Here is a 143,618-nt window from a genome sequence, read left to right as displayed (position 1 = left end):
CATTTCTCTGCTGTTGAGTTAAGGTTAATGTGCTGCCAAAGAAAGTCAGGACAATTTTATTGATGTCACGCACAATTACTAATCGTAAATTTGCCTCACAGGAATGTGGAAGAAAGCTATGAATTTAATAATTAACCTCTGTGCGTAAACAAACATGATGATACAGTAGAATAATTATAGTAAAACATGAAGTCACCACGGCTCAAACATTTACTTACTTCATAATATGCTGAAACACTGCAGAATATTAACTATCCTAATACAAACTAGACGTAAAACCGACAAGTTATCAACATGAAATTCAAATAAAAATTCATCTTTTCATAATAGATTATGTTGTTGTATGTTATGTAGAGTGCTTTTATTAAAATCTAGCCTACAAACAAATCTGGAGTGTTGACCAAATCATTATCAACGCAACAAGGACTGATAAGACACATCCAACTTTCACTTTTGCATTCACATGTGCACCAGACTGAGCAGAAGTAAGCGCTCCGGTCGTTTTGGCTAACTTCCTGTCAGCAGATGGAGTTAGCAGGCCCCGCCCTCGTCCCTACGTCACCACATTCATGTGAATCCCTTGGCTGCACACACAGAGAGGACCGCCCCTTTATGCCGTTCTCTCTCCTCATTGGATAAAGGTTGTAGGATACAAGGAAAGTTTTCTCCTCGGCTTACAGCAGAGCAGAGTGACTGACAGACCCGTGTTTCAGACCAAACACTCTATATAAGTGATTGCTTTCGGAAGATATAACTATTTAAGACTTATATTAACACAAAAATTCCGCTTACTTCTGCTTTAACTACTGGGGAGTAATAATGATTATTTATCAACAGCTAGTTTATATGTTCAGAACAGACTCAACCAAGTCTCCACACCTTGACCTGTATACTTGGAAATACACAGCAGCGATAACAGGGTTCCCACTCTTTTCTTTTAACATTAGCAGTGTTTTCCCTGATAAAACAACATGCAGCTCATCATTGGAGGAGCAGTGGTTCTGCTAATCTGCTAAATATGATTAAACAAAGTGAAAATATCTTCACCAGCAGCAGCATCACTGTGAAAATTACTTGTGCAAGCCCTCACAGAGAGACGGCCCCGTCCACTGCATAGTCCATTACAACTACAGATTCTCTGGTTTAGCCTACTTACTAAATAAACCACGACAACCACCACAAGATACAGAAACTGTAGGACAAGACAAATGTGAGGAGTTGAGCAAGAGCAGCTGCAGACACCCTTGTTTGCTGTGTTTTAGTTTAATGCAAATCTTTACTGTAAAATAAATAAGCAAACATGAACTGTGTTTTGGGGCGTCGTATGGCTCAGTTGGTGGACCAGGCACTGAACAGCGACCCCAGGTTCAGTTCCAGCCCTGGTGGCCCTTTGCTGCATGTGGTTCCCCCTCTCTCACACTCCCAATTTCCTGTCTCTCTCCAGCCGTCCTACTGTTATAAAGGCACAACAAGCCTCATAAACTACTTTCAAAACAAAACAAAACAACAACATGTGCATTAGGTTTTGATGAGGATAGACAGGGCTCTTAAGAGTTTGTGCACATGTTGAAAATGTTGCCTTTGCTGCCACCTAGTTGTTCATCACTGATGCAGAAGTTGCAGTAGCCTAATGAATCAGTTGTGTTTTACGGATGGTTTCTTCAGGCCAAATTCATTGATGAAATAAAGATGTAAAATGTAAACTCCTGTCTAACTCGGGGTTAAGCAGTAGGCTAATTTACTTTTTCTCCTCTCCTCCACAAAAACAGTGAGTGATCTTTTACCTGGGCCTATTAATTATTCAAATAGTAGCCTAGTCCTAATCAGTGGTTTGCTTTTCAGGGAAGAAGGCTTTCAATGTAAAGTTTTGTGATCAAGCCATTGAGTGCTTGTGCAACCCATTTAGGACACTGTTAGAGAGAAGAACGAGTGAAAACACCATTTATGAAACAAATATTTTTCAAACGTCCGCGAGGTGTTGTACAAGAATACTGTTTTACGTGCAGGAAATGAATAATAAGGCTGTGCCGTCTGGCTGATGCACACAGCGAAGACGGAAGTGCAGAAGAGTGAACCATCTCATCTTTCAGTACTCTTCTTGAATTTGCTGCAGTGGCGCTAAACAAACTATGAGTTTAAGATTTTTTTTTTTTAAATGTTACTCGAATACTACATAAAGGAATTAATAAACAGCCTAAATAATATAGACAACTTTACATAGGGTAAAACTGAAGAGCTGATAAGCATTTTTTGTTTCAGACTCGGAAAAAAAATCAGTTCTATTAAGAATAATGGAAATGATGGGGTAGATTGACAATTTTAAACTTATTATTTTGAGAGAAAATGACACAAATAATGATTTTCTCATCAAAGTTATATTTAACTGTAATTTCGATTTTTTTTTTTTAGAAAAGAAAGAAAGAATGAAAGAAAAGTACTTTTGTGAGAAGGCACGGAGAGCGTCTGACGTCCACTTCCTGTGACGCAGAGAAACGCGGTAAAACGATATTCCGGTTTGTAGAAGGAGGACACACACACACACACACACACACACACACAGCAGCATGGAATCCGACGGCACCATGGCGAACGTTAACGGCCAAGAGACCGTCAGCCAGAACGGGGAGCCGGTCGTCAAGCGGCCGCGGGAGAGCGTCCAGCAGGACTCGGCGCTCCGTGTCCCGAAGGAGCCCCAGAACAAAGTCACCGTTGTGCTCGGAGCGCAGTGGGGCGACGAGGGCAAAGGAAAAGTTGTGGACTTGCTCGCAATGGATGCGGATATTGTTTGCAGGTGTCAGGTACGTGTCGAGTTAACGTCTCATTGTACACGCTCCATAGCAACACACAACGTTCTTTTCCCCCCTCCTTCCCTTTGCCGTTATTTTTTTTAAAATGTCCGACCGTTCTAAGTGGAGTGCGGTGGTGAAAGTCGTTGCCGTTTAGCTGCCGTTAAATATTCATGACCTGCTCTGACGTCAACAACCTTGCCTGACCTCCCGGATGTGGAAGTTGCTAAGTTGATGCTAACTGAAACACTGCTAACCTGGCTGATCTCTGCTTCCTGGTAGCAAAAATGTGTATTAATAATAATAATAATAATCATAAAATAACTTGTATAGGCTACATGCTGTTATTTTAGTATGACGTTGTTGAAATTAAAATGCCCCCGCGTTGTTAGCAGCCGTTTGTTTCTCTCTTTCTTCCAGTTTATCCAGAGCCACCTGGAAACACTTTGTCCATATGTTCAGCAGCACAGACTGAGCTGTTACATAACACTGTGACTTTGTAGCTCTGTTTTGTCTTCTGTGTTGACTTTCATGCTCAGTGTCTCTTCATCATCATCAGTAAACCTATAGTAAACCTGCTCTGGCTGCTCTGCTGTAGCATTGCTGAATGTTTGTTTTTTTTACACTGTGTTGTTCTTGCAGGGAGGAAACAATGCAGGTCACACCGTGGTCGTGGACAAGGTGGAGTACGACTTCCACCTGCTGCCCAGTGGCGTGCTGAACAAGAAGGCGGTCTCCTTCATTGGTATGATGAGATGAGACCATCCCCATCTCTCTCTGTTTCTTTTTTCTCTAACTCACGTTTGGCGGGAAGATAAAGATGATACTAATAATAAAACAATAACACGGTAGTATATGACCATTATCAGCACACATGAAAAGAGCAGATGGCCTTATCAGTCGGTATGTGTCATGCTGTTGCACAAGTGACCCCCGTTCTATCTGTTAGATATGACATGATCAATAAATAGAAAGAATAGAATAGAAAAATACTTTATTCATCCCCTCTGGCGGGAAATTCAAGTTGCCCGCCCAGCAGCAACAAAAACATGTGCCAAAATAGATAAGACTTTTTCCACACACACATACAGAGCAATAACAAACCTAAAATGATAGAAGTGCATGGCCTAACGAATGGCGCTGTGCATCCTGATGGCAGCAGGAATTAAAGATTTCCTTTATCTTTCCGTTCTGCAGGTCAGGGAGATGAGCCTGTTACTGTGGCTGCTCCTCTGACCTGTGTGTCCATCTGGTTTACCTCGGGGAAAACAAAAAACTGTAAACTAAATGCTACCTTTCTGAAGCTTGTAGTTGTATTTATTTGTTCTGAAGCCGGTGTGTGATCATTTTATTTCTAATATCTGGCCCACGCTTTCATTATCAGAGGCTAGACCTGGGATAACAGCAAAACACCTCCTCCAAAATACCATTAAAACTGAATTTGGTATGTTTCTTAATCAATTTCAACATCTCAACCTCCGTCACCCTCATGAAGGAGGGATTTTCTGCAGAGCTGAGGTGTTATGTTTCATCAGCTAGGTGTGGCTGAGAAACTGACAATCAACACACAAGTGTGCATAGTTTCACAGAGATTAAACTAAACATGATGTTAACAACAGTAAACATACCCAGTGTTGGTACTTCTCTGTTATCATAATAACTATTTGAAACCCAAACATGTTACTAATTTAGCATTTCCTCTTTTTTTTTTTTTTTTCCGCTGGCTGCATTCTTCCACTCTCATGAAAACAGGAAATGACAACATTAAAGGAACAATTGTTTAAGCGAGCGGTACCAAGCAAATGTTAAAATTAAAACCACTGGAAAAACTTAACCAGTTCATTACTCATTAGAAAAAATATCTGTGATGATGCATGAAGCAATTCCCTTTTTAACTTAAGTTTCACCTTGCATTGCAGGCAATGGAGTGGTGATACACCTACCTGGTCTGTTCGAGGAGGCTGAGAAGAACCTGCAGAAAGGCAAAGGTAAAGTTTTGGTAACAAATGTATTACTTAATATGAGAGGCAAGGAAAAAACATTGAGTATTATGGGTAGTAATACCGCCCAGATGGCAGAAAAATGTTTGTTGTGGTGTGAACATGTGATGATGAGGGATCGTTGTATCTTTTCCAGGATTACAAGGATGGGAGGACAGATTGAAGATCTCTGATCGTGCCCACATTGGTGAGTAAACGTTTTCTTCTTGTTTATATTTTGGAGTAAACAAATGTCACTTTAAACTGACCTTCCTTCCCCTCTATATCTGCATCTAGTGTTCAACTTCCATCAAGCTGTGGATGGGATCCAGGAGCAGCAGCGGCAGCAACAAGAAGGGAAAAAGTAAATCTACTCTTATTAGTTTTTAATAGTGCTGCATACATCTTTATGTGGGTGAAATGGATATTATAATGTGCATGTAACACTATGCCCAAGTGGGAGTGAGTCATCCTCTGTCAGATTCAGTTCACGAACATTTATGTGCCTTCAGGGAGCAACTTGAATAAACTGTTACTTCTTGTTTTTGTTTTGTTCACCAGCTTGGGAACAACTAAAAAGGGTATCGGTCCTGCCTACTCCTCCAAAGCTGCTCGGAATGGGCTGCGTGTCTGCGACCTTGTCTCAGATTTCAAGGTTTTTGAGGACAAGTGAGTGCTTTTATTTTTCACATCTTCTTAATCTTTTTTTTTTACGCTGCATCATCCGTGATGTAAGATGTGAAACCCTCTCATCAGCACTTAGTCATGAAGTTTGATAGTTTGATATTTTATTTACTTTGACTGTACAGCTGGAAGAACAAGGCAAGGCAGTTTTATTTGTATAGCCTATTTTTACAAACAGTTTGTCTCAAAGGGCTTTACATAGCATCATGACAACATCCTCTGCCCTTAGACCCTCACATCGACCGAGGAAAAACTCCCCAAAAAACACGTTTAACAGGGAAGGATGGGCAGACGTGCAATAGATTTTGTATACAGACAAGAAAACAGTTTACAACATGGAATATGGAAGAACAGTGAAACTCTTTTCAGTGTGCAGGGCATTTAATTGGTCTGTTCATTTTGGAGCAACTTTTTACAAATGCTGTTGAGTTTCCATCCCTGAATGTGATTATACCCTTTTAAAAATTAGCTTAGAAGCCAATTAAAAAGCATATAGATTACATAGTGAGAATCTCCACAGTGCATCACAGCAGGTAGATGTAGTTTTTATTGTCTTGACTCTACCCGCTGTAGATTCTGTATCTTCTTCCTCCAGCAGGTGGCAGCACGTGGCTGCGGTACACGTGCCGACCACTGCCACCCTGCTCTCACAGAAGCTTCATTGTAGCCTCTCTGCCTTGTGGATCCTGATCTGAAACTGATGTGTGAACCTACATTTGCATACAAAGGGGGCTGCTGCACATGGACTTGAACGAGCCTGTGTAAACAAACTGTCGAACCGTGTCCTTGCAGGTTTCGTATGTTGGCGGACCACTTCCTGACCATGTATCCAAACCTGAACGTTAACGTTGACAGTGAGCTGGAGCAGCTGAAGGTGAGGCATACTGTGACACTCGGCCAGTTTCACACAAGACATTATGTCATGTCGCTGCATGAAGCTTGTTGTGCCGGCACACCTCATTTACTGAGAAATTTGAACTGAATGCAGCCTCCGTTGATGTTGTTATTTCCGTCTGTGCTTCTCCTGCCATGACAAGTGAAAACATGCAGATATCCTGCTGTTCCTTTGAGACATTGTGTCACTGTCATTTCTCATCATCTAGAGATTGTTCATGTGTAGCCTTCCCTCTGAGTTGTGTCTGCTGTGAATGTTTCCTCAGGTCTACGCCGAGAGGCTGCGTCCTCTGGTGACCGACGGTGTGTACTTCATGCACAAAGCGCTCACTGGACCCAGTAAGAAGATCCTGGTGGAGGGAGCCAACGCCGCTCTGCTGGATATTGACTTTGGTGAGCAACACAGGGGTTTGTGGGATTGATTAAGAGGGATGGATTGATGTTTTTCGCCTCCTCGGGTTTAACAGATGTTTCTTTGTTCAGGGACGTACCCCTTCGTGACGTCTTCTAACTGCACCGTGGGGGGAGTGTGCACCGGCCTTGGCGTGCCCCCATCACACGTTGGCCGCGTATACGGCGTCGTCAAAGCCTACACCACCCGCGTGGGCGTCGGCGCTTTCCCAACAGAGCAGGATAATGTGAGTAGGAAGCCAGGTTTTTAAATGTGGTACCAAGACTAAGTAGAGAGAAATGTCAACAAGCTTAATGTTGTGGTTAAAGCATAATCATCAAATCCATCATACTGGCTCAGCAGCGGCATTTTGTAAAATAAATGTGTGTTGTTGTGTGATCATAACGGCCAAGTATGTCTTTGAATTGAAGGAAAGAGAAAACTACATTTATGTGTGACATTATATTATTATATTATTATATTATTATAGGTCTTACACAGATGGAGATGTTGGATGAATGAATGGATGAATGAATTGAATTTTATTATTGTGTTATGCATACTTCTGTATATCCAGCCCACATGGGCTTATAAGACACCAAGAAAACAAACCAGAGCACATCATCAAAACATCAAAGAAATAAGAAAACAAACAGAGGTTCAAAACCATTATCCAAAAAAAAGGAAAGGAAAACAATACCAAGGTTAAAAGGAAATCATCAGAAATGAATTAAACAAATTTTCCTGTCTTTTTTTTTCAGGCTTTTGAAATGAAACTAAATTAGATATTTCTGAAGAAAAACTAAGTCAAAGTCAAGTCAAAATCATTTATTGGTCTCCCGAAGGAGAAATTTCTCTCGGACAGAGAGCAGTGCTGCGTCACAACAAAGACAAAAACAGTACAGGGGAAAAGCAGCAGAGAAGTACTAAAAACATACAATAAAATGATTAAAGTGCAGTATGCCTCAGAAAAGTACTAGTGGCAGATGTGTGGACACGCAAACATTCATACACATCATCACACAAACTGCTCATTCATAAGGTTAATGGACAGAAGGATGAGCGAATTTTGAGGCGATTATGCCTACAAACAACACGCAAACATTCATACATATCATCACACAAGCTGCTCATTCATAAATTAATGGACAGAGGGATGAATGAACGAGTTTTTGAGGCAATTGTGCCTGCAAACAACACGCAAACATTCATACATAACATCACACTAACTGCTCATTCATAAATTTAATGGACAGAGGGATGAACGAGTTTTTGAGGCGATTGTGCCTGCTCAGAGGGACTCGATATCTTCTACCTGAATTTAAGAGCTCATATTCAGGGAGAAGTGCGTGCGTAGGATCTGCTAGAATAGAGTTTGTCAGCCTAATGGTGGCCTGTTCAAACAGGCCACCATTAGGCTGACTAGGAAAGAGTTGATATGTAAGAGTTGATATGTAAAACATCATCTCAGTCATTTGCATCAAAGGTGGATGTAAAATGTGTGTTAGTATGGCAAATACAAAAACAAGATGGCAGTTGTACCATGAAACTCCATCATGGGAGTGTGTGAAACTGTAAAAGAGCACGTACGCTCTGTTGACACTCCCACCAAAGATTGGATACATATCAGCAGAATCAACACGTTAACCTGTAAAACTGCGGATTTATCTGTGTGAATTTTTAATTATATCTTGGAAACCAGTTGTTTTGCTTTTCCTCCATTTGCGCTGACCTCAGCCTGACCGTGTGTGTTTGCCCTCTGGTGCTTTAGGAGGTCGGAGAGCTGTTACAGTCCAGAGGGAGAGAGGTCGGCGTGACGACGGGCCGGAGGAGACGCTGTGGTTGGCTGGATCTGATTCTGGTCAGATACGCCCACATGGTCAACGGCTTCTCCGCGTAAGGAACCGTCACAGCATTTCACATTAGTGTCACCTGCTGACGTAACACTGCACATGCACCGACTGACCAGTGCTCACCAGAACTAAACAGTGTGACGTCTTTTCTTTTGTAGAATTGCCCTGACGAAGTTGGACATTTTGGACACGCTATCTGAGATTAAAGTGGGCGTGGCCTATAAAGTCGATGGACAACCTCTGCCTAGTTTCCCTGGTAGGTTACTCCCACTTCAATATTTCATAGATCCGCTCTACAGAAATATATTCACTCTAACTAACAGTCCATCATTCACACTCAGTAAATCATAAATAAAACAACACTCATTTAAATAGGGTTGCAATTATTGATTGTTATTAATTATTTTGTGTAAAGCTCCTGGAGCCGAGTGTAACATGTTTCAAACTGTCTTTTCTGATTGACCATCATCCATGAGCTGAGGACACAGTGATTTACAGTGATTTATGTACCTCAAACATTATTAAAGAAGCAAATCCTCACATGCTGAAGAAGCTGGAACCAGTGAATGTTTTTTTTTTTTTGAGTCGTCACTCATTTTTGCCTCGACATTTTCACAACTTTGTGAAATGAAATATACAAATTTAATTAAGATGATCTATCTACAGACATTTGAACGCCAGAAACATTATAATCTTTAAACACAGGTTCAACATCTGTGCACAGGTTGTTAATGACTTAGGCCTTGGTTCCACGTGATGAGCAGAGCTTTAATGGTCCCTAATGACTTATCATACACGGGTCAGCCTTTTACTGGTGGGAAATGCAACATCTTGGGTTTTTGAAAAATCTATTGTGCAATCGTTAAGCTAATGATCCGGGAGATGATAAAACAGCTTTTCTCTCCCTGCTTCATACGACACTGCAGCTGCATCAAGGCAGCATGTCGACACCGATTTCCTCTCCACATTCGTTTCATCTTTGTGGTCAGTGCACTTGGACGTTTGATGAAGTGGCTCTCGTCCTGGTCCAGAGTTAATGTTCAAACAGCAGCACCACAGGGGAATCAGATTTGATGAATCAGTAATGGGGAACCAAAACAAAAACATTTCATTTTTCATTCAGTCTCATTGATCTGCTTCTCTCCTGTAGCAAACATGGATGTTTTGACGCGGGTGTCGGTGGAGTACGAGACGCTGCCCGGCTGGTGCTGCAGCACCGAGGCGGCTCGGAGCTTCGAGGATCTGCCGGTCCAGGCGCAGAAATACATTCGGTTCATTGAGGACTTCCTGCAAGTGCCAGGTTTGCGAACAGACACTTTATATTAGAGGAGAAACTCCAGCCAAACACTTGTCCGCTTTGCCAAATCTGTCAGTCACGTTTTTTTCTTTTTTTTTTCTTTGTGTCTCATTTCAGTGAAGTGGGTTGGAGTCGGCAAGTCCAGAGAGAGCATGATCAAACTGTTCTGATCCCTCTGCAGTCGACTTCTCTAGTCCTCCTCCTCCTCCTCCTCCTCCTCCTCCTCCTCCTTCTCCTCCACGACAGCTCAGATGATAACTTCAGGTTTGGATTGAATTACCAGAGGAGTTTAAAATGCAGACTTTACCCCTAAAGGAAATACTTCACCAGCAAGGCTATTTGTGAAACATTTAGTTGCTGCTTCTGCATCGCATTTACGATAATTCCTCATAGGTATAATTTATGCATTCCACAGTGTTTTCTATATTTATTAGGATGTTAAATTTTAAAACCTGGTGTAAATGGATCAACATCAACCTTTATCCCATTCCACACTGAAGCACATGGTTTATTTTTTTAGCATTTGAAGCTAATTAATCATAATTGACATGTTTACCATAGTAGGGTTTTTTTTTTTTTTTTTACAAGCATTTGAAAAACCATCGACCAACACAAGTAGAAGCCTTCATGTTAAAGCAAGAGATTATTTTTAGATTTTGTAAAGAGGTGGCAAAGAGAACGAAAGCCATCGTGCGATCAGTCCGACTGTGAACTTTTCTATTGAACAATTTTAAACCACAAAAAATTACATGAACGCATTTCAGTTGTTTTGTTTGTTACAGTATTTTCATAATGATTGTGGCAGCGAACATTGTGCTTTTTAAATCATCCTCGGCGATTAAATCAACAACACTAAGGAAAAACTGAATTTACATAGGTCAATTCCTCATGATGATGTTAAAGTAGAAATCGAACATCCACACAGAGACACTGGTGTTTGTGTAGATGGAAAAAAAAGAAGAAAGAAAACGACGCTCACACGACCACATTTCGATATGTTTTCTATGACATTTCATTTTGTCAATAATGTACAAGACTCTTATTCATCTCGCTGTAATCAATAATAAAACAATTGTAACATTTCATCTTCTAGTGGGTTAAGTCATTTTTTATCCATTTAATTATTCTCAGGTTGTAGGAAAATAACACAGAATAAACACGGTTTGTTTGAGAAAAATACCCTCATGAGGCACCACTGGAGTTACTTTCTTCATTACAACTCTACTTTACTTATTAGGGCACATAAATAGAATAAGTTCACTAATGAGAAAAATAAGGTGGTTATACGACCTACAACTTTACTTTTCTTCAGCAAGTTCACTTCAAGTTTCACACCAAAAAGTGAATATTGGACTCGGGTACGATTCTAAACGTTGCTAATGTTTCTTACTGTTTGTTGGAGGTGTAAATGTGTAACAGTTTGCTAACACATTCACCACGTCAACTTTATAAGGTGCTAATAGGTCGATGTTGTTGTGTTCAGAGCCAAAGCAGGTTCAAAGTAATAAATAAATTACGTAAATACTTATTGACATTGCTAAAAAGGTATGCAGCAGTTACACCTCAGTCAGTTCTGTAAAAAATGTTTCACTCTTGCTCTCTCTCTCTCTCTTCACATCCTCCTTAGTTATGTTAACTTCCTCTCATGGTTTAAAAGCTTTCCAGGACCTGGGTGGATCAGATTAGAGTGTTAAATTAAAGCGTAATAAATGGATTCCTTGGCACATCGATTGGAGGTGTAACTGTACTGGAGCTTCTCAGATATTCCACCACTGTCTTTCTAAAGCTGATGAGGCCTGCGCTCAGGTTGATGATGGGCCCAGCCTTGCCGGGAAATTACGTGTGGTCGTTAAATGTTGTTTTTTTTAGGTATTGGTAATAAAAATGATACATGTTGTTGAATGCATTGGTTAGGTTTTGGGGGTGTGAACCAGTGGTAAAAGGACTGTTGGGAAGATGCCAGTGATGCACAGTCTAATGAGGCTGTGGACGCTGTACATTTCAATACATTCATGATCCTTTAGAGGGATGTAGCATGACTTGTCAGAGCTTTAAATAGACTTAATGGTACAATATATATATATATATATATATATATAGGAATTACCCTACTACCCTACTACCCTACCCACTTATGTATTTCTAACGACTTGTAACAACTCATTCTAAAGGTACGAGAAAGCTTTCATTTGTATGCGGGTGTGATTCGACCTCAGTGAAATACGTATTTATGAAAGCAATATTTGATTTTTGCTAATAAAAAGCCAAATAAGTTACATACTGGGGCTTTAAAGCAGAAGTAAGCGGAATGTTTGTGTTAATATAAGTCTTAAATAGTTATATCTTCCGACAGCAATCACTTATATAGAGTGTTTGGTTTGAAACACGGGTCTGTCAGTCACTCTGCTCTGCTGTAAGCCGAGGAGAAAACTTTCCTTGTATCCTACAACCTTTATCCAATGAGGAGAGAGAACGGCATAAAGGGGCGGTCCTCTCTGTGTGTGCAGCCAAGGGATGCGCGTGAATGTGGTGACGTAGGGACGAGGGCGGGGCCTGCTAACTCCATCGGCTGACAGGAAGTTAGCCAAAACGACCGGATCGCTTACTTCTGCTTTAATGACTGACTGAATTAAAGCATTTAATAAATCTTGTCTCATATTGTACCCCATCCGTGCTTAACTTCAAATTGGAGCCTACAGCTGATTCATCCTCATCTCATTTTAATCATAACAAGGCCTGTTGTCTTTGTGCTTCTGTGAAAAAAACAAAAAACAGATGGTTTTCTTTGGCTCCCTTTTTCTGGTGTTTTCCAACACTGTTCGTCGAAAGTGCATCTTCCCTTAATTCAGCAAAAGTTGCAGACGTTTGCTAACCAGTCAATTTCCACTCCCACGAATCCCTGCATCATCAAAAATGGCAGAAAGAAAGTGAACTTAACAGCAGATGTAAGACGCCTTAATTGAAAATAAAGTGCTCATAATAGCAGCCCAGACCCCCCACCACCACCTCCTCCTCTTCCTCCTTACGTTTCTGCCTGTCCCCTCCCTCCCTTTCTCTCTTTTATTTAGTACCACCTTAGCTTTAGCTGTAATTGTGAGCACATTTATTACCAGGTTAGTCAATATGAGTGTTTTTATTTCAGTTCAGCTTGTTCCAAGATTCCCTGAACAGATCTTCCTCCAACATCTGACTCTACTCCATTGGTTGGACCTCCATTGATCCCTCTTCATTTTGACGACGAGACCACTCGTAAAAATTAAAAGGAACGAGAAGTTACAACCTTTGATCCACAAGAAGTAAGAATTTCTAACTTCTTTGCATGAGTGACTGTTAATCTGAACAGATGGATACAGGCCTGTTGTCTGTAGAGGTTGCTTGTATCGTCTTTTGATATCATTATTTGATTTTTCATGAAGCTAATACAGTAACAGCTGTATTTTTTTTTTAGATATATTTTCTATTAAAATATTTATGAGGTTAAGAAAAAGAGATGAGAATAAAAGTTTTCTTATCATCATTTATGCAGGAGGAGGGAAAGGTTTTGTGTAGGCAGTGCAAAAGTTGCCTGAAGTTTTGCTTTTGCTGCAGTATTTCCTTCATCTATATTCCACAGAGTTTTATGTTTCACATCGAGCTCTGCATTCATTTCTCCTCCTGATCCTGATAAATAATAATTTCTTAGTCATTTCCGTGAGCCTTCATCCACGCTGCACCGTGTCATGATTCATGTAGCCGGGGGGGTAATAAGACACCTGTTTCGCTGCAGCTGGACCGTGTTCAGCTTCTGTAAAGAACGGAGAGTGAAGCTCTCACATAGATTAAATTGAAGGAGCTAAATGTATTTAACAGTTTATGGTTTGGTGAGTGCATATGGATCAAGTGTTTGCAGGAAAGACGGAGAAAGATGTGTCGAGCACAATCTCATTACCAGTGCAACTAAATGCATTATGACACAATGAACAGTCTCTTTCTTTGCTATAATACTCGGACATGTCTGTGTCAGTCTGTCATTTGTTATTTAAACTCATTACCCAGCTACAGTAACATAATACACTCAATCAGTGAGAACAGTAGGAAATCATTTGTTGATTACACTTAATGTTGTTAGCTGGCAACAAGTGCACAAAAATGTATCTCATACATCACAGAGCAAAACTGTTTAAAGGTCAGTCACATGAAAAATGTCCTTTTCTCAGATTTGCCATATTTACTATTGATAGCCTACATATCGCATGCATGTAAACAAATGCACTGCTTCATTTCCTCAAGGATGAAACATCACAAACTTGATAATGTACTTCAGGTTGTGTAAAAAGTTTCACCAATCAAATGTGATGCTCTGGTCAAAGATGTAAATTTGTGCATTTTATTGTACAACATAATGTATGTAAATCATCACAGGTAATTTTTCACAATTATGTAACTGTGATTTTGGTTCATGGGGAAAAAAAGGAATACATCTGTACCAAATACAAAGATAAGTCGATTGAATGGTCTTCAATGTTTTCATCATACAGTTGATCTGTCACAGAGCATAAAGTGTATATAGTTGAAGTTCACAGCAAACTTGCACACCTCAAAAACAAAACAAAAGAAGATTTCATATATTTCTTCAGTTAGGATGGTGTGGTGGTGCAGTAGTGTCAAAATCAGAGATCTTCATTAGGGATGGACGATCCCTACTGTCCTAATTGACTGTCTTTTCGACCGATAGTTATCATGCATCCCTAATATATTTTCAAATAACCATCAGCATGATTAATATTTAACCATATTTTAATTAAGTTAAATTAGGCCTACTTAGAATTTTTGAACAACAGGGATATATTTTACGTATCCAGTGACATCCCTTTTGGCACAGATAATGTATGTAATCTCAGTGAATAATGTTCCAGTGGGAATCATGCTGCTATCCTTATTTAGAGAAGAGTTTACACAGCACAGATCTGTCACCACAGCTTCAAGCTCAACACCCGAAAATCTGTGTCACCAGTTCAATACCTCAACAAATGTGAAATACACAGTTATACTGTTTTTGGAGTTGACCATTTGACCTTTACGATATAAAATGTCATTACTTAATCAGTTTTACCAGTTAAGACAGGCTGTGCTAAATTGAGTTATTGTTAGTGTTTGAAATCCTGAGTTATGGGCAGCAATTATATTTTGTGAGGTCACAGTCACCTTGACTCTTTACCTTTGACTACTAAACAGTTCATCCTTGAGTCTAGGCGGACGTTCACGCCGGATGTAATGAAATTCGCTCCAGGCGTTCCTGATATGTATATATATCACGCTCACAAGAATGGGATGAGGTCAAGGGGCCAAAGTTAAAGGTCACCGCAACCTCCACCAAAATCCAATCAGTTCGTCTCAGAGATGTGAATGAAGCTCTCTGAGATGGACAGACGGTTCAAAACCAAAAGCCTCTATCCACAACTGTGGCATAAAAATAGATTTAAAAATAAAAGCTAATAGATGAAATAACATAAATAACTTAATTTTTTTATATGTGAATTCAGCTTTACTTCCGCCGTTACATACTCGACTCATGGACTCATAACTCAGTCTGACCTAGTGTTTCCATAAATCCAAGAGACCACCTGCCACCACATGTTCAGTCGACAGCTTCAAAAGACTCAATGTAGAGTCACGGTGACACAGTGGAGCAGCTGCGCCCCCACTCCCCAGTCATCACTCAGTAACGTCCAGCCTCACCGTCCACCACCGCCACCACCACCACAGCTCTGAGCTAATGGGCTGACTGAGTTTGCTCTGTCCCAAAGACCACCACCTCCTCCTCCTTCAGTCTCCCAGTTGGGTTGGGATGCGGAGGCTGTTGGGGCCATTAGCCTTGAGTAGATGAAGCCTTGTTGAAACACCGAGGCTTTCAAACCCACTGTGTTGACAGAGTTCACTTAGGACACTTAGATGTACCGCTACGCTCCCTGTCTTCACCTGCTCCATCACGACCCAGCGTTGTTGTGATGTGAACACTTGAAATTAAAATATTTTCATGTCCCAACTCAACACAAAGCTATTCCTACTCCTAGACCGCTTGATGAGTCATTGTTCTATCTATGGGGGTGTCTACAGTGAGTCTGATTCACACTTTCCTGTTCATTTGTCACACAATATTGAGAAGGAAGTGGCTCAGAGTGGAGTAACCCTGAGGATGTGGAGTAATGTCGTCTATCTGAAGTGCACTGCTAAACTTCGAAGGCAGGACTATGAAATGTGAAGCAGAAATGTGGCGACATAGCTGGAAGTGATGATGTGTGAGAGGAACAACTGGGAGTTCACCTCACTCTCCCCACCCCTGTGAGGAGAAAAGAGAGGGAGACAGAGGGAGAGAGAGAGCAGCAGTCCTGTCAGGCAGCTTGTGAACAAGATGGGATGTCGAGAGTAGTAGGGGTGGCTGAGCTGGCACCAGTCAGACCGCTGTGAATCTTAAAACTGGATCCCATAGTGATATCGATAGAAGATCCGAGTCCTATCACCAGTGCTGTGATGTATAGGATGTACCTCTACTTAACAGGAGAGAATGACAGGATATGAAATATTATAATTATAGACTTACGCCAATAATAGTGCATTATGTCCAAGAAAAAAAGCATTGCAGGTCTTCAGAGTATTTCTGTAAAAAGATTAAAATACATATTTCAAATCTTTACCTCTTGGTCAAACAAACTCTAACAGGAGTCCACCTTTCATCATCACCTCCCTCCCTCTCTCTCTCTGTCGCGCGCTTTAATTCACTCTCTCACTCTCTATATAAAGTCAGTTTGAGTGAGTATCTTTTCCTCTCTTGTGTGCTCAGCAACAGCCGCACTCACTCACACACACACACACACTCACACACACACATACACACACTCCTTCTGTATACGGCTGCCTGTACTCATGGAAGATTCAGCACGAGGCGACTGGTTTTCTGGGTTCTTATGATCCGTCACTCTGAGGTAAGTGCACACACACACACACACACACCCAGACAACAGGACGATCAGATGCTTCAGTATCATACATCTCATAGATCCTGAGGGACTATAAATGGTAATAAAGAAGAGGGATCACAATGGGCATGGCCCAGCAGCAGCAGCAGCAGCAGCAGCAGCAGCTCTGTTGTCGAGCCATATTATAATTTCCTTTTGTGTAGTGGTGCATAATCTGTCTGCCATTCTGTGTTGTGGTGTACAGTAATTACACTGTATATCAGCTGCTTTATTGTATTGCATCTTGTTTGACATATTGATAAATATTGGATGTGCACATTGGAGTTTGGATTAATATACTAGAATAATATATTTGTTTAAAAAGAAAAGGCTGTTTCATAAAATATACTGCACCAAAATATGTTAAGCCACTTATACTACTATATTGTATTGTATGAATGCACATACTATGAACTTGTGTGTATGTGTTCATTTTAACAAGTGGACAATCCCTTTGTTTCTTCCTAGCATCCACAAAAACACTAGCCAGTGTATATTTTTTCTGTCACTGTTTTCAGAGTTTATGGCTTTAATTTTGGATCAAGACCAGCAAATCTGCTGACTAAAGAACTGCAGTCACCGAACTTTACAAGATGGACGCTTGTTTTTTTGCTGCCCAGTGATGCAGAATGAATCGTAAGAGGCAGGCCTCCTGGTCCAAATGATAAAAAAAAAAGAAAAAACCTCATCTCTTTAAATAATTTCTGATATTTCCGGGACAAAGGGAGAGTCAGACACGTCTATCAGTCTCTCAGCTCCATTGCTTTAACAAGGTAAGGATGCATCAGAGTGCAGAGCCTTGGCTCCAGTTTCACTTTTAAATGAGAATACCTTCTTGGTTGGGGCTGACGATCACACCCAGCCAAGTTTTCACAGCTTGACAACACTCATCACTCATCTGCCTCAAGAGATCCCTGTTGCTCCCGTCAACTTGAGGTAACTTCACTTCTTCTCCTTCTTCTTCCAGTCAGCTTAACCAACAGTAAATGAAAGCTTCACCTGGAATTGGAAACCCTCTTTTCCTTTTCTTCATCCATCTTTTACCCATGTGTGGGTGGAACAACAAACCTGAGCTGCTCCACCTCACAAACAGAAGTGGCTTTCGTTGTTGCCGACAAGTCGCCCATCACTGAGGATTATTCTCACCACTGACGAGTTTTGCGTTCATGGGAAAGTGAACGTTGTTCTGCTGAATCGTGAATGTGAAAATCTGTGTCTGTCATCCTTCCTACCAGTGTCGCCTCCTTCAGAGTTTGAGGGGGACGGACTCCCCAGTGGTTACGGCTCCAGGGAGTCCATCCTCAGGCGTGGCTCTCAGAGGGACTGGAAGAGACGAAGCCGTGGGCCTCTAAAGCGCAGTGACAGGTGGGCTCTGTTGTTATGTATGCATCTTATGACGTTATTGCCCTTCATTCTACCACATTAATATAAATTGTTAGGTACATCAGATGAACAGGTTTGTCTTTTTGTTATCAGGGATGTTGCATTTACTGTGTGTCAGCAGTGTGGTGAAGCTTGAGTCCATTTAATGCCTTGTGTGCAGCTAATAGACTGGCTGCTGCAGACACTGTGGTCAGTATAAAACCCTTGTGTTTGTGTGGTTTGCTGATGTTTCAGCTGCAGCAGCTGGGATCCAGGCCACGCCGACGTCGAGGCTGCTGCCAGAGAGAAACAACAGCCTGAGTTTGAGCTTGAGCTGGGCGGACGTTCAGCCATGCGCTGCTCCACCGTACTCGCCATCCTGACAGGGGTGCTCCTCTACTTGGTGCTGGGCGCCGTGGTGTTTCGCGCCCTCGAGGCTCCACGAGAGGAGGGGAAGCACATGCAGCTGGTGGGCACGCGCCGAGCCTTCCTGGAAAACTTCACTTGTGTGGACTCAGAGAACCTACAGACCCTGATAGAGGTACAGCAGATGATTGTTTCTATCAAGAAGAGGTAAACTCCTCCTCAGAGGTCTTACAATATCAGGTTGGGGTTGTGGTGTGTGTTTATTGTAAATGTATCACTGACACCATCTGTGTCATATCTGAGCTGCCTGAATCAGTGGTACCAACCAAAAATGAAGTAATATCCACGGTTACGGCCTTGACATGAAGTGGTTCTGATTATGATATTTCTTCTAATGACAAGAGCAGTAACAGATCTAACTACAAAGTCCTTTTTATGTACTTATTACGACCTCTCTGGTACCTGAAAAGTCGTCTAAATACATTTTCCCTTTACTTTCACTGTCTTTTCTACGCCAAAATAGTAACTTTTTGCTAAAAACCCTTGATTTTAGTATCTGACATCAAACTGGTGCTGATAATATCAATGAACATTTAACTTTTTTTTAATTCTCTGTTTATTTCCTTTCTTCTGTCAAACACATAACAGGGAGGACGAGGTGAGTGAGGCTACAAACTGAGTGGACAAAGGTGATCAGAGTCACAGAGCACAAAGTCAGAGCTTGTTGTTATTTACACATAAACAAACACCAAAGAGGATCTGAAGCTTAGAGCCTGGCCACCTCTTGTTGCTATAAATACATTTTGGCTCGGCGTGACAGATAACTCTGCTTCATATTCACTGGGTACCTGCCTGACTTGTCCATACGTCGCACCATACTCCGACCACAGTGGGGCAAATAACAGGTGTGGTCAGGGCAGCTGCAGCCTTATGGATGGATGGGTCAGCTTTAGTGTGCAGGCTATACGCGTGGAAGCTGAGTCATGCATAGGTTGTTGTGTGTTACGAGCTGGCTCGGCAACCGTGCTGTGATCCTGAGATGTTTGTCCTCGCTCCAGAATGCACATTGTAAATTACTGTTTTACACTGCAAAGCGATCTATAGATGCAGCGGCTGACATTTGCAAAAAAAAGAGGGAGTGAACAACATAAGAGCAGTAAACATGCGGTCCTTCAGTCAAACAAGCTGCATGTTGCTGTTGTTAGTTTGACAAAAGCTGTGTGCTTTTCCTGTAACACACCCTCTTTACTGGTTAAACAGAAGACAGACTGTACCTGTGGGTCATAATAATAAGCTGAACAAACAACGTTTTTAACTTGAGGAGCGTCTCAGTGTGCATAAATCAAACAAATGTCTGCCATGTTTCTTTTTATATGATGTCAACAACTCATCAAATCTCTTCTGATTATGATTTCTGATTAAACACATACTAAATAGCATTTTGTAGAAATAAATTGCAAAAATATCGATATGACTATTCTATAAGGTATTTGATGTATTAATATGCACCACTTTGGGGCTCCAAAGCTAAAACAACAAGAACAATTGAGTAAGAAAGGCAGCTCTCCCAGTCTCATTCTTTAGATGTTGTTCTGTGCAACAAGCAGCATTGTGAGTCAGGTTTCACTGAACCTGTCAGCTGATGTTTCAACAGGTCTTTAATAGACTCAAAGTTCCCACCTGCTAAAATGTGCTCTCAACCTGAGTAATGTGAGACGTCATGTCACACACTATACGGGATGCCACCCTCGGACAGTTGCACATTAATACCACTGGCTATTAATGTGGTCGGTCATGTGCATGGTGCCGTGGCACAGCTGTTTTTGAGGCCTGCAGGTGTGACCCTGCCGTTTATCAGTGCCCCATCTTCCTGCTGACAGGAATGTATAGCGCAGGATTTTGTAACCTGAATGTGCGTACATGGAGGAACTCACATGAATTCTGTAATCAGGTAAAAACAGAAACAAGTCATTAATGGGTCATTTTTGATTCACTATTTGAATGTGTTGTAATTTAAGGCTGCATGTTATGGCCATACAAAGCTTATGGTTCCCTCTAATCCCCTCTACAATATTAACTCATTTGATTTTGGTGAGGAAGTAGCTATGGTGAACTGACACAGGGACAGTGACATGATTTTCCTTTTTACCACTGTGCAAAACCCAGTAGCACTGCATCATTTTCCAAACCCATAAAGGCTGTTCAGCAATATTATAAGATACTATTAATCATCAGTCATAAGCTGATTAAGGTAGGGTATTTTACTACTTGAATAAGATCATGGATAAATTGACACTTGAATGACAATTTAATATTGCAGCTGGTTGATATGTGAGGCTTATTTTAACTGCTTTATAAAGTGCTTTGTTATTTATTCTTTTGACTGTGAATTATTATTATTTTATTCCTATGTGATACGGCCACAAAACTACACAACAGTGACATACTGTAGTTACTAACATGGGGATAACTCAAACCTAATGTGCTATTATGGCTGCTGAACACAGAAAGTTGATTTACACGAGGAGCATCTAATTAATGCACTAATACGGCTGGAAAACTAATAGATCTCATTAAATTGTCCCAAATCATCTGGGACAGACATCATATGTCTGCTGAGGCATCAAGCAGACGCAGCCCTATCTCTGTAATCACAGACTTCTAATTTATTAGCAATAATAATGTCTGCAGAGACCATGTTCCGTCACAGCTTCATCGTGTTCGGCTTCAGAATCAAAATAAACGAATGTCTTCAAGTCCCAATAGACACAAAAATAGATAATTAGATCAGGCAATTCGATTATCTGTCCTGGCAGTGGTATTGATATACTTGGGACCGAATGTAGACGTCGCAGTACATCATCAGTCAGCTCTTTGTCTGCTGGTGATCATGACCGTGCATTTCCTACAGTGTTTCCAGCTACCAGTGTGGAGGAGCTTATTCCCTGCAGCTGGTGGTTAAGTCATGAATTGATTGTTAAATTGATCATTAACTGAAAGATCAGCATGTCAGATATGAATTATGTATTTCCTCTCTTCTCCACTGTCTCTTCTCCAGGAGGTGGTGGATGCTGTCGGTGCAGGTGTGGATCCCAGCAGCAACGAAACCTTTGTCAGTCAATGGGATCTGGCCAGTGCGTTTTTTTTCTCAGGGACAATCATCACAACCATCGGTAGGCGTTCAGCAGCAGAACATTTACATCTTATTATTATGAGGACACATCTATTTCAGATTTTCTTCAACTTCTGAAATTGCATGTCAGGTTTTGGGAACATCTCCCCCAAGACGGACGGAGGGCAGCTGTTCTGCATTTTCTACGCCCTTGTGGGAATCCCATTGTTTGGTATCCTCCTCGCTGGAGTTGGAGACCATCTGGGTACTTGGCTGAGGAAAGTTGTCGCCAAAATAGAACTTCTCTTCCTGGTGAGACCCCAAACAAGTGATAACATAATGTCTTGTACATGTACTTCCCTCTATTTTCCCATTTTCCCTCATCTCACTGTGTTGTTTCCCCCCGGCTGACAGAAATGGCGTGTCAGTCCTACTATTGTGCGAGTGATCTCAGCCGTCCTGTCCATCCTGCTGGGTTGCCTACTCTTCGTTGCAGTGCCTATCTTAATTTTCCAAGAGGTGGAGGGTTGGTCTCTTCTGGAGTCAGCCTACTTTGTAGTAATCACCCTAACAACAGTGGGCTTTGGAGACTATGTTGCAGGTACACAACCAATCGATCCACCGCACGTGTCTTAATGTAACCTCCAGTTGTGTGCACACTCTCTGACCACTGTGCAAAACACAGTATAGCACTGCATCATTTTCCAAACACTTAACCCATAAAGGCTGTTCAGCAATATTACAATTAATCATTAGTCATAAGCTGATTAAGGTAGAGTATTTTACTACTTGAATAAGATCATGGATAAATTGACACTTGAATGACAATTTAATATTGCAGCTGGTTGATATGTGAGGCTTATTTTAACTGCTTTATAAAGTGCTTTGTTATTTATTCATGTACATTGCATCATGTAAACTCGTTATATGTTTGGGAAGTGAAATCTAAAGCTGTCAATATAATAACTATGTAAGTTACTTTCAGTATCTTTGAGAAAATGTGCCTTTACATTATATTCAAATATGATACTTGAGTAAATTGTCGGCTTGAAAAACATTCCCAGTGAGAGGTTTACATCAGGAAAGCAGGGAAAAACAAAGGTTAATGATTTGATTCATAATCAGGACACGTAGACCTACCAGTACTGTTGTCACTTAGAGAAAAGCGGGAATTAGATTGAAAGCAGGGACGTCTCCAGTCTGGGTTTGCCTGGAGTTTCCGCAGGTCACTGAATCCAACCCCACTCTTCCTGCGTGTAGAGATGAGGGCAGGGTTATTTTTGCCCTGAGGTCACATCACAGCTGAACTTGATCTAACCAGAGGGCCACATCAGGGTGGAAATACCTCATCAGTGCACAGATACCTCCCTGTTTATTTGGCCAGGTTAAGAACATTAACATAGTTTCCTGTGCACACCGCCAACAGTAGTTTTTTTTTAATTTTTTTATGCTGCACCAGCTTTTACATATTTTTGCACATTTGTAAAATCTTTTTTCCTGAATGTATTGATCTGCAGATGAATTGCTGAGAGACTTAATTAGTCTAAAAACCATATAGAGTATATGCCTGTCAGTCCTAATGCAACAATTTTCATTTACCTCATAAATGATTCAGGGTGATTTTCTTGTAAGAGATGAATTATTGAATATCTTATCCGCTGTCTAGTGTCTTCTCTTTTCAATGTTTATTTACTCCGCTGTAAAGGAGGATGGAGGATTGAATGTGTTGCTTTCACTGACTGCTAGTATGTCTTGGTGTCTTCTCTAAGGGGATTCTGGACATGCGGGCAGCGACCACTGGTACAAACCTTTGGTGTGGTTCTGGATCTTGCTGGGTCTCGCCTACTTTGCATCTATCCTGGCTATGATTGGAAATTGGCTCCGGGTTCTTTCGAAGAAGACCAGAGCAGAGGTAAAATTGGGGTCAACTGTCTGTTTCACCGTGTCTTGTCTTTTCCACTTCCTTTCCATCACGTCTGGTTTTATCCCTCTTGTCTTAGATGGAAGGATTGCGAGCCCACGCCACCGATTGGACCCAGAACATCCAGAACATGTCGGTGGATTTCCGCATCCCAGGAAAAATCGATGACCCCTTCAAACGTCGCAGGAGAAAGCGCCACCGCAGCCACGGTCACAGCGGATCAGCCTCAGGGCCCCACGAGGGAAAAGAAGATCAGAAAGAGAATCAAACAGATAGCGGATCTTACTCCTCTTCCTCCTCTTCAAACGAATCAGGGTCTGGATCAGAAACAGACTCCCAGGCCACTCAGACCGACCGAGTGCCCGAAGAAAAAGTGGCAGAGCCTGAAAAAGAGAAGACTCCTCCGGATCCCCACCTGTCTCAGCCTTTGGACTACTTTGGGGAGAACCTTGCCTTTATCGATGAGTCTTCGGATGCTCAGAGCGGTAAACTACATCTGGATCCTCTGCTGGATCCAACGCAACCCAACTCTGACAACTCCCACTCTCGACATCCTAAGAGGAGACGCCACAGACGTCCCGTCCCTCAGAGGACCCCCAAAGTCAGAAACTCCAACTATGACAAGAACGAGCGCAATGGAAACCCCAAACCAGTTCCAGATCTACAGCTAAACCTGAAGATTTAAACTAGTTACAGAAGCTCTGCTGCTATAACACCAGTTGAGAGATATGACTTATTGAAGATGTGATAGAGGGGGTTTTCAATGTAGCAATTTATTTGTGTATATCTACTGCTTACTTACAGACACTTGAGATGAAGACATGTTTCAGAAGCCTTAGCCACTTGCGGTTTGCATTTAATGCCATTTGCATGTGAGTGTGTATGCCTCAAACAAAGATGATGATGTTCCAAGTGATTTTTATGCCTATGATCCCGTTAGTTTCTGGGGAACCACTGCTCTCTACTGGGCCAAGACAGAAAATGCACTATCACGCTCTCAACACGAGAGCTCCCTGCCTTTTACTAATCCAAATAATGCAAGAAACAAGAGAGAAACCAACGCCAAAAGGTGAGAAGAAAGCAAGAAGAGAGATTGTTTAAGTTCGAGACTGTTTCTCTTAAATCCTGCCAACAATTAAACGGGTACTAAACAGGCTATTGTACATTTTTTGGTATGTAACTTTTCTAATCACAGTATACGAATATAATATTTGCATTCTGATGGCCAAATGCTTCAATCCTAATGTACTGCATATATATATAATAAAGATTTTTTTAAATGAATGCAGGACTATCTTAGAAGTAGATGATTTCTAAAATGGTTCATTTAGGTTCAGGGCCACGCCTCAATCACACCTCCGATCACCAGTCAAGCCTACATAGACCTGGTTAACCCTTTCTTCCTCCGTTTGCCTCAGATTTGTCGACCCACCCCCCACTTCTTCCCTTAATCCAGGCATCTTCTAACCACATCCCTCTCTCTGATCATCCCTACTTTCATCCTTCCCTTCCCCCATCCCTCTCTATTCAACCAGTGCCTACTCTTCCATGTCTCATTTCAAGGTACTGTCTTGGAGGCATGTAACCAGCTCGGCTGAGACTGAACCTCCACTCTGAGTCACCCTCCGCCGGTCTTCATTACATCATTACACCAAACTTTTCTTCACCTTCACCTCTCCGTACAATATCCATTCACCCATCCTCAACACAACACTCCATCCATTAAAATGTTCAAATGGCACATTGTTGTGGCGTGGTCCTTGCAAGTGAAGAAGCTGTTCCAATCCTTATTATCAGAGAGAGACGTGATAATATTTGCGCAAAAGGCAAGTTTTGTCATCACACGTTAGGTTAGTGTCCTGGTGCACCAGTGGGAATAGTTGCAGTCTCAACATGCGTATAGAAGAACCAGGTAAACATGTTTAACAAAGCCGCGGTCCAGCACAATAACATGCATTTGGGGGATACTGAATCACAATGGGGGTCTGATGTTTCTGCAAAGACCAAAGGGAAACTGAAATCTGACATTTGTGATGGTAAGTAGAGCTCTCTGTCTTACAATGAATGCATGGTTCACATTAGCAGATATATTCTGTGAATGTCTGTAATTCTTCATTACCTTCAATCTTGTCTCATGAGTTTGAACTCTACTCAACTCCTGACTCTGATTAGATTTTGTTGATGCATTAGCTGAAGGGTTCAGACACTTTTTATCCCCAGCCTACACTGTTTGAAACAATGCAATGATTACAAAAATACTTCTTTGTTTAATTTTTTCAAGCCAGGTGATAACACAAGTCAGTAGGATTAATCTTCTTGGCACCATGAAGTCTGTACAAAACACATAGCAATCAATAGAAGAGTTATTGATGATTCAGTCTGGCCAATGTCTTTGACCCACAAACCAACATTGACATCCATAGAGTCAGGCCAATTGCTAATAACTACTCAAATTTTTAATGCAGTGTAGCATTTCCCAGATTTGGTCAACAACAATAAAAGTTTTCTATTGTGTACAGAGAGGGAGGAAAGTGTCAGTGTAGACCGATGGAGAAAGACACGTGCCACAGGACTTGAATAGCATAGCACATACAGTACTGTATAGAGGATGTACTGTAGCCTATATGAATGCCCTTCAAGTCGTCAATATGGCCCTTTTAGCATGTGCTATAGTTGCTCAGTTGATCCATGTAATTGATACTTATCTGGTAACTCTACCTTGGTGTTTCAATCTGAAAATGGCATCAAGGACAAATGTGGTGCAACAGCAAATTGCTTTTGTTATTCATTCATTTTTGGAAAGGACAGAGCTAATGTGCCTTAATGTTGTAAAATTAGCTGATAGATAAAAGCTGACATTGCTACCAATTTATAATTCCAAGCAAATAAAAGCTGCTTTTGTTTTCCTTTGGAAAATGACCAGCAGGTGGCACACACTGACACAGTTTCCTCTGTACGACAGTCCAGGACACAGTACAGTAACCTACTTCATTATGTCCAAGGTCTTTGTCTGAAGTCTCAGTGGACTTGCAATTGTTTGTTAGAGACCATCTGAATGATTTGAAATGAGTCAATTTGCAATCTGTCTCATGTTCCCTGCTGCCCTGATTTTAAAAACATATATTTTTATGGTGAGTAAACAAAACCTGTCAAAGAAATAGAAACTATGCGTTCTCAAATCTGATGCTTTTCAACAGGAAATGCGGGAAACAAATGGCAGCGCTCTGACATTGCAATCAGGAACTCAGCAGGCAGTGATGATGTGCAGTGGCAGTGGGTGACCTTTTACTGGAGGACACACACTCAGCTGCTATAACGTCATCAGCTCCGACTGCAGTCCCCCTGTGCAGCCACTAGGGGGCAAATAATTGGCAGTGTCTGTAGTGCTGATGTAGATTACGCTCCTGACCTGGAGTTAAAGGGAAAATCCATCCTGAAATAGATTTCAAATAAGTTACTTCTACAATATTGTATTCTGGGTTTGAACAAATTAATATATTTTTTTCAGCAGAACAGATGAGACCTAGGCTGCAGTGATCTTATTATTTAGAAAACAAAACAAAACAAAAAAAATCCTGGATTTGTTCCATAATGGAGGCATTTTCTCACTTACAGATGGGTGCTCTGCCTGTATGCAAGATCTTAAACAAAACCTCTGTGCACTCATTGAGTTTGACATTCAATTTAGCAAAGAACCTTAGCCTACCGTGGGTAATTATAATGTAGAATCATTTGAACACATTTTTGTATAATAAGCAAAACATTGTGAGTAAAAACATGCATAAATGTAGCAACACTAACATTAAGCTTTTAATATTTTCCACAGTGTCCTGTCATTATTAACTCCTGTGACCAGTTCAGCCATCTGTCAATCCCTCTCCCCTCCTCACGGCTGTTTGGACAAAAACTAAATACTTAAACAGATTGCTATAGCTACCTTGGCACTATAGCCGTATAGTCATAGTGAATATGTACTGATCACGATGTTTATAGTTGAGGTGGAGACTGTTCTGTATCAGAGGTGCTCTATGACTCATTGCATGTAGCTGCGCTGATACAGTGCCCAATACTTTTTTGTGTATCACGAGCACAAACGGCTTCTAGGTATTTCTGTAGCCTATCAGCTTACACCTGTCTGGGGTCACGACCTGCCCTAAGAAGCACCCATAGGGACCCCAGCTGCTATTCAGTGCCATTCGACTCTTTTTAGTTTATCATCGGCAACACCATCGTGCCTCGGAGAACTCGCACTCCTAATAATATAATGCAGTCGCCTAAAAATCTGAAAACATAAAGTGTCTCTAACAAATCCAATTTTCTGCTATCTGGGTGAACCATAATGAATATAGCATGACCGGTTTCGCCTCTAACAGGATGATAATGCAGACTCTGCACCAGTATGATGCAGCCCCGCAGAATTGCAGTGTCTGCAGCAGAAACGGAATGACCTTGCTTCAAGGTCGCAATGACACTGCCGTCAGTTTTTCCTCTCATGCGCGCACCACGGAAATCCTGTCCCGAGCCTGCTGCATACATGGGATCACATCAAGACATAAACACACAGTTGTCCTGCTCCTCTCACACACAAGAGGGGAATGCAAGTGAGGCTTTAGTGCTTATTGGTTTAGCAGACTAGACTAACGTTTAATAGTCTATAATTAGAGCTAGATAACGCTGGGGTCTTGGGGGGGAAATACGCACTTATCCAAATAATACAGCAGCTTGGCTACCACATCTAAACCTGACGTTTATTCTTTATGAATTGAAATCTGTGGAGAGGGTTATTATCTCTTGTCACAACTTCTCTCTCTGTGCCAGCTGCTACCAGGCATGTTGGAGAGAGCACGGGCAGCCTATTTCTAGCAACAGCAGGCTACAAAGTTAGACATAAATTTCATGTAATTGTTTATTATCTATGTGTTAAACCAAGCCTGAGTTGCATGGGCTTAATAAGGGATCTCTGAGACATGCCCGGTTAGATCCCCTTTGTTATCGCATCTGGAAAAACTATGTTGCAGGTTGCTGCTTTTTTTTTTTTTTTTTAATCCTAACTAAAATCCCTTGATTATTTGCCTTTCTCATGCCATTGCAGTGATCTCCTGATCTCCTCCTCCTTGGCAGCTGCCCTGCGTAGTGGTGGAGTGAGCAAGGTCAGTGTCACAAGACCGACAGCATGACTACATTTTCCATAGAGGTGTGCCGCCCGCTCAACAGCAGCAGCACCACCACCAGCAGCCCCCTAAATCTTTTGTCATAACTTAATCAAATAAACCATCCAATTTTGCATTGTAGCCTATGATATAGCAATTTTGAGATAAAAGCCACAACAAAACTACCGTAAACGGATTAAACCTATGATGAAATCAAGAGAAGTACCCAGTGCCCACTGTGTAACGTTATTTCATAATTTCATATGGGGGGAGGGTTTGCTTCTGCATGCATATCCAGATAGGTTTACTGTAGAATTGCACAACACAACAGATTTGTATGAAAACTGATCTGAAAGCAGCATCAGACAAATGACTATACAGCAGCATACCTCGACTACATTGGGATTAACGTTGACTGGGTCATATTTTTTTTTTCCTCGACTTGCAGGCCATTATTATAATGCTGCTGACGCTGGTGGAAGGTGCGTATGGACGTAACGGAGACACAGCAGACGCAAACCGGAGCGAGGGCGGGGAGAAGGCACGGGATAGAGAACTACGTCACTGCGCTGCGTCAAGTTGCCAAGAGAAACCGCTGGAGAAGCCGGAAGTAGAATCTTTCGGGCTCCTTAAAAATAAACCTGTGATTTATGTTAGCTTTAGTAATATCATTATTCTGGGAAGTATATGGCACATTCAGGCAGTAGACGGTGAGTTTTTCATACAAGGTTGCATTTCTGCTCTGGGGGGGTTGCTCGGCTACGCGTGTTATGCTAAAACGTCGACGTAGTTTTATTGTGAAACATAATTTTCTGACCGGAAATCCAGTTTTTCTTCGCGAAGTCTTGACGTTAATATCCAACTACAACCTCAGTTGTGGGAAGCCGAAGACGAAAAAATTATAACAGCGGGGGTACGGAACCGACCAGGCAGGATAAGACCAGTGTGTCGCCGGTTGTTGTTGCCATAACCTAATTACACACGGTAACGGTAGTGATGCGATGTGAGACACCGGGCGAAGCTTGGACAGCGCCATTAAAGCGGCTCAACCGAGTGTGGACTTGACTTGCCAGCAGCGAAGAAGCAGAAGACTTGACTGACTTCACATAAAAACAAGCCCTGGCTGCGATGTTTCTACGTTTCCCAGTAAGTAGCCCCCTTCTTTTCTTACAGCCTTCTTCTTACAGCAGAGAGACTGGGGGGAGCAGCAGCAGCAGAGGGGATTTGGGGCTGATATTATTATGAAGAGGAGGTGTCAGCTGTCTTTTAACTGTGGCCCTGATGTGCACGCACGGTTCGTCTGGCTGGCAGAGAGCTGTAAGTTCGCGTGGCCACGTTATTGGGGGTAGGGGGCACGGCTCGAGCCAGTACTGAATAAATAGTTAGCGCGTTGTGTTATAACGTGCAGATGAGCTTCATATATGTGCAGCCTTTTATTACCCGCAATCTCACACAACCTCCTGACTGATTCACACATAGCTAGATAAATGCCACCACCCTCAGTAATGGTAAACGCTGTAGTCGCATGTAAAAAAAAACACCCACAAAAATCTCCTTAGTAAACGAGATGCATGGGAATTTGTAGAATAAATGAAAATGCAGGATGAGCATCAGCTGAATTTGGATGCAGGGGATAATTGTCGCCGTATGGTTCACCGCATGCAATCACTTAAAAAGACAAGTCAGCAAATGACACACTTTCTTCAACTGTGCACACTTTACAGTATGTGTATCCCCCACCACCACCCACACACACACGCACACACACACACACATACACACTCACACACGAGTTATTCTTCTGTCTGTGTGGTTAACACACTGAACACACTGAAGCCTGCTGGACCAGGATTGAGATCACTGATCTCAAGGCATAATCCACTTTGGCAATTAACCTTTCACCGGTCCGAGATCAGTAGGCAAGGTCACCCCTGGGTGCTGTTCTCGCCGTCTCCACAGTGTGCCGCATTTAAAAGCCTCAAACTGAGTTTTATGTACAGTGTGATGCAGTCAGTGACAAAGGCCACTGGTGCCCCCTAACAAAACTATGATAAGCAGCTTTAAGGACTGATTCTTGTGCTGACATATGACTTTTAGTTTAAAAGTATAAACAAAGATAACATTTAGCACAAAGAAGATATTGAGTTTATGTCTTTTATCTGTTTTTTATTCATCAGTCAGCTGTAATTGAAATTCGGATATATCTTAATTTAAATTAACCTACTTTTGAAATGTCACTTTACTTTTTAAAAGGGAAGTTGTCATTGCTGGTCACTTCCAAACAATACGACTAAAGCAAGGCAGCTCGTTTCCACATTTTAGTCTTGTTGCTCAAGGTTAAAGTGCTCTAAATAAACTGAAGTCCCCTTTGCTGCAATTTGACATTTAATGTTGTTGGCTTTTTAAATGTCCAAAGGCAGAGTTGCATTTGCTCTTTAAAGACTAACTTGAACAATGTTTCATATATTGTCTTTAAAAAAAAATTAAAACCAGCCTCTTTAATTATTTACAGGGAGTTATCACCAAACTTCAGCTTATGACTTTGAGTAAGAGACAAGGTGTTGGCTTTACTCTGTCTGTCCTTCAAGCATTCCTGTGGCTGTGACCTTTGGAGTGTGTCACGCAGTGTAAGGGGGAGGGTACTCCAGCAGCGTGCAGAAATCTGGATAGATACAGTGGGTTATGTATTTTAGGAAGGAAAAGTCTTTGTTACAAGTATACACACATGCTCCCCTAGAGGTAACAAAACTACTGTATAGAGGTTTTTTTCTGTCACATATGGAGATTTACACTGCTATAATTAATAGCTTTTTAATAATCAAGTATGTAAAACTACCTCTCACACACCATGGCCATTATGTGATTTGGCCAAAATCACAAGTGGAAGGTCTACATGAAGCATAATAACACCGGCTTGTCATAATATCCTCACACTCACAAATCTTTGCTTCTTTTGCAGGTGTCCTGAAAACTGCAGACGTCTACCCCAACAATAGCACTTCATTAAGCCGCCGCCAGGAGTGAGGGATATATAGGCTTCAAACTAGAGTTCACCAAACAGGTAATCTATTCTCACATCACCTTTTATGCTGATGAAATATCGCACCATTAGGCTATGCTTTGAATGGGATTATGTTGGTTATTTGTATTCTGTAGCCCAGGTGCCTCACTTGCATCTGTGTTTGTTCTTGTAGGGTGTTAATGGACTTCTAGCTGACAATGTTAATGTCCTCTTTAGAAAATACTCTAATCAAGAGGTGGAGAAAGAAATGCAGCTCCTCACCTGAAATAGAAAATGATTTTTATAGGTGTTAGCCAACCTATGTTCAATCCATTAAGAGACTTGATAGACTATAAGATGTTGCAATCAAGCTATTCAAAGGGACGTGTTTCTGTTTGAAAAAAAAGCAGGGCTTATTATCCAGCTGCTACATAGATAAGAGGAGTGTGAGGAGAGACTGGGGCAATGAATGTATTGGTTGGAAGTGCTCAATGATACCATGACTTTGAGGTTCTTGGTTTATGGGGATGCTCTTTGCAGCATGAGGAGAAAATAATATCTGCGGCAGTTTTGATCAAACATACTCAAATGTATGCCTATATCATAATGCAAAGACTGGTTACCTACAATTTCATAATTTGTAGAGCAAAAACAACCACTCACTGATTACATGAGTCAAAGTCTGCTTGAGTGAGATTGTTGATACCTTGGTATAATAGCTGATATGGTGATAGTAAACAGGGCTCCAGACTGCCCCTAAATGGGGGCATTTTGCCCCTAAAATTTGAGTCGGTGCAAGTAAATTTGTCATCTACTTGCACATGTAGGCTAGCTGTTTTTTATTATACACATACAATCTGGAGTCTGTCATTACAGGTGGCAGGCCAATGTGTATGAGGAGCATGAATTAAAAGGAAATGTGAATATTTGCTTTGCAAGTCGATTTCTGCCCCTAAATTCTCTGTTTGCACTCCTAAAATTCAAAGTTGGGGGTCACTGTGCTCCTAGTAAAAAAAAAAGTTAGTCTGGAGCCCTGAGTATATTACATTTGACCAGCATAATGCGCCTATATTATATTAACAATATCCCTCCTTTACTAATACCTGGAATAAGTATTTTTATTCCTATGTATAGTGTAAAGTTACTATTCATTCAAGCCTATAATGCTCCTTACACAGAGCTCCTTGCACTAAAGTCTTTTAGCTACAGTAACCTATATCCATCCTTTATCATTTACCAGCTGTTAATGGGGAAAGCCGATTGTAGCCCGGCCCCAACACTACACTACACAACACAACACAACATACAGCCAGGCAGCAACACGAGCTAGCGGGCGCTGCGCTGGGCTGGCAGCCTGGAAACTGATTTTTCTTTCTGCTGTCAGACCTGTGTCATGTTATCACAGCGAGGAGAGACTCAAGTGCTGCACTAGTCACCGGCTATCAGGTAAGATGCAGCCTTAGCCCGGGTTAGAGTGACAAAAATAAACCCCGGGAGGAGAGAGAGAGAGGTAGAGCTGGTCAGTCAGGATTAACGATAGCTACTGCTAGCTTTAGTGAGCTAATGCTAACGCTAACCCTTACAGCTATTGTAATGGGTTAGCTCCTGCGGCTAATGCTAATGCTAACTAGCCCACATCAGTTTAAAGTACACACGACACGTTTCTATGGTGAGTTCAAGAGCACACCGAGCTATTTCCCCAACCCCACTCACCCGGGTTTACACGCACTTTAATCTAGTATTTTATTTTCTATTTTATTATTAATAATATTTATCTAATGATTTGGTAGCCACATAGCTTTTCCCCCAACATTTTTATGCACTTCAGTCCGTTGTTCCTCATTTGACCAAACCAGATGTCGACTTGGACCAGCGGTGCACATGGTGTCATGTACTATACAAGGGTGGTGGTGGTGGTGTGGTGGTGTGGTGGTGGGGTCCACATGCCGGTCAAGAAGTCAGAGCAAACTGAAGAACCACACACACACTGCTGAACTGATTATCTGGTCCACGCAGGTATCATTAGGTCTGAGGAGGCATTATTCACCAAGCTCGTAAACTCAGGCCAAGTAAGCTAAACTTTAAACAGGTTACTGTCACCCCCCTCTCCCTCTCCCTCTCCCTCTCCCTTCCTTGCTGCTTGCCAAAGAGTGTTACAATCAAGTCCAGAGGGGGCAAACTCCAAACAAAGTATAGGACTTGAAGCCAGTATAGGACTGGGTTATCTGCTGTAGCAATAAATTTCATGAAGGCTTTCTGGGGTTTGTACTTAATGATATCTGGAGGAAGTATTATGTTCCTTGCCTAGTGTTTTGTCATTTTGTTTTTGTCATGAAAAGTCTTCATCTGCCACCACGATTCACTTAATTGCATGTTATTGTATGTATGTGTACATACAAGTACATACTCAGTACACTGTACATGTTTAAAGTACATGCTTTGCATCCAGGGACTAAATTTTTAAACTAAAAGCCTCCAGTGAACAGCGTTGATTGCCTCATTAGTATTGAGGTGTTTTATTTTTACTTTTTCATAAGAGTCATGCTTAATAAATTAATGCACTTTACGACGTGCAGTGAATCTGGATGTAAAGATGTCAGTTCATTATAGATGTGATCTGTATGTGGGTCATGTATAACATGTATTAATAATGCTGCAAACTGATATAAATAAACAACACACTCGTATAGGACTGAGTGCTTGTTGATTATGATACTTGATTAATAGCTTACTAGTCAGAGTTATTTCGTGATTTAATCGTATAACCTTATTTTAAGTAAACACAATGATAAGAGGCGAGCCTTTGATTAATTATGCTAAACACCCATTGGTTTATTTAATCAGGACAATCACTGAAACCAGTGTGTACTGAGTATACATGCATGATGTAGTCACTGTGGGCAGGGCCAGGGACTCGAGTAATGAGTGAACAATGCGTTTTCAATATTGCAACACTTCAAAACCAAGTACATGGCTGGAGTGGCCATGGTCCATGTGGCACATCAAGGACATGGATGATAACTGCTGTGGAACAGTTGTAAACAATAAAAAGTCACTAAAGCCTGCTGGAAAAGTTGCTAAATGTCATTAGATGACATAACGCACTAATTAGTATATTCATGATGTCACTGTGTCATATTTGCATCCTGCCTCCATCTTTCCTCCTCTCTGTAGCCGCATATACAATATTCCTAATTCAGCTGATCTCATTTACATACATTTTCAAGATCTGTTGTCAGACAACTGAACGAGCATGAAATAGCATGAAAAAAAATGCAGCACATCAAGACTGCATGTTAATCAGCAGTCACTTCCCAGCTGGTAGTCTGCTCAAATCCTGATTTTATAACCACAACATTGTTGGACATAAGTTAAATTCAAAGACTGTTGTCCAGTGATTTTAGCTATTTACTTGTACCTGAAATGATAACTCAAAGAGAAAGTTAGAAAGCACTAGAATATTTTTCTTATTCTGTCTCTTCGAACTGTGCACAGCCGCTCTCTGGTTCATTAACTGCTGCTCTGCCTTTCTGCCACCCACTGAACAGAGCAGACACACAGAGAGGCATCCCTGTGGCTCATGGTGACTTATCTCCTATAGAAAGTAGCAAAGGTTTGTCAAAAATGTCGCTAGATCTGTCGCTATAGGTGAAAAAAGTCATCAAGGGGATCGGCCAACCAATGGCATCCCTGACTTCAGAGTCACTCAGTCGCTCGTTGGACCGTGGCGCGTCTAGACGGAGCAGGAGGTGGGGAAAAACGTTGGTTATTGGAATTGATTGGCAGTATATATGCATGGGAAAATGACAAGTCACTTTCAGGTCTTAACTGGATTGAGGCTATTTAGGCTGCAGAGATCCCATCTCATTGTCTTCACGCAGTGATCTATTAAGATGGAACAAGAGCACAATCGTTTGAGTAAGGCTCTGCATTAATGTCTTCACTGATGAGTTGAAGCCTAGACACAGAGAGAGCACATGCTACAGTTCATGCTCCTACCCTGAAGATCCCCCCTTCACTTCTCACCCATTTTTATGATCCCTGAGGAGCTGCTGATAAAGTCAGTTACAACAGGACAGACTATATTTCTAATACCAAAGAATAAAAATCAGCTTCAGACAGTCTGACGAAACATGAGCGGGTTGCTTCTGGCTATCGAGTATAGCAACTAGGTCTGCTTATAGGGGTGTAATTACAGGAGTGGTACACCTACAGAAGAGTCTGAATTAATTACCCTGGTTTTGGCAGGGGAGAGAGGAGTGGTCACTTTGCTCACACAAACATTCACCCAGCTCCCTGCTCAGCTGCTTTGTAGTAAAAACAACTTCCGGTGTCAAAGAGGTCAGACTGCTCTTAGGCTAATTGTCTTATATAAAATGGACACACAATATATGATTGACATTAAAGGTCCAGGCATTTGGCATTAGGACTAAGTAACTGGGAGCTGAGTAACAACTTAAAAGCATGAAACACACTTACTCATGCTGATCTAACCCCACATTACTCTCTGGGTTTACATTTGGTGGTGGAGGTGGTGCCACAACTAAGGGATGATGCATCTTTTCTTGGAAGTGTCAATGTGTTTTTTTTTTTTTTGTCTTAAGGATTTTTACTTTTGGGCAAAATTATGAGCAAACTTAAAATTAGCAGCTGTTAACCAATCAACCACTGTACAGTACGTGCTTTAAGCAGAGCTACTTTTGCAAACTGGATATTATGATGGTTCAGTAGTGTCAAGATTGGGCCGACAGTGACAGACTAGTTGGTTAGCATGTTACACAAGAAAATAAGTAATATAAAAGCAAAGTTGATGAGAAATTAAGGAACTAATTGATGTTCATCTTGCAACATTTGTTTTTGACTGGTCGGTAAACAGCTTTTCATGCTAACATTGGCTATGGAGCAATAGCAAAACATAAGAATGGCTCCTCTGAATATTTTCCGTACACTCAGGTTAGAAAATTGTAATGTCTATTAAAAGAAAAAAGAATATGGCAGAGGTCTGCTGCCCCATGCAGCAATGACATAGTGCCACCACAATATTAAATTTCCGTTGTTACTTTTAGAAATCGTTTTCAAGCAAAAATAGTTATAACACAGCAACACTGGACTTTTTGATGTCATGTTCAGCTCTGTGATAGACACTGTGAGAGTGATAGATTATAGATAAGGTAAACAGCTACTGATGTGTCTACCCTACATATTCCGTTACAGGCAATATCTACTGATTGTTTTGTTTGTGGTTGTCCATCAAGCGGTCGGTGGCCTCTTTCTGTAATTAAGATGAGAAATACAGCAGCTATGTTAAGTTGGCAGGGGAACAGTTTGCTGCAGCAGTCTGTCTCACTCGCACATAAGTTATGCGTCTGAATAGGGAAGCACGGGTATTGTTTATGAGCACAGCAACCTCCATCTGGTCACCTTGGCTATTTTGATGTCTAGGAATGTCACAGACAAAGACTTGACACTGCTGGAGTGCTTCAAGTACTGTATGGCTTTATTTTAGGCATGAAAGGTCCTGGTTTGGTGAATCTAAGTGTTTTTTGATGGCTCAGAAAGCCCAGCTGAGCAAAAAATAGCACAGAACAACACAGGGACGAAGTTCTGCTAAAGAACAAGAGAGGGAACAAGCAGGCCCTTTGTGATGATGTCGATACAAAATTTGAGTGCTTTTCAGTCCAGGCTTTCAGCAAAGAAGTACGACCATGACTCGGAGTTGATTTTTTTTTTCCTCACTTTTTTGTTTCCGCCCCATTCCTGTGTTTACACTCAAACCAACCTTAAAGGTGTTAAGTGTAAACAGTAAAGGTTGGTGTAAACACTTGGAGACAGGTTTTAAAGTCGTAGGATTGGCATGGTCACAGGCCCTTGAGCTCATCATTATTATTATTTACAACCTCTCTTTTAATTCGGAGTGGAATTGCATATATTTTTATTGCTAATATGTGCTGAAATAAGATTCTCTATTAGAAATCTGTGCATAGTTTATATATCTTTATCTTAATTATGCAATTTCAGTTGTTCATTTTCATTTGGTGGCATGAAGATGGCGTAAAAACACATCGAGCTGTTATTTCTTTATTTACTTGACCTTTTCTTCTTTGTTTATTTTTCCCCCTGTAGGCATCATGTCTTCCAGGGAGCGTCGCTCTGATGTCTACATAAAGGCCGAACCGAGCAGTCCAGAGGGAGGCGGGGGAGGTCGGACCAGCCCTGGCGGAGCCTCCTCAGACTCGTCTCAAAGTGGAGGTGGAGGAACCAGAGGAGACAGCACTAAGCGTTACTCTCCGCCGCTCTACACACCGGCCCTGCGTTGCCACTTCAAAGACGAAGGCGGCGACGGGGCAGAGGAGGGCTCCACTGGAAACGGAGCGGGGCGGTGCAAGTACGCCCTGAGCACACTACCCAAACGGCTCTGTTTAGTATGTGGAGACGTGGCCTCAGGTTATCACTATGGTGTGGCATCATGTGAGGCCTGCAAGGCATTCTTCAAGAGAACCATCCAAGGTGGGTGTTGTGGTGGTTTAAGTGTTTACATCGCAATCACAGTGTACACAACCTCTGCACTGTAAAAGTTTGATGGGATTTACTTTTCACAATGTTGATATTCTTTTACACACAGATTGATTCTAGTATTCCACAAAGGTGTTTATTAACCTTTCAAACATACAAGCTCAATCACTTCAAGTAGTTAAATACTGGAATCTGTGGTGAGTTCAGATTCAAATCTAGCCATGACATTCAGGACTGGTCTTATTTTCACTTATCTTCAGTCTGTTTGTCATCAAATACGGTCCCAGAGACTTGTACTGTTGCAGGAACTGCTACAGAAGCAGTTTTCAGTAGTTAAAACATTTTGTCACTGTGAAGGTTGAGTCTGAATATGGATGTGGTCAGAATTTAACCTTGAGCACTAACAATATAGTCATAGTAACTGAGTACTAATGGACCAGGATGACTATATACAGTATTTTAATGGTCAGCAGCTACTGGATGATTTTGTAAATTCATTTAAAATATGCCTTTTTATTAGCTCAAATATGAAAGATTTGGATACATCTCTAGTCAATATAGTGGTTAAAAGGTCTGAGGAATCCAGCAGTGGATGCATGCTTCAGTGCACTATCACTACAAACATGCCATCTGGTTTATAAGGGTTTGTTAAACAAAAACCTTGAACCTTTGGCACTTACCTTGGAGGGTGGGTTAGCTAGTTTTTGTTGTGGGGTTGTTTTCACTCATCTCAAATGTTCATAAGTGTGTTTCCTAATTGTTCCTTCAACTGTCAACGGTATTCTCCCATAAAGGTAACATTGAATACAGCTGTCCAGCTTCAAACGAGTGTGAGATCACCAAAAGGCGCAGAAAGGCTTGCCAGGCATGCCGCTTCACCAAGTGCCTCAAAGTAGGCATGCTGAAAGAGGGTGAGTGTTTATGTTGTGCAGCAGCTGTGTGTTCACGCTCTGATATTACATCTTGAGTTATTGTACTGATCTTTTTTAATAGAATATGTTCATTCTGTGTTTTCAACGCATAACTCATAAATTCTTTTTTTTGTTTCACCACGTTAGGGGTTCGTCTCGACAGGGTCCGAGGCGGCAGACAGAAGTACAAAAGGCGCCCAGAAGTGGAGAATGCAACATACCAGAATGCCCCTCTACCACTTACAAAGGAGAGTGAAAAAGGTGGGATTTATATTCTTGTCTTGCCAATAGTTCAGTGGTTTAATGGAAAGTATCAGCCCTAGCTAAAAAGACCGTAGGTGCCATGTTTCTGTAGCAACTCTGTAAGGATGCAGTCAGCTCACACATTCACTGTATTTGACACTTGAGCTCTGATTAATGAGAATGGGTTTCAGTCCATCTTGCAGTAAGAGATGTCCTGCTGCTGCCAGGCAACAAACTACTGCCTATTGATCAGTTCTTAGCTGACAAAATGTATCTATCTAGCAAAAGCAGTTATATTAAGTCAATTAAAAACATAGTAATAACAGAAGTGTTCAAGTTTGGGGTGGTCATTTTATCTGGATGGGCACCTCTTTGCTGAGATAGTGCTGCCAAAAACATGTGACATATGATGGATAGATAAAACCATGAAGTGTCCAGAGTGTGCACACTGGAGAGCTTATTGGACTTGATTAGGAAACAGCGCCCTCTGCTGCTAAAACGTTTTTACAAACCAGTGCCCTTGCTTACAGTCAGCAATACAGGAGCAAAAATAATTTTAGTGCAAGTTTGGATGACCTAACTCGAGTCTTGATATAAACCTGGCTGAGGAGTTGAGTAAGTTTTGAGTAGCTCTCAGTTGCACTCATACTTATACTTGCACTCTCAAACCTACATTTGAAATGGGGACATGGAAACTTGCAGTATGAGTGTATTGCAGTACAGTCACCACTTGTGCAGATCATTATGTTGCAATAGTTAAGAAAATGACAAAAGAGTTAAAATTCAGGGGATCAATATGTCTGAATCAATATGTGAATGAATATTTTTATTTGTGCGTCATATTAATCTACTTGTGTTGCGTCTATTTTCCAACAGGCTCCTCCAACATCATCGTGTCCCACCTCCTAGTGGCAGAGCCAGAAAAACTATTTGCCATGCCAGATCCTCTGCAGCCGGACACAGCCCAGCGGACGCTCACCACCCTTTGTGACCTTGCTGACCGTGAGCTGGTCGTCATCATCGGCTGGGCCAAACACATTCCAGGTGAGGGTTTCATAAAGGAGGAGGGGAGAGGTCGTGACATCGTGGCGTGGGAAGACAACAGCAGGAGGCAATAACTTCTGATGCCTATATTTTCTACTATGCCTTTATAATACTGACCATTATATAAAGCTGCTGACTCTGATGGATGAACTGTGTAACTGATAGGTGCAGAGAAACCTGTAGACTAAATGTATACTGGAACAAATTAAATTATTTTCTGGTGCATTATGTTTTAGGAAGAAGAGCTGCAGCTGCACGGTTGCAGTTCTTAACTGAATTATAAACTAGAGTTGGGCCACCAGCTGCCAACAGTATGGAGCCCATTATTTGGTCACCATAAAGACGGGGGTCCTGTCTGTGTTTGCTGTGTCCGTTGACACCAAAAATGTAAACACATTTGCCAGTTATCCTCCTCTGCTTATACATTCTCCTCTCTCTCTCTCTCTCTCTCTGTTCCCCTGCAGGCTTTCTGTCGCTCTCCCTCGCAGACCAGATGTCTGTGCTGCAGTCAGTGTGGCTGGAGGTGCTGGTGCTGGGCGTAGCGTACCGCTCGCTCGGCTGTGAAGATGAGGTGGTGTTTGCAGAGGATTTTGTCCTTGATGAGGAGATGTCACGTGTTGCAGGACTGACAGAGCTAAATGCAGCAATTAGTCAACTTGCTCGCCGTTTCCGTGCACTAAATGTGGACCGGGAGGAATTTGTCATGCTAAAAGCCATCGCACTCACTAACTCAGGTACTTATTGTTGTGAAGTTGAACAATTATGCAGACATTTACATGATACTCAGTATTTTCATGAGCCTACATTTACATACATCTTACAAAACTATTATTAGTTGTTCTTTTTCCCTGTATGTTGCAGTTTTTCATATCAGTAGGTTTTCTGATGCATCTTTTAGTGGGGTCACTTCAGCTGCCTCCTCTGATGTCAAAGGAAAATTACATTTTTCTGAAATTAAATTTTCAGCTTAGACTTGGCTGACCGCTCACCACCTCTGCTAACCAATTTCTTAGGAAAACCCTGTACATAATTAGGTGTGCAACAAAAGTTACATTCAGACTCCAGTTTATTAGGTTCATAGTTAGACTGATATTAAAGACAATAAATGATACAGAGTCACTTGTTTGAAACTATTTTGTTTCAAACTGTCTGGTCTTTATTGAGGCTACAGTTCGCAGTGCTGTTGAACTACATTGCCTTACACTGGCAAGTGTTTCTTATATTTAGTCTACCTTTTCCAGATTTCCAGATCTCTGCATCATATGATTTGACATAATGACAAACCACAATAACCACAATGACCAGAAAGTTGAATCAGCACCTCTCGAAAACTGAACCATCAGCCATAGCTAGGTAGGCAAGGCAATTTTATTTGCATAGCCCATTTTTACAAACAGTTTGTCTCAATGGTGTTCCTAATATATTTGGTCTCAAACTATGAGATTGTATGTTGTGTTGGTTAATCAATTCATTAGTCCTCTCCTAAGCATGGAATTGGTAGCAACAAAACCAGCAGATTAGCTGTGGGGGGGCAGACAATGGCTGTTTCCCAGGTTTTCAGCCTGATGGGATTATGTTCACGTCAGCAGCCTGCAGTCCTTGACAACAGGAGAATGGCTGTATTACCAGTGCAGGTGCAGTGAAGGTGGTTTTTGAGTTCTAGGTCAAATTAAAAAAGGTTTGTAGCAGGTGTACCTCACTCATAAACTTGATGCAGACATCCCTTAGAGATCTATGAACATATCTAGGGTTAGGGTTATGCCCTGCATGTGCCACAGATCCACAGTTTGTTTTATAAATAAAAACCGTCATTAGCTTGTATTTGTGTTAACATTATTCTCTGACAAAAGATGAGAAGCTTGTCGTTGTGTCCTAAACCTGCCTTATCTTTGCCGTTTTGCCAGACTCCGTTTACATCGAGGATATGGAGGCTGTGCAGAAGCTGCGGGACCTCCTCCACCAGGCCCTGCTGGAGCTGGAGTGTCAGCGGCGACCAGACGACCCCCAGCGGGCGGGACGCCTCCTTTTAACATTGCCTCTCCTTCGACAGACTGCTGGTCGTGCTCTTACCACCTTTTACAGCATCAAGACCCGTGGAGGTGTACCCATGCACAAACTATTCCTGGAGATGCTGGAAGCCATGATGGACTCTCCCTAGTGCAGAGAGCCACACGCGTGAAGTGAATGCAGAGAAAGACCCAACAGAGATCTCGTCTTCATGACTGGATGAGTGGCTAAAGAGAAAGGAAAAGATTTTGTTATAGAATTAATAATAAGGAAAACGGTCCTTTTTACCCTTTAGGCTACATGAAGAAAGAAAAAGAATATGACTAAAGAAAAACCTCATGTAATGTCTCCGAGTGGGATTGCTTACCAGTAAGATGTAAACTGCCAAACTTCAGTTAAAGGCTTCAAGATCCAAGAGTGAAAACATTTAACACGAATGACAGAGTACTTCTCAGTTTCAACTATTTTCATGGTGTGTTTCATCACAGCATCAGTCTGCAGTTGCATAACCACTGAAGGACAACTTTTAGGTACCCAAGAACAGACTGCAATCATGTGGCTCTTAACTTTTTAAAAATAATGCAACATCTACTTATGAAAGCCATTATATAATATCCGGTGAAAGACTTGAGGGTCCAGTCAGATTGACATGCACATGGAGTGCTTGTATTCACAATAGTTTAGCGTGCCGTTGTAGGCAAATTCATAAGAATTACTTGCAATATGTTAAAGCAATATAATGACTCGATTATTGTCTGTCACAATGGTGAAACATCTAGTTGTGCGTGTATATCAGTAGTTCTCCACTCTCAGGACCCCGGGTGCTGATTTCTTTTTTAAAACCCATGCTTCTAGATGAGCCGTGTACGGGTTGGGGGAGTTTCACAGGTGAGTAGGTGTAAAAAAAGCTGGAGAGATGTCAGGAGAGAAAACCAGCAGCACTTTTTGGGGTTAAATACTGGAATTGGGAACCACTGGTATACATAGTAGGTGCAGAATTCTTTATAAAAAAGATTGAGCAGTTGATTTGTTGTCCAGAGGAAGTGCACATGAAGTGATTGTGTGCTCATTAAATGCTCTACTTGGAAGGTAATATATTCGGTGTTGTATGTTAATCTACTGGCACACAGAACTGGCTTCCATACAAGCAAACGTGTGTGTACATGTGCAGTCAAAACCAATGAGCTACGCTGAGATCAGGGAAGAAAACAGCTCTGACATTAAAGCCAGTGTGGCAACATCAGTGGTTAGAAAACAAATGCATATGCCTCATCTGCTTTTTTAATACTATCCTCCTCTAGATCTAACCACTATTTTTGTCTTCAGCAGCTGTAACGGTCTGCCCTACGTGACCCATTTTATCAGTGGGCTATAATGTATAACACTAACCCATATGTATGATCGACAGGTTTTATGATGAGATTTTGCTGCATTTTCTGCAGCAGTGAAGAGCGCTGCAAGAAAGATCTGTCAATTGCTTCAAAGCGAGATCCCTCCTTTGTGTTTGTCTGTTGAACTTTAACTTGTTAAGTGCCCGTAAAGGGCTCAGGGCAACAAGAAATGCAACTTATGCCACACCTGACAACATCCTGAAAGTCCTACTACTCATTGTTCAGCAGGTTTGTATACTCACATTATAAATGATCATTATAATAAGCTTTACTCGCAATGCAAAGCTACAGTATCTGATGTAAAAAATCAGATCCCTAAAAATAATAGTTAGTGGCCAACGGGCCATTAACCTTTTAGCCATGTACAGTTACATTTAAATAAACATGCAATTCACGGAGGAAGACAACAAAGCCAGCAAATGTGATACAAATTCCCCATTACTAATATATTTGTGCAGCTCACAGTGTTCTGAAATTTGTAAAGACTTGAAAACTCCTTTTTCATACATTTTTCCTTTCTAGGATTTAAGGGTATTTTATTTACATTGTGACACGCTGTTGTGGGTTTGGTATTGAAATGAAGCTTCCATTCATATTCTGAATGTTTGTTTTTTTGTTTTTGTTTTTTTTGGTTGTGTGTTTTCTCAAGCTAATTGTCATTTAGGGATCAATTTACATGGCTATAGATCCAGCTGCATGGTGAGGCTACAGAGGGCTACCTCAGGAGGCAGAGCAAGCCAGTTGGCCAAATAACTGTGGAGACGCGTGTTGTTCTTGATCTTTTGACACGTCAGGTTCAATTTGAATATTGGGTATGCTGAATGTCTTGCAGTTGTGCAAACACCTGAGATTATCTTTTCTTTGTTTTCATAGCTCAAAGGTGTATATGGCTCATTAATCATGTTTTTAAAAAAAATAAGATTGTGCTCCATGGTACAGAGTATTGCACACTGGGAGGCACGCTTACAGTTGATATGGTTTCATAGGATTAATGGTGGAGCTTGAAAACTCTGGAGGCCAGTTGAAATAGAAAACGGTTCATTTTGTCACACACAGGTGTAGCCACAGCTAGCACTGTGGAGCAGGGATTGATATGTCTGGCAAAATGTGACGCACCTGTTTGGTTTTGTTTGTCATAGGTTACAGCTTACATGTTCATGTCATCAAAGTTTTTTGCTCTATGATTTGTTTACTAACCTTATTTCTTGAATAGTGATCAGATTTCTGAAGCAAACAAATAAATATAGATGCCTGGGTCTAACTAGAGCTTTTAAAAACTGTCATTTACATAAAGGTAAATCTTTTCATTAGCATACAAATGTTTTAGGTAAGGTGGGCTAGGGTGAAGGCAGGGTCATTTGCAGTGTCACTGTTAAAAATTATACAGTCATTTGTAGTTTCTATAAAATATGTGTGCATTAATATAAATGAGCAATACAATAAATTACCAAACCTCACACATTTCCTTGTATAGCCACAGTGTACATTTAACATTGCCAGTTATAATGAAGAATAGCTACTAAACGTTATATTATTTAGAGGTTCAAATCAATGTTTGTATTTTGAAAGACTATTTAAATGATTAAATTCTATTTTTTACTCAATTTACTGTTGTTTGTTGACACTGCTTTATTTTTGTGTGTGATATTGGCTGTGAATTTCTGTGTGTAGGCTATTTTTTTTCCCATTTAGATAAAAAAAAAAAGTTTAATGTCCTTGTCTAAACATGTCCACATAAAAATCACTGTGAAAAAAGTGAGATCTTCCACTGTCTGATGCAACAGGGAGTGGATTATTGTAGGTGCTTTGTGTTGTGTAATAAAACTGACACACCACCACCACTGCATGTCACTGGTCTCATCTCTCCCTGTGGATGTTCATGATTATTTGTCTGTGTGGTTTTGTGTTAGATGCAGGTAGTGAGGTGAAAACTACCGCTGAAACTTTCAACATTATATGTTATTGATATTTGTTTGCAGATTTGGACACATTCAAGTTCAACTGAGGATGAGTGGCAGGTTGCACAAAAACTAGATAGTGAGCAGCAGATTTGGAAAGCAATTATCAAACATACTAGCTGATATTTTAGAGAATAAAGCAACACTTGGGTCATCATACCTGACTACTACCATTATAAACCATGCAGCTGTATATGTTTTCTTTGCCCATCACTTCTGACTGCAGGTGTCAGTTTTATTGAACAGGATAAAAGCTTTAGACTCTAAAGAGCAACATTATATAGATTAGTATTTTTAAAGACTGTAATGAATGTGCTGAATTTGGGGCTCAGATTTTGCAACTAGCACTACCAGTACTAATAATCTGAGTTATATTACCATATCCAACACAATGCAGGTTGGTCATACATGGACATCTAGACTAGTATTTTCTTAAATCAGGCTTTCATGTCTCCACCTGTAGTTTCCATGATGTCAGGTTAAATGGTTTAGCCTCCGTCCTCAAAGTTATCAATCAGTCTAAAAACAAATACAACTTTAGGCTTAAGGCTTGTTGTAGCTATAGCAGATGGCGCAGTAAATAAAAAGATTTAGCAGGCCCAAATCTGGACGCTAGGTTAAGTCCCAACAGTCAAACTCAATGTGGGACACACCAGTCACTGTAACCGTAGTAAGTTGGAGTGATAAAAAAAAAAAAAAAAAAGCCAAGTCAGGAGCAGGAGAGGTGTGTGCGTGTGTGTGTGAGAGAGAGAGCGCTGGAAGGAGAGAGCAGGAACTAACGACACACACACACCGCGTCCACCGTAAGATTGTACCGAGCCGGCGGAGCTTGCTACTTTAACAGCTAAAAAAAATGCTGTGCATTACTTCTGCCTCTCTCATCAAAAGCACCCGGATCGTCCAGTGCGCTAGGCTGCTCCACATCTCTCCTGTCGTCAAGATGCCAATTCAGGTAAAACACTTACGGTTGTGAAGCGGACGGTTTTTAAGCCTGGTCGTATGGACGTGAAGGAGTTGGTATATATATATATTTTTGCCGTAAAGCAGCAAAACTACGCAGTTAAATGTCAGTCAGGAGTTTTTTGGAGCTCACCCACCATGCTAACTGCCAAGCAACGTCGCCATGACAGCCGCCCGGGCCGTTAGCAGCAGGACACGGGGGTGTTTAACGTTTAGCGTGAACGTTCTATCTTCGTCGTGAACGTTCCATCCTCGTGCCGTCTTTACCCGCAGCAGCAGCCGAGACAAACTGTCAATGATTATTACAACCACAGCCGCTCCGATTACAACCAGTTACAAACCGGTTGGTCCACTGACGCAACAATGACAATCAAGTGACCCTTAAAACCCTTTGAAAGCCATGTGCGCTGAATATTACAGTTGTTGCCGTGTCTCTGTGCCATAATGTAGCGTTTAAAGTAAGAAAGCGTGTTTAAATATAACTTTATTCTTCAAATAACCAAGGCACTTACAGTTAGGCTACCACAAAAGTGCGTGGACTAGATTCAGTCGCTCAAATACCTTTTTATTGTATCTTATATACTATATCCAAGGGATAACATGGTTAAAGTTTGATATTTTGATTGCTCGTGTTGAAGGATGTGATGAATGAAATAGCCTAGATGTGTCCTTTATTATTGTTACTCAAAAATGTAATTGAGAATTCGGCCATTTTAACGACAACCCTCCATCTGTTTGTGTTATGTCGACCTCCAGTGGTTGATATTCACCAATATCAATCCTGTTAAGATTATCTGATTATCTTTCATCATTTGCTACACCACCAGAGTCTAATCTAAGCATTAATGAGACGACTATTTGGAGACTTGGATATTTTAATAATCCTGGTAGTGATTAAATAGCTTTAAAAAATAAATTAAATTAAAATAAATGTTATAGGCGGCCTTTCTTTTCATAAGCTTTGTGCATATATCTAGGCTACTGAATGCCCTTGAGTGACTGTACGTGATAAAACAAGCATTAACTTTGGTTTACAATGATGAATGTTATCCTGCTGATGTCCACACTAACAGCACTGTCACATTTTGGTACTCTAGCTTTAGTACTCTAATGTTTTGAACACATCTTACCTGCATGAGACAGAAATATTGTTATCATTTGTAGTAGATTGAAAAAGTAATCCTATTTTACTAATGTATTAATGTCTCCACCAGGCTGGTGAACGTCTCCCTGCAGTGGAGGTCCAGGAGGGGGAGCCAGGAAATAAGGTGGCGATGGACCAGCTGTTCAAGGGGAAGAAAGGAGTCCTCTTCGCTGTACCTGGGGCTTTTACACCTGGTTGCTCCAAGGTGAGTCAATTTTGTCAGCTCTGTGTGTTGTCTCCTGTACACAATTATCTTTAAATCAGTTGATCATATATTTGTCTCATTGCATTGCAGACTCATCTCCCAGGTTTTGTGCAGCAGGCTGGGGACTTGAAGAGTAAAGGTATACAGGAGGTCGCATGCGTTTCTGTCAATGACGCATTTGTCATGGCTGCGTGGGGAAAGGAACATGGAGCAGATGGCAAGGTATAGTCTTCATCTTTTGTGTGAGAGGCTTCTGTAATATTTGAAATAAAATCTGACCACATATTGTCATAATTCACAGGTTGATGAAAATGATTCAGTTGCTCACTGATCTTAGATGTTAAAAAGCTGTGGACGTTTCCTCTCAGAGAATTTGTTTGTGGAAATTCAATGGGGAATTCCTAGTATTTCTGGCCATTCAATGTATGGTCTCAGTAATCTGCTCAGCACTATTACAGTGAACTACTGTAGACCGAGTGAGCACCCTATAGAAGAAGTGTTTTTTTTGTGTTTTTTTATATATAAAAATGGCTGTGTCTGAATATGTGAATATAGGCTACTGTAAATGAAATACACAATAATGGCCCAGATCTTTAGTTTTTGCTGTTTTCTGCTGCAGGTTCGAATGCTGGCCGATCCCACTGGAGCATTTACAAAGGTAAAACTAAATATCTGGGATATTCAAATCCTGTTTAAAGTACTGTGACTGTGTGTGTTCATGAGTCTTTCTATGTCTGCTTCTCAGGCAGTTGACCTGCTACTTGACAACGATCAGATTGTGCAAGTACTTGGGAACAAACGATCCAAGAGGTAATGATTGTTTTGTCCATTTCAGTTTTGTAGTAAATAGATTTTTAGCATGTGTTGAAGTTTTTAAGTTGAACATCTGCAATGAGTGGGCCAAAGTTCAATAATAACATATTTAGTTATATTCTGAAATCACTTTTTCTCTAATTTGAATTGTTGAATTTAGTTCATACTCCACAATAAACCTTTAGTTGATCCGTCCAAAAATGTTGCTTGGATCTGAGTAGGTCTGACTGTTTCTTTTACAGTTATAACTCAGCCTTTTCTTCATCCTTTATTTCAGATATTCTATGTTGGTGGAAGATGGGGTCGTGAAGAAGATCAATGTGGAGCCTGATGGCACTGGGCTGACCTGCAGCCTGGCTACCAATATTCTGTCTGAGCTGTAGACTTATTCAGAGTTGAAGAAACCTTAAAACCCTGAGTTACTGTTAAAGTTGCACTAACATACCCTGTCCCAACTCCTGAAAGCTTCCCCTTCTCCCAAAGATAGATGCAAGTATTATGTGGATGCTAGTGTTGAAAAACACACACTGAAGGTATTAATGCGCACAACTATGCCAAAATGGCAAAGGAGGTTTTATCAACCTCTGTATACTGTTATTTGTGAGTAAATAAAATCACCCTGAAAGCAATAATTACCGTTTTCCTGTGTAAATTGTTTAGTGAGGCCCAGAGTCTTTTTTTTTTTTTCATATGATTTAGGCTACAGAAGAAACATGACATCTTAACCCCTGGTAAGCATGCATAGGATATAAAAGTGCTAGTGTAAAGAAGTAGTGGTGAACATAACGCGTTTTCAAGAAACGGAGAAAGACATTTGATATGAAAAATATAGATTTCCACCTTAAAATGTTGTTTTAATACCAAATGTTTTCATAGATCAATATAGTGACTGCATTTCCTAAAGTGAGCAAGCCTCTGGGCAGGATTAGATAGCAGCTCTAACAACTTTAAATCAGTTCTTTTAATTACTCAGTACAAGTAGTTAGCATCTTTCATTGCAGGTAATAAAATCACGACATCAAAATGGACCAATAGAAGTCTATTAGCCCTTGCAAAGAAAAATCGGTCAGTTAACCATTTGTAAGGCTTGTGTTTGTTCAGACCGGGCTGGTTTTATTTGTTTATCCTGTCAGTCAACATTCAGGGGACAAAAGACGTGCTACGTCACCCCATGACGTAATGACGCAGGAGGACGGCAGGCGACGAGTTGCATTGTGGTTGCCGCTATCTCATTCTGGACAGAAACAGAAACTAAACGGCAGTTACTCAGCAAAGTACGGCATTGTCCAGCTCGGGAAAAGACTCACAAAAGGTACAGTAGTACACGATGTTAAGAGCTTAAACATGCTGTGGGTAAAATGTAGCGTGAGGCGAGAATTAGGGGGAATTTGAAGAGTATTTAGCAAGCTAACTTCGAAGCTAAATTAGCGCCTAAATTCTGACCACTCTCCACTTCGCATCTTCATGGCGTCGGTTTCACGGACTATGGTACCTACGATGGTGGATATTTTAGGGTTACTTGATGAATCGAAACTGAGAGAGACCCTTGTTAACAAGCAGAGGGTTATTCTTTGTTAAACCAGTAGTTAAGGCAGTCTGAGGCTAATGGACGTTAGCTCGTTGTGCCAACAGAGGATGCATTGCATTGCGCGCGTAATTCAATACTGAGGGCGTATCGTGTTGATTTAAGACTAGTTAGCAACATAGTGGCTGTAAAAGATAAACAGGCAGGATTGTTTTATGTGGTGCGCCTAGGTGTGGAAACATTTATCAAAGGTAAAAAATTAACTGAATCGAGACCAGGTTAATGAACCTTGAATGCCTGCTTGCTCGATCGGCCACGTTAACCTTTGTGTACGTTATCTGTAACGTTAAAGTCTGTACGTTTTACTACGAGTATTGATTTGATTAAATAATAGGCTATGAGCGTTTAAGTTAATTGAAATATGCAGTAGTACTTCTCGTTGTGTCCAGTTTTAACTTGACCTCCCCATTTAGCAGACAGAGTTTGTCCTGTTCAGTAACTTTATGTATAGTAGAGTCATGAAATCAGGCTTTCCACTGAGCCACGGATGAGTCGCAGCCATGAAGAGAAACTGTGTTGTAGCTTCAGTAAGTTACTACCGCTTTGTGTTTATTCAAATCAACCAACTTCTCTCCTAAACCCGCAGACAAAGCTCTTGTTTTGTAATGGCTTTACTGTTGAATAAAAGTAATAGGCTAATAGCCATGCTCGTTGTGTGTCCTGGTAGTAGTAAGAGAAGCACAAACAACGTGAAAGAGAAAATGCTAATGACACAGTGAGTAGCACTGTATGGTAAATGCGTGAAGAGAGAAAGAGAAAGGAGTGGGTCAGGAATTTCCCCACGTAGCAACAACAACATAGGGTTGGGCTCACCTGAGACTAAACAGATCAGTGCAGACTGCAGAGAAGATAACACAAGAGAGATCAAATCTCTTTTCCAAGTAAATTTGCCCAGTAAGTGACTGTATGTTATGGCTGTAAGTGCTTCTAAGTGTTCATTTGATGTGGATGAAAATACTGTACTAGTTAAGTGTCTGCAGCTTCGCCTCATAGTTCAGTCCCTACTGTTCAAGCAGCAAAAACAAACAAACATATGTATTCAACATAAATGTTTTGCTTTATTTTAATTTTTCTTGTTGTCTTTGTGTTACAGCTCAGTTGTTGGTGATCTGTGACAGCCTAAAAAGCAGCCATGTCGTCGACATCCCAAAAACATAAAGACTTTGTGGCGGAGCCCATGGGCGAGAAGAGTGTAATGGCTCTTGCAGGCATCGGGGAGGTTCTTGGCAAAAGGCTGGAGGAGAAAGGTTTCGACAAGGTGACATACTTGATTTCATTATTAATAGTTGTCGTTTTGTCAATGATTCAGAGGACTACGATGACAAAAGTCAAGCTCTGATGGATAAATACTTGTCAACTATTCGTCGCATTGTGTTGTACTAAAACAAATCTGTTTTTATTGCACTGTATAAGTCGCCGGACCATCCCTTTTAAACATACCAATCTATTCATAGGGCAACAATCACAGTGTCTACTCACCTGTGCTGTTTGTCAAGTTCTCATTTGAACATACTAACATTGCTGTTGATGAGAGTCCCATAACACTTGGACTTTGATCTTAATTTAATTTTTCATTTTGTGCCCATGCATATCTCCCCAGGCGTACGTTGTCCTCGGGCAGTTTCTGGTGCTAAAGAAAGACGAGGAGCTTTTCCGCGACTGGCTGAAGGAAAGCTGTGCAGCAAATTCCAAACAACAAGGTGACTGCTATGGCTGTCTTAAAGAGTGGTGTGACGCCTTCCTATAAACCTTTGAATCATTATTTTCTACTTCTCGAGTTGAAACTGCCCGTTACCTCGTCAGTAATCTTGACTCAATTCAGCTACACCATATATATATATATATGAAGTGACACTGTACACACTGAGGTTAATAAAAGTCAAATAGTTTTTAAATTATATACTGAAAGCTGTAACTGCATTTCTTATATCCTACAACCCCCAAATACCATTAACACGTGACCACACTATTGGTCTTTGACATGTAGCTTGGAAGCTCTTTGATTCTTCTTGTTCACATTTTAACAGTAACTCAGTTTTAGGATAACAAGATGACATTTCTGTCAGTAGTTCGTTTGTGCTGCAGATATTTTCACTGGTCACAGTAAAAACACAATCATAACTAATAACAATATTGATGATTTATCTTCATTTGGGTGTATATTTGAGTCATGTCACTCATGCAGCATGAACATCAGCAGGACCGAAACCTAAATGCAGACTTCATTAATGTTATTACAATTGTGTGTGAAAAGTCAAAATGTTTGTTCTATACCAGAGCTGCTTTTGTTCATAATATCCATTCTGGCGAAAATCTTTGTAATACTGCATGTCTGTTGAATTTTAAATTTATGGTTCATTCCTTGTCAGAAATTTACCAACATTACATTTTTTGAACACAATGTTGCCAGTTCGATTTTGTTCAGACATGGTACTTTGTGTAATGTGATGATTAACCAGCAATGTCCAAACTAATATTTCTACTCTACTTTTACTCTTGGCCTTTTTTGCCCCATTTGAGTGTCTTTAATGCCTTTGGGAAGTTGCTATAAGCTGTATTTTTTTAAAAAGCGCATTATATCACAGTTTGGTATCATGTACTCTTTAAATCAACTGATGTTTTAATGATTTCTTCAAGTGGTGGATTGTTCATTTCGAAGTGAATTGAATGTGACTGATTTATATGACACAAAAAGGAAAACCTCAAAACTGGTGACACTGGTCTTTGCAAAAAATAGTTGACTTCTTTTAAAATATTTTACTGACATTTTGCCATTTTAACTTGAAATCCTTCTAATAAAGAAACTGAAATAGCCAGACTCCCACATCTGGTCTGCGTAGAGGTGGTTTGACCTCGAAGATGGAAACATACATAAATAAAAGGTGTCGCAGCAAACTAAAAACACTGTCAAAAAAGTCTCGGTCTGTTGCTGGTGAGATATCAGCATTTTCATTCAAGAACCTGTGAGTCTACAATTAGCTTGACAATAGTGCTAATTTTGTTAGCAGTAAACAAAGTGTGTCGTACCTGCCTGAAGTGCTACAGGGTGGCTGCATTAAGTGCAACAGACATCCAGATTGATGCAACATACATCGGTCGGCACCCTGTTAGCCCACTAGTCGTGTGTTTAGATGCTGTAGCCATATGATTGAATGTAATAGAAGCTCCAATAGAAACTGTATCTCGCTCTGCGAATCATAAAGAATGAGGCCCAACTCATCTTTTCTGATATTTTAAGATCAGAGCTGTGATTTATGGTCAAACAACAAATGGTAAATCACTGATTGTGGTTTTGAATAAAGACAGAATATCACATATACTTTCTATTTTGAAAGACAGACAAAAGCTGAATTGAGGTCAGGGCTTCATTGCTGAGCTTGGTATTAGCTTTGACTGTATATCTAAACATTGAGATGCCTTAATGCATGTTAGTTTAAACATTATATCAAGCCAGATGAACTATAAAATCTATGTAGAGCATGTCTAGGCTGTATCACATAAATGTCCATTCATTGATTAAATGCTTGCATCCACTAGTCACCAGCTAAATGAAGATGTAACCATTGTGTAGCAGCTCCTTGTTAAAACCCTCGCTAATGTTTGTATTTGACTGTGAAAACTCTTCAGTTTTTATATTGCTCTTGTTAAAAAAAAAAAAAGAAAGAAAAAAGAGGCAAGTTTCAGATTTGGGGAATTGTTATTTTCTATATGTTCATTCAAATAAAATCACAAATGAGAAAAAGCTTTTGATGACAGGAGGTTTTTATTTCAATGCTTGATATTCCATGGTTACTTTTTCGCCAAAGCTCCAAATTTGATATTTGCAAGACTTTGAAAACACATTGGTTAATTTCTGAAATGGTCCAGAGCAGGTGCTCCCAAAAGTTTCTTCATGTCAAAGATGCTCAAAGAAGAGCAGTTTCCTTTTTTTAATTAATATTCTGGATATGGTTTAACAGAACTAAACACTTGCCCGCGCTGCTGTAGATGGAGAAATAACCATGGAGAAAGTGAAACCTTAAATTGAAATGGAGAATCCTATGTCATTCTCATCTGCCTTCGTTTCACATGAGTAAGTAGAGATGATCTCAGACCTGATCAGTTCAAATGATGATGTACACTTGACTTTAAAAGTACAATATTGTCTACTGTATTTATTTTTTTTGCCTTAAAGAAATAGAAAACTGTTCATGTGACAGACTCACGATAACCGAATAGCTGATTTTATTTCAATGGCTTAGATTGTAAATGATATAACCATAACCCCTGGAATGTTTTTTTTGTTTTTTCATTTGGGTTTGTGTGCTATTGAACTATAAAATCTCGATATGACAGTGATCAGATGCTCAGAATTGTTGCTTAAGTTTCACAGTAGCACCTATGCACACACACACACACACACACACACACACGCACACACAAACTTCCACATCCACACTACAGCAATAGTATAGAAATGAGCAAAAATGCTAAAATCTTAATAAAACCTTGAAAGAAAGTGATTATATGATTATAATCCACTCATAAATAGTTGTTGTCCTTGTTAGATATACATGTAACTGCCAAAAAAACAACAACAGGAAAACAAACAGAGTAAGGAATACAAAATATATTAACAGTAGCTGGGATGCAGCTGTAAGTGTTCATGGAGAAACATTCTGTATGAAGACCTACTTACTGTTTACGTAAAGCATTTCTGTTGTGATGGAAGATGGGTGTTAGTACCTGCATCACCAGATGGAAACTTTTGTCACTTATGGGAAATGTCATACTTAATTACCTAACATAGGTTTGTCTTTTTTTCTCAGTTGCCAGATCTCAAACGTGTGTATGGACAGTTTATAATGGGGAGAACCTGCAACCCTGATCTATCAGCAGCATCTGAGACATGTAGCACCACCGTAATCCAGAGACCTTATGTGGGAACTAGGCGTCCCAGTTAAATGTTTCAGATGCAGCAGGATCCACGTGGATGACTCGTGGAGCCTGTTAAGACAGGTGATGCACAGAAAGACCTTTTTGGCAGTTACCTGTATTACATATGAGTATGAGATGTACATGTTTTCAACCAGGTGACGGCTTTTCCTAAATTTCTTTTCTTCAGACTTCTAGCCTTGTTTGTTTTGGGTTTTGATTGCGTTAACTCACTCTTTTTTTGATCGAGTGTTTAGGTTTCAAATTCCCATGATATTTTTGCTCTTCCCCTCTAACATTGAGACGCATGTTAGCAGTTTAAGAATTTAGTTCAAGACATTTTCTAGTTCATTATGTACTGTACATCGGCAGGTTTTATGCAAGATTACTATAGTACATTGATGTCTTATTTCAATTGGAAGTACGTGTACACACTGTACATACATGTACATACTGTACAGTTGTACTTTTTAATCACAACAATCCCTGATTGGTCTCAAAGCAGAGCGCAGAAGAACTTCTTCTCCCTGAAGGGGTTCTCTGAGGTTGGCACGGGGGTGATCAGGGGGTCGTCGCAGGTGTGTGCATCGCAGTAGGCCATCAGATCAGCGGCTGCCTTCGATACCTGGTGGTGAGGATGAGCAGATTTAGAGCAGGTCATGAACTCGATTAGGTTAGATGAGACAGTTTTCAACTATTAGTCTGTTCCAGAGAGAAAAAAAAGGCAAAGTTCATCCTTTGATTGATCCATCTCGGATCACAGCTTGAGTTGCCTTAAGGGTTGTTAGGAAATAAAAGCCTCCATTTTTATAGATTGAAAACCACCACCTTGATTCCATTCATTCTCAAGTGTATCTAGGATATCTCTGGTTGAGACATCGTTTTTGTCAACTATTTCATCCCAGGTAAAGGATGTGCAGATGAAGGAGTTGAGTTTTGAGTAAATTCAAACCTGTGTTTATGTCTAATATTTGATCCTACTGAAAATCAACATTTAAGAGCCCTTATCACTTAATTTTACACACAGATCCATGTTTGTTTTTAAAGTTTATACATTTAAGTATGTTTCAGTGACATAGCTCAAAGAAAAAAAGAAATAGTCAGAATTAAATGTGGTATATTTAATCAAAACTAAATGATCCACTTCACAAAACACACAAAAAAATAATGTGTCTAGATTGACATATCACTATAAATAGTACATACAAAAAAACAAGATGACAGGAAGTAACTTATTGATCAATTTGACGTAAAAATCAAATGTTGTGGTTGCAAATGTGTCACGACAACCAGAAATAACAGAAGACGAGGACAAAAATAGACAAAGCCAATAACAAAACTGGAAAGAATGACATGTAAGATTACAATTAGTTGCTGAAAACAGTACAACGAACATGTTTTACTCGTGTTTGCATTTCATTTTTACTCAGACTCTGACACTAGAGTCAGAGTCTTAGTAAAAATGAAATGCTGACACTAGAGTCAGAGTCTTGTTGACAACAAAGATAAGAGCCTCTCTCTGACTGTTTCTGAACACAACCTTGTCCTGGTTCAACCCTCTTACCCTGCTAACCAATCACTTTGGTGACCACGGCTGAAAAGTGTTTCAGAGAGTCTTGCTAATGTTATTCACATTAGCATATTTGTCCTCTGTTTGATTTTTTTTTTTTTTTTTACACTGGTGAGTTGTTCTTTTAAAAGAGTCAAGGTGCCTCTGCACGGTGTACTTGATGCCATTAGGAACATGATAGAAACCAACACCATTTGGAAACTTTCCAGTGGGAGGCACTGACTCATCTGAGGAGGTCACCGGAGCTTTTTGACATCTGCAAACCAATGTGAATGAATCTTCTGCACTGTCCTGGACTACTTATTATTTTAGCTTTTCAGACAGTCAAATTGAAAATTGAAAATGTAAGTGTACTGTTTTTATAGTTATTAACTGCTCCTGTTTTTCCTGTATCATATGAGCTTTAAGGTATCATGATGTACGGTACATCTGAACCTGAGGGTTGAGCTTGTCTTACCTTTATCCTGCAGAAACTAGCTTCAATCTTCAGTTGCTCTACCAGCTTCCTGGCTTGGCCGACACTCATGGTGCTGTTCACTGGGGTGTCTCCTTTCATCCTAGCCACAAACACAACAACATTTATGAATGTGAACGAGATGTAAACATATTATAAGTTCTTTACTTTTTTTATTTTAATTGAATAACTTTCCCTTTAATCTTGCATCCAAACGCCCTACTGCTTTACCCCTAGAAATACAATAAATCACTTTGAATTTACTTCTAAAAGACCAAAAACCTATAATCTTCACATTCACAATTACAACTGAAATCTTTATTTCATTCATGCACCGAGGTTCATTAATATTAGCAAAATTAGCTTTTCAATACTAGCCCTCTGTAGGAGGCTAATCAAATGAGCTATATTTATGAACTCTGAGTTTAAAGACGAACCCTGAATGTAGCACTATTATAATGTGGCTATAAGCTATGTTTAAAAGTTACAATATTTTATTGCTCTTTCATATGTCTCGTAGCCTTGGCTGCAAAACCTGAAGCCAGTCAGCCTCCAATAAGAGGGTATAAATATCAGTCAATATTGTGCCATAGAACTGGCACAGCTGCTACATTATGTCATCATATATGGGAGCAAAAACACTGATATTGCTTTTCAAAGAAACGTGCAAATTAGGCCAAACGATCAGATATATTGACCATGGCCCACAGATTCTCTCACTACGACCAAGAATAACCACAGACATATCAAATGTAGAGTGAAATAAGCAGCACTGCATACCGACATCTATGAAAATGATGAGTAAATATGCACATGACTGAGGAAAACGTGCCACAGATGGAAAATAAATCAAGTCAGATGGATTGTCAACAGGAAAAAAAAAAAGAAAAAAAGCAGAGCAGCAAAGGAGCGAATCTATTTGAACCGTTCTGGACCTTTCCCCATTGTCTTTTTCCTTCTCCCTCCATCCACCCCCTTTCCTCCTTACCCGTATTATATTCCTCTTCAGGTGCAATCTTCCCCCCTCTTCTCTCTCTTTTTGCTCCCTTTTTTTTTGCCTCTCTGTGTCCCTCTGTGAGCTTATGTTTGGTGGTATCAGTGTAGCCGGACCCCACCCCTCACAGACAACAGCCTGGATGGTACCCTGCTCTGTACAGTCCAGTGCACTGCAATTCTGCCACAATGAGCACCAGATTTGTGGTGGATGGAGAGGATCCCCCCCTCAGCTGTGAGTGGTACTTGCCAGACGGAGGAAGGGGGAGGCCATTGGTGAAGGTTTTCTTATGGGGTGGGTGGACTGTACCATGTCTGCCTGGAGGAAATTGGGGCCAACTAGAATCTGTCAGGTTTCAGGGTCTGACATGGAGAAGGATTTAGCTATACTTGGTATATCTAGATATTTTTTTGTGTGTGCTAAAAGACAACATGCAGTTCTGGATGTAAATCTCAGAAGTGTGAATCATTATGTGTGTCTCTCTGTGCCTTTTGTGATGCTCACCCTCTCCTCTGTTGCTATGGGGACTGCTGCAGTCTGGTTTAACCTAGTGGTTTACATCACAGTTTAAATTGGGAAATATCTGCCAGCGTTTACATGTGAATGTTGCCACTAGCGACACTTGAAATGACAATTTTATTTCCTGCAAAGAATACAAAGAAACCTAAAATGTCAGAATGGATGTATTTATATTTCTGTCTGTCAGTGGTGAGGCTCTTACGACGCCCCCGACCAAACACCCTCTAACTAAGGAGAGAGCTCCTTTAACACCACACACACGTCACATCTTCCTCTTTGGCCGTGACGTTGTTTGAACCGACAACAACGCATGTGGATATTTAACAACTCAATTAAGACTGCATTACAAAAAAGCTGCTGTTTCCATGGGAAAGGTTTACAGTCTGGTAACCGGTACAGGCAATTTATGTCAGAAACACCACCCGCCATATTTTCTAAGCTGGTGTTTCGTCGGATTTAATGGCGCTACGCCGCCGCCTCTCACTTCAGCTCCTCGGCGGTGACCAATCTTTTAGTTTTATAATCTTTGGTGGCGAGAGGGTCGTTTCGCGCTAAAGGTCGTTTGTCCTTCGCGTTTGCCGTAATATGTTTCACCCGAATCAGTATACAAGATATAAAACAAAAATGTTTTAATTTACAGGTGAAGTTTTTTCAAACACTTGAGTCCACTGAATAATTTAAGCTTCCTAATACCGTTATTTATTGTATTGCTAGGCTTATTTAATGTAGCCTATTGATTATCTTAATATTGTGAATAATGTATTAGCCATGGCCTATAGCCTATATGCTTTCTTTGATATTAATGTAAAATTGTTAACTTACAAATGAAAATGAAAGGTAGGCTATTCATGGTCCTTTGACAATTCACTCTTTGATTCTCGTTTATGAAAAAGGGGTTATCATAATATATGCAGGGCCCTAAAGTTTAGGCTACATTACTAACATTATTGGCTGAATAAATAGGCTACCTCAGTATACTGTTTTGATGTCTGAAACTAGGACCTTACTCCCACAGAACAAATCACACTGTAATCACAGTATGTTCAGAAAGGAGGGTTAATATGTTTATTATGTAGTGTTTCTTGAATGCATCTTCAACTATTTATTTCAGACTAACACAATAACTGTTGCACGGATGCACGTGCTTCCTTATTTCAGTTATTTGGAAAGGGGCAAAGTATTAAAGGGTTAGTGAATCTACTCAGGCTGCAATGAAGCCCAGATTGTTGTGCTAAACCTATGTGGTGATGAAAATTGACTTTTCCACTCTGCTGTAAGCATCAAAGAGCAGTAAGAGCTGTATTTGAACTCATTTTTTGCCTTTGGCTGTGTATACATTACAGATTTGTTGACTACTCCTGTCAGAAGTGGCAGATGAACCTTGTGAAGACGGCTGTGACAACTGAGGCTACAGTTGAAGGACTCCATCTGCTGGATGATGCTGGCAGCTTTGGCTGCATCATCGTCGTGACGTGTGAGGACATTATTAACAACAACAAGCCCACTCATGATGATCCAGTCAGGAGATGTGTGAACCCTCGGCTTCTTATAAGGTAAACATTATTCAGATGATTCAGATTCCTAAAATAACATGGTTTACATAAACAGTAGACTTAAATAGCTACGTGACAACACAGAAAATGTAAGAAAGGTAAGTTCAAAACCACCCAATTCCTGAGGTTCTTTCTAAGGCTAATTGCATTTTTTTGTCAAAAATGAAATGTCTCATTCCTTCTTGTTATGATGAGTGCAGTTTGGCAGCGTAAATCTGTGTAGATCTGTTGATGCTGAGGTAGAAAATCTTGCATCTTGGAGCAAATAACAAGTGAAATGCACCTACTATGTTTTGACCATGGTTCATAACCAAGGAACTCAAAATGTATCACCAGCTGTGAGAGACTATTTACTTCTAATTTTCCATTTCAGTTAAAACAGGGACACACATCATTCACTCATTTCAAATAGCATTTGGTTTGTTTCTTTATGATGCAGATCTGCCATATTGACAAAAAATAATTCACATTTCTCATTCAGTGCCTTAATATTGATTCTATCAGGCAGTTATAAGTGTGTTTGTGTTTACTTTAAAAACTTCTGTGATTTCATTTCCCTGGGACTGTCAAGAACTACAAAAATCCAATGTTTTAATACCTCTACAGTTCATAACTGATTTAATATATATTGATGTGTTTTGAGAAGTTGAGAAACAAAATAAATAACCAAATAGATGAATAAATCTTAACTTAACTTAGTATCTTTTTTCACTCAGTAGCTTTAGTGCCTCTAACCACACCACATGGTCCTCCCCACTCGACATGCTTTGGACGTGAAGTTCTTGTAGGAGACAGAAAGTGGACTTAGTGAAACTAATATAAATGGATGAAAATACTTTGAAACACTCTTTAAAAACCAAGTGAACCAAGATGTCATCAATCCCCAACCAAACATGATTATTTACACATTTATATATGAAACTACAGATGATAAATCAAACTAGCTGATCATAAACATGCTTCATTTTTGGTTACTGTACAGCTTTACTTCTGCCTTCTACATTACAGTGTAATTGATTTGATTGATTAGACACTCTGGGTTTCAAAATGAGGTGTGGGCACTAAGTTAAACAAGAATGTAAACTTTATATAGCAGATAGACTTAAAGATACTTTATAGATCCCAAAGGAAGGATAGCAGATACCCCCCTGCCACTGTTTTCTCACTTTTTGAGGTATAGCTTCTGTCGTGTCTTTTTCTGCTGAGCAATCTGCAGCAATAAAATCTGGTTTGAGGCAACACATTTTAGATATAAAGCCACATTTTAATACAGCAGGGACTTGGCAGCTTTGCTGGTAATTTAAGGTTTAGAGGTTTTATTTTAGTCCTGGCACAAACTCTAAAAAACAGTGACAGCAGGTACAAACCAATACATGACTGAAAGGGCTGTGTCTATAACGCTCACCAGATGGTCCCCAAGAGCTCCTCTTTCATCTCTGCAGGTTATACTCTGTTGTAATTAGTGTGGGTGCATGCCATCCTGCAAGTCATTATAAATATGCTGCCATAATGTGCCATGTTATAGTGTAAAAGGTAAGGCAAAGCAAAAGTGAATTGTCTTAAATTATTCATGATACAGGCGTTAGAAAAGTTCATTTTAAGTGTTCTTCAAATATAAGAGTGGAAAATGCTGCATAAAGAAAGCTGTTGTAAATGTTTAAAGCATAGAACATAGATTGAATTTCAATTGACTCAGTTGTGTGTTTAATTATCTATTATACTATAAATATTACAATTAATTAACTCTTACAAAGTCTTCCTTTACTTAATGAATCATCCTTAATTAAGGTGAATGTAATTAGAGCCGGGGCTCAGTGGGGCCTTCAAGTCTGGAGACCTCAGAGCTCAAAACAACAGCTGACTCTCCTCCGCTGTTTTCTCACTCACATGATTAAAGCGTTTTGTTTTAGCCTGGCACATAAATACAGAAACACATTTGGGTAAATTTAAGTCACTAGAAAGTTTGATTGTCTGTTGTTTGACAGCAGCTGTTTGAGATTAAACTTGCATGTAACAGATAAAGCATTTCGCTGCCTCGAGGTTGATGTCGATAAATATCGAAACAATGTTGGTGAAAGATTTTCATTTTAAACCATTTGAGCCATTGATTCCATGATGGGACTAGATGGTTAACAGACGCTGAAAAAAGCTGGACGCATTTCAAGCTCAGCAGTGTCTGTTATATTGATATCGAAGAGCAAAATGCATGATGCATCATCTGAGGCTGAGCGTTAATGTCTGATGACTGGAGGCTTTTTAACAGAACTGCTGTGCTGTAATATATTCTCCAGAATTGATCATGTTGTATGTGGTCATGCAACTTCAGTGAAACATCCAGTGTAAATGTTACAGGAAATCAGGCAGCAATGCCTGATCACTTGGACTGATAATACCACTTAGTAGTTTCTTAGTCATTAATGCAATGTAGTGAATCATTGAGGTGCACCAGAGACTGAACACCGTAGAAGATGACAGCAGATGTGATAAGAGTCGAGATCCTGGTGTTGACCAACAAACCATGTGGAAAGATCTCCAGCTCTTGTTTCATTAACTCTATAGCTGTGTAAACAAACGCAAACGCAGACTGATTGCATCACAGCGGCGCGACTAGCCTGTCCCATTTCAAAGGATCCTTCACATGCGGCCTACAAATGCGGCCTTTAAAGATTTATTCAGCACCTGTAAAATTTTCTATTTCGGTTTGGCCTTTGGTATGAAGAGCCACTGCTAAGGATGCAGCCCCTGAACTGAACTGAGATGCAGCTTATATGACATTTGTGCAACCCTGTTTCCTATGTATGCATGTAGGAAATGTCATTGTTGCAGATTGTTATAAAAAATTGTAAACACATTTGTTTAGAAGATTTCTTGAACCAGTCCAAAAATGACACCCAGGCATTACTACATTACTTGGTCTTCTTTAGCATAGCAAGTACAGGGTTATAAGTAGTATTAATAGGGGTTTGGCCAATAATTTATTGGCTCTAGATGAAAAGTGAAGGGGGCACCAGTTAGTTGTTAAGATTAATCCTGAGGGCAACCTGAAAGAGTCTGTATCAAACTTCGGGGAGCTTTTTTTGTGATAATTGTTGAGATTAATACCACAATTATGAAGCTGGGGGTGGCACAAGAGAAAACACCAAGGAAGGATCAACAACCTCAATAGGATTCATCCTCTGGGGACCATTGATATGTACAACTATGATAGTGACCCATTCAATAGATGTTGAGACATTCGTCTTGACCAAAGCAGTGCCATTGTCTTTCCACTGTCATAGCAAAAACAAACAAAAAATCAAATTAAAAGAGCAAAACCTTTCTCAGGAAAAAACCTGGTCGTCACATTTCTCTTCAGTCAGTGCAGTACTGCCCTGCACCACTCTTGCTGTTTATTTGCAGTGGTTACTGCCAGGCAGATACTGAATTTGCTTTAACCTCTCTCTGTGATCGATTTACACCCCCGGGTGCTCCACCATGCTGTGAATGTGTGGCTGTGAATCCCAAACCAGCACTTATGTAATGATGAGCAAAGCAGATCTGGGTGGGGCGATCATCTGAAGCGTCAATCGCAATCGGCCGTTTGTATTGACGGTAATGTAACCGCTCGATACTTTCCAAATACACACTAGTGACTTCATTCAGTGAGTGCTGGGGATCAGTGAGAGTGAGCTTCAGCCTATCACAGCTGATGCTTTGGAGTGGAGTTTACCAAAGCTCTGAGTGCAATCACACACAAAGCGATCACAAATGAAATGAAACAACAGATACTCCCACAAATCATTATTTCTCTGTCTTTTATTAAAAGAGCCAGTTCCAGTGTGTTTACTAGAAATGAACATGGAGAACAACTTCACAATCCAGCCATCAGGTTTTTGTACCGCACACTTTAGGATGCTATTATGGTAACATTATCATATTCAGCTATTGACCAACAGAAGAGAAGACAAGACAGCAATTAAATCACTTCATGGGAAATCTCCAGTCATGTCACCAGCACAGGAACCAGATGAATCAGAGCTGCTGCTAATCAGACATGTGAGAAATGGAAGAGAAAGTGAGCACGTGAACTGAGTCTATCACCGTTCATAGTGCACTTCACTTCCTCTAAAAAAGACCTCTGTATGCAGCTAGTGTGTCTATGTATTGCACAACTGCTCTGCCTGGATGGGAGTTTGACGTCATGCCAACAAAGTATAGTCACATCTAAACCAATAATCAATTTCTGTACGCATCACTTTTCTTGTCATTAACATCCTTGTGGCTTCCATAGGTTTGATGCTGTTGCTGTCAAAAGCTTTTGTACAGGTCACGTTCTAAACCTCACATTTACAAACCTCACTTCCCTCTGGAAAAGTCATCCATGCATTGAAGGCCGGTGTTTATTCAAGATAATAATCTTGACACTGGCTGACTTGCTAGCTAAAGATTCTCCAAGGAGTCTTTCAGTATAACTCCACTTGACTTTTTGCATATTATTTTGTGCTACAAGATGATTTATAGAAGTTTTTTTTTTTTTTTTTTGGACCTCTATGTCTGAGATCTACTCTCAAAGTTTAAGCCCTAAAGCCCATGTATGCTAAGAATATCTTTAGCTGTATAAGGAGACAAATTAAACCAAAAATATTGTGCAGTGCAGCTTTTTTAAATGAGCTTTGACTTCAGGCAAAGCAAACACACACAAGACAAAAAGCCTTCGTTTTTCTCTTGCCTTTGGATGTGGGTTGATAACTTTTTATCACTGACATTGTAATAGACAATATTGTTGGTCAGTACCAACTTTATCAACCGATTTTCTTTTTAAAGTACCTGACATCACAATATAGCATGAGCGTCATTCAGTGTATATAGGTGCTACTGAGTTTAAACACAACATTTTATTCAGTCACATAAAATAATGTCTTCTGGCTGTTGTTTCTTGTTCAACCAGTCAAAAAGAAATAAAGCAGATTTATTCTATGGAGCTAAAACCTACTAAGTCTTGCAACTGAAACATATGCAGAAAGTGAAATCTTCAGATTGTATCACACCAGTGTTAATATATACAGCAGAATTCACTTGACAAACATCTCTGCAGATTTTGTACATTTAATTTGGGACAAGAAACTGCTAGCTCCTTGAGCACAGTGTTGCTTTGGGCTCAATGCTAATGTCAGCATGTTCACAGTGCTAATGCTACCATATGCTGGTATATGTTTCACACCTTGGTTTACCATGTTAGCATGCCAGCAAATTAGCACTAAACACAAAGTACAGCTGAGGCTTGTAGCCATATTCTATTAGTTTTGCAGGTCCGAACCAAATTTCATGGCAATATATCCAAATGTTGATGAGGTTTCTCATTTAAAAAAATGTCTGTACAACATTTAAAGATTTCAGTTGCAGGATTTATGTTTTAACTCTATCGTTTTTATACTTTTGATCTTTTTTTTTTGATAAATGCTGATATCTAGACGGTATCTAGACCAGTGTTACATGTTTTCTATGTTTGGACATTTTTCTCACTAAAAGCCTAAAATGTCTGTCAAAATGAACACGGCTGCAGAATAATAATAGAAAAAAGCAACATCACAGTTGTATTTAACCACAGTGACCAATCAGATGAGGTTTTAAAAACGTCTTACTGCTACATTTAACTCTGTCCGTCATGCTCGTAAGGAAGACCAACAGCTACACAGTCACTCTGAGATTAACACACTGCACTGAGGCAGCACAATGAAGCCTGGACTGAATTGGAACAATAAAAGCAGGGCTTCTGTATGTGAGCCCACTTTGTACCGGTCACCTTTTAGTGATACTCGCCACGTTGCATCTTGCAAACTGTGACATACAAAATTAAAAGTCCTTGTGATATAGCAGCATTGTATTAGTCACAGTGCACCTTAAAGAATTATGAAGAGTATAGTCAGTACATGAAGGTAAAAACTTTGTCTAAGTACAAGGAGCAGTTACTACAATATGAAAATATTACATTTGCTTAAGAGAAACAATCCATTATGAAAAGGGAGGGAGCGACGGAAGAGAATCACAGGTTTAGATAACATGAGTTTTGGGGTCTCTGAAGGAGGAAGGAGGGGGGTGGGTGAAACAGCACAGCATTACTATGATAGTCATACCTGAAGAGTTCTTACCCCCAATAGAAAAAGAAGGAGGTGATCTGCTTTTTTCTTGAATCCTTCATGATCATCATTCCTATGAATCAATGTCCTCAAATTGAATTTTGGTACAGGAAATAACACAACGTTTAAAAGTGAGCAATAAAATACAAACAGGAAGAATTAAGTTCCCACAAATAAGCAATGCACAGATATACAACGTTCTCAAAAAAGTTTTTGTCCATACAGTAACAACGTTCCTCTTTTCAAGTGCAAAACACAAACAGAAGTTTTTTTACACACACTGACACTCACAGAGACACTGGCCCTTCATTTCATATGGATTAAAGAGAAAATGTTCGATTTCCTTCGATGTGTCTCTCGAGTACAAACGTCAGAGGTCAGCATTGACTCAGCAGCACAGCAAAGTCCATACAGTGTGGAGTTAAAGAAATTGCTTCGACAGCCATTTTGCATATAAAGTCTGTATAAAAATCAAGGAGCAGTAGCAACAGGCCCTCTTCAAAGGTCGACACTAAATCGACTGCGAGCTGAGCTGGAGAGGCTGGAGGAGTCAGCGGCATGTGTGGTTAAAGCCTCCCCAGCTGAAATACAGGCGAGAGGTAAAAACAGGACCCACGTTTACTGAGGTCTGATAACAGTGAGAGTGTAACACTGCAACACAAAGCACAGCTGAAGAGCCACATTGTTACTGCAGAGCTGGAAGATGTCATTCTGTTCAAGCGGCCGTTCATATAAAAGAAAGATTCATGTAAAAAAAAAAAAGAAACAAACAAAACAAAACCCGGTAAAAACACAGATACGTGTGTAATACCTGACATGATGAAGCAGTTTGACTGTAGAAAAATATATATAGCCTTTTATCAAAGTCACTTAGCCAGAAAATAAATCCAACGAGCAAAATTCAGGATCATCTTACAAAGTCATATTTATAATGACATAACACCGGAGAACCAAATTACACCAGGCTGAACTGAAGGCATTTTGGTTTTTAGAAAATTGTAGCAGGGCATTTTGTTAATCACAGGTTAAAATAGGGAAAAGGGACAACTGCCTTATATAATAATAAATAATAGATAATAATTATAAGGAGAAGAAGTTTGCGAACTCTTGGACGAAGAGGAGAATACACAATAGTAAATAAAACAGAGCATCCCTCTTCTTGCATAAACAAACTGGTTTTCTTATTTGAAACGGTTTAACAATTTAAGCTTGCCATTTTTTCCCTTTTGCAAATGCTTACTCTCAAAAAATGTGGCAATATGGCATCAGTTTAGAAAATGTGCAAAATGATTCTCATCCTTAGCTACTAGATTAACAAACACCAGTTTCCCACTCATCATTGATTCTTACCATAACATGATTTAAATGATAATATTATGGAAGCTGTGACGCTGTCAACATCATGCACCCCAAAGCTGCATCCACTTTTGTACAGTATTTAAACTGTAATTTATAATCCTTTTGTGGAGATTTAAGTTTGGTAACAGGAATATTTGCTTCATGTTCACTGAATGGGACTCAGGACTGAACCGTAACAATACAGAGGGAAAGTTCACAGTGAGTCAAGGAACCCTCTCTAATCAAACCAAAGCCTTCAAGCACGGGGTAAAGAAAATGCATAGTCATGATCAACGCAGTTAAGAAGTTCAGCAGGACAATAAGGCAAAAAACAAAAAACAAAACAATTAGGGTATAACAACAGAGACATCAGCTAAGAAACCACCATCTCTAAAAAAAAATGATGCTGATGTTTTCTGATTCCTTCAGAAAGGCATTAACATAAAATATAAAGTAGATTTGGCTTCAAGCGTCTTCATGATTTAGGTTAAGATAGTGTAAGCCATGAAAAACACACTCTCCGAAGTAGATAAATCAGCTGACAGGTTAAAGTAGTGTTTCAATGTTGCCTCTTTGCTGTTTCTCTCTTGTCTCCACTAAACAAACTACCAGTTTTTAAAAGATTGTTGTCATGCTGAACATTAGACATTTTTTTTTACATCATAAAAATCATAAAAAACATGAATAAAAATTATGCATCTCACAGTCGGAGAAGGTCTGTTGTTTTAAAGCACATTATAACAGCGGGCGAACCTGCTGAACCACACATCTGGTAAAATATACTGTAAATCATAATGTACCGAAAAGAAAATCTCTGACTGGTCTGTTGAGTTGTGTGTGCAGCTCAGTACTGAGTGTGTGTATATCAGCATATTTCAGTATTTTCTCTGCTACCATTCTGGCCCTATCACTGAAATAAGTTCCCAGGTTAATGCTACTCATGTCACCACTAGGTCCAAGCTGCATTGTTGCACAGTTTTCTAACTTTGTGACAACTCAGTTGGTGACAGTAAAACAAATTGAGGAAATGCATGGGAAGTAAAGTGCATTGTTATGTGTGTTGCTACATGTGGTGGCGACATCAGTTAGATGTAACCAGTGAACCCTTTCCATGTTTCTGCATGCAGCCATCTGTGATGAATAACGTCTGTATAACTGTGTGTGGCTGTGTCCTGTATATGCGTGTAAATGACGGGAACAAAAAAGGAAGAGGCATCAGAAAAAACAGAAGTCAGATATACTGTAGATCTATACAAAATATTGGCACATTATCTTATAAACAGTATACTGGATGATGAACAGGTTGCTACTTAAACGTACAAACCACCCAGTCTTTTGTCTCACGTTTCACAGCGTTAAAAGTGCACTAATTGCCAAACACGCCACCTTTTTCCACTTTTATAATATTTCTCATCTCGCTTTTTCTCTCATGTAAAATGTGCTGCGTGCTCGTAATGCCACTTTAATCTCTCACCTGCTGTAACCTTACAAGCTCCTAAACTCTCGTCCTTTCTCACACCTGCGTCTCCACACCGTTAAGTTTAGGCATTAAGATGCGAGGGGTCACCCCAGAGTTGAGGTCCCTCTCGAACTCCAGCAGCTGGCCCATGAAGTTTAGGTTCGGGGACACCACGGGGCGCCGGCTGCGCACGTACTTGTAGGCATCTGTCATTGTCATGAGGGTGTGCTTCATAAGGTAGGCGATGACGATGGTTGCAGAACGAGACACGCCCGCCTGGCAGTGCACCAACACTCCCTGTCCACTCTGATATGCCTCCTCTGTGGACGAGAACAACACAGCAGATGAGCTGCATTCAAGAAATAAAGAGCCACTAAATGCTGCATGGCTGCCAGCTGTGAGCAACTTCCACATAAAACATCTGTAATTAGAACTTACGATATGCACTGCCATTAGTTCCATCCATCAATTGGCTATGAGGTATGGAGCTAAATCTGTTAATTATTCAAATATATCTTAAAGGGATAGTTCAATATTTTGGCAAATTGGCCCAATGCCATAATCCCTATAGTTTTAGGAGTAGGTTCGTTACCTTTAATTGTCGGTGCAAGCTGTTTTTAGAACAGTGGAACAGACAGAGTTGTTTTCGAGGCAAATGCAGAGACTCCTTGGCGTAAAACTGCCCCCGACTGGAACGTGCATCAGCGGTTTTGCATGAATTTACCTCAAAAACAACTCTGTCTCGTAACGTTCCGTTATCATCTCATAGCGTGGTGAATGTGCAGGTCACGACTTGTCCACCAGAGCGTTTTGGAGTTGTTGGATTGTGTATTTGATGAGTTTGTTGAGGGAGACCAAGAAATCCCATGAGCCTCTGTAGCGTAGCTCTGAGCAGCTCACGGCTCTGCTCCGCTGTTCTAAAAATAGCTTGCCCCGACAATTAAAGGTAACGAACCTACTCCTAAAACTATAGGGATTATAGCAATGGGCCAATTTGCCAAAGTGTTGAACTATCCCTTTAACTACAACACTTATAGAGGTGGGACTCTCACCGATGAACTCGAAAACCTCCTCAAAGTACTGTCGAAGGTTCTGCTTGCTGTTGTCGGTGGCTGGCAGCCTTTTGTAGCGCAGTCCAGAGTTGACGTGGTAGAGGGGGAGGTGCGTGGTCACGTTGACCACGTAGCCGATGTTGAGGCGCAGCAGCAGGTCCAGGTCTTGGGCGTCTCTCTCGTTCCCCAGAAAGAGGAAGGGCAGGATGGGGCTGACCACGGCGTTCTCCGCATCCGGGGTCATCACACTCTCGTCGGACAGAGATGCCGGCAATGACGAGGAGAGTGGCAGAGAAAGGTGCACTGCGAGAAGACAATATGTTACAGTTTAAAGTGTACAATGAGACAAAACAACAAAGAAAATTCAAATCTACTCATGTGAATCATTAAATCAAAAGTGGTTTGTTTGAGTCTGAAAGCCAATTATGCATATTTATTGGCAAATTTTTAATTTGATGGCCTAATTGAAGCAACTTGCTGAGATGCAAAGGAGCTAAATGTTCCCAAATGTGAGTGCAGCTGTCTAAACCTGCAAAATTATTCAACACATCAGGGGAGACTGGTCTCAGGATCACGACAGCGTGAACCAAACACAGACCAAGTTGCACTCACAAAGAGGTACATCGGTTGAAACTAACCACCAGGGAATTGTTGGTGGACATCTGTGGTTGGACAGTACAACAAAATGGCATTAAGACACAGCTTTATGCCAGTGATTACAGTGGTGTTTTGGCATCTTCACTGATAATATCCTTTAGTATTCTCCAGCCTGTAGTTTTAATCACCTGCATGTGAATTAAAAAAGATGCTTACTTCTGCTGTTTTCCTCATCTTGCTCTCTGTTGAGGGAGTTCAGGGCCAGGTGGAGGGACTGGGCTGACGGCAGAGAGTGCCCTCCCTCCCTGTCTCTCTGCCAGGGTTTGGGTTTGATGAGTGTACTGGGGGCAGAGGGTGGGGGCGAAAAGGACACGGGCGATGGTGGCGAGGCAGAGCGGGGAGAGGGGGAGTGAGGATATGCTGCATCTCCGTCTTGCTCCAGGCCATCGTCGATCCCTCCGTCTTTTCTCAGAAGCCTCTTCAGCGAGTTCCGGCCTTCGTCGTACCCCGATCCTGACCTGTAGCCCATGAAGTCGAGGGCTGCCATTTTGCCCTGCTGAAGCCGCCGTCGGCCAGCGTGATCTGTGATCTGAGGAGGCTGTGCGTATTCTTGGAGGTTTTGACAGTCCAAGAGGACAAGGCCGGTTCCATTGCTGCCATTTTGGGCCTGGCCTCCGCAAGTCTGCCCGACTCCTGCTCCCATCCCGGCACAGTGATTCTTCTGGGCTTTGGAATGGGTCATCTTCTTGGCCAGCTCTTCAGGCCAGATAGTGCGGACACTATAGTCATCATCCTCTCCTTGGTACATACCCATCTGGTGACCTGCTCCGATGCCTCTTCCTGGGGGTTTGCCACGGCGAGGGTTGAATGTGACCACTATGGGGTCGCTGCTGCAGTAGCTGCAGGTGGAGCTACCAGTCTGGGAAGCTTTGGGGTTGCAGCCCGTGACGCAGCTCTGTATTGCCCGGAGGGGGGCTGAGGAGGACAGAGGGGTGCAGGGCAGGCATCCCCCTACGAGTTTTTTGCGAAGGATAGCAGGACTCTCGAAGTTTCTGGCCTCACCGGAGCAGGAGGCACAGCGGAGAGGTTTGAACAGGCTTGCTCGGCAGTCAGACACAGTGCTGTTGGAGGAGGAGGTGTTAGAGGTGGAGGTGGTGGACAGACACCCACCCAGGTTTTTCAGGCCCATGTCTTTGCCTCCTCTCTTCACTGCTCCGACATTGTGAACACAGGAAAAAGAGGTGGAAGTGCTTCCCCCACCTCCTTGGCAGCTGGCAGAGTGCGCCTTACAACCTCGGCATTTCACCAACCTCCAGCAGCCGCAGCTGAACGGGCGCGTGCAGTCGATGGTGCACGTGTGGTCAGGGCTGGGGAAGCCTCCGGCGTGGGAGGAGCAGGGGGAGAGGGGAAGACCATGAAGAAGGTGGGGGTGGTGATCCCTGGTGCGGGACGGGTGTGGCTGGCTGAGCTGTTGAAACGAGACTGGGACATGGGTGGGTTGGGAGGGAGGGGATTGGGGGTAGTTGGAGTTTAGGATGGCGGCATGGGGCACAGGGACGGAGTTGTGGTGGTAGGGAAGACCGTGACTGTTATGGCTTTGATGGACCGTTCCCAGTTTGGAATTCTTCTTGGTACCTAAAGAAGGAAATTCCTGGTCACATCTGTTCAGAAAGCTTGCGTTTTCCTTCTCCCGTTCACTCCTGAACCTCTGCTGCTGCTGCTGTGCCTGAGCGGGGACGAACTGCAGGACCCCTCCAGGGGAGGTGGACAGCTGACTGTGGCGACTTCGCTGCGACTTGTGCTCGGCTCCACCTGGCCTCGCCGCGGTTCCGGTTTTTATTCTCTCACATTGTCCTTGATCCAACTTTGACGCGGCACATCTCCCTCTGCCACTTTTAACGCTTCCACTGCGTCCCAACGAGTTGCTGAATCCTGTTGCCCTTCCTCCTTTGTCGAGAGTGAGCCTGATATCAATAGTATGTGTGTGGGAGGGCAGTCGTGGGGCAAGTGTTACTGTGCCATTGCTGTGGCAGTGGCTAGGGATGTGTCTGGCGCTTGCAGGGATCACAGGCTGTTGTTCGCCCTTGAACTTTTGCACCCGGGAAGATCTGCGCTTGCATTCCAGAGTCAGAGATTTACAGGCGGGTGAGTAGAAGTGGGATTGAGAGGGGTGGAGATTAGGAGGGTGGGACACTTGTCCATTGGCGGAGGCTGATAATTGAGAGGAGTGATGCGGGATGGTTTGTGGGGAGGCCTCACAGAGGGTTAGGTTTTTAGGGCGCTGAATGACCACTATGCGCTCGTCAAGAGGGAGGGGAGGCATCTGGGTTTATGCGGAGCTGTTTCATTGAGGAGGGAGAGAGAAAGAGAGACAGAGAGAGAGAGAGATCAGTCAGAAAACAACTGTAATTTCACCAACACTGAGAATGTGGGGCAAACTTTACATTTCATCAGTTTAGACACAAACATCACGTTGATGCCAAATTGCTAACAATGCCCTGCAGCAAGGAATATTTATATGATGCAGCGCCTACACGTATTTGTGAGCATAGTTGTGTTCCTTTGTCTGATACAGTTTTTTAAAATGGATATGATTTACAGCTATACAAACACATTTTAATTGAACTTGTGATTAAATTAAAAAAGAAAGGATTTGAGTATTTGTGAAGTGTAAAGTAAAGCCCCAAGTACACCACATTAATAACAACAAATGTTCACAACAATGATAGGGTTTTATGTTTTGCATATTGTTGTAAGTCACCTCTGAGGTGTCTTCTGTATACCAAAACATACAGATACGAGAACAAATACAAAACTAACAAACCAATAATAATACGTCGCAGCTTTGACCATCAACATGTCACACATATAGTTTCCTTTGACATTTTCTGGAAATGAAAGGAGGATTTAGATAAGGAGAAAAAACCCACTGAGGTGCATGTTTGATATGAATGGATGACAAACACTGCTGTGATTACATCTGCAGAATCCATTCAAACATGAACCTCGCAGTCTGTCACCTGCTTATACCTGGGCAACTTGCCAGACATTTAAAATGCTCATCTGTATTTGTAGGTAGTTTGACATTTATCATAAATTGAAACAGTTTCCCACTGATATCATTGCTATTATCCTATAAAATGCAAAATCCGAGGTTGCAAGCGTGTGCACCTGTTTGCTGTTAGCAGCAAATAATCCCAGCTAATCCTGGTGGCACTGAGGCTTCTTAAGAGATTAGTCACAAGCTACTTCAAATGAGCTGCAACAACCTTCATCCCTCTGAGGAGTCCTCATGCTTAACATGATGCATTCAGTCACATGAAATGATAAACCAAACCAAACTATATCTTAATATACTGTAAAACATAGCTGGACTAGGCAGGTTTACTGTTCTCAGATGTGCACTTTGTATTATCATGGCAAAAACTTGCATTGGCTGTTTAGCCATGATTGCATGATTCCTATTCCCACTGCATTATAAAATTATTTTGCTGCTTTGTCTCAGAAAAAAACCATCACAGTGACTCTCCCAGTTAGCTAAAAAGCTCAGTGGGATCCTTCACTTAATGCTTTGGAGCCATGAGATTATCTGAAATGAAACACTTCCTGCCCCCAGCCATCTAGCCCCTTCATCTTGCCTCTGGTATAAACTAAATTAACGGAGTCCTTTGGGCTGATTTGAAATGAGCATTTGTCCAGGCCACGGTATAAACAGAAGGTCACCACGCACACAACGATACAGCTCAGCTGGGGAGAAAGCTTTCTCACCATGACACAGCAAAAACAGATTAACTGAGTGTATCTTATAAATATGCATGTTGTGATAAAAATACATATAGAGATTTTTTTTTTTCTAAATAGCCTTTATGATTAATGTTATTAATAACAGGTTGGTACAGTTACCACAGGACTTTAGATTCTTATATTCATCTGCTACATTCATTATAAGGCTGCACTCAAATGTTCGGATGAAATATTATTGTCGTTAAAGTGAAAATCCACCCTCTAATACACACACTGTTAAATAAAATCAATCTGAGATGTTCACTGCACCCATGGGTGTTGGGTTGATGAAGTACTTTAATTTACTTTTTGCCACACTCACAGCAAGGTTGTAGGAGTGCAGCAGGTTGCCTGGGATGCTGTTATTACTATGACAGCCTTAGCATCCATCTGAAGATAAACAAGATAACAAAACAAAAAGGATGCATTTTACTGCGGATATAAAAATGTCTGAAGACATGTTTAGCTTTGTCATCTGTTGACGTTGGCATCCCTGCCTCCTGCTTTGTGATCGTCTGGTCGATATAATCCGTCTAGAAAGAAGCACGGCTTTATTGATTCAACTGAGCTGGCATCACAACCGTATGTTTACCTTTGTAAGTTTAGATCACTGAACATAATTTTACATTTAAAAGGTCACTTCACATTTGAAATATTTTTTTGTAGCCATGCTAACTGCATGACTAGACATGGCAATGTTGTCTGTCAGTCAGCTGGTCCAGATTGATTAGCATGACATTTTTTTTTTTCAATGAGGTTTACATGTTGTTTCGAGTGAACAATTATCGGATGTGTAAGTAATTTTGGACCAGACACTGAAAAATAATTGTAATACTTTAGTGATCCCTTATTTTTTTTATCCAACAGATCCAGCACCATGATCAACTTTACATTAGAAATAAAAATACTTTAGTTTATGACCAAATAACTGCAAAATGAATGATAATCCCATCAGCATCAGTCGTTACTTTCATGTAAACACCCAAATTAAAAAGGCAATTACACAAATGATGCATGCTTCAAGCCAAGGCACTGTAAGCATTTTCAGTAGTTTAAAGCACTATTATTATTATTATTATTATTATTATTATTAGTTACTCTTATAAATGCAGCCTCATCAAGCTGCTATCATGACTGTAGTCTTTAATTGTTTTAAAATGAAGCATCAGTTCACATAGCCCCAGATTTTTTCATTTACTTAATTTACTGACTTGTGCAACAGTAACATCACTGTTAACAGCATATTATGTTTTAATACTATTTAAATTAAGAAAACCTTTAAAAAACAAACAAACAAACGGGTGTATCACATATTGTTTTTACAAAGTGGGTGGATTTTCATTTTGAACTTAAGTCCTTTAAGACACATTCATCAAGAATCTCTGAGGGAGTGAAGGACCACGAAGTTAAAAGTGGGACTGGGTGGAACGGATACTGAAGACAATGCTGGCTGACAGAAATACGGAGAGGGGAGGGGGGGTGGGGGGTTAGAATGAAAATACAGGGGGACAGATTACAACGTGACACTGTAAACCACAGACTACAGGGGAGGAAGGAACATGTCAGAATAATCTGGGGATGTTTTCAGTCCCAACACAACACAGTTACCGACCCAGAGAGAAAGCAAACCGCGCTGCTGTTGTGTCCCCATGCTTATATCCACGCACAGACTCTGGTGATGGTGTCCTCATCTTTTTTTTTTCTTTTTCCTTTTTCAGCCTTGCCTGTGGTGGAGGGGGGTGGGGGTTACATTGACCCAGTTTTATCATGGTGGAAGTCACTATCACTCTGATCACTTTTCTCTCACACACTGTAAACTGCAGGCTGGCTAGTGGCCTTTTCACTCACTCGTTTCATATAGATTCAGCAGTCACAGAGAGAGAATTTCTCCGGTAAGTGATATTTCACAACAAGAAATAATATAAAAAAAGCTCAGTAAACAGAAAAACGACACACACCGGACGGGATAATTACAATCTATCTTTATCAGCAACATATATAAAAATATTCACATTATTGCAAACAGTCAAATCTGCAACAGGGAAAACAAAAAGAGGAGCAACACAATTATCTCCTTTGTCAATTCATCTGCAGCCGTTCCCCCGCAGCTCCAGTTTAATATTCTGCCAAATCTCCATAATTATTCTCATGTGTAGTGGTGAATCTAGTAATTACGCTTCAAAAGCAACCCGAAGCCTTTTCATTTCAAACTTAGCTTTTTGCCTCTTGTTCACGTACTTAACTGATGGAGAGATAAATTGTCTGTTGTGTGAGCTGCTACTGCTCTTTACAGTAGGGTAATGCAAAAAATCCAAACTGTACATTTAGTAGACAAGCAATGTATTGTTGCATATCTGTGGTGAAGAGTAACTGAGTACATTTACCTAGTTATTGTACTAGATTTGATCATTCAAATAATTGTCCAAATGATTCAATATATCACAGTAAAGATGAGCTATAGAGACAAAAAGAAAGAAAGAATATATAAATTTATGCTATATACATGTACATTGTGTTGTTAGTGCTTCTGTTCTTTGATTTTTACTATTTTCTACTTTCATTTGCTGTGTGTTTTCAATTTATTGATTCAATACTTTTACTTTATTAAATTATTATTATTATTGTTTCTCCCACCACTGTTGTGTCAGCCAGACTTTTGGTTCAAGGCAATAAAATAAATGACAGAACAAGACACAGACAGTTTGTCTTGTTATCGTCGTAGGATTCAGCCACAAGGACAAAACTGTAAAATGGGAGTGAGCTCTGTTGATTAGGAGGTTAATTGAAATGGCATGTAATTAACTTTGTTTATGTGAAGTCACTCCAGTCGGTTGGTCTTAATTAATCAGTGTTTCTCGCACATTAATGAAATCTGATAAAAGGCTGTAAGCTACCTGCTCTGCCAACATACAGTAGTGCTGCTGCGGCTGTGTGTATGTGTGTGTTTGCAGTAATTGTCTTTCAAAAAGAGCCGCCTCTATCTGCCTCAGCCAAACAGTACAAAGTGTAGGAAGCGTATAGGCTTGTTTGATGCTTGTCAAATGAGGAAGCTGCTGCATGATCAAAGAAACAGACCTGTTCTTATCAGTTTGTCATTTGACAGTATTTCATTATTGCCCCCCTGTTGATGGCTTCAATTGCCAGATCCCAGTTTGCATCTGAGACAGCAGCAAATCTGACGACACAACATAGGATTACTGTACCAAGGCAGAACACGGAGACAAAAGCTCACATTGATAATGATCTCCAATTAGACACAGCTTAATACATGTAAACACACTCGGCTTTGAATCCAGTTTTGTGTCTGACATGAGTTTTCAAGAAAAAAGCTCTTAAAATTACATCTACTCTCTGCCATGTTTTAAACATTCACTCTGAGCATTAAAGTGAAACTACAAGGCACAAGATGTCTCCTACTTTTCTTTAAAGTCCTTTCTCATCCCACAGAATCAGCCTTGTGTTCGCGCCTTTAACTGAGAAACTTTCCCATGATGAGGTGTGAAAAGAGCCCAATGTCACAGAGAGGAAAGAAACTCATCAAATCACTTCTTTGAATGTAGAAAAGAAACTCCGGTAACACTTTATAATAAAGTACACACTATTAAGCATTAGTTAAGCAGTAATACATACTGAATTCTTCATTTATAACACATGAATACCCATTAGTATGTAGTTTATAAATACAGTTAGTGCTTGTCAATGATGAGTAAAACATTTTTAACTGTGTTTATAAACTGCAATGAGTATTGATGTGTTATAAATGATGAATTCAGTATTTCATGCTTAACTAATGTTTAATAGTGTGTACTTACAAGCTCCTACTGACCCAGGACTATGTGATAATGACTGCGTGAAACAGTGTAGACTACAAACAGGCTGTGGATCAATAATAACATCTAAAAACCTATGTGTGCTGCTGAGTCTTCAGATACAGCTCATCCCTTTGTGAGAATCACAGCGCAGCACATTACATATCAAACAACCCGTATCAGTGTGTGAGATTGCATAATATATCTGCAAGGAATATATGACTTCAGAGGTCGACAGAAAACTGTAAATAAGTTATGAGCTGCTGAGGATCCATATGAAACTTATCTACTTACATCAGGCTGAATAAACAAACTGCAGCATGGATCAAGGAAGCAAACTCAAATGTATGCACATGATTAGGGATGTATTAATATTTAAGGAAAAGGCTAACTTATGCTAAGCTTTGCAATCACGTTAGCTGCCTCTGAATTCGAGCTCATGAAAGTGTAATGAGGAAAAGAAATATCAAAAAAAAAGAAAAAGAAAAAAGAGAAGTGCCACTCAGTTCCAGTTGGTGAGAGCTGCAGGAGCCTGAGGGGGAGATCATGACGCCCTGCCTCGGCTCACTGTTACCCCACCAGCAGAATGAAGATAACAGCTTCACAGTCACAGGCAGCGACTATAGAGAGAGGAGAAGGGCGCACATGCTAATATTTTTCCAGATGACTTCACAGTTTCCCAAACACCTGCGTGAAACCTGCGACATTATTATTTATTTATTTCTGAGGAAATTTCAGTACTTTCATTTCCTCTGCCCTCGGCCCTGTGTCGTATTTCATAACACAAAATTGGATCAGAATAGCTGTGTGTGTGTGTGTGTGTGTGTAAACAACACTGTGTCTCAGATGCAGGACAGGGACAGTGTAAGACTACACTACTATGAAAATGCAACAGCACCCGACAGTGATCAGTCAGAGTAAAGGCTGAGGCAGCGTGGCGTGCAGAGTGTACAGAGCGTACAGAGGTGGAGCGGCCGGTGTTTTTCGGGACAAGCTGTTGAGGGGGCTGGTGTTTTTTGGGTGCAGATGGTTTCCTGGCTGTGCAAGATTGATGACAGTCTCCTCGCTACCTCCCTCTCTCTCTATCTCCCCCTCTCCCTCTCTCCGCCTCGGCTTTATGCAGCTCCTTCATCAAAAGGCACATGACAGCCGAACACCCACGCAGCCGAGTGGACGACACCGCAGCAAAAAAAAAAAAAACGGGCAATAATGTGAAGATGTGCTGCTCAATTACTGGCTTGTAAAATTGCTTGAGTTAGAGACTGTCTTCCTCTGCTGAATGAAAAAAGAAAAAAACATTCTCTTTTTTTTTACATCAGAGTAGAAAAAAAAGGCTTCTCAAGATAGTAGATGGCAGGAAAATTAGTCATCTGAGTCATTTGTTTCCGGGGGGCTGATGAGCAGGCCGTTTCTGTCAGAGGACGAATCCACATCTCCACATTTTTGCTCATGTTTGGCTACGAGTTGGCGCAAAATGACAGGAGGCGGTCCCCTGTTCTCTTTATATAGCCATCCACACATGTAACCAAAGAGACAGATGGACAGCAAGAGCTATGGGCACTGGATACAAAAGAGGACAGCAGCAGTATATGTACACAATAATATACCTATATAGCAGCAGTGAAGGGGCAAACAGTTGTTCCTGCAGGAGACTCGGGAGGTTTCCTGCAGAGCTGCTGATGAGACCGAAAATCTGAGAACAGGTTCCAGCAGAGAAGATCGCCGTGTTGACGTGTTTCAAGTAAAAAAAAATCTGTTGACTGAGTTAAAGTGTCAGCAAACTGACGAGGGTTATTGGCAGAGGAGCAGAGCAGGCGCTGGATGGTGTTAACTGTGTCTCAGATCAGTGTCACTGCCCTGTTTGGACCAAATAATGCAATTAGACAATGTTGAGAAAAAGTAGGTCTAGTAATTTCACCGCTCAAGGACTCGTTGATGTGTTAAAACAATAGTTTGACCTTTTGGAAAATAAGCTTCATGAGAAGATAAATACCTCAGACTCAGTTTGGACATGTCCAGACTGTTTCCCTTCTGTCCAGTCTTAATACTGAGCTAAACTAGCTTTATATGTAAAGGACAGATATGAAAGTGATGTCAACTCTCTCATCTGTCTGCTTAGATTTGTTTCAATGTTCCTTCAAAGTTTAGATATCAGAATAATTTAAATCATTTTATACACATTGAAATATGGATCGCTTGTTAGGTTTGGACAGATACAGTGGTTGAGTTTGTGAGGCTGAAAGCTTCATTCATGCTTAAGTTTCGTTTCATTTTGACACCGAGTGTAATCCACTATAAATCTATAGGTAGAATGTGATTTTACAATATATTCAGCCCTGCCTGTGGTTATTTAAGTGCACAGTTCACTTGTGAATTAAACCTGTGAGATTTCCACAGTCAGTTCCCCTCTCATCTGTTTAACCTGAACGATTGATTACAACAAGCATTAGATTAATTAATTAGAAAAATATATACAGCATACATTTTTATATAGCGCTAAAGTGTTCTTAATCTTCAGGAATTCAGTGCAGGGATTGTAAATCCATCATTGCACTTTCTAATCGAATGCAGAGTCACAAGGCATAATTTACTGTACATGAGCAGAGTGTGAGAGTCTGCAGCTGTGAGCTAATGTTGCTTTCATGAATGAATCTTTTCTGGGCCTGAGCAGATGTTGAAAGCAGAGAACAAGTTAATTCACAAATCAGCAGAGAGGCAGAAAATGATTTAGATGATGTGGATTTAAACACCCGGGTCTGATTTGCATGTTGCCCTTTAACAAGCCAAACCAACTCTGATGTATTACTTAACCCTGAAAATACATTTGGCCGACTCCCAAATCTTTGTGGGTAACTCTGCTACCAAATTTGCAAAATGAGGTTAGAGTCTATAAACACAAACACTGTGACACTTGTGCATGTACAGTCTCTTCTTTTACATGGTGGGTGGACGTGTTAACTGCAACTACAGCTGCTGGGTGAAGCAGCAGGGCGAGGCTCCTCCTGTCCGTCACAAAAAATGATGATAAGAATGATAATGAGAACGAAAGCACCCTGTAGAGGCGGCAGCTTGCCAAACTTGATAAAAATCATCTTTGAAGGAGACATTTAACCCCAAACTTCTTTCTCCAGAGCTACTCAGTTACCAACAGTCAGTGTGTACTAATCAAGGCCTCATGTCAATGTGTCACTGGGTGAATGTAAAGTGCTTCTGACTGAATAAATGATCAGCTTGGTCAAGATTAAACAATTAATCAGTTACATGCCCACTGCTGCTCTAAAACTAAAGTAATTGCAGAGCTTTGGAGAATCACATAGATCCTTAAGTACTTTAAAAAATAATACAAACGATGCTGCATTATCAAGATCTAAATGTACTTGTGTTGGTGTAATTTTTCCGCAAACTCGACTTTAAACAGATTGGAAAATATTTCAAAATGTCAAATGAGATGGAATCACTAAAACTAAGAATATAGTAATTGAATTGTTAGGATTGTGTGACAGTATATTATGAAGTATCAGGCTGAATCCCTTTTCTTTTTGTCTTATGACAGGAAAGAAAAACTAAATTACATTACGACTGAATTTGAATGAGATCAGAGTCTTGTGGAGCGGGACAACACAAAACAAAGGAGCAAATCACGTTAAAAAAAAGAGAGAAAAAAAGAATGAGTCTGGGTTGTAAAGGGGAATTGCCCGCCTGACAAATGAACAGAGATGCAGGCTTAAGTCGTTATGACTCACTCTCTAATCAGGCTTAAGTCACACATATAATGATGTAAGATTTACTTTGGGAAGGAAGGAAATGACTTGCAACTCTGCTGTGTGTGATGACTCGGTTTTGACTCAGTGCCTCAAATGAATGGTTTGCTCAGCAGTGGTACAACAATGACACAGAGAGATGAGCCTCGTGTTTATTACTATGCATTAATCCGGACTTTTATGCACGTCTGTAAAAACTGGTCCTGTTGTTTTCGGTGATTCACACTGATTCAGATTCCACACCATCACGTCACTGAATGTACCCCTGCGCTGCTCCACAACGCCGATAAATCTCTGAACGTTTATTGCTAATCTGCGTTAGCCTTTTGCTAAATGTATTTCCCTCTCTTTAATCTCCTCAGTTTCAGCGTCTCACCAGAGCTCACACCACTACAGGCTACTGAGGGGGAAGTCAAAATAATTACATCACCTAATCTCTACAGTCAGCGGACGCAAAGTGATGGAAGCAGCAGCGCAAACTGACCAATCAGTGAGGAGACGCTGTAGCACATCCTCACACATCCCAGATTAAATCATTACCAATGTGACTTATTATTTAATAGATATAAAGACTGGGGTTGGCCACAGTATTCCTGACCATATAAAATAAATGGTTATACCACAAAGCAAACCATTGCATATCAGTTTCATATGCACTCATTTCTATCAGTGCCCATAAAGAGAGCTGTCCTGCCCATTGTAATGTTAAAATAATGAGAGAGTGCAATTTGATGAGTGATGCCAAAGAAGAAAAAAAAAGAAAAAAAGATTTACATCTGAAAATAGAACAACTAAGAATAGAAACTAAGAAAAGCAGCTTGGAAAAAGTTTCTTTTTTGTGGTTGGCCAGGATTTGAGCCCTCTGCCACGTAAAGATAAGAGGAGCAGTAATGTGCTTTGAATATATTTTAAAATCTTCAAAGAATGAGCTCTTTAAAAAGAAGCAGTCATGGTTAATGATTGCCGTGGCGTGAAACTGTCGTCAGCTGACAGTGGAAATCCCAGATCTAAAAGAAACCACCTCAATGCGGCCGGCTCCTTGTGCCAGCAACTTTCTGTCCACCGATTGTCATCCCAAAATGTAACCGACTCACTCGCTGGAAGCGTCAAAGAGACAGACAGGTGTGAAAAATATAACCAGATTAACAGTTAAAGGGAACAACTGCAGAAACGTAGTCATATGTATCCGTGGCAGTCATGGATCAGGGTCTGATTCACGGTGTATTCTGCTCTGGATCTGGACCAGGGGAAGAAGAAGGTGGAACAAAACTGCTAAAAACGTCAGGAACTGAGAACTTGTTCAATTATACAGGTCCAGGTCCCAGGATGTGATTTACAGGTTAAATGTTTCCCCCAAACCAATTTTGTCTCCTGCAGCTTTTGGCCCTGAGGAAAACAACAGCGAAACTATTTGACACTTTTCTATTCGACTGGAGGATGCTCAGCTTGAACAAAAAAAAAACAAAACAACAACATCTGTTAGCTGCAGTCTGGGAACAACAGTCTGTTTCTGTTTCCCCTCTGGAATTTACGCCAGACCATCTTCATATCCTCGAAGAAAATCTCAGAGAAAGTATGACTGTGCATGAAAAACAACACAGGAAAACCTGCGTCTCCCTCAGCGCCACAGCCAGCCTGCAGCGTCAACACTTAGAGGAAGGGATGTTTGATGTAATTGATTATTATTAATGGTGAGAGAGCTTCTAAGGTTGTGTTTTTGCCTTACTTACAAATCCCGGTACATACATTTTAATGTCTAATTTCATATTTTAACAGTAGAGAGCCTCTTGTTCATTCCTCCTCGCACAGAGCAAATTACCCCTGAGTCAGGCGTGTTTAACTCTTAAACTGCTGACTTTTTGTGCCTTCGTATTTTCATATTTCATATTTAAAGTCTTTCAACTGTTAAAGTGATGTAATGAAGACAGTATCCATTGAATCTATTTAAATGGCACTGATGTCCTGTATTCACTCACATTCATTTGCATTCATTCACAGTTTTTTGGTCTAATATTTTATGTTACTGAATATAGATGACAAATTGTTTTCTACCCCGAAATGATGATAAATGATTTAATCTCCCAAACATCACTTCACACTCAGTCTACCTGCTCATTCTCGTGAATGAGGGGCTGCAACTAATTTCCCTTTTTATGGACTAATCTTAACTGTGGTTTATAAGATATCAGGATATAATATATAATTGGTGGATAAATAATGTAATGGCACAAAATTGCAGGGCATGGGATTCGTAGCAGAACATGTATTCTAACTCTACATGCCATGTGTCAGTAAAAAGTCTGGTATATGTAAATATTGTGTGAGCTAAGGTTAAACCAGGAGTGATTTAACAGTAAGAGTCATGTGGGGCAGAAAACTATCCCAGCATGCACTGGGCAAGATAGGTCACCAGTCTGTTGTATGGGACAGGACACAAACAAACAGTTGAATCTGCAGGCAATTTTGACTCTCTGTTTTCTCAACCTGTGTGTCTGTGGACTGGGGGGGAGCAGACTGGAGCACTGAGAGAAATATGCAAACTGGAGGTGAAGCAGCGAGTCGATTAATAGGAAATTTACTGTCATCTATTCTGAGTCAATTTAAAAAGCAAACATACAAACAAACATATTGATCCCCAAATGAGACGATTTGCTCCTTTATAGTAAACAAAGATTCTTTTGGCTCATAAACAATCACATGTGAGTCAGATCATATTAGGATCTGGATCCACGATGTGTCTGTTTTTACATCAAGATCTATTACTTCTTGATTGAAAATGATCAATTGAAATGTTTTAATAATGTCCGATCTAAGTTTAAACCAGAACTGCCCCCAAAATTTTATGGGTTCTTGCTTGATCCACACTCTGTCCCCTCTACCAAGTTTAGTGTGGATCAGTTTGGTGCTTTTTGCATAATCCTGCTGACGAACAAACCTCCTCTGTGGAGCTGTTAGTCATTAGTGGAAGAACTAATGCAAAACCAGGACTTAGACCCACTGAGCCACCATGATGTCACTCTACAAAATCATTAGCACTGTTTGATCTTGACCTCTAATGATAGTATCCTGTAAGTGATATATGCCATATAGATTTTCAGAGTAAATATTTTCTCCTCTTGGAAGAGATTTAGAAACTGCTTTTAGATTTAAACCTGCACAAAAATAAGAACCACTGTTAAACTGAATCTTTAATCCTTACTAGACTGAAACAGGACACCGTTACTGTACTGTAAAAGCAGCTTCAAACATTGAGCTACATAACTGGACGATGATGACCACTACCCTGTCACATTAAACGGCCACATTAGGATCAACTACGTCTCTTAATGTGGGGTCAAATTGGCTTGTATATGTCCGTACATCGCTTAGACTAACAAACGCCTTCCTGCAAATACACTGCAGTGACTCTTCTGTGTGTGAGGTCACTGCCTCCATGTGAACTGGGCTTTGGTCTCACATTACTACCAAATACTTTTCTTATGAAAATATAAGCAAGTGATCATTAACCATAAATGCACAGTAAGGCCCTATGTGTGATTTCCAAATGGAGCCGCTCTGCTCAGCCTGCTCTACGTATGTGTATCTGCTCCTACACATCTGTACGTATAGCGGGCGTATACTCATACTACCCTTTTTTTTCTGCCTGGTTTGTGCACGACTGGTGATTAAATGTATTTCAATAAATCAAAAGCTGTTGCTGATTTGAAATATTTGCACGGTGCTGCTCACTCACTCATCTCTCCTGTTCTGCCACTCAGCAGCTGTTTGTTGCATCTCATCAGCACCACAACAAAGCACACACACATAAACACACACCACATACTCATACAGATGCTAATATTTACATTCCTCCACTGCATTGTCCACTGGCCAGTCATGGAAAAACTATCAGTTCCTGTTTACACAGTCGCTAGATGGCGCAATGCTTAATTCCTCTGTATTTTTTAATGGCATCTTCGTTGCACAGTGTTTGAACCTTTACCATGATGAGATATAAACCTGATGTGGGCGACAGGGCCCGAGCCACCAGGCCTGTACCCTCACCTCCTCACTCTGCACATGTGTGATAGCCGGTGTTAGTTATGCTCCATCATGTATCATCATCTACTACTTGGCACCTTCATGTGTCTGCAGTTATTTGTCTCAATAAATAACACAGAGTGCACGCTGCTCATCGTCATCATCATCATGGCAAACATCCTAATTACTGAATAGCACGAGGAGGAGGACGCTTGGATCAGTGTGGTATCAGTTTGACAGCTTATCAAAATAAACGGGAGGCATCAAGACGTCCAGGAGACATTGTGTGCTGTTCGCTGGAGCTGAGCAGCGTCAGCACACGGTGACAAGCCGCGGCACCGAGCTACAGCCGCGGCTGCTGGGGGACAGAGAGGCTGCAGGCCGACTGGAGCCACCGCCACCGCCACCGAGGAGTCCCACCACGTTACTTAAAAAATAAAATAAAAAATAAGACAGATCACTTACATCAAGAGTGGCAGTCCCGTGGTGTGTGCATCATTTATGCGCAGCGGAGTGAAGCATCCTCATGGCTGTAGTGTCCCGAGCAGCAGCAGCAGCAGCAGCAGCAGCAGCAGCAGCACGAGTCGATGTGTTGGTATGATCCAGATGTGTAACACCTTCCCTGCCTGCTCTCTTTTGTTCATGTAGCCTACTTTAAAAAAAAAAGAAAAAAAAGAGGAGATTTAAAAAATAAAAACAGGAAGCTTGATCTGAGTAGAAGCTGCACAACCTCTCTCTGCCCGGGTTGGAATAGCCAGATAAATAAATAAATGTGGGTGAGAAGTGCTTTGGCTAACTCAGCTGGCGTCACGTCTGAGCGTGTGTCACTCCGAGCTGCGGTGCGTGTGTGAGGAGACACTGACGGGGGAGGTGGGCGCTATTGTCTCTACTGTGGATGACATCATCCCAGACCAATGGCGAAACACACGGGATGAAGGGGGCTCAGGGGCGAGCACGCAGCACGTGCGGGATGATGGGGAAGGAGGAGAGAGGAGGGGGGAGGAGGAGGAGAGGGAAGATGATGAACCAACACACTTGAACTCATAGATAGTTCACATGGAATATCAGTGTGACACAAATTTCTTTGATTGGGTGAAAGATGAACTCAGTGATAGTGTCAGTGGTGGAAGACTCATCCAGCCCTATTATAAGCTACTAAAGTAAAATTACACATAAAGTCATGTTAAACACTCACACTCAGTAAACACTACTAGAGTACAAGTTAAAGCCCAGTGTGCACAAGAATATCAGTAAAAGTGCAGCATTACATTATTAGAAAAATTAATTTAAAGCAACTACCTTTAAAAACATTTCATTGACTTGGAACAGGGAGAATGACGCAGCGCCCCCTGCTGGCCCAGTGTTGCACTAGTTGCTAGCCTGAGGGAGAAGGGTCTGTCTGCGGCCTGCAAGAGGGAGGCGTTTCGCGTAGAGGCGTGTCGTCACTACGCGACACGCCCCCTCCACACGGGAAAGTCACGTTGAACCACGCGAGATGTAAAATGAGACCGCCAAAACGGATAACAAAACAGGAAGTAAACCAGTTCCGCCGTAAAACTTGACTAGTCTGAATGGCCGAACATATGCAGACTGTAAGTGTCAGTGTAATTTAATTAATTCATCGATTAATGTATATAATAATTGTGTTTAGCGATGGACTAAGGAAGTAAGGCTGAAAACCTTTATTGTTCTTTTTTGACAGTGAGTTAAATGTGATGGCCGAAGCCCTGGTGGGGCACATGTCCAAGGAGGGAGCAAAGAAGCTCCAAATTTACAAGGAGAAACTGGAAGAAGCCCTCTCCTCTGAGGCATTTCTGAGCAGGCTATAAAAATAAATAAAAAAAAAGAGCCTTGAAATGTTTTGGTTTGGTTTTTTTTAAATAGATCTCTTCTTCACTACAAATTTGACAGACCAAATATAGTTGAGATGAATTGCTACTTGTCACAAAACGACCATGACAAAGAAAGTTATGGTCTATGATCAGTGCTGTGAGTGCATGAGTACAGTAGTGTGTGTGTTGTAGGGTGAAATAAAGGAAATCAGAATACCAAACAAAGCCCAAGAGGTGTTGCAGGTAGGAGAGAGGGCGAGAGGGCCAGCAACTCAAGCTCCAGGAGAATGCTGCTGATGATCCCTGCTGATATCAAGAGAGAAAGCAAGGGAGCAACACTGCTCAGTAACCTACAGAATGGAGAGATTCACAAATGAATTCCCCATTAAGGAATAATAAAAGTTATTGTCATCACATTATTTTAATTTTGTTATGTAGGCCACTACTTTTATTTATATATATATATATATTTATTTATTATCTACACATTATGCTCTTACTCCCACATAAGCACTGACATTATTATTTACTACTTTTATTTATTTATATAAATAAATATAAGCTAGGCCACTACTTTTATATATATATATATATATATATATATATATATATATATATATATATATATATATATATATATATATATATATATATATATATATATATATATATATATATATATATATATATACATATATATATATATATATATATATATATACATATATATATATATATATTAGCTCTTACTCCCACATAAGCACTGACATTTAGCTCATGAATTCCTGTCTGTTAATTATCTTGTGTTTTCTCTTGTGACAAAGTCAGAAAATTTTACATCTAAATTTTAATATAAATGAAATCCTGCCTTAATTGTTTTTACCCAATAAAAAATGTAATAATAACATTTGTAAGCTTTTGAATACATTCATTATAGGGCAAAGAACGCGTAGGCAAAGTCGTTAACTTTTGCATGCAACATGCAACTGTAGTGGGCTCATATCCCTTTAAGAACCGTGTGTAGGGCGTTCCCTGTAGTGGCGGGGGGCGTGTCGCGTAGTGACGTCATTACGCGACACGCCTCCTACAGTGCCTACTACTCGACACGCCTCCCTCTTGCAGGCCGCAGACGGATACACTTGGCCTGAGGCGAGGAGCTGAGTAACCGCTGGAAATGTAAAAAAGCCACCACTTTCAAATGTTTAATGTCAGGATGTTGATTGCATTCGGACGCAATCAGGAAATGCTCCCAAGGCCAGACAGACAGTCCCGTCTACCAGTGGTGCCTCCAAAGCCGTTGCCTCTGTAGGGCAAGACTAGAAAAGCGCTATATAAGTGCAAGACCATTTACAGTTTCTGAAGGAAGCAGCCCCTGAATTTGGGACACAGCTCATGAATCGCTTTATGGCAACACGTAACATAAGCAAACCTCAACGTCAACACCTCTCGCCAAGTTAGAAGACACCAGCTAGCTCACTATTTTCATTATGTTCATCACAGTAAAGGCACCAAAGGGTCAAAGATAACATGGAAGGAAGAGAAGAAGAAAGAGTAGCCAATTGAAGGACCAGACCGAAGAACTCACTGTCTTATTTCTGAACTAGAGAGTAATAACTTTGCCAGTTACAAGTTTCAACTCGTCAACAAAACCTTGTGTATCATGCAGCTCAATTCGCCATAACGACATTACTGTAAGAGGGAATTACTTTCTCTAACTTGAGAGAAACAACAACAAATTTGTTTACAGTCACTCTGCACAAAATCTCACTGTTAGCTATGACATTGTACTGTATATGTACGGACATATACAATGTTTGTATGTACACTCAATGCATCATCACATCAGCAACATTTTACTGTGTCAGCATCAGTTTGACGTGTCAACTATTTTATGCACAGGCCTTTAGTTTGGTTCAAAGGTTCCCAATCTTTAAGGATCCAGCCCTGCCCATATCATTAAAATAAATCCTGAAATAAATATAAATTTGATAACCCTTTAGAAGTCAAATTGTTCAAATACGGCCATCTAAAACCAAACCTTAGTTGTCACAAAGCCAACAATATTAGCAACCATTGTGTTGTAGTTTGTAAGTCTTGGTTGTAAAATATTAAATACATGTAATGTAATAAATATATGAAATGTAAAAATGTCAGTATTTTTCTTCAGTAAATTAAGTACCTATGGAAATGTAGCAACCTTGGAAACACAGTCTCTTTCTTTTTTTCACCCTTTTTTTAAGTCTCTTTTGCTGCTTTCTATCTATGTATTTCACTTTTTTCTCATGAGAAGTAAAGTATGTTTATTTAAGTTCTTTCTCCATGGCCTTTAGCATTGTAATGATATAAGCTCTAAAACACATTGTCGGAAAGACATTAAATCTTTGAAGTAGAGATGCAATAACCATTATTTTCTATTAATCTGCCTACTCAGCGAGCAGATTGATTAGTCGTCTGTGAAGCAAGACATCAACCACAGTTATCTGTTCCCCACTAAATGCAGTATTATCTTATGCATTATGTATAATACATATTTAATATGTAGTATGAAAAAGACATTGCAGGTTTGTGTTAACTTGTATATTTTACATAATTGGTACTTTTTGTGTTTTCTTTTTTTCAGGGAGAGATGAGTATGTTATGTGATTTTATTGATAAAAATCCATCCACATATGTTATTTCTAAAAACATACAGTTTAAATCAGCTCAGTCACATTCATGCTGTTCAGTATTGTAACGTGTACAATCACACTCACACACTCACACTCACACACACGTCATGTTGTCTTCCCTCACTTCCCTCTTCGTAAGCAGCGGAGATGAGAGGCCGTTATGCGGACGTCATGCTGACCAGAAATCATCTCCTCGTTGTGTGAAATCATGAGGTAAAATGGAGAACTCCAGTTTAAGCGATGTTTGCCGTCACTGCTGAGAAATGCAGCAAGCAGAAGAGACAATAAACACTGAGACATAACACATTAACAGGTCTGACAAAGACATCAAAAGCTGTTGCCAGACAGCAATGTGGCACAATCACTGTGTTAACCAACCAACATAATGACGGCCTGTGGCTATTTGCAATGTTGGAGAAAAGCCCTGGCGCAGGGTCTCTCAAGCTGCTCCGCCCCACGCTAACCCCTACACCCACACCTTTGCAGACCGATCATTAGCCAGTGTCTCCTATTAGAGCTGTGTTTCCAACATAACCTCTGAAATGTGTGTGAAATGAGAAGAATCACACCTCAACCTGTTAATATTTGCCACTACAAACACTATACTTCTTTCTCGTGACACGTTGTGGTGCGCTTGTTGTCCCCACCCTCCTGCAGTTCAGACCTGGCTGCAGATCACGTTCCTGTGAGTATAGGGATTCGCTTACACCTGCTGCTGCACTTTGTAACGTAATGATGTGTAAATCGCACATTTGACACCTGCGATGTAAATGAGTCGGAGTTGAAAAGTGCAAAGTGAAACATTGTAGTGGCGGCTTTAAGGTAGAGTAAGTGTCCTTAATGTTTGAATTTGCCTTAATCATCAGTTTTCTGTCACTGAGAGGATTGAAATTTGATCTTGTACTATTGTTTTGCATGACGGAGGTCATCAATAAGTGAGTGGTTCATATTTTTTTTCATTTCTGAGCAGCAGGAGGAGAGGGACAGTGCTTAATTTAACTTTTCTCCTCAAACCTCTTTGTATCTGTTTGGGAGCTTAACTCATTATCTGTTCATTCATCTAGCACCCGGAGGTGAAAGTTACAGCTCATGTGAGCAAATTGACTCCACATCGACTGATTTTGGATGAATAATTTGTCTCATCTACAACCTTGTTTCATTTGCCTTAACTTAATTGTGGAGTGTCAGATTTCTTTGTCCAGTAGGGGGCAATGAACAAGCCATAACTCTAGGCATCACCCTCTTCCTGTTGGTGTTGAACTTGTGAGCAAAAAGAAGCTGCCTATTCACATATCCAGCAAACAAATTAGCATCATTAGCATCATTAGCATCACTTTGAGTCGTGTATCCGGCCACCTGGTGAATGGACGTCCAATATTCACCTCAGACACTCACAGAGGAGATTATCAAGATGCTTGTATATCCACCAGCTATTTGCTAATTCTGCCTGTCATTCAGTTGCTGCAGGTAGCGTCGTTGGGTTAATCAGAGCTTATTCACTGAAAGCAGCTGCCTACCACTGCAGGAAAAACCCCCACAGATGAGCGCGGGTGGGAGTGAACCAAAACAGTGAAGCTAAATGACACTTAAAAAGCTGAGAGGACGTGCAGAGTTGGGGGCGAAAATTGTCTTCCAGGTCAAGCACCACAATAAACACAGTCATTTAACTCTGTTATCAAAATATTTAATAGTGCAGCTTTAACCAGACTTAAAGCATAAAACCAGAAAACTGTCAAACGGGCTGCTCTGTAACTGACCCTGAAGGAAAAGAGAAAGTATGAGCTCAATTAAATATTATGCAATTGTGGTGGTGGTGGGGTTTGCTTTGTGCTCAGCTGCAGGGGAGGGGGTGGCAGAGTGGCTGATGGAGCGGTGCAGAGGTGAGTTAATAAGCGCAGCTGTAGCTGTGTGGGTCTGAATCTAACTAATTACTCTCCGCTCCTTCATATGCAGCAGCGTGCTGGGACTCTGGGCCTGAGAGCTGCACCGTGGAGCTGCCTCGGCAGAAACTTTTCAAGAACAGACGTGATTTGTGTTTGGAGTGGAGTGCGCTGAACACACCGCCAGAGCACATGACGCCTGTGCTGATCTGTGTTATTTGATGGTGATGGAAAATAAAGAGGCAGTCCACCAGACAGTTCTTCATTAGCCATCCTCTCTACCTGCTTAATTCTTCACATGGGGCTGCAGCATATCCCAGCATGCATAGCAAGCACAGTGCCCATCCAGCCCCAGCATGTGTATGCATATCAAGTCCATGGCTCTTATCCCACTCAGCACAGCAAACTGCCAGGAAATATGGATGACAAATAATAATCCACTGTCTGTAAGCCTTAATGCAGTGAATGGTTTCACAAAGGAACTGTTAAAAATATAACAATGGTGTAGGTCGGATATCCAGTTTTTACAATCAGTTTTTTTGAATGGAGATTGTGCATTACTATTTCAGTTGTTTCATTTTAGAATACAGTTATTAAATACAAATATACATTAAAAATAACCCGCCTCAGGCTAAATGTCTGTACAGTACTCACTGCAATGTTTCTGTTATGAGCTTGACATTGTTTCAGTTATTTTCGTCGAAACTGGGCCAAGGCCGGATTACCAATCAGGCAATTGCCCAGGGGCCACAGACTCCCTGGGGCCCCAAAAGCCAGATTTACTCTTACATATTATTTGTGTCTACATAATTTGATTAACTGCAAATCTGTCAGAAATCTGTACCACTGAAAACGTGAACTACATCAGCTAATCTGCCATCTTGTCGCCTAGAGGTCACGTAGAGGGATAAAATTGTTTTCGTTTATCTTGAGCTCTGTTCTGTAAAGATGTGATTCATCAAATTTCATCTACTATTTGAAGTGAAAACATCAGATAAGATTATATCATTCAAGACTGCAACCAACAATTATTTCATTCCCACCGTCTGATAATTAGGTAAAAAATCAACACATTCAAACTGATCTTTCTATCTACGCAGCAGTCAAAAACAAGAAAAAACTGAAAAATAGCAAATATTCATATTTGACATTTGATTTACTTTAAAAAAAAAAGACCAATTAGTTTTCAAAATTGTTTTTCCATCAATAAACTAATCATTTATTCACCTGACCCTTTCATCTTGGGGTTCAGGTGTCTGTCTGAGGGAATGATAAAATCACCGCAGTAGGGGCTCCACCAAGAATTTAATCCAGCCTCAGGAAAAAGAATAAAAAAGGCAGCAGCATCCTCTGTTTCTTTCACTTTTCTTTATTCAACATGGTTCTCAGACCTTCATCTTCCACAGCAGGAGTGACCTTTACAGCAAACCCTGCCAGAGTTAGGAAGTCCTCTTTCAACTCTCAAAGAATCCATAAAATGAAAATCCACACTTTTTGGTTTTTGAGGAGACTACAAAGTAGTCCCTATACGCTCCAGAAATTCATAAAAGTGACAGTTTGCCTGTAAGAAAAAAAAAAAGAAATCCTTTGCTGCAGTGCGTGTTCATTTCCTCGCCAGTGCATCTAGAATTAGTACATTTTTATGGTTTGCAATAAAAGAGGAACAATCATTAAGACACTTCCAGCAGGGAAAGTGATTAAACAATTTATATAACTCGAAAACCTGCTTTCTCTCTTCCTCATTATATTCTGTAATTTGTTCAACTGTCGTACACCATGTTGAAAATGGCCATTGTCGTCTATGTCCATCTAAGATTTTAGATACAGCAAGAGCACAGTGTTATTCATTAATTTAGCTCTGCTGTTATTCAGCTCTGCCGCTGATCATCAAGATAAACATTCAGTTTTATGATAAATCCCAAACCTTCAGTGTTTAAATCAGCCAGGTCAGAGATCTGTTTCTTCTTTCCCTTCCCTGTGGTTCTGATGATAGTAGCTCAGCTGAGAAAATCACAGTGACTCAGTGTCCTGGGCCTCACGTCTCACAGCTTCAGTGGAAAATACTACAGTGATACGACATTGTTATTGTACATTATGTAATTAGATGGTCATGTGATTGAGATGTGGTGTCCAGCTGCCCCACTCCCACAGTCATCTCTGCATGTGTTTGATGATTAATGTGTGAGTGTCTTGTTTTTTTATCGTCTAATTTACTAAATGTGCTAGAAACAAATACCACTGAGCATTATTATGAGATTTATTTTTAACCTGCGGTGGGAAGTAGGCCAATTAAACCACTGTACTGTAGTACAATGTAAATAACAAAGGAATTCTCCTTTTATATAAACTGATGCATCTGTAGGCTGTTATTCTGCAGAATGAAGCTGCCACATACTAAGATGTATTTTTACACCGATGTACTTTTTACTGAGGTGAAGAATCTGAGTTGTTGCAGTGGGTTGCATTAACTTGTCAGAAAATCCTGTTTTATCTACTGAGGTGCTTTTCTCCCCTTTCAACACCCCAGCTGGTTTTGTAAAAGTTATCATTCTGATAGATCCTAAATCTAAATAAGTCATGAGTGAGTGTGTGAGTCATTTGAAGTGAATGCTTCGGTGCTTGTATCAACATCACCCATTATATGAGAATAATATCTCTGTCTCTTGACAGTGGGAATTAAGACAACGAGACATCTTACTACATCATAAATCAGCAACATTTAATTCCACTTTTTTTATACATTAAACGTGCATATCAATAAAACTAAAACTGATCATATAAATACCTCTACTGTAATACTGTTACAATAAATATGGCTCTACAGATTCTAGGTTAAATAAAAAAACAAACTTTAATATCAACTGCTGTGCGACACAAGGAGACACTCTCAGGAGATACTGTACATGTCGTCTCTTTTAGCACATTTTTCATGTCAAACGATGGACCTGTTAGGTGATTGTGCTGTGATAAGGGCCTCACTCTTTCGATAGTGATTTGAAAAGTGGCCCTTTACCCTCTGCTGTGCTTCTTCTAAAAGTTATGTTGCTGGAAAATGTTCACAGTGTCAGCATGACAGATAAGAAAACTGGTGTCCTTTCCGTGTCCGTACTCAGACTGCACCTTAACCATTTGTGGAGTCAATGACGAGATAGTGCCATGCCTTTCGACCAGTTGTGCTGGAGAGCAGAGGGGCACACACACACACACACACACACATGTACACGCACATACACACGCAAAAATTATAAATGTGCTTAAAGAATTTATGCGTCATAATACGGTTTAAAGCAGCCACTCTGCTCCAGGTTGACTTAAAAAAGGCATTTTGTAAACCCTGGCTATGTCGAAAAAACGTGACACTGACTGAGCTGAGCTTTGTGGGAAAGGGCACCAGGCAGTGAAAAGGTTATGATACAGCTGTGATATACACATGTACAGGAATACATCAACACATCAACAGCCATGTCAAAATATCACGTACAGTACTTTAAAGTAGATTACCAAGAAACTCTGATAACGTGCAAAAATAAACACACGTACTCTTTCACAAAACCCCCACGCACGATGTTCATCTTATACATGATACACAATGAATAATTAATGTATAGATTGAGTAATAAATATCAACACACCGCTATGCTTTACAGGGCATTTCAGCTTCAGCAACATCTTTCTCTTTATGTAAATGTCAAGTATAAATGTCATCCCATGCACCAGCTTTTAGGTTTTTCTTAAACATCCCTCAAATTTCATCTCAACTCTTGTGCTTTCTTAACACTTAGAAACTCAAGTAATTGTCCACAGAGAGAGGACATGACGCCAGAAGTTTTACATGTCACGTGACGGAAGGTTTGATGCTGATCGTAATGATTAGATAATAATGTCATGTGGGGGTATAATGCTTAAAAAAAAAAAGAAAAAAGGGAGGAAAGGTTGAGAGGGGGTTGAATTTCAGTGGCTAAAGCTATCCTTCACAGCATTAGTGGATGGTAGCAAAGTTCCAAAGTCCAAAAGATTCAAAGTCAATCAGATATTGTGCGATATCAATAATAACTAATGATACAAATAGTTAGAAACTTTTGTGAAAATAGACAAAAACAGAGAGAAAACACGTTCAGTAGACTGTAAAAACAAGGAGAGGAGTCGTGTCTGTGTGTTTCCCCCCTGTCTCAGAAGCCAGGCACGTGGCAGTACGCCTCCAAGGAGGACAGCAGGATGTAGAATAACCAGATGGAGAGGAAGAGGAAGAAGGTGAGGAGCTTGGCTGTCCGTGGGCCCCCGAGCTCTCCGCCCGACACGCTTTGACGCCGGCGGTAGAGCAGCACCATCACGCAAAAGAGCGCCATGATGGTGAAGAGGGTGACGGAGAAGGCCAGGGAGCCCGGGTTCACCTTGAACACCTTGCCTTTGGTGTGCCAGTAAACGGACGCGATGGTCCACGCCACCCCGATGCCCAGGAACACGTTCACCGCGTTGCTGCCCGTCACGTTCCCGATGGAGGCGTCCGCATACTGGTCCTGGATGGCAGCCACTTTACTGGCAAACGTATCTATGGAAGAGAGAGAAATGTGAATTAAAGAGCACAGGTGAGCTGTTGATGGGAAATACTGGTGTGCAAACTAGAAAAACAGGTAACCCCTTTAATTTACAGTCCTTTAATTACGTTATATTGTCCAAAAAATAGCCAAGAAATAAAAAGTAATTGTGTCATAATGTCTAGAAATAGCCTAGAAATAACGGTCAATTTCATAGCAATGTCGAGAAATATAGCAAAGAAATAACGACTGATTCTGGCCTTTCCCAAAAATTTCAAAGCATGAAAAGCATGTGTAATCTTTTGCCTTTACTGTATGAAAAACATGACATTACTATGCAATTAATTGTTATTTCTTGGCTATTTCTTGACATTATCATGTAATTAATGGCCTATAAATTAAAGGGTAACCTAAAATCAAAATGTCACTCTGGGGCACAAATGGTGTCAATTTAAAATAAATCTTTATGTTTATTTATAAGTAGTAACTAAAGGCTTATATCGTATTCTTTAAATTTCATGTCTATATCGGAAAGTAATAATAATCATCACCACCTGTCGCCACAAGCCACTAAAGAAGTTTATAGAAGAACATGCAGAGTTATGGACCGCAAATTGACCCTTTCTTACTCTTCACATCATCAAACTATTAAACTGATAGAAAACAGAGACAAAGGATCCTTTCTTTCTCAAACAGCCCTGCTTTTAACACGTCAGAGAGATCTACGCCCCAGACGCCAGACTAATTGAAGAAAACTATTAATGTCTCCATTTTGCAACAATGGGAATGTCTCTGTCTCGGTATGTGAGTGTTACTTATATAGGAAAAGTAATACCAAAAAAGTACTATGATTATTGCTAAGGTGTGAATCCTCTTAGTGTCATCCTTTATGGTCATGGTGGAAGATGGATGTGCGAGTTTTACAGATAACACAATCTGCCCAGGACCGCCTGCAAAGAAGCCTATGAAGAAATCGAGGATGCCTAAACCAGAAAATCTGCTGGATGACTCCACTAAAACTAAATCCGCTAAGAGACACGGGCGGTATTCGTCACCCTGGAGACGCGCAATGCCTGTGGAAGATTTCCAAAAGCCAAAGGCCTCTCATTATTTAAAGTCGGTCATAGTCCTGGGGTTCTTTTGAAGTAGAGATTGGAGAGCCATTGAATCGAGAAGTCACAGCTTCCAGTTCAATGGGTCTCTGACTGATCATATTCATCAATGAATTATTTCCTCCTCGGAGGATGGTACCCGCAATCAATGAGGATTTTAAATTCTACAATCGTGCACACCAGGTTGTGAAATAAATCCATCTATTAGACAAACAGCTTGTCCTCACAGGGTCTCAGAGGCAATCGTAGCTGACACTGGGCGTGGACAGGTCGTCAGTCTAAGACAAAGGTTGTGGAAGAAAAATCCCTCCATTAATCCCATGTTAATTTGTGAGCATTGGAGCAGCTGGTGTGCAAACCTCTTCACCTTTGTCACAGAGCCAGTAGACGAGCTGTTTGGAGGAGTACGGGAATTTTAAAGACATGTCAGATGGAAAGTTTCACATTAAAGGAGACATATTATGCCCCCCTTCCACAAATTAAAATAGTTCCCAAGTGTCTTAAAGACATGTCTATGACATGCTTTGGTCAAAATACCCCAAGGGTCAAACATCACAGCTCTTTTTTCATACTCTCAAAACAGCCCTGTTCAGAACGGCTGGTTTCAGTGCCTGTCCCTTTAAATGCAAATGAACCACTGTTTGCCCCGCCCCACCCCTTCTACCGGTCCCAGGTAGGGGTGGTATTATGCAAATTGGAGAACGAGTTACATCACTGGAAGACAACTGAGGGAACAGCTCGTAAAACCACATGGATTTCAACCTAGGGAGCCTGAAAATTACAGATTCTTTTGGTCAATTCACACATTTTGGGGGCCAGAATGCAAGACAAACACCCAAATATATGTTAAAGAGCCTTCAAAAAGTGATATTTCCATAATATCTCCCCTTTAAGAAAGTTATTGGAGGATTTCCTAATGTGAGTAATAAATACAGACAAAGAGTATACTACCTAATTAGAAAGTGTCTAGGTTTTCCTAGTCAACACCCTACACATTATTCACCTGTGAACAGCTTCTACACGGTGAGCTAAAATCTTCCATAGACATATTATTTAAAGCCCCAATTTTTTTTGCATTAGTAGATTACAGTCAAAGCAAATCTATCTCTAAAACTCAAACGACATCAGTATCTATAACAACCACTACCTGAGGTTACTCTAATGCTGTGATTATTGCACTTCTTATTTATTTTGTTCAGCTCTCGGTATAACTAGTCCGTCAGCGTGAAGGAGAGAGAGTATTTGTGGCTCACTGAGCTAAAACTGTCAAAACCTGATTTTCATAGGCTCATTTGTGCCTCTGTGTGGCAGTGTTTAGGACACAGTGAAATGGGAATACAATTAGGCACCATGGAGAGAATAACAAGTGAAACAGTGTTTTCCTTTGTTTACAGCTTGTTAATGCTTCTCTGGAGAGCGCTCCTCTGACAGCACAGGAGGAGGCAGAGGTTAAACATGTCTCCTCAAACAGCTGCTTCTCCCGCACGGGGCAACCCCTCGAGGAAAACCCGGGACAAGTTTAATGTCAGAACTGACAGACAGCACACACACACACACACACACGCCCACACACCTGGAACTGAGGTGCCGAGGGCCACGAACACCACAGCGGTGACCGAGTCTTTGAGGCCGATGGTGCAGCCAAAATGAGAGGCCAAGTCCCCGGTCACGGCCGTGAGGACGCCAATGAGCGAAATGGACACAAAGAAGCAGGCCCAGCCGTTCCAGTACTCAGTGGGAGGGACAAAGGCGAAGAGGACCTTCCAGAAAACCGTCAAGAAGTGCATAATGTAGTCGAAGCACGACGGCAAGCGTTCCTCCCCGCTCTCCTCCTCGTCATCATCACCTGGCAAAGACAGAGAAGAGATGCATGGCCTGCAAAACACATGTGGGGAATGGCTGCTTGAAGATGACTGCGCTATACAAACCTGATTCAAACCATCGATTTTGTCACATCTCGTTCAAAAGATGTTATATCATAAGAAAAAAAGTTGTTGAAATGCTAATGAGATTTAGTGTCATGCTTGAATCAAACTTGGATAACGTCTCTGACGGCAAAATCCAGCCAAGAATATACTAACGCCGCCACAGCAAATCCATCTGACGAATGTGTGGGAGGTAACCTTTTCAAATCACTACATTAAATCTGTAAATATAGCTATGACTCGGTGATTGAGACATACACATAAGCGGGAAGTGTTCTTTCTATTTATGTACGCACTCTCTTTATGCAAATCTGAGTGACCTCAACCAGAGAGAGAGAGAAAGAGAGAAAAGAAGGGAAGAGAACATATTAACACAATGATATGTCTCTGGTAAGTCAGCTTTTAGCCCAAATGCTTTGTGCACTAGTGCAGACCTAAAAGGTTCACAAAGCCACATGAATGGCTTTCGAAGGGGCAAAATAAAAAGGGTTCACCATACCACATGCAGTACATTGACATAAATTCTTCAGAGCCATTAATTGTTCAGGCAGAGCCGGCCGGTTTAGTTTTTACAGTGCACCACATGAGGAATTCACCATGTCATGCATTTTTAATAACCTGTGAGGATTAAAAGGAGGCAGCAAACAAGCAGAGAACTGCCAAAATGTACTAAAACAGGCTTTGTTTTTCTAAGCTCTTTCATTCATTATGCTAAATTGGGCTTTTTTTTTCTTTTTCTTTTTTAATGCAGCCAATGTCAAACTGGAGCATTGGGGATTTTATTATAGAAGTACCCGAAAAACACACAGAAATATGCACAAAATAAAAAATAAACCAAACCAAAACAAAAGAGAGGCTGTTGAGAAGCAGCAGGTGGGCTAGTGCATTCACATCCGGCCCGCAGGCTCAGTCCTCCACAGGCCCCGGTGGAGCAGATGAGGCTTGAGGACGCTGCGACTCACCTGCGCTGACGGTGACAGCGCTGACAAACTGCTCCCTCCAGCTGCTGCTCCCCACCACCAGAGCCAGGTTCGTCTTCTTGATCAGCTTGTCCACGGTGCTCTGCAGGAGAGACCCACGCGGGGTACGACGGGGCGGGCAAAAAACAACAGGACAGAGTTCAGGACGTGTTTCTGCTCACAGGTATAGGAGACGTCAACATTAACTATACTGCTATATGAAACAAGAGACACTGATGTGGTGAATTAAGGTGGAATTAATCTCTTCTTCTCCCTCTGTGGTGCATAGTGAGTCACCAGAACAGATGCAGAAGCACAAAACCCCACTGTCCCTCAGGAAAAAGGCACTTTGCCAGGCTAAAGCTGCTTTACACCAGCAGCACTGAGAATAGACCCACGGGTATCAGCACATGATACTTAAGCCCTGAGTAACAGTAATATCATATCGCAGCTTTAAGGTCCCATATTGTAATAAAGGGAGATTTCTGTGTCTTTTCTTTGCTTATAAAGCCGATCTAGGGTGTACTGTATATTATTAATACTGTGAAAGTATCAAAGCCTCAGTGTACAGTGAAATACACACGGCCTGTATTCAGCAACTGAGCCTTTAAATCAGCCGTCAGGACTTTGTGATGTCACAACAAATCAGGCATCACCCTCAGACGTTCACTTCAAATAAAGACAACAAAAACACACTAACCCCGTATAATATGAAACATTTAAATTTGATTTTGAAAGGTGCACTCCAACAAACACAAACACATATGAAGCTCAGTTTTTCCTGCACATATTTGCGGTGTTGAACGTTTCCCCCAACTTTATAACAATTAGTGTTAAAACAAGTGTTTACATCCAATTATATGACACAATTTTCTTGATTTATTTGTCTGTGCAGGCTGGATAACATGACAAGTTAATAACCTCGCTGGTGGAGCCATCAGTTGCATGCAGCTAAGTAATAATTTATCAACCATTTCTTGTTACATTAATTATTAATCTCCGACAGCCATACCCGGCATAACATGAAATAACAGATACTGATGCATTTAATGAGAAATATTGACGTTTTATTTTGTCTCCGTCAACCGTGAACAAATTGAGCGAGTTTAAATCGTCTTTGGGGGTCAGGAAGAAGAGTGTGCTGAGTCATAATTAAGACGGGACACTTGTTGATGTCGTGTTTTTTTGGCTTGTTTGTGTGCACTTGGAAAATAAAGTTTAGAGGAAGGTTGTTTAAGTATTGAGTACCAACGAAATGCTGCTAAAAAGAGACTAGGTAAAGGTAATGTGAGGGCTGAGAGAAGCTCATTGTGCGAAGGTGAATGAGGTTTTGAGGTGTTTGAGTTACCTTGAATTCATAAGACTCCTCGATGACCACCTCCAGCTTAGTGTGCTCTCCCAGACAGGGACAGCCCATCTTCGACACGTCCTCAGGCCCCACCACTGTCTTATTATCGTTGGTGTCTCCTGCGGCAGAGAAACAGCACAAACCATAATCCATCCAGTTCCTCAGGCAACAGGTTTATAGGACCACACTGCTGCTGCTGCAGGATGCAGCTGCACCTTTAACTCACCATGCCTCTGTCCCACCTCCAGCAGGATGGGCTCCTCCAACACAATCGTGAATGTCTTGTTCTTCTCGTACTCCTCATCGTCAATGATCTTCACATTCAACACCTTCCTATAAAAACGCAGATTACGAGAAACAAGAGAGGGATGGAGCCAAAGAGAGATGAATTCATTAATTAGCTTTAATCAGGGAGCACGTGTGTTAACCTGTTGTGAGCCTTTGTTACCTAAATCCAATCACAAATAGATCCCAGGCAACCACTCGATGCAGTTTCTAATGATAAGCCCGTGCTTTTGTGCACACTCGAATAAACCGGTGTAGCCAAGAGGTAGACTGCCTACACAATGAATCATGAACCAGAGCTGTTAGATAAGAAGATGGCAGCTCAAGATTTTAAGAAAATTAACAAACTGTGCTGTAGAACATTATGTACTATATGAAATATGGAAATGTATTATTTTTTCCCAGCATCCCACAAGAGGGCGAACTCCTTCTACACCATTAATCCTATTAGAGTAGTAGAGAACGAAGTAGCCCACACCCCTCCCACACACTTCAACTTATAAATCATGAACAATTTAAATATTTTTATCATGTTGTCTGTAGAAATTAACCACTGGCCATCCATCTAAAGCCACCTCTGAACCTGACAAACACATGTGAGGCTGTGATGTCAATCTGTGCCCGACACGTTTTCCTCAGCCCGCTTCGTTCTCTTACACTGTCACACTGAGTCTTTCTCGCCCTTCTCCCTCCATCTCCCTAATGATATGTGGGTGGCTGTCTATTTCTGTCTACACATATTCACTCAGGATTCGACAACACGCAGGAACAGCTTTTGCTTGCAGAAGAAGAAGAAGAAGTTTATTTTAAACATGAATGATACGTCACCGGCTGTCAAATGTCAGAGAGTCATGCCAGTGGGAGCGAGGGGGAAACGTAGCTCAGCCTGGAGTCCTCACAACGGAAACAAAAGACTTCATCTTTTACACAAGCTGCCTTTTTTTCATGTGCTATATGTGCTGTTAGAAGGTGAGTTTGCTTTGAAGCATCATGGAGAGGCCTTAAAATAAAATATGACTGTTCAGTTGCTATGGACCTTGTTCATGCAGCGGCCATTTTAATGTTACATCACACTTGGGGGAGATAGTGTTTGTTCTCTTGCAGCGTTTTCAAGATGAGCAACATGTTACAGCCCTGGACCGGACAATTACATTTTAGAGACCTCTGACTGAAATACAAACTACACAAGGGGCTGTCAAACAGCAGCAGGGAGGAGGGTTTAGTTTAGAGACTGCACTGATTAGCTGGTGATTTAAACCTCTGCCAGAGTCTAGTGCTGATTTGCACTCATTAAAGTCAAGAGGTAACACAAAAGTCAAACCAATCAAAACACAAAACGAAGTAAAAACAACAATTGAGCAACTCTGGTTCAGTTATAATCATATCATATCATTCATATCTGAACATGTGGACGCAATAAAATTTTTACATTTTGGACAAGTCACAGGCCTGCAGGGTTTGTGATCTCACAGCAATGTCCAATAGAGTGAGGAAATGAGTCTGAAAACCTAGAAATTAGTTAAAGAACTGACATAAAGGTAAACACACAAGCTCAGGACACTTTCTTATTTTATTCCGCGAAATAAAATACAGTATGTCAGCACATGTCCCCCAGTCCTGATGGCTAATGGGTGGTGTAGTAAACAGATTAACATACCTAAAAAGGTAACAGTACTATTGCTTAATCATGTCGCATTGATTATTTTGTGATCTTATCTCACAGTAACAGATGGCCAATTTAGCAGCCAGAACCATAAGCTATAGTTAAAGGGACTGTTTGGTAATATTGCGGTCTTGTAGAGGTTTAGACAAGAATATCAGTACCACTGTGATGCCTTTACACTAAATATAAAGCCCGAACTAGAAAGTAACAAACACATTTTTCAAAATATTGCAGTATCCTTTTAAATTTCACTGTAAATAAGTGGTTGTAGTTGTCGTCTCAGTGACTGACTGCCTGCATGTGAGGTTGTAACGCTCACTTTCAGAATTAGGTTCCTGGATTGCTTTGCTTTGCTTCCCGAGCTCCCAATCTCTGCAGCTCATTGCAACAGACACAGCCTGACTGTGTAAAGCCCCGACTCAACTACATATCGCATTTCACTACGTATTGGCCCATCTCTCTATTGCTGGGGCAATTTCTGAGAAGTCATACTGGGTAACATATCCTGCTATTGTATCTTGTCACATACACGAGGAGGCGACAGCTGTACCGCCGGAGCTCTGGAGACTAATCTCTGTTCTACCTGAAGCAGTTACAGTAAAGTCTCCGATGCATGTGTCGATGATCCTGCAGACTTTAGAAAAAAGTCTTGCTGCCTCTTTTCACAAGTGCTAATAAAGCTATCGAGGGCACCTCACATTTTCTGAGAGTATTGAATGTGTGTATGCTTCAATTGTAAATTAATTAGCTGGATTAACTTGGATTAACCCGAGAACATCATGCGCTGGGGTCCTGGGGTGGTGGGTGGGGCTGTGTGACTGAGACTGCAGTGAAAGAGGGGAGCAGGCAGCTGTTAAAGTAGCTCCACGCCTTTTTTTATTTGGAGTTTCCCTCTCCTCCACATTTTTGGGTTGGTTTGCTAAGGATGCTCTAGTCTCCTCCCACGGTCAGAAGACATATAGAGAAAATCATGAGAACTGGAGACTCCAAAATGCCTCCAGGCAGAGTGAGAGTGATTTTATGCCTCTATGTATTCACCCTGGGAGAGTATCTCCTTTTTGCTACCCTCTGCATGCTGGGAAAGGCTCCAGTCCTCCTGAGACCCTGACAAAAAAAATGAAGCCAGCAGGGAGAATGAGTGAATGCCTATATACAGTATGCATGGCAGTATGTCAAATGCTCAAAACTGAAGGGGGCACTGCCATGCACTCTGAGAACCATGGATCAAACTAGTGTGTCAGCACCTATCTGCCATGCTGAAGTGTCCTTGAGCAAGATACTGAATCTCCTCCAGCTCCAGAGAGACTGCAGTCTGGCTGAATATGAAGAAATATGCGTCTCATATTTGCAGCAGATGAAATAGGCTACAAACATTATTTCATCTGCACTGTTTTGTATTAGGCACATGATATTTATATGGAAACAAAACCATGAAGACGTTGATAACGATATATAATCCTGCATCTGATAATTTGTACATTATCTGTGTCGCAGCATACAGATACAGGCTGCTTTATGATACTGGAGCTAATGAGCACAGGAAGACTCGAGTGAAATGGGAAGAAACTCAATACCACAGTGATTCTCCAAGAGCCAGTACTTACTGTACTTACACAGAAGAGCTTTGGGCTAAAAGCTAAAGCAGCAGCACACTAACATGTACTGTACACAGTGACAATGCAGATGATGATTTACCACCACTTACACAACTCATCAAATACACAATCCAACAACTCCAAAACACTCTGGTGGAAAAGTTGTGACTTCATGTAACATTATGAGACGTTAGTTGTTTTTGAGGCTATGAGGATAGGCGAATTGCCAAAATGAGGAACTATCCCTTTAATAATGATATTATTCACATAAACAGTTGTATGGGGACACTGCAGAGTCTACTGTGGCCTTTGTCGCTTATAAAGTGTTATGCAAGCATGCTTTTCTATCTATCTATCTATCTATCTATCTATCTATCTATCTATCTATCTATCTATCTATCTATCTATCTATCTATCTATCTATCTATCTATCTATCTATCTATCTATCTATCTATCTATCTATCTATCTATCTTAGCATTTTCATTTAGCATGCTAATAAAACTTGATATTTACACAACAGTAGAGGAAAATGTCTTTGACTTTTCATTTGGGGCCTCATGAGGCCCCTAAATGAAGAGTTTAGGGACCACTAAAGTCATTACAGGTGGTAATATCAATCTAATCAACTGTTAGGATATTTCACACAAAAGCACAAAGCAGACCTCACTGTGGCTTTAGAGAGAAAGTGAGGAAAGCATCTAAGTCTTTATGATCTCTGGGGAACTATGAATGTCTTTATAAGAAGTGTTCAGATATTTCAGACGAAAAATAAAAAGTTTGATCTACTTGAGGTTCAAGAAGAAAAGTCAGAGGATCTTTTAAATTGATAGTTCAGGTTATTTGTGGTAGAGAGCCCTTTACCTTGGAGCTACATTTTCTTTAGCCTGACTTGTGTGCATATAGGGAAACAGTATCTCAGCGGTTCACAAACTGTTCCAAAGTGAAAGTGCATTTTGATGGCAAGATGAAGTGGTGAAAATATAAACAGATTTTTCCTGTGGAGATTTTTTTAAGTTGCTAAAACACATCTTTGTGTTGACCCCGTCCACAGCAGAACATCGCTCTGCTTCAGTGTCAGTTCCCCTGGGATAGTTTTCTAAACTGGAAACATGCTGATCCAACTCGCCTGCATGTGATACAGTACAGTGAACCGAAATGTAAGTACGTCACACAGGCTGAGTCAAATAAAAAAAACCTGAAAAGTCATTCATGTTTATGTTTTGGGGACCATGAAAGTCTGTACAACATGTCAAACCACGCAAGGGTTGTTTTATAGTCGCTCTGGATCAAAGTGGGCGACCGACAGGAACTGCCACCCTTTCAGCCATGTCTAGCCGGGCTAAAAAGTGTAGCCTAATTATATCAATTAGCTGTGACGAACTGCTGAGAGCATAAAATGAAAGATTGATTGTTTCGAAGTGAAAGCCTCGTATCAGTGCTGCTTAGCTGGAGCGAACCTTCTCTTCTGCCCCGATGCGTCTACAGAGGAAGTGAAGGTTTTTTTTAAAACCACCACCACGAGTGTGATGACGTTATCCGTCCATGGCTCTGGCTGCTGCTCCTCTTTCATCCATGTTTGTCAGGAGGAAGTTGTCGATCCTGACAACATTAAGCATGCGAAATAAAGAATATCGGGGGTATTGATTTCTCTTTTCAGAAGTGATCTCCTCACATCTCTTTCATCTTGACTTATGTAACTGCCCCCGTTATCCACTTCTGCCTCAACTAGTATATAGTGCCACACATTTTGAAGCGTAAAAGGAGATGCAGGAGGAAGCTACACGTATACGCATCAAAGGGTCTGTGCAGATCTTCCTCTAATCCATACACACAGAATGTAAAAGGTTCTCTGTGTCAGGCTGTTTATTTTGGCTCAGAGGTTTGTGTCTGTACATCATAATCTATTTACTGCAGTGCAGAATTTAGATGGTAAATTATTATTAAACTATACGCCTACATCTTAAACCGTTCTTCTTGGCTCGGTGTCAAAAGCTTAAAATCTTGGCCTCCCCCTCTTTCGCTCAAACATCACCCGGGACTGGCAGATGTACAGACGCACATAAGGACACACATAGCCAGAGACACTGTAACAAACACATAGAAGAGGAAGACACAGCTCTGCCCGCAGGCCTGCTGCTGAGTGTCAGCTCTTTGTCCTGGACGCTCAGGGGAAACACTTGGGTAAGAAAAGCCAGCTCTGTTTGAGGGATGAACTTTGGCAGCCTGCTGAACAACAAGGAGCACAGACATAAATTTGCACCCGCAAAAGCCGAAATGCTTTGAGATGGCGATGCAGAGGGGGGTTTCACCTGCATCTTCTCACAGGATAGACTGAGTGCTCCAAATTAAACAACCTCATGAAAAATTCAGTCTGACTCCAGCATCCGAGAAGCATAAAGTAGGAACAAAATATAATCTTGTTGGGAGACTTCGGCACTTTAAATGTGTTCAGCTGGGGAACTTTGGCTCAATGGCTCAGCACTGGGTTTGATAAATATCTTTATGTTGCAAATAGAGACGAATGCTGCCTCTCTCCACCAGTAAAATGTCTGTCTTTAATCTTCAGCGAGCAGGTGTTCAAGATTCAGCCGCCTTAACAGATAAGTGAGCTGCTGTGACTTGACACAGCTGGAGCTGGCGACTCTGACTCAAGGTCTGAGTCGAACCTTCCCACCTACGATCAGGGTGACCTACTCCTGCATTCCCCTTCAAGCCCTTTACTTGCTTTTCCAAGAAACGGCTCAGCACAGCTTTGGCATTTCCTGTTGCGTTTATTTTCATCAGATTCTTTTGGGAAGCTGTCCTGCTCCGCTGGATCCTTGCTCTCCACGCTCCTTGGTCTCCTGCTGAATGGCAACTGTCAGGGACAGCATGTGGTGCAGATCACATAAAGTGTGCAGATGCTTGTGCCGCCGACAGCTTGCTATAGTCTGATGGATAGAGTCTTGGCTGAGTAGGTGAGGATTTTATCTAACGCTCGGTCTCCATTTGAGTGCGGATACAAGCTGCCCACCTCTCATCTCACACTGTTGTACACCATTGTCTCATTAACGGCACCTTCTGTAGCTTTTTTGTGCTGTGTTGAGAACTTGTGGGACTCATTTAACCCCTCTTCACTCTCTTTAATTGCAGTGGAAACTCGAGAAGCTCCTTTTAGTACCCCTTTGGAACGACAGTTTGTTTGATGTGGGTTTGATGTGGGTTTAAAGTGGATTCAGTGCAGAGACACACACACACACACACATGCGCATACCCTTAAAAACACACACAGGCGAACTTGCAAAAAAAAGCGAGCAAATGCACGGATAAATGTGCATGAAAAAAAACTGATGAAAATAGATAAATATATTCAGATCTCACCTGCAATGTGAGAAAAAAAGGGACAAATAGGAAGATGTGCATTCTCTTTGACACCATGTATTCACCTGCCTCTCCTCCCACTCTGCCGACCTACACAATACACCTACACACCAGCCCTGAAATCCTCTTCATGCAGACGGATTCATCTGACACATTTTTATTCCTTTTGTTTTGTCCTTCCGTGTGTGTGCTGTTCATCATTTTGTGATGAGCTTGATGTGGTTGGGGGCATTTTCTTTTTTAAGAAAGGAAGGGGGAGAAAAAAAATCACAGCTGTGGATAATTGCCAGGTTCTTTCTCATCTCATCATAAAAAAGAAAAAAAAAAAAACCCCGACCACAACAAGTGTAGCCTGTTCATCATTCATCCAACCGTTCCACACAGCGCTGAAGAGAAGAGCTGGAAAAACATCATACTTTCACCTTACCTCTCGGCTCTTTTTATCAGCTGCTCTGCTGCTGCCTCCATGAACCTTATTGTTAAAATTATCACACAGGCACCTGTTTCAGTAGCTGCTCAACCCTCATCCCCTCCTTGTTTCTGTGGAAGTCGCTAGACTGATTTTCCCTTCCTCTGCTCTGTCACTCTCACATATTCCCTTTGTTTCATGCACTGGAGTTTTTTTTTATTGCTCTGCAACACAATGAACTCCCATATAACGTCCACAGAAATACCAAAGCTCTGCCTGTTAATTCTGCGTCCATTCATAGAAAGCTGCCTCTGTGCTTCTTCTCCTTCTCCTTGTTCCTCCTCTTTCACATCAGCCACAATGTTTCATTATCTGCCTCACAATTATATCCTCTTATCCTCCCACATCGTCCCTCTGTAAGATCTCAACTTGTCAGAGTCAACGTATCTGTGACTCATTAAAATAGTCTTTTTATCCTTATGGGGTGAATAGACAACCTACAGTAATCTAGCAGGACTGTTTAACAAACCAACGTGTGGGCTGTGATGTTTGAACAAGTTATTAGAGGCAACAACATGACATCACATCAAAAAGAGAAGGAAGAAAATGCAACTCACATGGTCTCATCGTTCTGAAACTCCAGCTTCCCAGACACGTCGTCGTAGTCCTCCCCAGCCTTGGCGGTGCCCTCGACGGTGTGGTAGGGGATCGCCACCTTCCCCCTCGCCCCGGACGTCCGGTGAACCTTCACCTGCATGTTGCCGACGCTCTCGTTGACCCTCATGGAGTTACTCTCAAAGGTGAAAATGCCAGCGTGGTCGTCGTCGTAGATGGTGACCGTGGCGGTGTGAGCGTTGCCCAGGGCTGCTTTGGGAGGAACGTGGGCGGAGAGGCCGACCGTGCTGTTACTGGAGGTGATGGAGCTGGGCTCCAGGACGGAGACCTCAGCTCGGTGCACGATGCGTGGGTTACTGAGGCGCACGTAGAAGTGCTCATCCTCTTCAAAAATGTCATCATCGATAACGCCGACTGTGAATTCTTTCGTCGTCTCACCGGGCTTGAAGACCAAAGTGCCCTCAGCAAACTCGTAGTCAGAGCCTGCATTGGCAGTCGCGTCCTCTGTGCGATAGTCCACCTGTGTGACACAGAGAGAGGGAGAAAGTTTATTAAAGATTCAGTGACTGGGGTTGAAATAAAATGCTGAATTATTAATATTTTAGTTGATTTTAAATTGACCTTGAGCATTTGCAATATTACTGTCATTACTGTGCCTCTTACCTTCACAGTGCAGCCGCTCTCTCCTCCGTGCCGGGTCACTGACAGCTTTAGTGAGCCGCAATTCTCAAAGCACTGGTAGTGAGAGGCTTCAAACTGTAGGTAAATGGTGTTGGGATCTTCTTCTTGGCCGCTGGCCTCATGACAGCTCACCACCTTCCTGGCCTGGTCAGCGGCGTGCTTTTTCAGGATGTTTCCTGCTCCGATCATCATGCGAGTGGCTTGGATGCGGTAGAAGGCCCGACTCTTCTGCTGCTGGACTAGCACTTGGTAGTTGGCCATCTCGATCAGCTGCTCCATGTCCTTCTCCGGATGCCTCTGCTTCAAATCTTTCAGTGTGCGGGCCATATCCCGACGGGCCTCCTCTTCTTGATCTTGCTCTGCGCTCCCTCCACCTTCCTCCACACCCTCCAGCATCCCATCCAGAGCTTCTTTGGGATGAGTGTGGGAGTTCACTCCCTGGCCGTCCATCTCCAAGTCCATTTTAGTGAACATGGCATCTCCTTCCGACTCAATGATAATGCCACGGGTCTTGTCTGCACGATAACGCTTGTTGACATACTTGTAGAAGAGGAGGCGGCGATCTGCGATCCAGGCTTGCAGGACGCAGAGTGGAAAGAAGAGGAAGGTGAGGACGGCCTCCCATATGTCGACCTGTCCGGGGGAGAACACCGACAGGATGAGATACAGCCAGATGTAGGCGAACACGCTCCAGGCAGCGGTGACGAAGAACACTCGCAGGTGCTTTATCTTGCGCACTTCGTTCTCTGGCACCACGTAGACACAGATAGCGATGATGATGAACATGTTGAAAGCAGCGCTGCCCACGATGGTGCTTGGACCCAGAGATCCGGACTCAAAATTGTGTCCGACCACCTCGATGACGGACAGTAGGATCTCTGGTGCTGACGAGCCCAGAGCCATCAGGGTCAGGTTGGACACCGTCTCATTCCAGATGCGCACGGTCGTCGTTGTGGTTTCACCATTGGGCTTCTTGATGGTGATCTCCTTTTCCTGAGAGGTGATGACCTCGATAGAAGACATGAAGCGGTCCGCGATGATGGACATGCCCAGGAACATGTATATAAGGGCTGCGAAGTAAACGATGGCCCGTGCCACCTTGTCGCCCACCGCGGGGTTTTGTGGGTTCCACATCGGCAGCACCACGCCTTCGGAGCAGTTGTCGCCACTCGAGCAGTTCGAGGCTGAGCCGTTGTCTGTATCTTCATGGCTGGCGCTGCCCTGCGATAAATGTGTGACCCCCGGGAGCAGAACCAGCAAAAGAGACAGTAACATACATGGGGTGGCAGGCGGAGACCAGTTCAGGATACGCTTGTGCAGTAACATGGTGAGCTGATGAGGCTTGGGGTCTTCTGATATTCAATCCATCTCACATGCAAAGGTCTTTACGAAAGCTATGAAAGACAGAGGAAAAAGAAATCAGCTCATCTCTTCATATAACTCCACCAGGAAAGGGTTAACATCACAACAGTCCGCTCAGTCATGCTCTTTTGTATGCAAATGATGTGGGATCCAAAGGCTTGGTTAAGGCCGGATTTGGAAAGCCAAAAATATTGGCACCTACAAATGGTTGAGTCACCGGTGTTGAACTACCATGTCAAACTCCTACACATATAATGTGGTCATTGTGCACAAAGCAGCGGTAGAAATGTTACCCTCTGCACCTGTAGTACTGAGGGAAACACTGACTCAGTCCACCATGTACTGTCAGGTTAGAAGGGTTTCCAAAAATAATCTTCACTGACAATGAGTGTAACAAGAAAAGAGCCGTTGTTCTGAGGCAGCCCAGGCCTCCTGATATAGATATTATAAGATTATTTAAAAGAGAAACAACACTAGTTTCTCATCAAAGTGCAGCATATATTTCTCGACTGTAGTTTGTAATGTATTGTTTAATGCCAGAGGAACATTTTTCTTCATTTTCTGTGAGCCAGTTACTGTACACTATATCAGGGGACAGCTTAAAATAATTTCTCAGTGGTTTTCTTGGCAGCAGCAGCATGATCATCTTCACAGTTTGAGTGAACAATTGAGGGAGAACAGCATCAATACTCTCCAGAGGATTAGCATCTGCATCAGTGTGAACAGAGAGAAAGGGAGGAAAGAAACACCAAGGAATGTAATCTAGTGCTTCCTAATTAAATTTTTACGACCATCTCTCCATCTCAAAAATAGGTTGCCTACCTGAAGCAGAGAGGACGTGACAATGCTTTATGTACAGCACATGCTCTCATTGACATGCGGCTGAGAAAAGCTGCAATCTCCACTCTGACCTGCATAACACGAGTGCACGTTTTCCATCAGTTTCCATCAAGTCTACATTTCAGGGTGAAGCAGTGCAGCACAGCTGAAGAAATCAACTTGTTTTGTTGTTGTTGTTACCTTATGAATAAATGACAAACAGATTGTGTTTGTGGAACACAACAGCTTTATGCAACATCTTAACACCTGCTGAGTGGAAAGATCAGCACCATGGACAGCAACTCCTGTAACAGCCCATAAAAGTCCATAATGTTCAGGCCAAGACTCCAAGATTATGTACGTCAAAAATGTATAATAATATAATATAATATAATATAAACATAATATAATATAATATAATATAATATAATATAACATAATATAACATAATATAACACAACATAATATAGCATCATATATAGGCCCAATGCTTTCCCCTGGCAAACAACACTGCACAAATTTTGAGTGGGTGATGTTTCTATGGTAAAAACAAGCTCTCCAACTGGTGGGAAAGCAGGGATAGAGCTTTCTTTAATATTTACTTTACAATACTGTAGAGACAAACATGTCCTCTGTCATGGTTTCATCCACTGTTCACTGACAAATATCCCTTGCTGAGGCCACCAGGTAGAAACAAGCTTACAGGGGAACTTTTAGAGGTACTCTGTCTGGTTTCCCTGCACCACTCATTAAATTCTAGTCAATACAACCACTATTTTTTAAAATATGTATAATTTATAATACACATTTTCTGTCTTATCAATGACGTTTCATAGATTCTGAGGATGCAAACCCCCTCCACTTCCACAAAACCATCCTCTGCCTTCCTCTATTTAACACTTTTTTTTTAGAGCAATCCCACCTCAGCTGCTGACATGCCCAGCAAGATGTCACCTCTTCGCATATAATAAATCTAAAATAACCAAAATATTATTTGAATATCCTCTGAAGTGTTCCCGTTTGGTAGGCAAGGTCTCGGGTTGGCAAGTAAACACTTGTACATAGTGACTCATACTTTTGATGCCAGCATTGGTTTTGTGAGAGAATGTGGTTTTTTTTTTTTTCTCAGATGGTGACAGTTTCAATTAATGATGAGACTCCTCATGAATGTCACATCTACTATCTTGGGAATGAAAAGTCAAACTGAGGAAAGCAGAACTGATGTGTAAATAAAAGAGGAAACTGTCAACAGAAAACAGAGTTCCTTGTTGTTAAACTAACACCACAATAAGTGAACAGAAATCCATGCAAATATAAAATGGTTTGCAACTTTGCACAGCACAGTGGAAGAAAACTGAAGATGCTAATGCAGCAGTGATTAATGAGTACGTTTATCTTTCCTGTTTTTAATATGAGAAGAAAGTGTATAACTCACCTGGGTGCAGTTGTCAGTGAGTCAGTTCAGTGTGGAAGTTGTGGCCTCAGGAGATGAACTTATCTTTCATATCGCTCTGTGGAAAGACAGCAGCTTCTCTTAAATCAACGAATTGTGAAGAGTTTTTTTTTTTTTTTTTTTTTTTTTAATCACCATGAAAACTAACCGGAAAGGATCCCACAGCAGAGAGTTTTACAGAAGCTTGTTAAAAGCCAGATATGTGGGAGTGTATATTTAGCAACTGGAGTGAAAAAAAAAGACAATGCAACACATTAAGTTATAAATGGGTCCTGAGAGACAACTGGATTATTGGACATTACAGATGCAGGGAGAGGGGGGAAAAAGCCGATTATCCCATCAGAAGGCGAACAGAGCGGTCCATTTAGTGCGCACAGCAGTCCCACAGATACTCACAGAAAGCCCCCCCAATCTCAGCTGGACCCTGGTCACAGCGTGGCTACCCTGCACCAGTTCAACAGAGGAAGACACCCCGTGTGCCATTCACGGAGCAGGCTGGTGTAATGGTGTTGGCTTGTTGCGCTGGTGTCTTGGAAATGACGCGTAGCTTTTCCACGGTGTTTCTTCGCTATCTTTCTCTCCCCCCCACTGACAGTTACCTGTACCTACCTCAGCAAACTTAACACTGTCGGATTAGTTCTTCTTATTAAAATCCACCCCCCCCTTCCTCTTGTTCCAGCGCGGCGACACCTTCCGCAAAGCTAAGTAATTTTCTCAAAAACCACAATGCGTTCTCAGCTTTATCCTCTCCAGGCTACGTGCGATTGTTGATGCGTAAAATAATAAATTAAATTACTGTGTCTGTCCTCATTGGTCCCGCTTCTATCAGTCAGAGATTCTTCAAAATTGTCTTTTTTTTTTTTTTAGAAAAGGCTCTCAGGGTGTTTTTCCTTATCCGAAAAATGAACTGAGAGGAAAAAATTCCCTTGCTTTTCTCTCTGAGCTGGATAACGCAAAGATGCCAAACTGGACTGCACATGAGAGTAGGCGTGAATGAATGGTGAAGGATTGAGAGGACGCAAACCACACAGTACACGGATCAGGACAAGATGGAAAGCAGAGGGATGGTGGCAGACAAGAAAGAAGAGTGTGTGGTGTTATGCAAATGGAAGTCTTGTCTTACTCTTGCGGTGGGCAGCACTGGCTCAAGAAACGATGAGCGAGATGGAAAAGCAGTAACACTGCAGAAACAGGGGAGGAGACGTTCAGAAGCAGCGCTACACGCACGGCAGGTCCTCCTGACTGCGCATCAGGAGTCTAGGATGAATGACCATTTCACTCCTAAACCCTCTTTTATTTTGCTCATTATCGCTGTCGCCCATCAGCACAGAATAGATAACCCGCCGTAAGCCTGAAACTACACAGATCTGATGTTCGCTTTGAGAGTCAAATCCCAGATGTTGCCTGTAGGTCTGCTCCGGGTTGGTGGTTTGGTTTCTGTTATAGTCTGGATGGTTATAGACAGATATATCCACACACACCAATAAAAATACACACACACACTGAGTTTCATCCTGATTTTTCTGCTGTACAGTTATGATTTATCAATATTTAACTAATAGAAGTTGATAACTACATCAGTTATAAAGATTTCTCCTTGTGGAATGGATGCACAACTTTGCATTGGGGTAAAAAAAAAAAAACTAGACATAAAGGTTGGTCTCCTTGTAATAAAGAGACTAATCTCTTCTGTAGGTATTTCTAAAGTCTGATGCCATAGTGATGTAATCAGGGCTTCCTTCTGTTAAGCTTCATACTTCAAATATTTGACAGGAACCCACCAGAGGCTCTAAAAAAGGTGAAGGCATCCCAAAGCTGGAGAAGGTCTAATGAAAGATGTTCCTGAGTTTCATAATTGGAAAACCAGTGTTAGAGGGTTTGGGCCCCCCCCCCATATTTTCAGATCCAGCTAAACATAGCTTCATCAATACTTCATTAGGCTCATAAAATAAGATACACCACCTGAATCCTAATTTTATAAGGCTAGCATGCCCACAGGTATTATGTCAGCATCTATGTAGATTTACTCTGTGTAAACACGCTGACATTTAGCATCTAAGATATTTGCATGTTTACATGTTCAGTCATTTCAAAGGCTCATGTGTGGGGATTTTGACCTGTGAGGTGTTTACCTGCAGCATCATTAGGTTTAATCCTCAAGGTACCGTCAGTGTCGGTATCCAACAAGTGCACATTAGCATCCCTAGAGCTGTACAGCTAGTAAAACTGAAAAAAACAAAACAAACAAACCTATAGCTTTCATTTAGATAAAATTCATTTAGGCTTTATTGGAAGATGATTGCCTGTAATAATGGAGGAATGCAGACTCTAGATTACAATCATCCCATTGTAGGGATGATTATGGCGAACCTCTGAGAGAGATAAAGGAGATTACACTGAGATCTGGAGGACAGAAAGCACCGGAGCAGGGGAAACACCCCAAACAGCATGAGGAGCAGCAGCATACTGGAATCTTCTGTTCCTGCAGAGAGGACGTTAAAAACCACAAGCCAAAAAAACGTATTTGCATCGTAGCCTGTGGAGACTGTGGTAACTTAAACAACTGTGTTCATTCCTCCACAGCCTGCACAACGGTTTGTAAAACAGATAACTGCCCAAACCTGCCAGTGTTTCTTTAAAACAATTCACCCGCATTGATTTCATGTGATTATTACATGTATATCTGTGGGGTGGCAGCTTCACTGTAGCTTGTTTATCCTCTGACTGTAAAGAAGAGTCACATGGTGATACTGTATATAGTGTCTGCTTAGAAAAGAAGCAGGTAACACGTGATGACACTGACTCCTTCCACACACGCACACACACATGTACACTATCACAATGTGTTCACATTATCAAGTACAGTCTGACAGTCAGAGACCAGTCACGACTTATCCTTCACATTTCAGACTTTGTCATTCAGCACCATGGACAGCGCCTCAGATTTCTTCAACCCTGACTGATGGTGAAGAGAATAATGTGACATTGTCTGGAAATAACAACAAACCAAGAAATGATTTAAAACCACAAGTAAATGGAGGGTTCATGTCCAGTTCACATAGCCTATAAGACGCGTAATCATCTCTCTCATGTTATTGTTAATGTGACAAAGGTCTCTTGGGTGTGGGAGGGACAACATGAACATGCAACAACTGCTGGAATATGTGGACCTCAGTTTTCTGATGTAATATAAGAGAAATTTATGTTGTTGTGGCCACAAGCTCAAACATTTGTGATTTATTTGCTGTAAAGCAGCTACTTGCTCTTCTGTGATTTCCACTCCATCTGCCCCCTCTGGTCATGGACTTGAGCACTTCTATGCAACGAGCAATGCGACAAAATGCATCAAAGTAGCCTATATGAAACAATATTGTTATAAAAAAACAACGTATTTTGCTCTTTCTCACGGAGACAAACTGTCTGGTCTTTTGCAACACTTTTTAAGATGATAAACATGCAAACATCCCCTGAGAAATGTGTCCCTGAAACATCTTTGTAAAGCATGCAGCCTAGTTGTCCTGCTTTCAAAGGGGCTACTTGTAACTTTGTAAATGTGAGCTGTTGTTGGCTGGTGGTGATTGTTCTGATTGCCGTCTTTGTAATATAAGACATCATACACTCTTGGTAGTTACAGAACTAAGTTTGATGCTGAACCTGTAATATATTGACCATAAAACTGGTAAATAACAGCTGTTCGTGCTAATGTAGCTATGCAAAACTTTTAAAACAACTCCTTTAGGTGTTCCTCGGCAACGACATCCATTGAATTCCTGCTAACTTGAGTGGTGTTATGTTAGCCGTGACTTTGACCTTTGAGGAAGACAGTCGAAAAGTTGTTCACAGGTAGTTAAGTTATTTGCAGGTTGTTGTTTTTTTAGAGAAGGCAGAAATGTACCTTAACAGGTAAGGAGCAACAGGTGGTTGAATGTGTAAAAAGTCTTTATAATGATAGGAAAGTGTGAAAATGTCCACATGACTCGGGTAAATTAAGAAAGAGTAAATTAAGGTGTTACTTTTTCCCTCCGTGAGGACATTGCAAACTGTTTCAGTTTAGACATGCTTTAAACTGAGGGACGACAATGAAAGAGAAATCAAATTACCCCAAAAACAGACTGCTTTACTTTGCCAAGTGCAGACCATGGGATTAACTATGGTGGGATTTCTTTGTAGTGAGAGAGAGACAGGTACTGGAACACATTTATTGAATTACACACACAATCACAATATACATCTGAATTCCTGCAGTCTCATTATATGGTGCAGAGTTGTTTTTTGTCACTATTGTTAAGTTTTTGTTCCAACTGAGGTATCACACGGCTGTTTGTTTATGTTAAACTGCCCCCGAACGCATCCTCAGATCATGTAAAACAACATTGAATCTTTGCTCTTGTTACTGCTGCCAGTGCCTTACAGAGAACATGAAGATAGACGTCTTCCAGGATGATCTGAACTGTGTTTAAAAAGGCACCGAGCATTTGGTTTCTGGTAAGAAGCCAAAAACGCAACCGTGTTGGAGTTGTTTGCGTTGCTATGGTTACAGCTGTTCGACAACATTGTACCAATGGATGTTAAGGTTGGATGTTTTGTTGTTGTGTTCCCAATGAGCTGTTATTTTGGCACATACTTGTGTAATAGAAAAATATTTCCAGTGTTTGACTTTATTTCATCTGAGCCTTTGCTCTATTAGACATGTTGACGTGTCAGACCTTCGTCTGGATAGATAAAAAGACTTTTGAATTATTTTCTCTCATTGAGCTCATTGAAATTTCTAGTGCCTGAGCAGAGAACTGGTCATGTTCATCCTCCAACAGTAGACACTTTAGTCTAAAGCATTTTTTTTAGCTTGTAATAGATCAATTTAGGTAGGATAACATTCAATGAACCACTCACTAGTGCTTTATTCCCGTCTATGAGTCGTTACACTGACACTAATGAGTTGCTGCAAGCATTAATTCATACATTAAGCGTTAATGCCTCCATGCCACATTAGACCCTGTTGAGTGCTTTGTTACATGACTTTGATTTTTCTTTCCCCCCCTCATCTATTAAGTGATTAATGAGTTAGAAGAAACAATTCATTTATGTCCAAAGGTGCTGCAGGTCAGAAGGAGACATTAAATTGATCCCACCTTGTCTTTTCTGGGACTGGTATAGATGATGACTTCCACACCCGTCTGTACCCTTGGGATCGTCTCGATATCTGGTAATTTTTGCAATATCCCACTAAACACTGCCCTCAGCTGTTCACTGCGCTGCTGCAGCTGGGACCAGGCTCAGCCTTAATTCCCACTGAGGTAATGTGACTGGGGTTAATTACAGTAGGTAACAATCCAGTTTGCAGCCACAATGCCCCCATTTTATCATCTATGTATCTTATGTACCTTTACTTTTCTATGCTTTTTCTTACAATTGCTTTCAAATAAGTTACCATGGATACTCTAAATCCTACATGCACAGTAAAACACAATCTAATAATTTAGATTTGTGTTTTGAAGGTGAGTCAGTTGTGTATCGATGCAGCTGTTAGACAACTAATGTGACCATCTGTTGCTGCCTCTGCCTCTCATATGTTGCCATCTTGTGGACAATTGAAAATCTGTCACTCTTCATTTGCACTAATACACTAATTAGGATGCTCATGGGCTCACACATGCAGATTTGAGCCCAGTGACTAAAATAGAGGACGGCGCCAGTTCTCATTGCTGCAGCTACTGTGACAGTCCACACAGACGATCACTGAAGATATGACATGGCACCAGGTAGACGTAGGCGTCTTCGATTATTGGCATCATAAGCTGCACTAATACTTGAGCTTTTTGATAATAGCTTTATTAATGGGCTTTTCAGTGATGCATAAAAGGCACCACATGGCATTAACATAAATGATCTCGCATTAAAACTGATTTTAAGGGCCTGTATGACTGCAGATCATAAAGGCTGAAAAGCTGTGGTCAGTGGTGGTCATTAAATTTACATTATCTTATTATTTGGCACAAACACTGTATATTTAAAACATTTTCATTCCTTTTGATGTATCCATTGCCTGCAGTCATCTGCTGCTTTGAATATAATGATATATTAACATTTTAAAGACCATCTTCAGTCACTGAAATATAAAAAATGTGCATTATGAATGACTACTCCTGCTTAAAACCTAAAAAACAACCCATATACTGTATATACAGACTCAGCCCACACAGTAACATAATGTTTTTAGCTGTGTTTTTCATTGCACCAGCGCTCATGCCACGTCTTTGCTGTACGACAGGAATGTGCAGATGCACCAGGACTTGCAGTCACATACTATCACCACTTGTGGGAAGTCTAAATCCAGCAATGAAAGAACCACGAGTCCACAGACTCCCTAGGTTTCGACTACGTGTGAACAGATATCTTCAAACAGTAGCTCTGATTCCCGACATAATTCCTCATATAAATGTGCAGCAGTTGATGTAGTAAATGATGCACTGTGCTGTGGGTATTCAATCGATTTGGTCGCAAAATATTATTGTCTTACATTTATTAAGTGTCTGTCATCTATCATCTGACATCTGTCTTATTAGGTGTCTGAGGTTGCTTCCACATTCCCTCATTGACAATCCACTGATCAGTCATATAAGCAATAGAACAACATAACAAAACAAAATTATCAACATCGTTATTAAACATATAAAATACCTGTATAAAATATCAATACATGAATGCCTTCATACCTGTGAATACTGAAACATGTATACCATAAATATAAAATAGCTATAAACACAAAATTAGATAAAAATATACCAAACTATTCAGGATATTAACCCATTTAATCCCATAGAACATTGTTTCATTTTAATCCATCAGTGGATGAAAGGTTGAATCTCAGTTCTTCAATACAAGGCAGTAAACTCTACCCTTTCTTTTCCTTCTGTCATTCTCATGAAACCTCACATTTCCTTCATCACTAATAATAATAATACATTTGGAGGTCAATCTTCATCTCTGACCCCTAAAACATCCAGCTTCTATAGAAAAACTGTAGTGTGCACAGGTGCTGTCCATGATTGAATCCAACCATGACCCTTTTTCTAAATGTTCGACCCCTTCTCTCTCTAAGTGGGACTGAACACTTTATAAATACTGTAGACTGGAAAAGACCCATCTTTCAACACAATAAAATGTGTTTCATGGTGATAAAAGCTGTCATTACAACTGTGGATGAAGCTTTGGTCTCCCTTCGAGGTTGCTCCAAATTGACAATATCAACAGAACACATTCTAGATGTTTTCATGTGTTTAGAAATAGTTCAAGTTAGTTTTACCGAGAGGAAACTCTGAAAACGAAAGCGTAGACCTCGAGGGCCGAGGGACGAACCCTCCTGGACTTCCTCAGATGGTTCTGGTCCAGACACAGTCCTGCAGTGTTTAAGATGGAGCCAGAGCCAGACTCTCTCAGCCCAGGGCTGTCTGGCAGCCATCACCGATCTTGACATCTAACTGCAGTTTATATAAAGTGTGAGATCCCTCTCTCAGCTGTCAGATACCAAAACACTGAGGGGACATTGTGCCTGTTAAAGAGGCTAAAATAAAAAACTGATAAGCAGAACCTGCCTGAGGCATAAGCCACTTGTGTGCCTGCTTAAAGCTTCCTATAGCCAGCAGAGGGCCCTGAAGAGTGCTTCATTTATCCCTCAAGAGGACTCGAAATGTGCTCGAAAGGTTTAATTTTGTTTTATGGTAACCAACCACACAAAAATGACACCACAGGCTCATTGGCTGATATTACTGGCTTCATCAATTCCTGCTGCCACTGTTAGAGAAACGCAGCTCACTAGAACTGGGTTTGTTAGATTTACAGTAGGTGCAAGAACGATTAGAAGTATTGACAATGATCAATAGTATCGGCTGTGCTGAGGTGGTACTCTGCTCAGAGTCCCTTAATGGCTTAATACACGGGGTCTGCTCATAAGCACAGAGTCAGGTGAGTCACTGTGGTTAAGGCGCAAAATTGTGTTTCTCATTAACTGAACAACTTAACGGAGACAGTGATTTATAGTGGAAATAACATCTCGACACAGTTTGACCAGACTGTAGGGAATCCCTGACCACTGACAACAGAGTAAACCAGAATAGACAGCAGCCTCTGCTTAACCATCAGCGGCTAACACAGTAACCCAGATTGCTGAAAATCACCCATTCACCGCTCTGTGCTGTAACCCAGATTGCAATTTTTCACACCATATTTCCATGACAAGCCATCAGCCGTATGCTACAGTACTGGATGTACCAGCATGATAATCAGAATGAAGTTCCATTACATTTCACTTTAAGACGTGGGCGGCGATTCAGAGGTCTGGGGCCAGGCTGTGTTCAGATAATATGTGATGTGAAAATTCAGCCTGGTATTCATTTGGTTTTTTTTTTTGGTTTTTTTGACTGAAATTTATCCCTGTAGGTCAGTTTACAGTCAAATGAACAACACTTACAATTGAATAACTTATTTACTAGTCTGCGTTATATTTACTTATCCTGTTTTAATATATTATTTTTACGCATTAATATACCTCCACTTAATTTAATTATACATATGTATGTACATGTTTGAAGGTATGTATATGCATGGATGGATGTGTGTCATCTATAGGATGATAGATGTATGTGTGTCTTACTTATATTTATTTATCTAATCATTTTATTCATTTATTTATTTTATCCACCTATTTCTACTCTTATTATTTAGTTCTTATTTTAATTCCCCCTCCTTCTCTCCCATTTTTTATTTATCTATTAATTTTATTATGTATTTACTTATTTATTTATTCTTATTGTAACTCATTCTACTGTACAGTCTATCATAGACAAGTCGTATGTCAGGAAATGTTTTGTAAAATACCTTGCAGTATATTCAGCTCATCATGTGTCAGCAGTGAAATTCATAAAAGCATATACTGTAAATAAAGGTCAGCAGCTCCAGTTAATGTTCACATCAAACATCAGAATGAGGACAAACTGTGAGTTGTACTCAGACTCAGTCTGATGAATCTGTGTTTGTGCTGATTCAACATTCAGGATCAGGATTTGGCATCAACTTCAGAATCCATAGAGCCGGCCTTATTGTCCAAGCTGCTGCTGCTGCTGGTGTAATGATGTGGGGGTGTTTTCTTGACACTCTTTGAGCCCCTATGGTTTTGAAAGCCACAGTTTCCCATTTTCTAAGACACCATGTTAGAAAGCCAGAGAACATGACCATGAGTTCAGTGAACTCTGTGACCTCCCTGAACTCCGGTCTTGAGCCCAGTAGAAAACCTCTGGGATGTGGTTGAACAGGAGATTGGCAGCATGAATGTGCATCTTGTGAATCCGCAGAAATTGTGTGATGCAGTGGTGAGGACTCGTGGAATCAAAGTCATGAAGGACGGAGAGTGTTGTCACCAGTATTGGTTTACTGAGTGTATCTCTTATCAACATGAGCTTTATCAGCCAAGTGAGGAAGAGTAAATTAATATATTTATTAGTAGCAGACCAACTGAAATAAAAATGAAAATTTTTCCAAAAAGGAGAACTAAATAAAAACTACAATGAACAATGCAAAACTAACTAAAACTAAACTGAATTGCAGATAACATTAAAGCAGAAGTGAGTGATCCGGTCGTTTTCGCTAATGCTGCGTTCCAGGCAGGCTTTTGAAATCATAAATTACAGCTTCAAGTCACAACTTACGACTTTGTAGCGTTCCAGGCAACCCACTCGTGTTTTTCCGACCTGTTTTACCGGTGAAAGTCACTATAACGGCCACTCGTAACTTCCGACCCGTGAAGTCGTACCAGTACATCTTTTTGTACAGTCTATGTACCAGATCGAACTGGTACGACTTCACAGGTCGGAAAAAAACGAGTTTCCTTGAACGCACCATAACAGTCCTCGTCCCTACGTCGCCACATTCAGGCGCATCCCTTGGCTGCACACACAGCCCTGCATGCCGTTCTCTCTCCTCATTGGATAAAAACTGTAGGATACGATAAATGTTTTCTCCTCGGCTCAGAGCAGAGCAGAGTGACTGACAGACCCGTGATTCAGACCAAACACTCTATGTAAGTGATTGCTGTCGGAAGATATAACTATTTAAGACTTATATTAACACAAATATATCACTTACTTCTGCTTTAACTTAGTTTTAGTTTTCTTAGAGATGGCTTAAGTTGCAGCTCAATATGGGACGACTTCAAGTACAACCCACAGGTAGGTAAGAGTGAATGTAATGTGATGAAGACTGATGGGAAAATTTTTTAAAAGTAGTTTTTGGGGCTTTGTAGCCCAACAAAAACTTTATACGAGAGTAATAGCGCCCGACACAAAAAAGTCCATAAAACTACACAAAAACCTTGTAATATTCCTCCACACTGCTTGTCCGCTGCAATCCAAGTGTCCTGAAGGGATATAGTCCAGAGTTTACTTGAAACAACGTCATTTAGGACATTTTTACAGCCTCAACAGTCCTGTATTGAATTTATCTTGGGCCCGCACTCACGTTCACGCGATGCATGCATGAATCGCATGAACGTGAGAGCAGCAGACGAGCAGTATGGAGGAATATTACAAGGTGTTTTTTAATAGTTTTAAGGACCTTTTTCTGTCGGGCGCTATTGACTGTCATATAAGGATTTTGTTGGACTACGAACATACCTCCCGGGTCTCCAGATGCACTTTGAGGAATAAAAAACTATTCATCAGCATGAGGGTGAGTCAATAATGACTGAATTTCATTTTTTGGTGAACTATTCCTTTAATCACTTGTTGAACTAACTAAAACTAAACTGAAATTAAAAAAAGCAAACTGAAAAACTAAATAAAAATAAAAACTATAATAACCATGCAGTGCAGTTCCTGTCCATTGAGCTGAGTGTCTCTCCGCTCATTGTTTTGTTTGTACGACACCTTTAATGTTTTCTCCCAGCAGTTCTCACCAGGGTTGTTGTGGCAGCAGCTGTTTCCAGTGTAAAAAAAATAAAATATAAAAGCTCTGACAAATCCACAGCACCCAGCAACGAATGGCAAACAGGAAAAGGTTAGCAGTTAGTTATTGAACATAGTGCATTTGCTGCTAAAGAGCCTGCTATTTCCCTCAGGAGCAGCTCTCAGCAGAGTGAGTAACTGTTCCCGTTCCTCCATATTGGCTGGATGCATGAAAAGGCAGCTCTTTGGTAAGGTGTCAAAAAAAAGAAGAAGTTAAAACTGTGTCAACATTGTGTTTTGCAGCCTCGTTTCACTGCCCCCAAGTGGCCGATAAATCAGTGAAAGGGTTTAAAGGCGGTTGTTGCTCTGCTGATCAAATCACTGATCAGTGCTTCTCTCCATCTGGATCCATTAGTGATTCCCAGTCAGGTGCACTTATTCACTGGTGCCCCTGCTGTTTCCAAGGGGTTTGTGGCAAATAATCAACCAAATGGGAATAAACACCAGTATGAGGAAAGACTAGACCGCAAAAAAACAAAAACACAGAGAAATTATAATAGTTGAAGTTGGCCATTGGAGATGTTGTTGAAATTGTTTGGTTGTAAATCATGGACACAGCTTAAATATCTAGTTTCTGCCTCTGAAAGTGAGATAAATACAAATGCAAATCTGACTAAACATTCACTTACATTTACATTTTCATTGGTGTTAAAAGAAACCAGTTTATCATCATCTATTAATATGAACATTAGGAAAATAAGAGGTGGTGTGAATGAATGAGGGGGTATTCTGTCAGGAACTGCATTACATCATCATATTGACCCTATCATGACCACAGTGGTGACACAGACGTGTTGTGTTGCACCATTTGACAGCAGACAACCACAGCTATCGAGCTGCTGTGAATTATTTTGTATTTGCCATGCAGTCTTCTGATGGAATTGATGCTGATTTTGTGCATTTGTCAGAAATAACCTACAATACGATTAGCATGGAGAATCAGTGATAACAATAATAATAGAGGATGATATTAAGAAAAACACAAAACAAAGCGTGGCAGCATTTTGTGTTAAATGACAGCAGCGTTTTTCTAAAAATCAGCCGTGAAAGAGAAGTGAAATTGAGCAATTTAATAGACATTGAGTGAACAGCTAATAGAGCAGATGACAGGTGAGTGAGAGCAGCACCCTCGAAGAAACAGACATACATTACATGAAATGACGGATGAGTGAGAGCTTTGGTGAGAGGGGCCGATAGTGGGAGGGAGAAAGAGAGAGATACAGACAAAAGGAAAAAAAAAAACATTTACAGCCTGCCCTGCCCCCTCATCAGTCTCTAGGGAACAAGGGATTATGGAAATGTATAAATGTAAGAGGGAGGGAGACTGACAGACAGAGAGAGAGAGAGAAGGGGGAGAGAAAGAGAGAGAGAGAGGAAGGAGAGAGCAAATAAGAGAGGGAGGGAGGCAGAGCGATCCGATTGGTCGACCGTTATAACATCAAGCGTGATAGAAATATTTCTCTCGCAGTCTAAGAAATAGAGGAAGAGAGGCAGAGACAGTATAGACTCAGGAAACACATTAGGTCTGTTTTCAAAAGACAGAAAGAGAAAAGAAAGAACGAAAGAAAGAGAAGGGAGTTCAGACAGAAAGGAAGAAAGAGAGGAAAAGAAGGAGGGGGAGACAATAGAAAGGTGGACTTATTAACTTATGCCTCCTGAGGGCTGTGGAGATTCTTTCGTAAGAGCGGGAGTCATTTCAAAAGCAGAATAAATGAGGCTCAACATGTAGATGCTCTGCAGGTTTCTGCCTCAGTATTTTCCAAAGTTGATCAGTTTTAACTTGCATCAAAAACCTGTCAGCAAAGACAAAACCTAAATTTTTTTTTTGGAGAAACCTGAGGGATGCGTCTGAGAGAAGTCTGACATGGTGCTGACCCAAATTGACAGAGACGAGGAAAGAGTGGACTGTTCAGTGGCAGACACGTCTCCGACCAGACACAGGTATTCTCTACTCGATATTAAGATCAGTCCAGACATTGATCCATGCTAACTGACTGCTGTCATCAATATTGTGCTCTGATCTTCAACTTAAATGTGTGATACTGGCATTTGCATTAAGTCTTTGGATTTGTACCCTAATTCCTAATTTGGACCTTTTATTTTTTACCTGCTAAATCAAAATGTCAGGAAAATTGTCTAATGTGCAGAGCAATATATTTTATCTTCAGTAAATCATCAGATTCATGTGGAGGCAAATCATCTCTCAAAGATTTTGTAATACCATAAGTAAGCTGCCAACAGACTGTCTCTGCAAATAAGAACTCGGCTAATGTGCAAACTGGTTGTTTACATGTGTTATATCCAGATTTTACAATATGCGTCATTAACAGAGCTCTTGATTCAGAGCAACAGATGAAGTGAAAGCCATACGACAAACTACTGACCTATCAGAAGCCATAAGCATCTTAGACAATAATCCTTCCTGAAAACACATAGCGCTGTGCTTTTTACTATCGACAAGAGTCCTGTGCTTCTGCTGTCAGAGTGTCAGTCACAGACACTTTGTGGCTCGCATTACTGTGAGAAAAAAAAACCCCCAGAATGTGTTGGCTTTATGGAAAGAGAAACTGCAGGCAGGAGGAGGAGACAGACATTTTGATGGTCAGAGATTGAAAAGAGGAGCAGGAACAGACGTATGAGTGCTTCCTAAATCAAAAGCGAGGAAGGGGGTCATCCTGCTGTCAGAGAGGAGACAAAAACACAGCATGAGTGGAAGTGAAGCCACAGCTCAAGCTGATTATTGATTGTTACTAAAACTGAGTGTGTTACCTGGACAATACAGACTCAGTTTGCGTCAGAGAGGATTGGTGGTGGTGGTGGTGGGGCGGGGGGGAGACAGGCAGTAACCCCCTCCTAAATAAGGAGGGAGAGTGAGCAATAACCCGAAACAAGGCAGAGAGCAGAGAGGAGGGGGCTTCCCTTTCTCTCTCTCGACCCATCTCGTCGTCAGGCTGGCGGGCTCGGCCATGGCGTTCACCTTTGCGGCCTTCTGCTACATGCTCACCTTGGTGCTGTGTGCCGCTCTCATCTTCTTCGTCATATGGCAGGTGAGTGGCTTCTATATACGCACACTGCAAAAAAAACAAAACACACACACACACACGCCGAAAACTAAAAACGGGCACATGTATATAGAGCCTGAGAACGTCCACGCTCCATCCCACGCAGGCAGACAAACACATCCACCTACACACAGTTGTACAACACCGACAGGAACACAGCACACACACACACTTGCTGCTACTGTAAGGTCCTCAAGAGGTAATGACAAGCTGCAGAAATGAGGCAGCTGAATCTCTAAGAAAACCACATGTATGTGACTATTTGAACTCTTCAGAGCCACCAAACAACACTTTGTTCTCTTTAATTTCAGAGGCCAGGCTTTGAAGACCTCATTAGTTGGATAATGATAAATATTTGAGGTGAATGAAATGCCACAGAGCTGGGAGGAAAAGCAGGAAAACTAAAAACACATTTTGATTTGTCAATTCTTCATCTTTCCCTTCACAGTGAGAGTGACCTTGTTTCTTAGTAGTTTATCACTCGTGTGACCAACTGGAGCTCTTCTGACCCTTGTATGCTCAACAAAGAGACAGATATTACAGCCTGGCTCCATCTTTTCCACATTCAATAAACGTACGACTGGAAATAAATAGCTCCTCAAACAAGGTGCTCAGGTTCCAGCAAACTTGCGTGCAATGAGCACAGAGAGGCAACAACACACAACGATGATAAATCCGGCCACCAGACTGTTTTGAACCTGTCCGCCTGCGGCATTTTGAGTGAAATTTGCACAGATATCGCTGGAGACCAGACCAGTGCAGAGCGCCGGGTTTGCTTTGCTGGTTACACAAGTGCAGCAGACTCTGGGAAAAACAGCGAAAGCTTTGATCCCTCACCTTTTAACATCAAGCGATCCATGGAGGCAGGAACAATGTGAAATACAAAACGTATCATTATGAATATAAGACTTGAAATGACTAACATGCCAATTGACTAAGTGGGTGAGACTATGAGTCAGTCAGTGTGTCTGTGTGTGAAAGACGAGGGGAGAAGCGTGCGTCTGGCTCAGCGCTCAAGCGTGTGATTGAAACGCTTATCAAACTATGAATTTGTTTGCCCCCCCCTCACCCCCCTCCTCCACCTTCCCCCCCTTCCCCTCAGGCCGCCTCCACCAGGAGAGCACGGCACCCCAATTCTGTGTCACTCTCCGCCAATCAGATCGGCCGCGCGCTCCTGTAGTAACCATGGTGCCCACATAGGGGCTCACCATGTCGCCATGGAAACTGCATCTGTTTACAACAGTGTGAAAGAAGAAGACGAGGGAAATACAGGCTGCACACACACACACAGACACATATGGGGGAACTACCACCATGCAGGGCTGTTTCTGTTTCACATTTACCTACCAGTCAGACGCATGATGTTCACATAATACTTTTTAGCTTTTTTTTTTTTTTATGTCTTTTCAATGAGCCGTTAAAGTGAAGCTTGATGCTGATGACAGGCACAGCAGGTGGCTTTTACACCAAGAATGATTAGTGCTTTTATAGAGCTATTAATCAGGGAGCTGAGGAGAGAAATCATCACTCATATTCTGCGCTCAGGGAGCTGTTAGAGAGATTTCAGTCTGAACAACGGCACTGTTTTCTCCATGCCATCCTTGATTTATCATGTATTTTTGTTTTGCTAGAAAGGTCAGAGAAGTCAAATTTTTATATAGACTTCTACGACCATAATCCTCTTATAAACTCAACTAAGGTTATTAAATTTAACAACTTTTTTTTCACCCTTATATAAGTTCTGATGGGCACTAATTGTTTTAATCCCGCCAGAAAACTGCTAATCACTGCAAATGAGTTCCTTCGACAGCCATCTGTGTCTCCATGGATGTTCAGTTTCTAACAGGAACTTTATCACCAGGTCCATTAAGTACAGACTGGTCTTACAAGTTTAGAGGAGATGGAAATCTAAAAAAAAAAAAACGTGTCACACTGAGAGCAACACTGTTACAGCAGGAGAGAGTTTCACCCAGAGATCATGGGTACAACATATACAGTTTAAAGAGGAGGAACAGGGCTGTACAGTATGTAATTGTATATTGTGCACACATTAATTAATCACCATGTGTGTTCAAGGAAAGTGAACAATCCCGCTGCAGCTGTACAGGATGTGTGTAGTGTAGCTGAATCAACTGTTGGTTACCATCAACTCACAACAGGTTGAGACTTAAAACAAAATGATTTCTTAAGAGTGAAGTGATGAAAGGACACCAGCTGTGTGTGTGTGTGTGTGTGTGTGTGTGTTTTTATTTTTAATTACATTGTGTGGTGTTCTATAGGTAACTAAATGATCAAATGTCTCTTATTTTTCAGATCATCGCATTTGATGAGCTTCGCACAGACTTCAAAAACCCCATTGATCAGAGCAATCCCACCAGAGCGGTAAGAGCCGTGCTGCTCCACTTCTCTCAAGAACGACCAAACCCCACGCGTGCACTGCACACACAGAAATCCCTTCTTTTCAGCTTCAAGAAAAACATGTCAGTGGTTGACACAGAGGCTGAGAACAAATGGAGGGTTTCAATACATAAAAAAAACACAAGGTTGCATATGACCATGAATTCAGCAGGCAGAGTTACACAATATTAAACCAGAGTTCATGAACTCCTCATAGTCAGCCAGATCTTAAAATAAATCCCATCTACATGAACAAAACTCACAGTATACTGTTATCTAATCCCTGTAATCATCAGGAAAAACAAGCAGCATTTTATGTAAATGGCTCTTCTGTGATTTTGGATTCAGGTGGAGACTTTTCAGATGTTCTACTTTAAAAACACATTCAGCTACATTTGGCCTATCCATTCATTTTTAAACATCAAAATATTTGACAAAATAATTGCTACAAATCTGAGCTCCCAGGTGATTGCAGCAGTGGCACCCGGGCAGCGGTTTGCCTTGAACACTCATTTGCATGCAGATTGAAGCAATCAACCTTTCTGCAAAGACATCGGCTCGTTGGCTTAATCAGTTAAAGAGACTGATGCAAATGAAGCCGCTGTTTACACAGTGAAATACGGTGCTGTCGCCACAATGAAGGTACAAGGCTTCACCTCAATGTAACAACAGGCGTATCCACTTGAACCACACTGGAATATTTAATCCATCCTGTCATATGACAGAGAATAAGAAATGACCCAACACAAGTGCAAGAATTTGTCTTTCTGCTTTCTGCTTTCTACTTTCTGCTCATATTCAGTAGGTATACCTTTTATCCAGTCGGATAAAAAAAACATTAAAGAGCATTATCATGAGTCAGATATTCATTTAGCAAGTTAACAGCAGATGCAAATGTCTTTTTCACAAGTTAGCTAGTGTTCTGGCAGACGGATGCATCTGAACAGCAAAGCGAGAGTGATGAGGAGTGGGAGAGGAAACAGACTGGAGGAGTGTGGAGGCGTGCAGAGCTACAGGGGGTGGACACAAAGACTGCAACACCTGTAAAAACACAGAGCATTCAGCAGCTCTGACAAAAACACTGCTCTGACTGTGCAGTTCAAAGCGGATGTGTTAGTTATAGCCTATAGTTCCTCCTCAGATGAAGGTGCAGACGTGGTGCCTGACGAAGCATCTTCATCTGACGTTGAAGACAACGAGCGTCATGATGACAGAACTGTTTGTGTCGAGGCTGTTGAACCGGCTTGCAACACGCTGTACAGGTGTTTCTCCAATCAATAGCAGACAACCTACACTTGTCATCGTGACTGATGTCAGAGTGTCAGAGGAGCTCAGGAATAACATGATCTGCCAGGATGTGAGGCCACAAGGCTCCCCTAAAATCAATACACTACAAAACATGAGGACTCACACACAACACAACACAACAGGCTAAGAAAATAAACATTTTTTTCTCATGTCAGCATCAGCGAAAAAAAACATGTTTTCACTCAACACACACATACAAAAAAAGACTGTAAATATCACACTAGCACAAATTGGAAGAGACTTAACATGTGTTTCCAAATCAGGTTTCTGTACGTCCATGAATCACAGTTACAGTCTCAAAGGGAGACATATCGTCATTGTATGAAACACATTGTATGTTTGGCTGGACGACAGAAAGTGGCTGTAATGCAGAGTGATTTCCTCTTGAAATGCCTTTAAAGATGAATCACTCCATGAACAGCGGAGCCATGTGGAGAGGACCCTCTGCATTACTAATCAAACTACATAACTGACAAAACACATTTCCCTGCATTTGTCGCTCTTTTGTTTGTTCTGCTTATTGTGAAATGTCTCCTCTGCCTTAAATCAACGTCTTCACTTACTCCTCTCGCTGGAACAATTAAATATTCAGAGTGAACTGGACGACCTGAGACAAATTGGGACACCTCAGGGAGGCTCCAGGCTGTGAAATCTAAGCAGATTTACAGCAGAAAAAAACAATTTATATGTGCAATAGCAAACCAGAGGGTGAACATAATAGTTGCTTGGCTGGCAGGCCCAGGCCAGCGCAGCGCTGTTTACATTGTAAAGCTCAGTGTTGTTGAGGGATGTGGTACACAAAATGAGCAGAAAAGAACAAACTGCAAATAAACAGTGAGGCTGAAGAGAGAGAGAGAGGGAAATTCAGGGCAAAATCCAGTTTCAGGTCATCATGGGAGTTTGAATTTATGGCCACAGATTCATAAGAGGTGTTAGAGGCCTCAATACTGGAAGCGACGACTGTGTAATTAAGACAGATGCCGCAATACATCAAATAAACGAGTATGAGAGTGTGTTCTGTCGAGGCCTCAATAAATACACAGGAGACGCACAACACTGTGGCGTATACAGCCTGAGATATACAGCACGCCGCCCGCCTTGTGTGTTTGTCTCACAGAATAAATGAGGCAAACAAATGTCTGACTATTGGTCCCCTTTGTTTACCTGCTCTGTCACCAGTCTGGTGATGCAAACAGATCCATCTAAGCAAATAAACTGCAGCAGAACATCTCATTTCCCTGTGCCAGCTAATCAATGGCCACCTGAATAAAACGTCACGGCGAGAGGCCCCCAGCTGCTGGATTGGCAAATGCAGGAGAAGATGGATGAGTTTCATTTCTAAAATTGATAATTGAGGCCTCTCTTATGACTCACGGGAGACTCGGAGCCTTTAGGTTACAAGACAAACATCGCTGTCAGTGCTTCAAACATGGCTGCTGTGTTTTTTGTGATGATGAATAGTCTCAGTCAGTTTGAGTTCCTTTACACGCCGTTTATTTTTCTTCTTGGCTTGATGAAAAATGAGTACTGGAAATAATGGAAAATAAGGGAGTTTAGGATAAAAAATCTATTTGGTTTGTAACTCAATTGTTATTTATACATTTGTATTACTTGTTATGTCTATTCTTTGTATTAATGGTGGGCGAGGTGGAGGAGTTTGACATGCACAAAGAGAATCAAATATGTTGTACAGATGGATGTATCTTCAGCAGACACATCGTTTATATTTAAACAGGAACTCCTACAGTATGAATGTGAAAGTTTCCCATTTTATCAACATAAATGTGTAAAACTTTGACAGCTGCAATCTTTCACAACAAAATTTCTAAAAACATTTCTGCCTCGACATTTTTTATTTTGTTATTGTCCTGTCAAAGAAAAAAAAAGCGATGAAAACCAGAGGTGCGCTTTTAATGTCTTTGTGTCTGCTCCACAGAGGGAAAGGATCCTCAACATTGAAAGAATCTGCAACCTGCTTCGCAGAGTGAGTAATAGCTGTTTTTCACCTGCTGCTGCTGGTGGATGACTAAAACAGAGCGGCCTCAGACAGCCATGACCATTTGTCCCTCTAACCATTGTGACGCACACTGATTCATTTCACATGTAGCACATCCCCACGGTCGCCATCAGCGCTCTGCAGACACACACACACACACACAGCAGTGGACATAGTGTTATAGGTTTTTTTTTGCCTGTTGTGATTTCTTTACACACTTCAGGGCTTTTACAAAGGAGGATTCAAGGTAACTAGAAGCTGTCGTGCTATGGAGGCCATTTTGAATCTGTACATTTCTGTCCATAAATAAAATGAGCACAATACAATTTTTAATTGATCAGAGAAAGTAAAAATAACTGTACAATCGGGTTCCATTTATTTATGCTCAGATGCTTTCATGATTAGACAATGTGTTTCAGATCAATGATTACTCATTTAAAGATAGTCGCCTTGGGAGTAAAGTCCATTAGATTCAGGGAGAAAATGATTAGTTTTACATGTGTGATGCTAAAAATGCTTACAATTGGCTGTTTGATTTATTGATTCATTATTTCCCACAGTGCTACACTTAAGTGCCACTAAGCCATACCCACTCCATCACCATATAATTGAAGAAGAAATTAGATGATACACATTTTTCAATATCATTTATGCAAATATAGTTTAATTGCAGAAAAAATATTTTATGATTAATTTTCAAATAGGAAAGTGATCAATCTCTTCTAGTAATCATGTTAGATTGCAATTTTATTATTATTTCATTATTCAGTATGTCATTGTGTTCATGCCAGTTCCAGCCCACAGAGTTATTCAACACTTTCCAATTAAAGGGAGAAGTATTTCCACAACATTGTCTGTCAGAAGCTCTGTTAACAGTGGGTTAGAGTAGCGTAAATTGCATCACTTTATGATATTTATTTGTGTATATTAATCTGTATTATTTTTTCAGTTATATGCAGTTTGTGTAACACTGGATTACATGACCACTTGTCATGTGTCAGGGGTCACCCGAAGACAGTTTTACAGTTATCATCTATTTTAGATATTTTGGTGTCTTTCAGCTCATTGTTTTGGTTTTACAGCGAACAGTTTTATTGTATTTACTTCCATTCTGCACTGCAGTATAAGCAGCAGCTGTTAGCCTGATCACAACCTGAACAGCTGCATCAGCTGTACACACTCTTGTCATTATCCACTAGGATAAATCATATAATGACATCTCCATTTTTTATCTCACAGCCAGGGAAACAGTTTTGATGACTACAACGACAGATCGATTTGATTTTTATGTAATTTGACATCAGACATCTAATATCCAGACCTTCTGTGTGTGTGTTGCGGTCAGTTGGTGGTACCAGAGTACTCCATCCATGGGCTCTTCTGCTTGATGTTCATGTGCGCCGGAGAGTGGGTCACACTCGGCCTGAATATCCCACTGCTCTTCTACCACCTGTGGAGGTAAAGTACAGTCTCATATAACATCTGTCTGAGAGGGCGTCTGTTGGTCTGGTCAGTGAGTGGCTGAGGCTCAAATCCCTTTTCTGTTCTTTTAGGTTTTTCCACCGGCCGGCCGACGGGTCAGAGGTCATGTATGATCCCGTCAGTGTGATGAACGCCGACATTCTCAACTATTGCCAGAAGGAGTCCTGGTGTAAGCTGGGCTTTTATCTGCTCTCTTTCTTCTACTATCTTTACAGGTAAGTATCAATTCACCAAATCTTCAGTTCCAATCTAACTTGGATTACACACACAATTACTCTTTTCTCTTTATTTTACCTTTTTTCATCTGGTGCCACCGTCTATTTCCTGCTGAAGTATGGTCTATGCCTTGGTGAGCTTCTAACAAACAGGAGCTCTGGGGAACAAAACAAAGGAAATGTGTGTAAGACAGACCCAGAGGAATGAATGGAGACATCAACTCTTCCTCTCTCCATGTATCATTCCCATCACCGGCTTGGGTTTTCAACAATCTGACTTGGGACAAAACAAGAAGACCAATCTGAGTGATAATGTGAATGTACAGGTGTTGGTCGGTGCTGTCGGGAGGACGGACATTTTGAAAGTTTTGAAAGACAGAAATGAAGCAGAAAGAGGATGTTTGTGTTGCCTTTGACCCATTATATGATTTAACAATATGAAGGGCTGGAGTTTTCCAATGCTGCTCTTACTAATCCAGTCGCTCAACTCACTGTGAACCTCCAAACTCTTAGGGACTGGAAAATGAAATAATACGTCTGTATTCTTTGAGTTTTTAAAATGCTCACAAAGCAGAACTGTTTTGGTTTTATTCTGTGTATTTAAGCTAATAGACACCTCTGATATGAAACTGCTTAGATCCTGTTACAGGTACAATGAACTGTAAAATAAAATAAAATAAACAGGTAATAGGCCTATATATCGTGCAGGAGAACTGTAAAGCACTGTAAGAAACACAGAAGGTCAAAAAAGGAAACAAAAGACTGGTGTGTGCACTCATATGTTGTACTAGGATGAAGATAAAAGCATAGTTTACTAATGACGGCCTCTGCCCAAAGTCAAACTGAAACAACAAGGAATTAATCATAGGTTTGACTTTACGAGTCAGTGCTTGTAATGTGCATTCAACATGAGTATGTCCATAGTTGTAAGGACGTATTTTATTCTACATTCTAAGTTCATGCTTTCCAAAGAGCTTCATGCTCTGACATATAATGCCAAAAGTTTATATCTGAAAAACATTGTGCCAAATTTCAGTTTTTAAAGAGTGAAAATAAAAATGATGAGGCTGGGAAGAGTGCCTGCGGTATCTTCATCTGCACACCGTGGCATTGTGAGGCCCTGTCTTCTTCATTTTCACTCTTTCACACATTTAATTTGCCACAATGTTTTTTTTTTTACTTGAAAAAATAGAAAAAAAATTGTTCTGTAGTATTTTTTTTTGTGTGTGTGCAGGGAGCGCCTTATTCCTATTTCCAGTGAAGTTTACTCTTAGTCATCTGCATTTATACTATAGTCATTTTAGCACAGCAACTTTTGTCTATGATATGAGGTAGAATGTAGAAATCTCATGTACAAAAAGCAATTAAAAACAGCAAACTAGCAATGTAATATGATCCATGAGACATATCGATGCAGTGTTAAGTGTATGTATTAACAATGAATTGGACACAAGTGAACAAGTGTAAAGCCAGTGAAGTCATCTCAATACATCTACAATCAAATGTCACAGTTTTAAAGGGCGTGTCTCAGATGTTAATGACCGAGATTTGTAAACGACAAAGCCTTTCCTCCGCTGGTGCTGCCTTTGCTATCATGTGTTCATAAGTTTGATGATAAGTGATAAGTGAAGAAAAAAAAAGAGAAAGAGAAAAACAGAGATGGTCGTCACACACCGGCTCCATGAGTAGTAAATGGTGCTGATGACAACTGTTGGACTCACATAGGAAATAACGTGTTGATTACAACCTGTTTCCAATCATATCAAAAGATTTACACATGAAGACATGAGTTTACATGAAGCTTCAACTGTTACATCTCTGACATCTGTCAGTGCTTCCTGCTATCCCCAACCAGACTGTCTCACTCAGGCTCATCTGGATCTAATGAAGAAATCTTTAATAATAAAGCATCGGAAACGATTGTTTCCTATTTATGCAGTTTCACTAAATGTTACTCCAACAGGAGTCAGTTGTGGAGACCATTTACAGAAGTGGAATAAAGCACATTTGCTGCGTGAGTTTTAATGTCACAGCACAGTGTATCTGGTACTGACTCAAAAAAAAAAAAAAAGACTACAGTGCCCACGCTTATAATGAAGGAACATGTCACCAGGTGCAACGCTGCGGCACATGTAGTTTTTTATAGATTCTGAAAAGCAGTGGAGCTCTATGGCACAGAGGAAGAAGCTACATCTGTCTTCCTCTACACAGGCAATAGTAAAAAATACATTTCATCTGTTGAAAGTTTAATTTGAAATATAAAACTAAGTGTCATACAAAAAAGTGAAGCCTACGTACATGATTCATACAAAATTAAGGTCTAAATATCCTGACTGATTCATAGGGTATATTTCAAATGTTTTACATTTCAGGAAACTTAATTTATTTTACAAAATTGAAATGTCATGTAGCTTCACTGCTGAATATTCTTCATGCTTAAGCTGCAGCAGTGGTTGTTCTGGTTTGATCAGGATGTCTGTCGAGTTATTTGGATCTGCCAATGTCAAATCATATCAATATGTGACAGGAAAATGGAAAGCTACCAATTTAGGAAGCTCTGTAATAGAGCTACTAGACCAGATACACATATACACACACACACATGCCTCTTGTGTCATTCACAATCCATTTCATATCAATGGAGTACAAATGAAGGGTTGGAGGAAGCAACTTCGACTGGCTGTAACGTTGATAGTCTGTCAGTGGTAATAAAAGACAAAGTAGGCAGTACATGTTGTGCCAAATGATGTTCATATGAATGTAATCACAGGACACCGAGACCTCAAAACTCTGCCAACAATGTGAGTGTGTTGAGTCTGGACAATCACTATAAAAGCACAGGAGCACGAGGAAGAGGAGGAGAAACACAGCTCGGGATGAATGTTCGTTCTGTAGTTGCTCTAAACAAAGCATTTTAGAAAATGGTATTGAAGTATATCTATTTGTATCTGTCTTTTATACATTTATCATTAATGTACGCTACAGTAAATTTGGTGGATTACTTTATATTTATTAGGTTACACGATAATGTACAGCGATTCACATGCCGTATTCTAATAAAACAGTAATACTTTAAAAAATCACCCTCTGCAAGTTTCTTATTTCCGGCCCATCTGTGAGGATGTGACACCACGATACCGCCAGAGATGTGACTCGATCTGAGGATGATGAGTGCAATAATTTGCAAGGACACCGAGCGTTGCATAGACTGTCACACGTCGAAGGCTGTGGAAAAACAGCTGCATATTTAGAAGTGGTTTCAGCGACACACAATTCAGACAACCTCTTATAAAGGCACAGAAATAACTGAATTTCAACAAGAAGAGCTGAACCGTTTAGAGGCAGCAGAGAGGGGGATGAATGATAGCCTTTTATTAGTGTCTGTAACTCTAGAGCACTGACACTTCAGTCTGTTAAAGGCAAAACTTGCATCAGATAGTGTGACCATGGCTGTAAATCATTTATAATTTTGTGGTTCTGACACTGAGAAATACAATTTGTTGACTTTTTTCCAGTTTTATAAAATTCTCTTTTCTGAAAGTTGAAGTATAGTTGAAGTAGTGAGTAGAAATAAAATCCCAAACAGAACTAAAGAGGTTTAGTGTGAAAGTTAAACATTGGCTCAAGCAGCAGCAGAAATGTGAACATTAATTTCTCACAAGTCACATGTCAATACAACACTTTATTAATGTTTAATGCTCACTTTAACTTGTGTTTTAATCTGAAATTTACAACTGCAACTGTGTTTATTTATTCATGGTACCTATTCACCATATTATCCACTGTATTTGTATCATTGCATTTATTGTATTCAGTATATTTTATTCTTTATTCTTCTATTCCAAAACCTGACCGGGGACAAAGACTGCAAATTAGCTCAAGCTGGACGTCTTTCATATGCATCACATTTTCCCATTTTCTGTGGCAATTTGTCCCTGTTAAATAAACATTAAAATAAAATAAAATAAAACAGTCCTATATGCTCAGCCATAGTTTTCCCTTTGATACAAACAGGGAAAAGCCGAGCAGGAAATGCTGAGTGTGTCTCGGGGACTCTTTTGCAGGGTATTTGAGGTTTGCCAGGTTATCACTTGTCTAAATAATGATTCAGACACAAAAACAGAGCAACGGCGAAGCTTCGAGCAGCCGTTTTCCCCTCTGTTTGAAAAAGGACATATCATTCCCCGCTGTCACCATGGAAACTAAACTGTATCAGAGATTCCTGTTGACTCACTCGGAGGCTCTCACTCACTCAAAGCAGAAAAAAAGAAGGAAAAAAAATCCAGTTCAAGTTGGTGGACATGCCCAGCAGCGCCGTTTCTCTGCACGGTATACAGCTTTTTAAAATTCATATCATCTAGTTTCATGTATGTAGTCATGACAACCACAACCCCAATGACACCTCCTTATGCCAGGATACAGACACACACACACACACTCGAGCATGCACGCAAATTGCTCGCTCACTCACAAACACATGCATCTGTTTCTTGCTCTGTCTCAGCCCACGGTTCACACTGTTTCACACTCATCATCATCCTGGGCTCTTCCTTTTTTTTTTTATCAGCACCCTCCACCACCACCACCACCATAACTGTCTCAACTCCTTTCCCCTCTCTCTCTCTCTCCTACGTCCCTGCTCTCAGAGAGGTGTTGCCATGGAAACTGGCTACAACTGATGGGACTGAAAACGTCACGAGTGGCATACACAATTACTGGTGCATGCTCATGCAGAGGTGCACACACACACACACACACACACACACACGGACATACATTTTTCTCATTCATTATTATGCAAGGCACTTTGAGTTGTTCCATGTTATTATGGCTTCACACAGACGCACATACATACAGTGTATATAGGAAACCCATAGACAATCATAAAGGCTGTGAGTAAGTAAACATGTAATCCAAGAGTCATGTTAAGTGGCAGAATGAATACCACAACAACAACAACAACAATGAGATAACATAACCAAAACTAAACAAAAACAGGGAATAAAAGGCATATTATTATTTTATAGCCTACATATTGTATATTCTCTGTCAATTACAAATAATAATCTTCTTTACAAATCAGATTTAGATGCTAAATTATTTTTTCTTTTTGGTTCTCCCCCATTTTGTCATGGCAAAATTGAGACATTGTGAGGTTTTTTTTTTTTCATCTCACAAATAAAGGGGACCAGCTGTGCTCTTTTAGCAGTGGCTGTTGTGTCCAAGAAGGTGTCAAACCTGTTCACACTTGTGCTGCTATTTGGACTCTGGCTCGCTGGTCCAGACAGAGACAAGAGCGTGACTCACTCCGTCAGCTGCCACCTCAGCTTTAAAAATATCCATCTCTGTCATTTGCACCTCACTGTACAGTTCAATTTCAGTTCACGTCACGGCCTAATTTATAAAACAACATGACATTTCATTCATGAATTATTCTATGAAACTAATTTGAAAATGTGACCTTTGAAATGTGAATTTGTTTCAGTGAAAAACAGATCAGAGATTTTATTAACTGTCAGACTTGTTTCAGACAATATGAGACAGGTACAATAGGAGAAATGAAGGTTGTTGATGGTCAAACTCTTGAGAAAGTTTCTCTCTCTTTTATAGATAGAGAATTATTCAGTTGTAATGGTCTCTTTTTAAGATTGAAGACAGGTCTGCTCTCAATTAATGTGAGAATTAAATTTTAAGATCAAATCACAGTATATTTTCTATGAATGAGGCCCTGGGGCTTTTATATCTGATGTTTCTGCTGTTCTTCTTTTGCTCTTGGTTAATGATCATGACAGTATCTAATTTTACTCGGACAAAAAAAAAGACACATTCAACAGAGTTCAAGAATATTCAAGCAGTTAAGTTATTTGCCTGCTGAACATGTGACGTCTGCTGCATGGTCGGAAAATGAAACTTTTGTTTTTGTCCAAAATTCGAGGAGAGGTGTGTACAGAGGTGTTATCAGCAAAATGATCACAGCTCACTGTGGAGGAATGCCTTTCTTCAGTTATATTATTAAACCATTAGTGATTATATAAGAGCATAATAAAAACAGCTACTTTAGCAAAAGAACATACTAAAACAAAATGAAAAACAAACAGCACTTTAATCGTCACACAGGAAACATGTGAGTAGATATTCAAACTGTGGAAAACAACAAGCTTTCAATATTGATGAGACTGTGACTGTACCCCTCCTCAAAAGACGTCTTATACAAATCAAACTGACTGCTGGAGAGCTTGTGGGAACAGGGATGCAAATCTGTCCCTCTGATTTTGTAGTTGTTCCTCTGTGGCTCAGTTTTTGGGCTAAAATTGATTAATTCTGTCTAAACAAAACTGTTTTCATCTGATAAATTTGATTAAACTGGAGAAATTATGTACACATGTAATATTTGTCAATGTAAGATTGTTGGTGGCTAGTTGAAAGGTTAAAAAAAACACCTCGATGACGATAACATCGTTGTAATGAAAAGAATAACAACCAGAAACCGTGTGTAAAATACAAATCAGAGATAGATTTTCATGTAGTTTTTGTTCATTTCCTGTTTAAAATTCTGCTGCATATTATTTATATCAGCTTGGCTTGGGCTTCTATTTAAGTTTTTTGTTGTTGTTGGGTTTTTTTTTATTATTGAATTTGACCTCAAATAAAGAAGAGTGTGGAGAATTTGTTTGAACTTTTTATAAAAAATATATGGGTGCTGGGTGTGAAAAGTCTGAGAAAAATTGTATATCACATAAAAAATAAAAATAAATCAGTGTTAAATTATTAACCTACCCTCCTCCACTGTGTTATCTTTTCATGGGTGCAAAATTCCCTGGTGGTGCCCCAGGTTAAAGTAATACAGTGAAGCAAATACATAAAATAGCATGAAATGAAAACACTCAAGTGAAATACAAAAACATCACAACATTACTAAAGTAGTCCAGTAAGTTAGTTACTGCCCACCACTGGTTTGGACTGGAGAGTATGAATAAGAAATCATGATGTGATGTGATTAGTTTTACTGAATGACTAATAAAAAAAGACGGAAAACTCATCCCTTGCACAGGAGGCACAAAATGAACAGGGGATGAAATAAGAAGCTTATGTATTAATTCAGCCCGAGTCCAGCCATGACATTATAAAAAGCCCATTCCTAATTAGCACTTAGCAT

The 143,618-nt window shown here is 40.9% G+C and overlaps 9 protein-coding genes across 11 annotated transcripts; 6 read left to right on the top strand and 3 right to left on the bottom strand.

The window, feature by feature from the left end:
• The first annotated feature begins 2,556 nt into the window (after positions 1-2,556).
• adssl (adenylosuccinate synthase, like) lies at positions 2,557-10,343 on the top strand. Of its 2 annotated transcripts, XM_085797504.1 has the most exons (14): positions 2,557-2,798; positions 3,429-3,531; positions 4,706-4,774; positions 4,923-4,973; positions 5,063-5,129; positions 5,327-5,434; positions 6,242-6,323; positions 6,610-6,736; positions 6,827-6,981; positions 8,506-8,630; positions 8,746-8,843; positions 9,738-9,887; positions 10,002-10,089; positions 10,126-10,343. In XM_085797504.1, exons 1-13 carry the CDS (start codon positions 2,565-2,567, stop codon positions 10,052-10,054), a joined length of 1,422 nt encoding a protein of 473 aa, XP_085653630.1. In that variant the 5' UTR covers positions 2,557-2,564; the 3' UTR covers positions 10,055-10,089; positions 10,126-10,343. The 2 variants fall into 2 exon arrangements, with proteins under 2 accessions (XP_085653630.1, XP_085653629.1); XM_085797503.1 differs by having other exon boundaries at positions 10,002-10,271.
• A 6,320-nt stretch (positions 10,344-16,663) lies between these two features.
• kcnk4b (potassium channel, subfamily K, member 4b) lies at positions 16,664-24,922 on the top strand. Its single transcript, XM_085797502.1, has 8 exons — positions 16,664-16,846; positions 18,115-18,244; positions 18,497-18,782; positions 21,666-21,780; positions 21,871-22,031; positions 22,134-22,320; positions 23,489-23,631; positions 23,720-24,922. Exons 3-8 carry the CDS (start codon positions 18,594-18,596, stop codon positions 24,323-24,325), a joined length of 1,401 nt encoding a protein of 466 aa, XP_085653628.1. The 5' UTR covers positions 16,664-16,846; positions 18,115-18,244; positions 18,497-18,593; the 3' UTR covers positions 24,326-24,922.
• Positions 24,923-29,662: 4,740 nt separating this feature from the next.
• esrra (estrogen-related receptor alpha) lies at positions 29,663-45,741 on the top strand. 2 transcript variants are annotated; one of them, XM_085797500.1, is made up of 8 exons: positions 29,663-29,936; positions 31,750-31,851; positions 37,915-38,298; positions 39,099-39,215; positions 39,363-39,476; positions 40,335-40,502; positions 40,967-41,236; positions 42,407-45,741. In XM_085797500.1, the coding sequence occupies exons 3-8, from the start codon at positions 37,920-37,922 to the stop codon at positions 42,658-42,660; spliced, it is 1,302 nt and encodes a 433-aa protein (XP_085653626.1). In that variant the 5' UTR covers positions 29,663-29,936; positions 31,750-31,851; positions 37,915-37,919; the 3' UTR covers positions 42,661-45,741. The 2 variants fall into 2 exon arrangements, with proteins under 2 accessions (XP_085653626.1, XP_085653627.1); XM_085797501.1 differs by lacking the exons at positions 29,663-29,936; positions 31,750-31,851 and adding an exon at positions 33,114-33,237.
• A 720-nt stretch (positions 45,742-46,461) lies between these two features.
• prdx5 (peroxiredoxin 5) lies at positions 46,462-49,612 on the top strand. Its single transcript, XM_085797498.1, has 6 exons — positions 46,462-46,810; positions 48,033-48,167; positions 48,258-48,389; positions 48,787-48,825; positions 48,913-48,977; positions 49,258-49,612. Exons 1-6 carry the CDS (start codon positions 46,712-46,714, stop codon positions 49,361-49,363), a joined length of 576 nt encoding a protein of 191 aa, XP_085653624.1. The 5' UTR covers positions 46,462-46,711; the 3' UTR covers positions 49,364-49,612.
• A 542-nt stretch (positions 49,613-50,154) lies between these two features.
• Positions 50,155-54,259, top strand: banf1 (barrier to autointegration nuclear assembly factor 1). Its single transcript, XM_085797496.1, has 3 exons — positions 50,155-50,292; positions 51,659-51,823; positions 52,166-54,259. The coding sequence occupies exons 2-3, from the start codon at positions 51,698-51,700 to the stop codon at positions 52,310-52,312; spliced, it is 273 nt and encodes a 90-aa protein (XP_085653622.1). The 5' UTR covers positions 50,155-50,292; positions 51,659-51,697; the 3' UTR covers positions 52,313-54,259.
• A 50-nt stretch (positions 54,260-54,309) lies between these two features.
• Positions 54,310-58,743, bottom strand: gng3 (guanine nucleotide binding protein (G protein), gamma 3). The gene is made up of 3 exons (XM_085797497.1): positions 58,492-58,743; positions 57,507-57,606; positions 54,310-56,104 (listed from the first exon to the last, which is right to left on the bottom strand). Exons 2-3 carry the CDS (start codon positions 57,603-57,605, stop codon positions 55,976-55,978), a joined length of 228 nt encoding a protein of 75 aa, XP_085653623.1. The 5' UTR covers position 57,606; positions 58,492-58,743; the 3' UTR covers positions 54,310-55,975.
• Positions 58,744-68,166: 9,423 nt separating this feature from the next.
• On the bottom strand, positions 68,167-87,476 carry LOC146974317 (uncharacterized). Its single transcript, XM_085797495.1, has 4 exons — positions 86,970-87,476; positions 71,348-73,470; positions 70,535-70,837; positions 68,167-69,802 (listed from the first exon to the last, which is right to left on the bottom strand). The coding sequence occupies exons 2-4, from the start codon at positions 73,452-73,454 to the stop codon at positions 69,537-69,539; spliced, it is 2,676 nt and encodes an 891-aa protein (XP_085653621.1). The 5' UTR covers positions 73,455-73,470; positions 86,970-87,476; the 3' UTR covers positions 68,167-69,536.
• An 8,109-nt stretch (positions 87,477-95,585) lies between these two features.
• slc8a4a (solute carrier family 8 member 4a) lies at positions 95,586-115,059 on the bottom strand. Its single transcript, XM_085797494.1, has 8 exons — positions 114,991-115,059; positions 111,357-112,768; positions 110,696-111,213; positions 102,991-103,097; positions 102,765-102,883; positions 101,420-101,519; positions 100,106-100,378; positions 95,586-97,434 (listed from the first exon to the last, which is right to left on the bottom strand). The coding sequence occupies exons 2-8, from the start codon at positions 112,698-112,700 to the stop codon at positions 97,055-97,057; spliced, it is 2,841 nt and encodes a 946-aa protein (XP_085653620.1). The 5' UTR covers positions 112,701-112,768; positions 114,991-115,059; the 3' UTR covers positions 95,586-97,054.
• Positions 115,060-128,830: 13,771 nt separating this feature from the next.
• Positions 128,831-137,121, top strand: cnih2 (cornichon family AMPA receptor auxiliary protein 2). Its single transcript, XM_085796806.1, has 6 exons — positions 128,831-129,049; positions 131,378-131,446; positions 134,706-134,753; positions 136,111-136,223; positions 136,319-136,462; positions 136,581-137,121. Exons 1-6 carry the CDS (start codon positions 128,969-128,971, stop codon positions 136,606-136,608), a joined length of 483 nt encoding a protein of 160 aa, XP_085652932.1. The 5' UTR covers positions 128,831-128,968; the 3' UTR covers positions 136,609-137,121.
• The last annotated feature ends 6,497 nt before the right edge of the window (positions 137,122-143,618 follow it).

This window comes from Trachurus japonicus, chromosome 14, assembly GCF_045865225.1.
Source record: "Trachurus japonicus isolate A0001 chromosome 14, Traja_1.0".
Taxonomy (NCBI): domain Eukaryota; kingdom Metazoa; phylum Chordata; class Actinopteri; order Carangiformes; family Carangidae; genus Trachurus; species Trachurus japonicus.
This window is presented reverse-complemented; position numbering and strand designations above follow the sequence as displayed.

Bases quoted from the DNA above. Each gene is read 5' to 3' on its own strand.
- cnih2 (XM_085796806.1), top strand. From the start codon at position 128,969: ATGGCGTTCACCTTTGCGGCCTTCTGCTACATGCTCACCTTGGTGCTG. The intron at 129,050-131,377 runs GTGAGTGGCTTC...CTTATTTTTCAG, and splicing joins TCTTCTTCGTCATATGGCAG to ATCATCGCATTTGATGAGCT. The intron at 134,754-136,110 runs GTGAGTAATAGC...TGTTGCGGTCAG, and splicing joins TCTGCAACCTGCTTCGCAGA to TTGGTGGTACCAGAGTACTC.
- prdx5 (XM_085797498.1), top strand. From the start codon at position 46,712: ATGCTGTGCATTACTTCTGCCTCTCTCATCAAAAGCACCCGGATCGTC. The intron at 48,390-48,786 runs GTATAGTCTTCA...TTTCTGCTGCAG, and splicing joins AACATGGAGCAGATGGCAAG to GTTCGAATGCTGGCCGATCC. The intron at 48,978-49,257 runs GTAATGATTGTT...CCTTTATTTCAG, and splicing joins GGGAACAAACGATCCAAGAG to ATATTCTATGTTGGTGGAAG.
- adssl (XM_085797504.1), top strand. From the start codon at position 2,565: ATGGAATCCGACGGCACCATGGCGAACGTTAACGGCCAAGAGACCGTC. The intron at 5,130-5,326 runs GTAAATCTACTC...TTTGTTCACCAG, and splicing joins CAGCAACAAGAAGGGAAAAA to CTTGGGAACAACTAAAAAGG. The intron at 6,324-6,609 runs GTGAGGCATACT...ATGTTTCCTCAG, and splicing joins GTGAGCTGGAGCAGCTGAAG to GTCTACGCCGAGAGGCTGCG.
- esrra (XM_085797500.1), top strand. From the start codon at position 37,920: ATGTCTTCCAGGGAGCGTCGCTCTGATGTCTACATAAAGGCCGAACCG. The intron at 39,216-39,362 runs GTGAGTGTTTAT...TCACCACGTTAG, and splicing joins AGTAGGCATGCTGAAAGAGG to GGGTTCGTCTCGACAGGGTC. The intron at 41,237-42,406 runs GTACTTATTGTT...CCGTTTTGCCAG, and splicing joins CATCGCACTCACTAACTCAG to ACTCCGTTTACATCGAGGAT.
- banf1 (XM_085797496.1), top strand. From the start codon at position 51,698: ATGTCGTCGACATCCCAAAAACATAAAGACTTTGTGGCGGAGCCCATG. The intron at 51,824-52,165 runs GTGACATACTTG...ATATCTCCCCAG, and splicing joins AGGAGAAAGGTTTCGACAAG to GCGTACGTTGTCCTCGGGCA.
- gng3 (XM_085797497.1), bottom strand. From the start codon at position 57,605: ATGAAAGGAGACACCCCAGTGAACAGCACCATGAGTGTCGGCCAAGCC. The intron at 56,105-57,506 runs GTAAGACAAGCT...CCTCACCACCAG, and splicing joins CTAGTTTCTGCAGGATAAAG to GTATCGAAGGCAGCCGCTGA.
- slc8a4a (XM_085797494.1), bottom strand. From the start codon at position 112,700: ATGTTACTGCACAAGCGTATCCTGAACTGGTCTCCGCCTGCCACCCCA. The intron at 103,098-110,695 runs GTGAGTTGCATT...GCGTTTTTATAG, and splicing joins TTTCAGAACGATGAGACCAT to GAAGGTGTTGAATGTGAAGA. The intron at 97,435-100,105 runs GTGTGTGGGCGT...TCTCTTCCATAG, and splicing joins CCTCGGCACCTCAGTTCCAG to ATACGTTTGCCAGTAAAGTG.
- kcnk4b (XM_085797502.1), top strand. From the start codon at position 18,594: ATGCGCTGCTCCACCGTACTCGCCATCCTGACAGGGGTGCTCCTCTAC. The intron at 18,783-21,665 runs GTACAGCAGATG...TCTCTTCTCCAG, and splicing joins ACCTACAGACCCTGATAGAG to GAGGTGGTGGATGCTGTCGG. The intron at 22,321-23,488 runs GTACACAACCAA...GTCTTCTCTAAG, and splicing joins CTTTGGAGACTATGTTGCAG to GGGATTCTGGACATGCGGGC.
- LOC146974317 (XM_085797495.1), bottom strand. From the start codon at position 73,454: ATGCCTCCCCTCCCTCTTGACGAGCGCATAGTGGTCATTCAGCGCCCT. The intron at 70,838-71,347 runs GTAAGCATCTTT...GTCTTCTCGCAG, and splicing joins AGATGAGGAAAACAGCAGAA to TGCACCTTTCTCTGCCACTC. The intron at 69,803-70,534 runs GTGAGAGTCCCA...TCTCGTCCACAG, and splicing joins GGAGGTTTTCGAGTTCATCG to AGGAGGCATATCAGAGTGGA.